Source organism: Haliotis cracherodii, unplaced genomic scaffold (genome assembly GCF_022045235.1).
Source record: "Haliotis cracherodii isolate W230 unplaced genomic scaffold, xgHalCrac1.p SCAF_3, whole genome shotgun sequence".
NCBI lineage: Eukaryota > Metazoa > Mollusca > Gastropoda > Lepetellida > Haliotidae > Haliotis > Haliotis cracherodii.
This window is the reverse complement of record NW_027266286.1, coordinates 70,859,153-71,003,331: the sequence shown is the minus strand read 5'-3', so window position 1 is coordinate 71,003,331 and position 144,179 is coordinate 70,859,153. Positions and strand designations below refer to the sequence as shown.

The following is a 144,179-nucleotide window of genomic DNA, read 5'->3' as shown; positions in this document are numbered from 1 at the left end:
ACTCTAAAAATATTTACACTCACTAATCTTTAGAAGCGCCCGTCAAATCACTGGAGTCATGACAATGAATATTCGGTATTCTCTTATAACAAATATAGGCGACATCTCAACATTCGATAAAAAATAAAAGATAATAGGAGACGAGTGTACATTAATCGCAACAAACCCAGTTAAAGATGTTTCATAATTAGAAATAAACACATTGAACGTGCAAGCGCTCGATTCAAGCGTAAATTTAAGAAATAAAACAGCAACCTAAAACCTTTCAAAACTTTTTAACTGTATCGCATTTGCAATGAATTTAGAACACAACACATGACATTTGTTTTCACCAATATGACTTTATTATTTCAGGGTTAAGTTCGCGTGAACATCATTTCAGTTACGTAACCGTGTGTTGGCGGAGGCACGTGTCGCAGTACTTGAAACCCTTGAGCACAGGAATGGTACTGACATACCATAGGTCGGAATCAGTCTGAATCTAGGGCTCGAACATTCGGTCAGTGGATCCTAGCACTGCTAAGGGACCCAACTCTGAACAGCGAATTGATGCGTCTTCCATACACCACTGGGAGATTTATAGAACATCCATATATGTGGACGAGGGCATGGACATAAACGACAGCGTCACTAGAGCATGTAAACACTACTGATATATGATTTCGGCAAATATGCGGTGGCAATAATGCCAGAGACATTAAACCTTTACCTACCTTCCCATGGATGGTTTCTAGTGTCTAACTAAACTGCCCTCTTATCAAAACGCAAGTGTTGGATAAACATTACTGAAACTGTTACTGCCATTCCTGAAATTCACAACTTGAAGTACTGTGTAGTCCGACCTGGGGGCGGACAGTATAGAGGGGTGGGGTAGTAATGGAGCCTACAGTAAAGGGGGTGTCGCACTGGAGCCAACAGTATACGGGGTGTCGTATTGGAGCCTACAGTATGGTAGGGGTGTCGCACTGAAACCAAAAGTATACGGGGTGTCGTATTGGAGCCTACAGTATACGGGGTGTCGTATTGGCGCCTACAGTATAGAGGGTGTCGTATTGGAGCCTAGAGTATACGGGATGTCGTATTGGAGCCTACAGTATACGGGGTGTCGTACTGGAGCCTACAGTATACGGGGTGTCGTATTGGAGCCTACAGTATACTATATGCTTCAATACCACACCCATATACAGTAGGCTCCAATACGACACCCTGTATACTGTAGGCTCCAATACAACACCCCCCTATACTGTAGGCTCCAATACAACACCCCCCTATACTGTAGGCTCCAGTACGACACCCCATATACTGTTAGCTCCTTATACTGTAGGCTCTAATACGAAAGCCTTGCCATACTGGAGGCTACAATACGAAAGCCTTGCCATACTGAAGGCTCCAATACGACAGCCCTACCATACTGAAGGCTCCAATACGACAGCCCTACCATACTGAAGGCTCCAATACGACAGCCCTACCATATGGATACAGTATGGTAAGGCTGTCGTATTGGAGCCTACAGTATGTTTCGGAAACACAACGTGTCGAAGAACAAGTATTACCTATTCCTTAGAAAGCGTAATTCTATATTCGTCAATAAAGCGATATTCTTTTTTACAATTGATCTTGTATCACGAATAATCAGTTTACGAAAGCGTTAACTTATTACTTTTCCCGTTGTTCAAAAATAGTCTGACCTTGCTTAGTGTTGATAATACAAGGCGTATGTCCGCACGGTCGTAGTATAAATGTACGAAGCACAGATGATGGCTGATGTAGATTCGGACTGCGCTAAACATTTATTCATGTAGTAATATGTCAGATCATTCAATAGATGGTTTCACTTAGGCTTTGAAAGAGATGTAGATTCAAAATTGGCATTGTTCTCTATCATTATCCAATGAACTCAATTGTCAACTTCCATTATAGGGACTACATTGCACCAATATACACAATGCATACTCTTTTTCAATAAACATGAAATAACCGCCCTACGTGATAAGACAACATTAAAATAGGACGGGTGGCCCAGTCGTCTAAGGCGCCGCGATTCGCTGTGCAGAGTTGCGTCTCCTTGGGCACGCCAGAAAACTATGATTATGGGTTCGAATCCGGCTCGCCCCGATTATGTTTCTAGGTTTGCAAGCACCATACCCGTGCTCGTGGGTTAAACGTCTGAGACCTGCATCACTTCGGGCTTTCCTCACACATTAAGCTGATTGCTGTTAAAAGCAGCGTTAAACCCAACACACTCACATTGTGAAAACACATTTATTATCTCACTGAGTAAGTGTATGAATGTTTGGAACGAGAGGTTTGTACGGGAGAGACGGATACAGCAGAAGGGTGTTGGATTCCTTTCCGTTTTTATGTCACTGACATATCAACTATTGGGGTATAATTCCACTGTACGGCCTCCCCTTGTGGATGTAAATGACTGTAGTTGTATCCCGCAGACAGCGATATTCCTGCTACATACTACTACCACTACTACTACAAATACTACTACTACTTCTACTCACAATAATAATAATGATAATAGTAATAATATATAAGTCCATTATTATGCGCCATTCACCAAGTGCATGCTTATGGCCCTACATTATTATTATTATTATTATTATTACCCCGGTCAATGGATGAGTGTTAATTCTCAGCTCCCTGGGGAGTATACAACCCAAGCTGCCTGTGAGGCGTAGGAAGGTTCACAATCACATAACCAGTAAGTTTTAGACATATCTTGCAATATCCCCTGCGATAATAAAAGGATATACATTTACCTAACCGCAAACATTTTATATAACCGCCCATTCATATCGTGATTATCGGGTGTTTGAATCTCCCCATGTATAAAAGGACATGATGCATAAATAAAGGCCTTAATATAGCATAATGTGATTAGGATTTGTGATGAGGTCGGTGTAACCTTACAGAGGTCACAGCTTGCAGCGGGAACTGCGTGGAACTTAAAGGGGTGTGATCCCCGTGGAGAAGGCGGGCTAAATAGATCCCATGGTTATGGGGATCGGGTGGCTACAATGTCTGACATGGCTGACTATGCGTTATCCCGACACGGACAGTCTAAGTTGTGATGTTTACTTCATAAAGTGAATTACACACAACGTTAAAGCTTGGCTGAGGAAGACGCGAGAGAGAGTAAGGTTTTTCGCTGCTTTTAACAATATTCCAGTCGTATTCCAGTGAGAGACACCAAGCATGGGCTTATAATTGACAGAGGGCACTCATCATTATCATCATCATCATCATCATCATCATTATTTTTAAATTACTGTAGCTTAATACAGCCATATGATGTAGTTATGGGTGGCCCTTTAATGACGATGTAATTTGTGAAGACTGAATGCTGTTTAATCACAACATTAATAGATTTCTTAAGTAGAAAGGCAGAAACGCACTAGATTGAGCACTCAAACAAATCTCAATACTCTCCCCTAACAATAGACCCACTTAATCCATAAAATCACAAATAAAAACAACCCCATTCAACAGAGTGCTTGTATCGATCATGCCGATGCATAACTTCACACAACCTTCATTACGACATTGTTGTCAGTGCGAGTTACTCCCCTTGTCGTTGCCGGGCCTGCTCGTTATGGCCATGTGGGGTTGACTTGATCCGGCATTTATTGACGATCAGTCGGGCGGAAGATTGGCCAGTGTTGATGCCTGTCGCCCGTTTCGTGGAGCAGAGTAAGATTGTTTATCGCGGTAGTGGTTTGACGGGTTGGAAATACGCGAGCATATTCTCAACCGAAATGTCGTCTGCTTTTACACCCGGACATGAGACGGGTTGACTCGTTGGTCTGTTGACTCTGAAAAGTAAGTATATTTTTCACTGATTATGTCAGGGCATTAGTAGTATAAACAGGGAGCAATACGAGAGGTGTGTATATGCAAACGATGGGATTGTTCCATTTGTTCAGTTTAAAAACATGATATTTGCATTTGGTTGACAAAGAGACAACTGATTCTCACTTCACATGGCGTGAAGACTGATTCAAACAATTGAAGTTAACCTCAGACGATGAATGTGAATACGTCAACAGCATTTGTTCATCATAAACGATTTCATATTCAGTTTGACTCAATGGTCAAAATGGATTTTTAGGGACCGTTTTATGATGAATTATTTCAAACACCTGGTAACATCACCATTTGATAGTGATTCGTTAACGCTTGTGCATGAATTAGTCCAAATGGTAAGTCGACACTGCTTTAGCAGAGATTTCTGAGATTATGGAAAGGATTTTGACGCTTTTATTTACCCCCCGTCTTTGTATAAACATTTATTTCACCGGAAACGTGTTTAAGTTGTATGGGTTTGTTGTGTGTGGGCTATTTTCGATAATTATCAAATACAGTCAATAAACAGGTTTTAACACTGTACAAGGGCGAATCTAGCATTTTTAAAGGGAGGGGTCCAAAATATCAAAATCCTCTCTCTGTCAATTTTACTGCCTACAACACACTACATTTGATTTTTAAAATGGGGTGGTCCGGACCACCTGGACCCCATATCTGGATCACACTATGATGTAACGGGGTGTAATGGTATTTCGGTCTCATTCTGTGGATCGTTGATCATGTTATTAACTTTTGACCAAAGCTCAGTGATGTATCGCTATGGAGTAAAAATGGAAACAAATATTATGAACATTCATGTACTCTGTGCATAAATCAGAGTTTCCAGTTTCCAGAGTCCAGTTACTCGCCAGATAACCAGGTTCTAAACCCATTTCTGTCAAACTCTGATCCACAGTCACTAACCCCGTCCACACACATGTCATATCAACAGATTTGGGTCGGAAGCCAAGACATTATCTGAGTAGCTTAGTGCTTTATTTCTGATTAATCTGATATGTGTATCAGCGTTAAGACGTGTACCACAGGTAGGTTACTAATTCCTAATCATAGGGGATTTGACGGTGATAGATTTATCCGCATTAACTTGTGGTTAGTTGTGACGGATAACTTCAAGCAGCTTTTCTTTTCAGCAGCAATTCAGCTGAATAGTTCAAATTGACCTTAATGAGTACATTATTGAGTACGCCGAGCACGTTTTGTTAACACCGTTACATGGAATTGTAATGAAGGATTTTGTAAAGGGCTGTACGATACATTTTGTCACGATACGAAATGTATCGCGATAGTAAGATCGCTATAAGATATTCCATACATCAGAAGTTGTAACTTGAATCAATAGTATGTATATGGTATGGTATCAATGGTATGTTAAAGACATTACCATTAATGTTAGTTTAATACCTTTAAAATGTGATAGACTACAATTTTACAGTTTATTTTCATACGGAAAATTGTCCTTTTTTGACGTACGGTGTACGCGATGCGATATCGATAAATTATCTAACCCTAAGATATCGATAAATTATCTAACGCTACGATATCGATACATGATCTCACGCTTCAGCACTTAGCTGCTGGTCGACATCACTAAACATTCGTGTTAGGTAACTGTTTGAAGAATCGCTTAACTGAACAAATCCTGAGGCTTCATGTTGTCAATTCGATTACATGGATTTCAAATCCATGTGTGTCGATTGGTTGACAAACTAACTGTTTAACAAATATCATTTTCAAAATACAACCTTAAAACAGATTAGATTCATAATTGCCATACACTCAATGAAATTTTTTTTGACTAATGTTCTGTGTCGATGCGTAACCGGAGCAACAACAACTTTAGACCTAATTACCTTATAGGTGATGCGGACGTCCAGAAAGTCTGAATTTACTGTTGAGATCTTGAGACACTAATCCTGATTAGATAATCCTTTCATAAAAAAATGAAATGGAACCAGGCATCCCGAAAGGCCCTGGGGTGTTCGGGTAGCCTAGTGGTTAAAGCGTTCGCTCGTCACGCCGAAGACCCGGGTTCGATAACCGACATGGGTAAACCATACTCACTCGTTCACTCCGAAAGGCCCTCTTGATGGACAGGATTATATGCAGCTTTTTCGGGCTGCAAACCAGCAAGACCCTACCATTCTATACATCAAGCAATGTTTAAGTCCATAATTGCTTGGGCGGTCGGGTAGCCTAGTGGTTAAAGCGTTCGCCCGTCACACCTAAGACCCGGGTTCGTTCTGCGACATGGGTACAATGTTTGAAGCCCATTATTGGTGTCCCCCGCCGTGATATTGCTGGAATATTGCTAAAAGCGGCGTAAAACCATACTCACCCACAATTGCTTGAAATGTCCCTTCAGGAAGTTATTAAACAGGCCAATCAAGCCCGTCTATTTGCTTGTCTTTTACCGTCGTACTCAGCAATAGTCCAGGTAGGACGGCTGACAGAAAAGAATATAATCCCGACCAGATAAATCAGTGATTGGTATTATGTGCAACGTTCAACGTTATAGGGATACGATGACACGCAATAAACTAAGTCACCAACCCGATCCATTTAGTTGCTGGGGCCTACTCTGACATGGGTGAGTAAGTATGATTTTACACCGCTTTTAGCAATATTTCAGTAATACCATGGCGGGGGACACCAGAAATGGGCTTCTCACATTGTGCCCATGTCGGGAATAGAACCCGGGTCTTCGGCGTGACGAGCGAACTCTTTAATCACTAGGCTACGTGACCGCCCTTACTCTGACATGGAATCCACAAGGGGCGTAAGTCAAGTAAGGCATACCATTAAGCAGAGAGCTACTTACTCAGTGTAGTGTGATGGCGGAGTACGTATACTTCTACCGAGAAAATATGGCATATACGTACCAAGGAGCTACAACCAAAGCACATAAACATTGAATGGTGTGCCAATATAACGGTAAAGATTTTATTGACCAGAAACGATAAGACCTGCTGATAAGCCTTTTAACACATATTCATGTTATACGTGTGGGGATATATCATTTAGCACACACAGGTTGAGTAGTCATTAGCATAAACATCATCCGGTATACATGCTCAGAGCACACATTGTGTTTACAAAACATTTAATTACGACAGCTGGGAGTAGGAGGTTTATGGAACCTAATGGATAAATCCTGCATGCCCTACACGCTTGATTAGGCTATGTCATTGTTGACACATATTCAATATCAAAGTGATTAGACACGACTTGTAATACCTCAAACCGTATAGTGGCAGTGTAGATGTTTGTTTTACGATGTTGTCTGCAGTATTCACGACATATCACGGCAGGGCGGTCGGGTAGCCTAGTGGTTAAAGCGTTCGCTCGTCACGCCGAAGACCCGGGTTCGATTCCCGACATGGGTACAATATGTGAAGCCCATTTCTGGTGTCCCCCGCCGTGATATTGCTGGTATATTGCTAAAAGTGGCGTAAAACCATACTCAAAAATCACGGCAAACACTTAATACTCAAGTGTGGCCGGACAAACCAGTGGTTCATATCGATAGCAAAAGTGAGTTTGGTTTGACGCCGCTTTTAGTATTGTTCGGGAATATCGATTAATATATATCACGGCGGGGGACACCAGAAAATTGGCTTCACTCATTGTACCAATGTGGGGAATCGAACCTGGACCTTCGGCATGACCAGCGAACGCTTTAATCACAAAGCTGCCCCATCGCATAGCAAAAGGAACGACCCAAGCCATCGGTGCAATATAACACGGGTTACACATTTAAACCACCCATTCTCTGTGGACAGTTCTTACGACAAGCATTGGCCACTGGGATCTTTTCTATCTCGGAATCCATACAGGGCTTTAATTGACATAGCTATGCTGTCGACGAAAACATAAGTACCACCTTGCAAGAAATGCGGTGTTGTTTACACAATACAGTGTGTTGGATGGTAACATCCAGTGAATAAATATAGTCCAAGACATCGCTGCTCAAAATAAGTCATGCCCATTTACCGTCGTTTCGCGATTAAGAGTCCAGATACACAAAGTCAGGTCAATACTGTCGAACAACATTCAGACTGGGATAGAAAGGTTTATTCGGACCTGATAATGAATACCAATAAGTCTTTGGAAATACAGTATTGTACCATTTCAAGATTTGAACCCCCCTTTAAGAAATCGTTGTGATGCCATATGCGGTGATGTTAGAATACTCTTTAGTACTCTTAATGTCTTTCATAAGACCTACGAATCACAAGTATATTAACAGGTAGGTTTATTGCCTATTTAAAGTTCACCGGGTATTATTGGAGTAACGTAAGTGAAATTTCTACTTGAGTAAGGCAAGGTTGGTCTCTTTGCCCTATTCATTTCTAACACGAAAGGTCGTTTCTGTGCTGTATTGCCACTATAGCTACTCCCTGAATACGTCCATTTACACTTTGTATCCATATTCTTTACACATAGTACGCGTCTATAGCCTTGGCTATCCAAGTCAAGGAAGAGTAGTCGGTCAGGGCATATGTGTGTTGTTCTGTGAGCAGTCATTTCATTTATGAAGGCGTTTGCCATGAGTCGTACAAGTAGACTTGTGGAGTTGGACGGGAGGTCCCGATTGTTGACACGCTTTGATAAAGACAAGATTAGGGGGTCGTTAGGTATTTCTGGCAAGGTATCTCACTCGTTCCTTAATCATATGTACAAACCTGCAATGAAATAGGATTGTATTTCATTTCTCCGTGGTGGTATTGTGACATGATACACAGTGCGTATAGGCAGGTGGTTTTACTGGTTATAATTACTACCCGAACTGAGGAGGTGTTATGGGTCAAACCAAGGGACGTGTAACAAGGTAAGTAGAAATTGTGATTGATTTAAGGATCGACCATTTAGTACTCCTTCTAGGAGCTGGCATTTTTGTTTGCGGCAAACTTTACTTCCGTCAGGTGTTGAAGACATAAAATTGTTTCCCCTCAAAGGAGGAGCCAGGCAACAAAACACACTTACTTTGTTATGCACATTGTGTGAGTGGCGGGTGCTGCCGGTGGTGCAGAACATGCTCACCCTTTTCGCAAACACCTGGTGTCATCACTGATTTTCAGTGATTTTTTCATATAATTTTCACTGCTATTTTGACTTTTGCGACCAATGCAATCTGTTTGGGCAGATAATCAAGACCAATATTCTCTGGCGTTGTTATTTTATATTTAGTGCAATTGTAAAACAAAACATATATCTTACAAGCATGCGTTATAAAAATGGCTCTGCTAGAATACCTAATGGTGGCCCCCTTCTTGAAAACAGTGCAAAAAAGTCTGGGTTTACATGGATCCTTTTCACGCCCGTTTGATCTGATTTGTTACAAAAGGTAGTAACTAAGACGGTGCTATATGCCAGTCATTGTTTACTAAAGACTATGAAACTATTTTGTTTTCATACACTGAATACGAGATGGTGGGTCATGTGTATGGGTATGGCTGCCATGGCAACTTCACATACACATTTCTAGCTCTTTATGTGACGTTTAAGTTCGCCGAGGAGGATCTTGCTGCGTCATTACCCAATGTAAATAGGAAACATTGTTGTGAATAATTTAAGTGCAGTTCTAAGTTTTGGTTGTGACACTAATTATGCCTATAAATATAAACAAGGATTTTCGTCCTGCGTATGCCCATTGTGTGTTTGACAAGGGATCATCGCTATATGTAAGTCAGGAGTAAGGGTTTTGCTTCTGTACACAGTGTCTCATATATTAGTATGCAACAGTACTCTGTATTGTCAGGATCTATACATGGCAACTGTGGATAGAATGTAAAGACGATAACACTAACGTTCAAGGGAACCCAGGAGAGAAGTACTTAACGTAGATTGGATTACACGGGCACTCTGTTGTTATGTACCATGCATGCAGTGATCCAGGTACTGTTTGGGCCCATTGAATAAATACGCTCATATAAACATTCACATTGGGTATTGATATTTTCATCTCGTATTCAATATATTTTTGCTTCCTTGGGTCAGTGTGTTGGGTATTTTAAATCAACGATAAATTCCAAACAATTCTGCTTGAAATGCTGTTTCAGACGACTTCTAATTTGTATCTGTTCATCTGCTGCCCTAAGTGTGTAAGTGACATAAGCTCATAACACGATATATGTTACGCTCAGCAAGACGTCTTTGTGCATTTTTCGCTGCTGTGTAGTCCATGAATGTGATACCTGCATTCGACCAGTAAAAAAGGATCTATAAGGAAATACAGGCACGCAAGCTGAAAGGGCCATTGGTTAATTATGCAGTGTTGTAGTGCTATTTGTTTTGGGGTTTTTTAAAATCATTTATGCGGATTTATGGCCACAAGCAACTCAAAATTAATTTGGTAATTTAATATCAATATGGATTTTACGCAGCTTATCTGGGGCAAGTTTAATGCATGGTTAGAATTCAGTTATATATTATGGCAGCAAAGATGCAGAGTTTAGTATTTAATGTGCATCATTTCATTGATGCGGTTGCATATTGTACAGCGCATATGCACTTGCGGATTACTTGCATTGCGGGGCGGTGGGATAGCCTAGTGGTTAAAAGCGTTCGCTCGTCACACCAAAGACCCGGGTTCGATTCCCCACATGGGTACAATGTGTGAAGCCCATTTCTGGTGTTCCCCGCCGTGATATTGCTGGAATATTGCTAAAAGCGGCGTAAAATAATACCAACTCACTCTCTACTTGCATTCGTCCAATATGAAACTCAGCAGCTGTGTGGACAGGAAGGTAGATCAAATTATGAAGGATTCATCAACGATTTGTTGATATTAAGAATATATTTAAACCTTTACATAAACCTACATCAACTAAACGGTGATATATATATATATTACATATATTTTCTTTTCCATGTTGACAAGACAGATTCTATCACAATACCTCCTACATATGTATCGCGATTACGTGTAATTCTGTGACATTGTAGGATATTATATCAAAACCAATGTTTGTTCAGTACTGCCGGCTATCTCCTTTAGTGTTCGCTGGTCACGGCTCTAGCTGTGCTGATAACAATAGCACCCTCACTGACAGTTGATATCCTGGGCACAATGTACAGCATTGTTGTGGAATATAACGATAACATACCAGAGCTGTAGGTCATGGGTCCCTTGTTATACTGACCTAGGGGTAGGACTGTGATAATACACTTATATCATGCCAATCTCGATATTACTGTCGTGATATGAAACATGATACGATGCAATTTTAGGGGACCATTGTCTAATTTCAGGCGCCGTATTTCGATGTGAATAGATGCGTGCCGTTGTACTAAATATTTCTTGATGGCACATGAATTAGACAGTTGTGATTAAAACGGATGCAGTCAGATATATTGTTATGTTTCATATGGTTTGTTATAAACGTAACTCGAAGTACACGGATTTGCATATTATCTGTTAAAGTTACAGCCTATGGTTATTTCAGGATATTTCAGCTAATGATTGTCACGAGAAGGCTAGTAGTTCAACGGAAACACGCTTCAATTATATCAGTTAATTCATCGTGTTAAGCATATTATTAACCAAAGCTCATGGAATCTACTCATAGTCATGAACTATAGAATTTTGGCTTATTTTCAGATAAAGTATTTGTATGACGGAAACCCATAATACATAGATATATCTCAGCATGCACATTGGTATATCCGTCATATCTTTGTATGTAGTATTGGCAGTTGGCCTTCAGGTATCGATAGGGCAGGACATGTTTACCCTTTTTCTGAACACCTGGTGGCATCGCTGACCCTCAGTGATCATTTATATAATGTTCACCGCTATTGTGCCTTTTGCTCCCAATGGATCTGTTTGAGCAAATATTCGAGGCTTGTTATTCCCTGACGTTGACGTTTCATACTTGTTTGATTAAATGTCTGTCTGTGTATGTCCGTCTGTCTGTCTACCCTCCGTACGCCATTACTGTGAGTAGACATGATTCCAATTGGTACAGCTCTACCCCAATCTACCTACATGCCATATGGCAAGGTGGCAAGGTGGCAAGGTGACAAACGTCAGACCTGGATGCATTGTACAAGGTCCCGCATGACATGACAGCGACATTATCGAGATAAATAGCCCTTGCCAGGCCTTCTCGGGGATCAAATGGCACATACTTGCCTTTCACTTTCTCAACAATTGTACAGGATACAAAGCTTCTGGCTTGCTGGCATTGTAATTCTGTAGAATTACTCTAGTAATAGCACATCTGGCTTACAGTGTAGTCAGCAATGTATTGTGCTTAATATGACGAACATTGCTGTTGACATACCTTTCTAGTACAATTGTACCTAATATAATGATATTGTTTTGTACCGCATTGTTTACGAATGATCCTTGCCTTTGGTCAAAATGTGTTGTTCTGTGAGCAGTCATTTCATTTATGAAGGCGTTTGCCATGAGTCGTACAAGTAGACTTGTGGAGTTGGACGGGAGGTCCCGATTGTTGACACGCTTTGATAAAGACAAGATTAGGGGGTCGTTAGGTATTTCTGGCAAGGTATCTCACTCGTTCCTTAATCATATGTACAAACCTGCAATGAAATAAGATTGTATTTCATTTCTCCGTGGTGGTATTGTGACATGATACACAGTGCGTATAGGCAGGTGGTTTTACTAGTTTTAATTACTACCCGAACTGAGGAGGTGTTATGGGTCAGATCCAAGGGACGTGTAAGAAGGTAAGTAGAAATTGTGATTGATTTAAGGATCGACCATTTAGTATTCCTTCTAGGAGCTGGCATTTTTGTTTGCGGCAAACTTTACTTCCGTCAGGTGTTGAAGACATAAAATTGTTTCCCCTCAAAGGAGGAGCCAGGCAACAAAACACACTTACTTTGTTATGCACATTGTGTGAGTGGCGGGTGCTGCCGATAGGGCAGGGCATGCTCACCCTCTTCGCAAACACCTGGTGTCATCACTGATTTTCAGTGATTTTTTCATATAATTTTCACTGCTATTTCGACTTTTCGACCAATGGAATCTGTTTGGGCAGATAATCAAGACCAATATTCTCTGGCGTTGACATTTTATATTTAGTGCAATTGTAAAACGAAACATATATCTTACAAGCATGCGTTATAAAAATTATGGCGATATATTATTTTCAGAACATATGGCATTTGTTGATACCGAAGGCCACAGCCTCTGCTAGAATACCTAATGGTGGCCCCCTTAGTTGTGTTCGCTTCATGAAAACAGTGCAAAAAAGTCAGGGTTTATATGGATCCTTTTCACGCCCCTTTGATCTGATTTGTTACAGAAGGTAGTAACTAAGACGGTGCTATATGCCAGTCATTGTTTACTAAAGACTATGAAACTATTTTGTTTTCATACACTGAATACGAGATGGTGGGTCATGTGTATGGGTATGGCTGCCATGGCAACTTCACATACACATTTCTAGCTCTTTATGTGACGTTTAAGTTCGCCGAGGAGGATCTTGCTGCGTCATTACCCAATGTAAATAGGAAACATTGTTGTGAATAATTTAAGTGCAGTTCTAAGTTTTGGTTGTGACACTAATTATGCCTATAAATATAAACAAGGATTTTCGTCCTGCGTATGCCCATTGTGTGTTTGACAAGGGATCATCGCTATATGTAAGTCAGGAGTAAGGGTTTTGCTTCTGTACACAGTGTCTCATATATTAGTATGCAACAGTACTCTGTATTGTCAGGATCTATACATGGCAGCTGTGGATATAATGTAAAGACGATAACACTAACGTTCAAGGGAACCCAGGAGAGAAGTACTTAACGTAGATTGGATTACACGGGCACTCTGTTGTTATGTACCATGCATGCAGATATCCAGGTTTGGGCCCATTGAGTAAATACGCTCATATAAACATTCACATTGGGTATTGATATTTTCATCTCGGTATTCAATATATTTTGGCTTCCTTGGGTCGGTCTATTGTGTATTTAAACCAACGATATATTCCAAACAATTCTGCTTGAAATGCTGTTTCAGACGACTTCTAATTTGTATCTGTTCATCTGCTGCCCTCAGTGTGTAACATATGACATAAGCTCATAACACGATATATGTTACGCTCAGCAAGACGTCTTTGTGCATTTTTCCCTGCAGTGTAGTCCATGAATGTGATACCTGCATTCGATCAGTAAAAAAGGATCTATAATGAAATACAGGCACGCAAGCTGAAAGTGCCATTGGTTAATTATGCAGTGTTGTAGTGCTATTTGTTTGGGGTTTTTTTAAAAATCATTTATGCGGATTTATGGCCACAAGCAACTCAAAATTAATTTGGTAATTATTATCAATACGGATTTTACGCAGACACGCAGCTTATCTGGAGCATGTTTAATGCATGGTTAGAATTCATTAATATATTATGGCAGCAAAGATGCAGAGTTTAGTATATAGTGTGCATCATTTAATTGCTGCGGTTGCATATTGTACAGCGCATATGCACTCGCGGAATACTTGCATTGCGGGGCTTTTGGGTAGCCTAGTGGTTAAAGCGTTCGCTCGTCACACCAAAGACCCGGGTTCGATTCCCCACATGGGTACAATGTGTGAAGCACATTTCTGGTGTCCCCCGCCGTGATATTGCTGGAATATTGCTAAAAGCGGCGTAAAATAATACCAACTCACTCTCTACTTGCATTCGTCCAAAAGAAACTCAGCAGCTGTGTGGACAGGAAGGTAGATCAAATTATGAAGGATTCATCAACGATTTGTTGATATTAAGAATATATTTAAACCTTTACATAAACCTACATCAACTAAACGGTGATATATATATATATTACATATATTTTCTTTTCCATGTTGACAAAACAGATTCTATCACAATACCTCCTACATTTGTATCGCGATTACGTGTATTTCTGTGACATTGTAGGATATTATATCAAAACCAATGTTTGTTCAGTATTGCCGGCTATCTCCTTTAGTGTTCGCTGGTCACGGCTCTAGCTGTGCTGATAACAATAGCACCCTCACTGACAGTTGATATCCTGGGCACAATGTACAGCATTGTTGTGGAATATAACGATAACATACCAGAGCTGTAGGTCATGGGTCCCTTGTTATACTGACCTAGGGGTAGGGCTGTGATAATACACTTATATCATGCCAATCTCGATAACATACCAGAGCTGTAGGTCATGGGTCCCTTGTTATACTGACCTAGGGGTAGGGCTGTGATAATACACTTATATCATGCCAATCTCGATATTACTGTCGTGATATGAAACATGATACGATGCAATTTTAGGGGACCATTGTCTAATTTCAGGCGCCGTAGTTCGATGTGAATAGATGCGTGCCGTTGTACTAAATATTTCTTGATGGCACATGAATTAAACAGTTGTGATTAAAACGGATGCAGTCAGATATATTGTTATCTTTCATATGGTTTGTTATAAACGTAACTCGAAGTACACAGATTTGCATATTATCTGTTAAAGCCTGTGGGTATTTCAGAACAGATATTTCAGCTAATGATTGTCACGAGAAGGCTTGTATTTCAACGGAAACACGCTTCAATTATATCAGTTAATTCATCGTGTTAAGAATATTATTAACCAAAGCTCATGGAATCTACTCATAGTCATGAACAATAGAATTTTGGCTTATTTTCAGATAAAGTATATGTATGACGGAAACCCATAATACATAGATATATCTCAGCATGCACATTGGTATATCCGTCATATCTTTGTATGTAGTATTGGCAGATGGCCTTCTGGTATCGATTGGGCAGGACATGTTTACCCTTTTTATGAACACCTGGTGGCATCGCTGACCCTCAGTGATCATTTATATAATGTTCACCGCTATTGTGCCTTTTGCTCCCAATGGATCTGTTTGAGCAAATAATCGAGGCTTGTTATTCTCTGGCGTTGACGTTTTAACCTTGTTTGATTAAATGTCTGTCTGTGTATGTCCGTGTGTCTGTCTACCCTCCGTACGCCATTACTGTGAGTAGACATGATTCCAATTGGTACAGCTCTACCCCAATCTACCTACATGCCATATGGCAAGGTGGCAAGGTGACAAACGTCAGACCTGGATGTATTGTACAAGGTCCCGCATGACATGACAGCGACATTATCGAGATAAATAGCCCTTGCCAGGCCTTCTCGGGGATCAAATGGCACATACTTGCCTTTCACTTTCTCAACAATTGTACAGGATACAAAGCTTCTGGCTTGCTGGCATTGTAATTCTGTAGAATTACTCTAGTAATAGCACATCTGGCTTACAGTGTAGTCAGTAATGTATTGTGCTTAATATGACGAACATTGCTGTTGACATACCTTTCTAGTACAATTGTACCTAATATAATGATGTTGTTTTGCACCGCATTGTTTACGAATGATCCTTGCCTTTGGTCAAAATATGCCGATTTACAGTAATCCAAGATCTTCCATTTTGCAAATGTTAAATGAATACATAATTTCAAGTACGTTTTATATGTTAAATATGATGAAGAAAACAATGGTTTTAATTATTTTTCTCTGGCATATATAAGCATGGTTTGTGTATAAACAACCCATAAAGCATTAACTAAAGCACTTACCCATGCGGACAAAGTATTTTAAACATTATGTTAACCACACGAACATTATATTTCAAGCATGGTAACATGCTGAAACATCAACCACACGGGAAATATCTCTAAGCATTATATTAAACCGCATTTAACATCAAACAGCAACATGCAAACCAATCTTTTATGGCATTACATCCTTTAGGGCGTTACATCCTACAGGGCGTTACATCCTTCAGGGCGTTACATCATTTTGGGCGTTACATCTTTTGGGGCTTTACATCCTTTGGGGCGTTACATCCTTTAGGGCGTTACATTCTTTGGGGCGTCACATCCTTCAGGGCGTTACATCCTTTGGGGCGCTACATCATTCAGGGCGTTATATCCTTTAGGGCGTTACATCCCTCAGGGCGTTACATCCTTTTGGGCGTTACATCCTTCAGGGCGTAACATCCTTTGGGGCGTTACATCCTCCAGGGCGTTACATCTTTTGGGGCGTTACATCCTTCAGAGCGTTACATCCTTCAGGGCGTTACGTCCTTTGGGGCAATACTTCCTTCAGGGCGTTACATCCTTTAGGGCGTTAGATGCATATATGATCGACGAACCAATACGTGGACAAGTTATGCATGGCAAGCTTTTAAGGGAGTTGCATTCATTTACTTACACGTAATTATGCAAAACACATAGATATGGTTAATTAGTGAATGGTACCCTAGTAGTGATGTCTGTATACGTTTTTTCGGTGAAACCAGAACAGAGATCGGGATCGAACAACCGCGTTGTCGAAACGCACTGCCTGTTAATCCGAAGAGGACATTCACTCATCTTCTGAATCTGTCAAAACCTCATCCAGCCTAACCCAACATGTCTCCCACGTAATAGCAGTAGAATTATATCGGATACTACACAGCGTATTTCAACAGTTTACATAATGTGATATATGTAATCTCACACATAAGGCTTTCAACATAGATCGCTGTTGAAGTCTTATTTGCTCCAGCGACAGACTTAGCAATCATCTAAGAGAGGATAAATGACATGTTATGACCCCTTATCGGCACTGTGAGCCATTATCTGTACTCTGCTTGTTTCGAACTATGGATAACTTGATGTACTTTCTTTGACCCCGAGGACTTCGAGTTTACGAGTATTCACTGTATCCCCCCAAAAAGCCCACGTGTTCCCTCACTCGCTCACTCAATCGTCCATCCGCTCACCAAAAACCCCACTCACTCGTCCACCCACCCACTCACGCACTCACCCAAACATTCACTTTCTTTATGTGACACACAAACTGTTCTCCTGCCCTCCGTGACGCCAAGTAGATTTATACCCTTCTCTGACTCGTCACACCTTAAGTCGTAAATTTGGCGGGTATTGATCTCCTACCAGCTCTTGATTTAACAGCCCTACACTCGAGTCTCAGCCAGCACTTGCTCCGCGCACAGGTAGAGGACAACAGGGCCACTAAGCTCAGCACGGGATTACACGTGCGTGTAATCGTATTGTTCGTAATACTTTAATCGTGTTTTGCAAGGTTGTCATTTTGAATGTAAGGCAAGGACTGCGACCTTCTAATCCCACGTTGCTGACTGCACTGCACGCTTTGTTTGGGCAAGACGACGAGAAGGAGTATTGAATTTCTTGTCTTTTCATATTGATGTTCGAAGAAGGTTACAGAACCAGGGCCACTGATTCTTTTATTGAGCTGAGATCCTATGTTACCTCCAATATTGTACCGTGCGTCTATTGTGTACCTTGTCCGGTGGCACTAAGGTAACTAGGGTAAATAATACACAGACATAAACAAAGACCGTATTTTTTCCAGTATGACTTTACAAAAGTACAAGCATTTACATGATGAAGAATCAGGAAGTAGCTCTGAAACGTCGTGACAAAGAACAACAGAATCTGCTGTCCATAAAAAGTGTCATGTATTCACGACTTTGTACTACCCAATATGTTTTGCAATACATATAAAAGCAACAAAAAACATTTCCATGATGATACGAAATCTCTTCTTAAAGAAGAATCAATCGTATGATCCCGACTATATCCCGCACCAACGAAGGCACCGGTCACAAACACATGCAAAGACAAGTCAATTGTTCAATTGAAACGTGTTATGTTTATTATATAGCGTTGAGTGCATTGTTGGGTCAATATTGTCAACAGTCACTCCTAACTCGCTGGGTTGTGTGGAAAGAACATTGCTTCCCTATCCAGTCGGCATTGGATTTGGTTGGTCGGTGTGTTGTTTAACGCAGAACTAAGCAAAAGTATAGCTGTATGACGGCGGTCTGTCAATAATCGAGTCTGGACCAGACAATCCAGTGACTGACATCAAGAGCATCGATCCACGCAATTGGGATACGGTGACATGCATCAACCAAGTCAGCAAATCTGACCACCCGATCCCGTTAGTCGCCTCTTGTGAGGATAGTCGCCTTTTACGGCAAGCCTGGGCATTGGAATGAACATACGAATTTATTAGCACAGAAGTTGATGATGCTGCACTAACCACATTTCATTGCATGATGTTGTTTGGCTCGTTCAAACCGGTCAGAACTGAATCTTATCGTATTCGCGTTTACGATGTAAAATAAAGCATCAGTGTTCCTTGAAATATAATGCCGAATTTCTTCTCAGTAAATAAGGAATGACGTTCTTAAATCCAAATTATTTTTTATTTAATGTTGTATAAATTGCTTTCATATTATGTTGTGATTCTGATCGCCTCCGAGGTGTAGTGGATAGAGCGTCTGCCTTAAGAGCGAAAGGTCAGTGGTTCTATGTCCGACCGCGTCATACCAAAAGACATTATAAGATGGTACTTGTTGTTACCCTGCCTGGCGATCAGCATTGAGGGCCTAAAACAAGGACTGGTCGGCTCCGTGTCAGTTTACTGTGTCTGAGTGGGGCATCCATGTTACACTGCGGCATGGTATCTCAGTGGGCTGGCACTATTTAACCTGCGTTATAACGGCCTTTACAAGCACACACACACACACACACACACACACACATACACTACTGCCTAGAAGTTCATTCCCCTTACACGCATGGGCAACGCGTTACGCAACCAGTGTGCATCGGGTTGGTCACGCGTGTGATACCCGTGTGCAACGCGTTGCACACGGGTGTGCACCCCGTCCGCCACTCGTGTGCAACGCGTGACACACTCATTAGAGGGGGAACAAACTTTTGACCAAAGGAGGACCCGTCTTAAGCTGAACCTGGAGATGGTAACAAGGAGAGAAAATTTTGTTATCCTGACGAAAAATGATAATGCACATGTATTTCCTAATGTCTCCTTTCTTTATGTGATTTTGTGGGAATAACATGAATACTGTTGTGATCAAATAGATGTGTTTTGTTTTATACGACCATTGCTTCTAAATCCGATGGTGTTAAGAGAATACATGGTCCTGGAACATGTTATTGCAATTGAAATGCTTTTATTATGATTTGACATTAACCGTCCGTAGTACGACTTTCAGTGATAATATGTATGAGGTTTGGCGGCGCATTGTTTTTATTGGACCTTAATTACTTTATGATGACTTGGACTCTTTACCACAGCTCCATAGCCGTGAGGCTGGAAAAGAGCAGCATGTAATTAATGAGGGTGGGTTATATCATTGAGGATACACTTGAGGGAGAGAATACTAATTACCGTACTACAGGAAGAGACCTGTAGACGTAAGCGCGGGGTTGTGTTTTAGCTGGCCGTTCGATAATGGCCGCCAGGAGAAGTGAGCTTTGACTGCGTCATCTAAAATAAATAATAAGATACAGCAGTGTTATTTTCACGGTCTGTTGAATAAACTCCCAGTGCAACGGTCAATGTATCTTCTACTTGATCCTTGATACATCATTTTGGCATTCACAATATATAGTATTTCAACGTACAAAAGAGCACTGATCTAAAGCAATTCCGCGGGAGTAGTTGTTACCTGTGCATTACTGTATTTTCTCAGTGAGTACCCGGATGATATAGCAGAAATCTAGACTTGTTCGCGACCTGTGCTCGCCATTCGTAAGCGCATTTTTATTGAAAGTAGAAGGACATATGGTCACACTGATCAACAAAAATGAAATACAGTTTTTGAAATGTAGGTATATTTGTGGGGAGCATCGGTAATGGTGATGCAGTTTTGATAAGTCACTTGCTTGGTAATTGTGCGATCTTCGTGTACACTATTTTGACTTGCAACACAAAGTAAATATTTCATCTGCACATTGCTTATTTTACCGTGTGTATATGTTTACATTCAAAATGTAAACAGATTTCACTAAGGAAATGTATTAAACACCTAAATATTCAGTTCATTTTACAAATTAACTGAAAAATATGTCCATCTTTATTAATATGATAACGAATTCCAAATATTTGTTTATGTTTAATATCATCACCAAGTACAGTTCTGTATTGTTTGGCTTCTTTTCTTAGCATAATTAATATATTGTGACGTGTTTAAGCTCTTTTGGTCGTCTTTATCATTTTTAGTCAGTCGGTTAAATAAATGAATGGATTATTCAGTCAATTTGTAAAATGACTGAAATATTTAGATATTTAATAAATTGCCTGAGTGAATCATATTTTACACATTGACTGTAACATATACACGCTTACAAAAGAAAATACTTGTAAAAACAACGTCTATCGCGCATCGAAAAACTTCCCAACCAAACGGAAAGGAACAAGAATGATTCTGTTCAAAGCTGCAGCGAATGAATGAAAACAAAATGCAAATATCATTATTACAACCTACCAAAGTTATAATGTATCCGGGAATATCAACATAAAGGAACAATATCCATTGCGTCTGCAGCTGTACAAAAATACTTATTCGATGTCAAATGTCTATGTGAGAATCAAATACTTTAATAATAATTATTTGGAAACAATATTTAGAATATATATGAAATATATTAAAATATTTAAATGTATCGTTTTTAAACGTTATTTAAATGTATCGAATATTATAACCCGTGTCGGTTTCTTAACTGATCACTTAGTTTGTTTCAATTGTTTCACATAGGTGCCAAGTTAGCTGAGAAAGCCCACGTGACAACTATTTTTATAATGTCCACGGTTCTTAAAAACATACATTGAGTTAGATAACAATGAACAACCAGTCAGTGTATTATCGGTTACCCTTTGAACAAAGTATGTTGTTTTTACATCTGTACTTCACGCCATGATATGAGTGTATTCCCTAGGTTTAGTAACCCTACCTTCACATGTAAACACTTACTTTTGACATATCCACTGTGCAAGATAACAGTAATTAATCAATCAACGTATTTCCTGTTGATCCTTTGATGTCTGGGAATGATCAGTTGATTTACAAAAAAAGTAAATCAACTGATCATACATCTCTTGCTGGGCTGCCACGTGCATAATTCACATTCCACCTCACTTCAAACCTGGATTTAGATTAAATAATTACCCCAGTTACAAGAAAGACCAAATTTGAACCTTTATCCGGTAATCTGAGTGGTGCTACAACTGAGTATACATAATATAAATTCATTAACTGAGCAGCATGTGAATTACGACAAATACAGAAGTGTAGGGTTATACCAGAAAATGTGGATGACAACAAGGGAGTAGTAATTGTATCATCCACGCAATCCGAAATCCGCAAATGCTTTCACTCAGGGATACTTTTTTTATTATCAAACTGTAACAATCAGGGGTATTTCCAAATAACGACATCCGATGAGCTTTCGCCGTTATTTGTCTGTTTGTTTAGGCTGAAGAAATTAATTACCATGCGCCCTTTGTTGAAATCTTCATAGATCACGGGTAACCAATCAGTTTTCAAAACTGCGTAAGTTTATTTAGCTGTCCTTGCAGACTGGTAGCCCAGTCTCTTGTCACGCTCGGTTGCGTTAACGAGCAAATTGACTCACGGCAGCTAGTAAGCCCAAGCGGAAATCCAAAGGTCGTATTACCTGAAGAATCAACCTTCATTTGCGAAATATCTACTGCTCTTAAAATCAATATTTCTCCCAATACTAAAATTCAGAACTTTCTAACCAAGGATTACCAGTTGAAACTGGTCGATGGCTGAACATTCCCAGGGAAGACAGCCAGTGTCCACTCTGTGATTCTATCGCTGTGGGAGATGAATTGCATTATTCATTCCGATGTGAAGCTTTACACCAACGGCGATATGAACTCTTAAATAAGCAATATCTTAAGTTTCCAAACATTTAAGAAAATTATGACCACTAACAGTGTAAGAAATCTAAAAGGCCTATCTAAATTCCTTAACAATGTGTACAATACAATTGGTAAATTGTATTAGTATCCACGTATCCTATTTTCATTATTTTTGTTAAATTGTACATAATAAAAATTGTAGATAATTGTATGTCATGTTATTCTAAGAATAAATGAGTTTGAGTTTGAGTTCGACACCCGAGAAGAAGCCAGAGATTAGTGCTCCTTTTTGAATAGTTTACAATCATGTGTTTTAGGGTTAGCTGTGTTGGCTTAAACGTATTTTTATTTCAAAAGAAATCTGGATCGGTAAACAAGCAAAACTTGCTTATGTAATACCTCACCAGGTAACAACTTAACAACAGCTGGATATATATATATATATAAGAGAGTGATGAACATAAACATACAAAATGCACAAATGAAATACACGAAGCCAGTACACTGAAGCAAGTGGTGTCTGTGAAATAAGGTAATGCAGTTTTCCTTTACTACATGCATAAAATTAAGCTACTCAAACCTTTTGCTTTTGACAATGATGTCATGAACTGATTTAAGAAGAGTCATGTTTGTAGAACTGCTTAACTACTGCCATGTAATATCATGTTTAGACCATACTCGTGTGTGTAGAAATACACAGTGTTTCTGATATTATCGTATTTTTTAACAGTTATAGAAAAAGTGAATTGCATCTTCAAGGTGATATCCACAAGTGCAGTCTGGTATGTCTGATACATGTCGTCTAAACTTATCAGCGTTTAAGTCACTGCAGCCGAGCCTAAGGCGACAGTGGACAATTTGGCATGATCTATGAAAATATTTGAAGTCAAAATTATTAATAATTGCATCAGAACGATTAATTGAGGATTTGATTTCTTTTAATGAGCGAGCATTAGTTACTTCATCGGATAGAGGGTTCCGCAGGTTGATCATATCCAGAAGAAATGATAATAAGCATAGGTCTGTGTTCTACATTTGATTGTTTGTATGTTGAATCTTTTTCTAAGGTTATAGTTGCTGTTATCAGAGAATTGAATATACACTTTTCAAATATTTTGGCTAAGCAACTTGTGAGTGCTACAGGTCTATGATTTGGGCATTCATGTTCATCGCTGACACTGACACCGCATCAGCCCGGCAGTGGACTTGACACAGTTATTTGCGCACTGATTATATAACTCCTACAGACAGGTGGGGTGGTTGTTCAAAGCGAAACGGACGACCCCGTCTGTTATCTAATAAATGCTGTGCGGCGCCTTTGATCTTGCCTCCAACCATACACCTTATAGTAGTAAACGACGATCAGGATGGCCTGGAAATAAACACAATTCTGTCTGCCCAGTGTATCCACAATTAACTAGAATGCTTCATATCTACAAATATATATATAGAAAATTGCATCAGTGTGGTTTATCATGTACAATGCTTTCTTACGCTTGGTGAGGCAGACTGAAATTGAACATTAGGATAACGTCAGCAGGGATAAAAGAGGTCATACCAAAGAACTTTATTTACAAGTGGAAAAATCAGACATTCCGATCAACCACTACAAGCCCCGGCCGGATCTCAAGGTTGACCAGATCAACACCCAAAAGGAATATCTCTACGCCAAACAAGGAGTCCCTTTCGTCATGGTGCACAAGAAGGGGGGACAGGACATCGAGTAAGACATCACAAACTACACAGACTTGTACCACTTCTTCCGGAGTAGTGGCGTACCGACCTCAAACCACCTCGTCGCCAATACCGCCGCCCTCCTTGCCAAGAGTCTCTACCAGAATCCCGACCCCCAGGATGAGAAGCTGACCAAGAGACTACTACAAGGACTAAACTTAATTTTTTTTTTGGGGGGGGGGGGGGGGGGGGGGGGGGGGTGTTTGCACTTCTTTATTTAATCATTACGCTTTTTTACCCTAATAGTATAAGTGCTTCCCCGTGTGCGAGATAGGCTAAAGTCGGAAAGCGCACGTTAAATCTCCGAGGTACCTATCTACCAGAACTTTATTTGCTGTTCTGGTCATACATAAATATATGTAAGTTACGTACATGGGGAGGCTAGATTATTTACAGCTTACAGCAATATAGTGCAAATATTATGTTCAATAAAAGAAAACGTTGATAGATCTATAACACACGTTTTGTACTTTTAAACAAACTGTGGACTTTTAAGACATTTTCGCTTATTGTAATAACATCTAGCTAACCAATCATGTCTATCTATGAAATCTACAAGCATAGTTGCTGTCAAACCTAAAAAACATATACAGGGAGGTAAGTTTTGACTTGCCAAGCACCTTAAGGTGAGTTTACTTTTAAACTGTCAAAAGCTATTGTCCCTTCAATACTAGTATAAGTCTGGAAGCTGTCTCTCGGACTGTTATGAGTTATGATGTATTTTATGATATTACTGGGGAATGTTCAAATTAGTTACTGTCATTTAATCCAACGTTCTAACTGTCAACTGTCTCAACAGGATCATAGGTTTGGTTATATATCTCCTCCCTGTCTCTATGTCTTAAGTTGGTAATCGGTAACTGCGGTCCAAATGTATCAACTTATTCATCTATTGTTGCAAACTTGACTGATTTAAACATATCTTATTGATCATGAACTACTCAGTCAGTCAAGCACCTGTATCAGAAATGTAAAACCAGCCATGTTTCATGTAGTCCCAATATCACTGAAAAATGCCGATGTAACGTGGCATATAAATTTACTCACAAACAATATATTTTTCGTGAGAGTGAAGCACAATTTTATTAAAGTTTTATTAACAATTTCATAAACTATAATAATATTAATATTAAAATTCATCATCACTTGCCAAGTTTATGAAAATGTCCCCATTTGGGAGATGTCACATATAAACAAGGATTCGAACTAAATTTGATCGTCTTTGACACTGAGGTTTATCCCCACTTTGCCAGCAAACTGCAGAAGATTAACAGTGAGTGAGTGAGCATCGTTTCTATGTTTATACAAGAAAAGATGTCATGCCAAAAACGCTCACAGTAGTTCGTGAGTAAACTCACGACCTGTCATGACCTGGTTGAGTGACTTCCTCCAATCAACATGAAAGGATTACCCACAGAGAAAGAAAGGATTAAAGTCACCCATAAATCTTCTCCTAACGTAGTACTCCAACTTCTAAATGCCTCTCAAAGAAGGATTAAAATCCTAAAGATATCCTATCTACGTGGTATAGGTACTCACAACCTCCAATAATAAACTGTTACGTTTGGTATCCCCAGCAATACTCACCATGGTCATTGGGCAAATGTAAAAATCACAAACCCTAACGAGATTCTGTCAACATGGTCACACCCGGTGATTGTGAAGATCTCAAATTCTATCAACTGTCAGACATATTCATTTACATTTACAACATCCTCTTATAATTAGTATAAAAGTGTCCCACATAAAACCTTCTTTTATTTATTCTTTCAAAATACAACACAGAAAGTGGGGTGTGGGGAAATGGGACATATTCCTACGTGAAATAATGAGACATTAGTAGTGGTGACGGCTATATCATAATTGTACTGTCTAAAGCATAAATTTGGCGAACGAAAAACGTTATATTTGCAATCAAATGGAATGACTCGTGTGGGCAAATGAATATGTTCGCAATCCACAAACAATCATTTTATTAATGGCGAACATTTACCAACCCGCGACAATCGTGTCAACACGGGGGTTCCCCTAGCAATAAACTCGCATCTAAATTCACTACTGTTCTACTGTCGGCTAGCCACAATGGCTAGACTGGACCCTAGTGGAATGGTTCATGCCATAAAAGTCTAGCAACCGAACACTAATTAAGATGGGCCGACCTTGTATTTACGGTCTGGTGAGCACAGCTCAATGGCCGCTCATTAACTCAAATTTCACATCTCACTGTTTTGTTTTATCTCACTATTCATTTGATAAATTTGTCAACTTCAACTGGAACCCGGTCCCGTGTTACACGCGTGGCACACGCGTGTGCAACGGGTTGCACACGCGACGCACACCCGTTGCACACCCGTGTCCAACGGGTGCTCACCCCGTGTGCAACCCGTTGAGCACCCGTGTCACATGCGTGTTACACGCGTTCTCAACGCGTGTTAGGGGAATGAACTTTTAGGCAGTAGTGTACACACACACACACACACACACACACACACGTTCAAGCACATCGCTATATAGATGCAATAATCTTGAACGCCACGTTAAACTTCTCACACTTCAGGTATTGTTTTTATCAATGTTCCATGTCTACGGGGTGTCGACGAGATCTGAGCTGATATACATGTCAGTACAACATGTACACACGTCACAACACCACACGTAGCTCCATAGTAACATAGCAATGCCATACACCATGGGCACACAAGGCTACAGAAAAAATCGACCCTTGTTCATAGGGCGCATTACATCACCAAGGGGAACGACACGAGGCACGCCCAATATTTGCCAGCGTTAATCAATTTAACAACCAATGGCCCGAGCCGAGAAAAGAGTATATATTGATAGATTATAAGAGGATAATAACTTAGGAGCTGCCAAAAAGTAACGATTATCTGCCCCGAGTAAATATATTTTGCAAAATGGTCAGTACGTTCGAGTAGCGAGTTAGTCCTCTTTCTTTTGTTAGAAAATGTAGGAAATGTGTGTTTGCCATATTGTAGAAGTTCAGTCGTCTAAACTCATGGCTGGTGGGTTGGTTTGTTGTTTTACGCCGCACTCAGCAATATTCCCGCTATATGACGGCGGTCTGTAAATAATTTGTCTGGACCAGACAGTCCAGTGATTGACATCATGAGCATCGATCCACGCAATGGGGATCGATGACATGCATCAACCAAGTCAGCAAGCCTGACCACCCGATCCCGTTAGTCGCCTCTTGTGACAAGCATAGTCGCCTTTTACGGCAAGGTTGCTGAAGACCTATTCTATCCCGGATCTCCACGGGTCCTCAACTCATGGACAATTGATGGATATGTGTGGTGACTTGTATTTGATGCCGCGTTGAACAGTATGTCTGTATCAGCTCATTGTGGGAAGAGTGCCCAAGGTGATGCAGGCTCAGTCACCTGGCGTAATCCCACTGCCACGGGTATGTTGCTACCCAGTTATAGTCAGGGCGACAAGATCCGGTAAAGAATTAGTCTCCAGCAACACATGCTTAATGAACCGAATAACAAGACAGGATGGTCAGATTGATGCTTAGATCGATGCCCATGATGTCAGTCACTGGATTGTCTGGTCCAGACTCGATTATTTACAGACCGTCGTCATATAGCTGCATGCGTCTTTAAACAAGAAACAAACACAACGATTTCATCCCGTGGACAGATGATTCATGTGGTGAATGTACTTTCGCACCAATTGACTGGTATTATAAAAACGCAGTTACTAGTTCAAGCCATATACATGCAATTGAAAAGGGTATTATCTATCTCAAGGAAATGCTAGCGGATAAAGTACATATTACAAGCTCTTGGTACAATGACATTCACAAAGTTTGAAAGTGGATCAAAAATATTCTGGTAGGCACTCTTAAGTTTAATAAAGGTACGCCTGGGCCTTTTGAAGGGTGTCCCATGCTCTCATGAACAATGCCGTATCTGTCCATGATCTCCTTGTCGATAGATAGGCTTTGATACTTCTGTGACTCGTTGCTGATTCAGTCCTAAAGTTTTGATATCCATTGTATTGCTTACCCAGAGGGGCTGTGGACATGTTCTGATGAATCAATGTTCTCGTTATCACCACCTGCTAATATATGAGAATATAGGTGCCAGGGGAGACATATACCAGCGAGGTGTTAATAAATAATAAGCACCTGTTACACTTACTTTGGTGCTCCGGGTGTCCGTTGTCACCTGCCATACATGCATTAATTGCGAGTTTGCAGCTTTGACGAACCTGAATGTCTGTCACTCGATATGTGTGTACTATTCCCGGCATTATTGTCAATACATGACGTTTTGCAATGATGTTTCCAAACTGTATGAACTGTCCTCGTATTTTTGTCGAACGGGGTGAAAACACTTCACGATACTTCATTAATTGGCTGTTTTGTACAATGATCTGTGACTCAAGGTGTCGTATTGGATATAGCTAGGTGATAATACTATTCGATAAGGTAAGTGCATTGGATTAACGGAACCACACCCAAAATAAACAACTATATAACAACTTTAGATTATATTTTGCAGTGTAAAATACATAGCTGTACATAAAGCAATCACATTGTAAACATTTCATTAAGAATAGTCATGTCTGTTCACATCCTCAGGAATATGGATCTATAATAATTGTTAAATTGAATAGTACAATAATCACGATATGTAAGTTTTGAAGAACATATTTGTCATTGTACCTAAGGATGTATGTTACTAAGCTAATTAATGAGACTGTACCTGCAAATTGAGTATCTACTATTGAAATTCACCGCTATATAAAGTATCGTTACAGTAGTCAGTTAACAAAGGTATGGTTTCGTCTAATACTCTCCCTCATGAAATTTGCATTCGTTACATTGACAGGAGCAGTTCCATATATAGCCTTTTCATTTTCATGACAATTTCTATATTGTGTACATCATAAATGTATATTGTTTGTATGATAAAGTAATGTTGGAGCACGTGAAAGGTAATGTAATAATAAACAGATCCCAACCCGAAATAACATTTTCATTGATTAAGAGACGGACATTTGGTGACCCGTCGTCAACCCTACATTAGAGAGTTAAGTGATCACACAGTCCACGTCTTGGCTTCTCCGGCCTCTCTGTCAATCTCTTGACATCAATGGGGATTGTGCGTACGAGATCAACGATTCGCCGATATTGGATGAGAAACAAATAACGCCTCTTCCTGCTGCAAATCATGAAAACATATTATATTTGCTATTTGTCATTTATTTTGCTTCATGGTCGTGCACTTTTCCATGTAAAAGTAATTACTATCTTGTGTGTTATGCGTTGGCAGTGGGAAGAAATTTCTACATTCAGTCTACAGGTAGTTAATCTAGATTTAGCGTCACCCGTCAGGTGTTTGAGTCGTCGCGATTCGCTGTCAGAATCCTATAATCGTTGGTTCGAATCCCAGATTCGCTCTGAATACGATGACTGATTTGTCAGCATTCCACACACATGCTCGTGGGTTTCACGAGAGTTAAACATCCAAGACCTGCACCACTTCGGGTGTTTCTCTCTGATTAAGCTGACACACCTTGACAAACTGAAATGCTGATCAATGTGGCATTTAACTGAAATCACTTCCTCATGATACACCCTTATTGCCACTAGGGATGTAACGATTCATAATATTTATGCAAAACAGTGCAAGTGTATTTTAGGGTTATATTTTTAAAAAATTGTAAAATGTTAATTACTGTCGGTATGTACAAAAGGTGTCAGCCAACTTTTCATTAATAATCTAAATCTCCTAAATATGTTCTGGTTGGGCTTCATTCATTCCCCTGAATGATGGAGTATATCTTCTTGCATCACAAAGGTTGAGTACCTTGTATCGTGTCGCGACCTTACTGTTAAGATATGCATCCTACTGTGCGTACAAAGTATATCGTTATAGTCATCACTGAAACTAAACTGCCGCGCAAAAGAAAGGATAAACTTGGATTGGATTTAACTTAAAACATACAAACGCTATCAAAACGTTATTCGGCTGAAGTGAGGTGAGGTGAAATTGGGTTTAACGTCGCGTCCAAGATTATTGCACTTATATAGAGACGTGCATGCACGTGTGTGTGTGTGTGTTGCTGCTTGTACTAGTCCGGACTGATGCGGATTTATAGTGCTAGCCCACTTAGATAACATGCCGCAGTTTAACATGAATACCCCACTCAGACACAGTATACTGACTCAGAGCCGACCAGTCCTTGTTTTTGCCCCTTAATGTCGAGCGCCAGACAGGGTAACAACAAGTACCATCTTTTAACGTCTTTTGGTATGACACGGTTGGGGATCGACCCCGGACCTTCCGCTCTCCGGGCGGACGCTCTACCACTAGACCACGGAGGCGGTCTTATTCGGCTGAACATAGTCGACTTAAAAGTCCAAAACACAACTACGATACCCGTATCAAATACACAACCAACGAATAACCGTTTCTTGTTTGTTTCTCTTTTAGCCACCGTCAAACATGGGTGTATACTTTCTTTTACCCAGCAGTTTGATAATGTTGTTACGTGATTGACCAGGGCCGGGAACTGAATATCCTGCACAACCAGTCAGAATCGAGTATTCTTCAAATAAAAGCGACAAAACCCTTTTTTAAACCATTGTGCGGTTCCGACTGAATTGATAACCTTATGTTTATGAATAACTTTCAAAACGTAATGAGACCAGGGATGAGCGTATCCTGCTCCACCGGTGGCAATCGTCACAGACACATGCAAAGGCAAGTCAGTTATTCACATGAAGAAACACTGAACATATGGTACAAGTCAAAATAGGGAATTGCATCAGACATCACTTATTATCTGACCCCCATGTCAGAATGTTGAGATTTTGTTAGTTCACGTGACCGAGATCAAATACTTTGTCACTGAGGGAAAAAGAGTCAATATGGCTTTCCTTGTTTTTATTTCTCATTATGATTATGGCTGTATTGTTTTTTAAAAGTCGACATAGTTATGCATACTTGATGTAGATATATTACATAATGGTTTATAATTGGACTAATTCGGTTTGAATTTCGGAATATAAGTAGCCCCCAGGTAGCAATTATATGCATGACAAAAGGAAGCGACTATAGTGGACCAGGTTGTCAGGCTCGGCGTCTCAGGCGTCATCATACCCCGACGGCGTAGGACGTTGTTCAGAATATCATCCAACGGTTGACTCGACTTTTTACAGCCCGTAGCGATATAGCTTGAATAGTGTTGACTGCGGCGTTTAACAAAATTCACTCACTCACATTGAGAGTCATGTTTCTTCTTGAAGTGACCACAGATTATATATAAAAATGTTGTTTCTGTGTTTAATATGATTGTTGCTTTTTCACCAAATCGATCTTTAGATATCCCAAACAGATTTGAATGATTAAACTTTAAATTGACTATGTACGAGACAATGAACTCCATTGTCGCTATGATTTACAATGTATGTGATATTAAACTTTAATCACAACGTTGCGCTGGAGCCTGTACACACGTGCAAACATGTATTTTAGTTACTAAGACTTTTTTCATGAAGAAACAAATTTTGAAGAAGCTATTCATGAAACTACTAGATATACGAGGCTTCAGAGTAGAGTGGTTGCCACGTTGAGTACTCAAGTTGATTGCACCGAACCCTTTGAACTTGTGCACCCACAAACAGCGTTTTTAGAAATCAACTTTACATGGATCTTATTTGAACCTTAGTAACACAATGACTGAACTGAACAACACAAAAAAGGGAAAAGGTGACTTCATAATTACCCTAGTCTTGAAAGACGTGGCAAATCAATACTTCAATCTTGTTTGAATTTTGTCTGTCAGTGAATAGCCAATTCTTTGTATGGCTGAGACTTCGAGGCTCGGTGACAGGCGTTAGGTTTCATGCGTGTGAGTAGTGACTTGCCCCACCCTGGGCTAGCAGGGAAAGCTCATCCGTAACATGTGGTGTGTAAAGCGTGGTGTCAGACAAGGTGCTGGTTTGCCACCCCCTGGATATGTGAGAATCAGCCCTGCGTATGTATAACAGGTACCACTCACTGTTTTGTTTTAGTCATGCATAAGCCGTCTATTTTTCATGCAGTTTCTTTGGTGAAATAACCTACATCGTACACTAATCTCTGCTTTTAGGAGAGATATGTTTTGATTATGGAAAGGGTTTTGTCGCTTTTATTTAGGTAGAGTGATACCCGAGTTTTAATGCATGAGCGTAACTGGTATGGGTGAACTGCTCTTCGTAAACAAGGTTTTAATTAATTATCGTTCTCTTATATCACGACTATTTATAATCTTATTCACAAGTTATCCGTCGTTCGTCAATTTGTGTCAATGGCGGAGAAATCAGGCTGCCAGGATGAATGAGCTGTGAGACGTTAAACATGTCTTTGTGTTTTGATGTACACGGTATCATGGGTCCCAAACGGGGCGGGGAACACTGGGTCCATGACTATAGGGCTTTTTAGTCGAGAGACCGCCCGGTGAGTATTGACTATTTAGTGGTCCTTTTAAACATGCCTGCGAAAATAACATTGAATTCCGATTTGTTGTGTCTACCTTTGACAATCTGTGTACCCAACAATCTTGTCCTGTCATGTCGACAGATATATATTTAATCTCAGTTGCCACTGGATATACGTAGAATAGATTACGATGTGATGTAGTGATTTATCAACGCCCAGAGAGACCAATTGCAACAGACTGTATTAAACTGCAGTGGTTTATTTCGGAGGCGGTTTCATCAGAAATATATATCCTGCAAAGGATGAATGCTTTATCGCTATGATATTACATCGTTGTTATCCTTTGTGTTCGTAATCTCGGTGATAACAACCTCAACTCTCACAAGGCTGTTTATGTTGGTGTGATAAAACAGATATCGTACTTACACAAATAGACAAATAATCTTCTATCAATATTTAACCTGCGCTTAGCAATGCCAATAATTTATTCATGTATTTTTCCCATTGCCATAATCTACAGTGAACATATGACTTAATCAAATAGTGTTATATCGAGGTTGTATGTTTATATCAGAATGGTTGTCCTCTTTATAGGGGCTATAAACGTTTAGCCAACAAACAGCAAAACATTTATACGTGTTTCTAGTAGCCGACCATTCAGTTTATTCCAGACCATGAAATTGTATCACGTGTGTAACTAATCGTCAAGAATACTTATTTAAACAGATGATTAATACATTTAACTATTGACGAAGTTATACTTTTAGGGGATTGTTATTTGAAAAAGTATTTTTCGTAATTTTAAAGGAAATTATCAGAGATGTAAAGACTGTTTACAGATAACATTATTCAACCAGAAACAGATAGACGCTGTTACTTACAGTGCATATTTAAATATGTTGTTTAGTTTTGGACAAATTGGGCCAAAACATGAGTCTATATTATTTGAATTATACATGCATTTGGGCCCACTTAACACAGCCAACCCACTCGATCGCCCAGTCCAGCCTGGTAACGCGGTGTCTCAGATACCCAGTTACCCCAGTGCTTATCGCCCTGTGATATAAGTGACCCTTTTATTAGTTCACGGAGCGATATGGTTGACATTTGACCCTGAAAGGGTAAAAGAACTGCCTGTGCTTGTAAGAGGTGATATTTCACCCCGCGAGACATTTCTAGTAGATTGGCATGACGTACTCCTCTACACTTCCTGTAAGTACTGAAGTACTGACCAACTCATTTTGTTCACTGCAACAACTAAACAATTTTGGTTATTGTAAAACCTTTATCGAACGCTTTATCACCTATTGGTTTTAAGGTCGGTGTGGTAGCCTAGTGGTTTGCATTAACTCTACTATGTGTGAAGCCTATTTCTGGAGTCCCCCACCTTGATTTTGATCTCATATTACTAAAAGCGGCGTAAAACCACTCACTTACTCACTTCTAGTTTATACTCGGCGCTTTACCGCCCGTTGTCCCCATAGACTATCCACACATTCAAACTTGCGTCAGGTCGTTGATCTACATATCTACTATCGTATCAAAGTTAAAACTTTAGTAATTTATCAAAACATTATCTAAATTTCTGAATATTTCCAACTCTGTTCCATGCACATGTAATTGGGTGGTGGTACAAAACGCATGTCTCTAATACGTGCAATACGGGTCTATTGATTTCTATTGCATTCCGCATTTCACTATTGCAACCTTGTTCGATAGATCGAATCCCCGCAGCGATTAGATTGTTTGTATGAACCGAAGGCCCGACTTACAGCGTTCAGAGGGTAATTGAGGGAGTTGCATTTTCTTTGAATTCGTCACGTTCAGGCAAATCGTGATTCATTAATGTTCTACTGGAAGTGATTTTGTTCGCTTGTCGTGTTGCATAAGGAGTGGCGCTGTGCGTGTTATCGAATGTTTCAACAATCTTCTTGTTGATAATGTAGTAAAAACAAGATTTACATGGCGAGAAGTAAAAACATTGATGAGACATCTGCTCTAGTTATTATATGTGAATAATTATGAGCAAATATTTCGTTTTGGGGTGCAGCCTCATGAAATTTAAGTAGTGCTATATACTTAAGAGTGGGGTGAAATAGGTTGACGTCGCGTTCAAGATTTTTTCAATCATATAGCAACGTGCAAGCACGTACGTGTATTTGTGTGTGTGTGTGTGTGTGTGTGTTTCATATTGTTAGCCCACCGACTACAAGCCAGCTTGTCCTTTTTATCCTCTTAGCAACAGGCAGAGTAACAACAAGTACCATCTTTTTACGTCTTTCGGTCTGACACCATGCCGCTCTCAGGGCAGACGCTCTATCCACTCGACCATGGAGGTGATTTTCCTACTTCAGCAAAACAGCATAAAGCTCTCTAGTTATAGGGTATTCCCAGTCAGTAACGTCTATCAACCTACACATAGTATTCCGTTGGTTTGGCAGGCAAGAGATTTGCTCGAGTAGTTTCATAATAATGTATTACTACATATACCGTAAAATAAGCCACACACAAGGAAGAACATTGTTTGTACAATAGCTTGGTGCAGGTATCGATTACTGTGGGGTTTTTTTATCAGTTCTTGTTGAAGTGACTCATAAGCATTGTGTCTGGTATGTGGTTTTTTTATATAAATGGCCCATACTCGTATGTCTGTCCACACTAGTCTATCTTGACATCCTGCTCCTGGGTATTAGTCCTACAAGCTTTGACAGACGTTATGGCGACGTGAGATCGTTGCTTAATATTGTAAAGTCGATTGATCCACACATCCTGAAAACTTTCACGGACGTGTTCTCATCGTATGCTTTATTTGTCTGGGAGAAACATCAAGTTACTTGAAGTTATGTGGTGATTTCAGCTTCATTAACTGGTGGGCAAAAGACAGTATGCAGTTATATTCGATGGTAGATAAGAGTATGTGACGTCAGGTGAAACAAACACGAAATTGTTACTCGATGGTGATGCATTCGATACGGGTATCAGAGTTTTCGTATTTGATGTTGTTGATACGGGTATCAGAGTCTTACAATTGACTCGGCTTTTGAATAAGGAAATGGTTTTGTCGCTTTTTTCTATCTTAAGTTTGCAATGTTTCGGTGATCGTTTTGAGCCTTTAACGTTTTGATAACGCATGTTATACATGGTCAACTCCAATTTTTAAGTATACTTTCTTTTTCTCGGACTTTCTTATCACATGTTGTAATTAAAGTCTACATATAGGTCGAAGAATATTGAATATACAAAGAAACCTCGTTAATTCGAAGTCCTGGGACCCGGTGGCTACATGTCGTGTTATCCTTGGTTCGAGACAAGCGAGTGGAACTATTAGACTACAGTTCTGATGTGGATAGCCGGGGGCAGAAAGTTACTTCGTCCAAAATGACATATCGATACAACGGAATTCGAATTAACAAGGCTTATACTGTAAGTACTATTGCTTTGTCAATCACTTGCCTGTCTGGTCCAAACTGGATTGTTGCAGGCCACCGTCGTATAACTGGTGCTTTGTCAAACAACATATAGTCAGACTGTGTGTGTGGCGGGTGCTACCTGTAGGGCCGAACATGCTTACCCTTTTGCAAACACTGATTTTAAGTGATTCATTCATATAATTTTGACTCCTATTTTGCTTTATACGCCCAATAGGAAGATAATCGAGATTGAAAGAAGTTAGCCTGAATGTTTATAACCACCTGTTATTTCAACAAAATCTCTTATTTGATGCTTAATATATTGATTTAAGCGTCATTGAAACTGTGCTTTAGGACTTAAGGTATTGATCTCATGATTATTTACGAAGATGCTGTCCCATATACCCTGCAGGTTTTGCGAGTTTCGAGAAACACTCATTCTCATTCATTCAGATCTTTCACTACGATTCGATACCTTGCCCCGCCAACATCTCCAAAACCCTCCGTATGTGACGTCAGGTGAAACTTCCGCGAACTTTGGATGTTGAAAAATGAGCCAATCAAAGTAGTCCGAGGTGACTTGCATTTCTCTGACAACAGGAGCAATGAACAAGAAGAGGTTTAAGTGTTTAGATTTGAAGGTTTGCGTTGAATAGCCTATTTTAAAATCCTGAATTTAAGAAATAAGGACTATTAACTAACGAAAGTCCCAATTTTGTACAAAATATCTTTTCCCTCATTTCGTCTGCCATTGACAATTCGTTTAGACCAGTAGATAAATCCCTGGAAATAAAGTCTTATTAAAAGACGCCACTGAGACGGAAGAATGTGACCTATCCGCAACGTAGTTCGCAAGTCAGATACAGAAGGCAGGTGTGCTGCTTCGAATGCTTAGAAATTAGAAAATCCATCTCACGTGATCCCCTTTGAAGGTTTGATAAATCTTGACGGAGAGATATCGACTTGGAGCAATAGAACTTCTTTTTATTGGATCGAAGAACCACAACTAAGTCGATGGTTTATGATCTATAAAACACATGGTCCTTAACTTTACTGAACTTTCATATCTCCTTGACCTGCATTGTTGTGTGTCCGGTGTCTAAGTAGGGACTTATAGTGGGGAATTGTCACCCCTTCATATCACCACCAGCGCGGACCCTACAGGCCAACATGAGACATAAGCCTTGATGGGTCAGGGAGTCCAAATGCCTGCTTGAATAGTGTTGCCATGGCCTGAATAGTGTTGGAGAGGGATTTATTTAATGGTACTATTTTACTGTTCTCGGTGGTACCTTCGAGTTTTGTTTTGAACGTAAAGGCTTTTTACAGTGAATTTCTTTTGAAGAAATAAACGGAGTTGGAGTTATTTAACGTACAATAAAACATTGCAGGGAGAATAAACTCATGCGTAATCAACATCTTGTACACCCTTTTTATGATGTCAATAAATTGTACAAGCTTTTGCAACATATAACCATATTTAAAATAATGATGACTCCCCGAATATAATCCGACGCCGGCAATGCCGGACAACTCCATTTTATGTACAATTTTGACGTTCATTATCTGCACCTTTTCTCCGATTACCGATTGTCATATCTCTCCCATTTTTGGGTGCGATCGTTCGGCCATTGCGTTCATCTTCGCTGTCCAGCTACATCTATGGAGAACAACTCAATCGACACTTCCCTCTCAAACATAACGTCGTCCTCTTTACGACGTCATCAAGTTGAGAGCGCATGTTCGAATCCCCAGAAATGACGTCATGATAGAACAATGTTTTATCGTGAAATAAACCACGCTTCGTTCTTCATTGTTCTTTGCGATTTATCACGAAGCCATCTTATATTTAATGTTATTGTGCGTATTAATAATGATACCATCTAGCGTTATCTTGAGGTCGATGTATCCAACTTAGTGCTTTGACATTAGAAATCGAAATATATAGCAACTGAATCGAGGAGTAATGTTCGGATAAGAGGTCTTCCGGGATTACCGATGTCGATATAAGCGATATTCGTCTCTTTAATGTAGTCTTTACAAATGCTTTTATTTGTGTGCGCATCAATATATGTATTGTTGTAAGTATATTAATAATAGCATGGTTTCAATCATTATCACATGTGATTCAGTCGTCCAAGACATGTCAGAATGGACGGGGGTTCAAATCGCACATTCGTCATGCTTATGATTCTTGATTTTTAGCAGCATACACGTGCTCTTGGGTTTCACGAAAGTGGTCAACTTGAAAACTATGTTCCTCCTATGTTCATTGTGTTCAAGATTGCTCACTCAAACACTCACTGACCATGTATATAAGGGACTAAGAACCCATTTTCTTAGACGTTATCAGTGTGTAATCCTTGAAGATCCAATGGATCTGCTGTATATAAACCCTGAATCCAGGAACTCCACACATTATTTCCCTGGCTCTTGAATGTAATTTGATTGGACGGCTATTTCTAGCGTCCTTATATTCAATAAACGCTAAAAAAATGTCCAAGTGTTGTAGTGAGTGAGTGAGTTACGTTTAACGCTGCTTTTAACATTATTCCAGTTGTATCACGGCGTCCAAGTGTTGTAAGTGAGAGAGAGTTTGGTTTAAACAGTGAACCTTGAACAGTGCTTCAGTTATATCACGACGTGTCAGACTGATGTGTGAGGAAAACATGACTTAATGCTGAAGTAGGATGTTTACCACTTTAATGAAACTCAAAATCACTGGGATGGTAGTGACAGACATGGAAACACAATCAAGGCGAGTCAGGGATTCGAACCCACGATAATAGGTCTCTGCAACTCTGCTCAGCGAATAGCTCCACCTTAGACGACTGGGCCACCCGAGCCTCAAGACATAGTACTGATGTTTACGTTGGTTAAGGATAAACCAATATAACCCTTAATAACAGCAGGTGGCGAAAAAGAAAACTCATATGCTGAGATTCAAATACTTAACAGTAAGGCTGTATCAATCCAAGGGTACTTGTTGAAGATTTCCAAACGTTAAAATCAACCCTTTTCCAATAAGACGTACCACGCTGTTCAATAACACGCACAGGTGGGTGTCTGTCTCAGCGATTGACTTGGCCAAATAGATCCTATTCATACGTAATGGTTTCATTGAAATTGTGAATGGATTTGCTGCTATCACCATATCTGGCAAACATGGGTGTCCGAGCGTCAAATGTGGACGATAACAGTAGGTTGGTGTTCTCACCAATGTGGGTAGGTTGATCTGCCAGGCGTTGTGTGATAGGCGGGTATTCGTCAAGCAGTGGTTACAGCAGTAATAACGTACAGACATAGGTATGCTGGCTACACTGCTCCTTCGTTAATGATAGTCATACATGTATCAAGCTTCTCGTGGTGATAGCCCGTTCCATACCTGTGTGCTATCGCTGCCACCAGTCACAGCTCCCCACTGCACTCAGCGGCCTACAACCATACATGTTTGCAAACAAGTTGTGACTGACATGACGCCTAATACTCACCAAGCGTTATGAATTGTTTTGTTTGTTAATCAATTTCATTTTAAATATCCTATAATTAGTACAGTGAGAATGAAAGGGGGAGATTGGTGCTTTTCCGTTGGTGTGAAAGTACAAATAAATTGATATTTCACTCGAGTGAAAATACATTGTTATACCCGACATTCTCTTCGACGCTATGGTTTTCGTGGTTTTCAGAGATCAGAAAGAAAATACGTATTCGTAGCATTATTTATGCTTTCTTTTAAATACCGTGATTATGTCATCTTGTGACCTAAGAAAATTCACATTTTCACAATTATCAACTCTTTACTTGTCACTCAAGGGGATAAACAAGTGACAGGAAACAAACCATAGCCTTTTTAAAAAGATTTATTGGTAATTCTTCACTGTAAAATTAAATCCTGTCATTGATGTTGTCGTGTTGTTAGAATGTTATTTTTCAAAATATTGCGGCCTGCGGATTCATTAACAAGAACTAAAATCACGACACCTCAGTTGACAGTTCGACGGCTCTTATGTTATCTATATTCTGCCACACACAGTATCTCACTAATGGAAATTCTGCTTTCTGCAATGTTGTACTGGTGACTAACCACCTCGTGAGATGGATTGAATGAAAAGAATGAATGTAAGACAGGCGTGTCTAAGAAAGTATCATTTTGTTTGTTTGTTTGTTGTTTAACGCCGCATTCAGCAATATTCCAGCTATATGACGGCGGTCTGTAAATAATCGAGTCTGGACCAGAATATCCAGTGACTGACATCATGAGCATCGACCCATGCAATTGGGATATGATGACATGCATCAACCAAGTCAGAGAACCTGACCACCCGATCCCGTTAGTCGCCTCTTACAAGCATAGTCGCCTTTTACTGCAAACATCGGTTGCTGAAGACCTATTCTATCCCGGATCTTCACGGGTATACAGACAACCAAAAGATATTGATAAATGAAGTTTAATAGTCAGTCGAGAATATATTCTCTCCAAAGAAGTATTTGCCAAAATCTCGTCCAAAATGACCATGTACTTGGCCTCTTCGGCAAAGAAATTCATGTCAAGAAATTATGTCATGCGTTAATTGTCCCTGTCACAAACATGACTGGCATTTCGGCCCTTCGTTCCATTTCGTGGAGACAACTGAGCGGTTTGATCCTGACCAAGCCTACTGAGACCATGGGGCAGACATCTACAGGGACGGACCCACTTTCCCTGTCGCTCGTGGATTTGTATGTCATTATCCTGTAGTGTGGTCGACAGGTATTCAATAAAGTCCCACTATTTCTCCCCGACCTCGACCCACAGCTCTCATCAGCGACTTTGTTCTCAAAGAACATTACGGGACAAAAGAACAGCGAGTCACAACGACACAGGTATTTGCCCTGATCGATGGCCGTCATGATCGCATTGCCTTGTTTCAACACAGAATCCATCGGAAGGTTCAAGAGCTGGGTAAACTGATAACACATGACAAACAATATGGAAGGCCCGTGTTGTATTTGTAATTAGTCGTTTCAATGATCTATCATGGCTTGGACAACTCTATAAGGGAAATGAGTTGAGTGGGAAAGGAGATGAGCTTGTTTAGAACACTGGGTGTATTATTACTCGCGATGGTGAGTAACCCTTGTTGACTCTACTTACTATAAGCTGTTTGGAGTATCCACGGTTAGAATGACTTCAGTTCACTTTGTGGCTTCTCTCGGGTCACCGTGCGTCGCTGCCATGTCAGGTCAGAATTTGATGTCTGTAAAATGTTGATAGATGTTCTATGCTTGAAGTCCATTAGTGGTATTGATGGATTGGTATTCTTCATGATCAATGCATAGGTGGGTAGTATAAACAGGCATATTATAATGAACGCATTCAATAAATCGTGTTGGGGGTAACGCCGTCCTTGACAGCATTTCGGTAATATCACGTCGAATGGCGTTTCCATGAGTAACATGTCGACAGAGCGAGGATTTTTATCTTATCGAAGGCGTTAATAGTAATCAGTTTATTCTGTTATTTTATTAAATCTAACCATTAATTATATTTTCTGCTTTAGAATTGTATATCATTTTAATATAATAGAATGAATAAGGTAAATACGAAATACAAATATGATTTTAATATATTTCCGTTAAGGTTGCCATTGGCAATGCTACCTCCTCGGACTATTGCTACAAACTAACATATACGTTTCTATGCTTCTGTTTGCAGAAACCACGATGACCGCGACCCGTGGAGCTGTCTGGGGATGCCACGATGACTGGATCTGGAAGCAAGCAGTTGTGGAGAAATGATCACAAGAGTTGTCATGTACAAGCGAAAATAGACATTGGCTTCGTCGGAACGTCTAGATAAACCATGGATGCTTAACGTGAATATTGACACGTCGTTACCCGCCATCCCTTTGTAGCAAAGCTTCATAGAGGCTCCATGGACAAGATGAGTGCCGCCATTTTGATGACTGACAACTGGCAACCGACCGTTCTGCAGCTCATGCCCTTTTCCAGCAACAATGCATCCCAGTCCGCTACTCTACACGTTGACAGCGCTCGAGTGTATGGTCAAGCTAGGGGATTCCCCACCCTGGCCGTCACGAGAACGCAGGGCCGGAGGTATGACGCCAAACCCCGTCGTGTGTCCTCAGAACGAAAGCCTAGAGAACATCCTTCAACTGCGATCACTGCTCCTCCCCAGCGAGCACGATCGGAGTATAATTCCCGTGTTAAAGATACGCTAGTAACGACAGAAAGTGTGAATACCGTGAATAATCGAATTGTGATTAGAACTCCTGAACCTTCTGAATCTCTGGGCTCAAGTGATAGTTTGTCCACCATAGATGTTCCGAAGACTGTTAAGGTTCTCCCAAAGCCGTCCCCGTGTAAGACGCTGGACGGGCGGTACTTCATGTCCCAGAATGGTTTTTGGAGATCGGTTACCTTGACACCAGGGGAGATGGAGATTCAGAAACATAGAGACGCATTCGGGAAGGACAATAAGAAAAATAAGAAATATAAGTTAAATGTGAACCAGCTACCGAGGAGTACAACTCCCATCAACGACAACGACCCAGATAAGCTGAACATAAAACAAGTCATTCGATTTCTACAAACAAAAGAAGCAGACTCTCCCGTTCAGAGTCCAAAGAAGATGGAACGCCGTGTTCAGAGTGGATATCCAACCACGTCTCCTTCTAAAATCGCCCTGAGGGACTCTGGCGATACGATGAAGGATGTAAATTTTCCTCCTATGTTACCGTTCAGGAGAGAGGTTACCAGTGTACCTTTCACATCCATCAATCCAACCACTCCTGTGATAAAGAAACGTGTTCAGAGACCAAAACGAGATGTAGATGATGTAACGAGATCTTCTGAAAGTGCTAACCGTTCTTCCTTCAAAACCACGCGAGAGTTCCGTCTACATCGTTTCTTGACGATGGCACCGAACGCAGACGAGTTTACCCATGTTACACACAGTAAACAGACTCATCCCATCTCGTCCGCTCATAAACGTTTGCTCATTACGGGGTGTTCCAGGGATGAGGATGAAACGGACTCGATGAGAAACAGTTGTTCCCCTGCCCCAGCCTACTCACACTCACGGCAAGGGGAACGTTTTGCTAAATTTCAGTATCGACTTCCCAACAAACGTGCAGGGTCAACACAGTCAGAACTCAAAACCACAAAATCCTCAAAAGCCAAATCCAAAGACGTTGTCAGTGAAGGTGTGATTAGACTGCCTAGTATGTCCGACTTTACCAACGATTCTGAAAACGACGAAAGTAAAGAGGACGACCCGTGGAGGAAGAATGCTCGGGATTTTAGGACCGCTTCTTTGTGTGTAGAAGACTCCTCGGTTGAGTTGAACGAGCGAGAGTCAGATTCACAATACTCTGTCAGAGACATTTCATGGGATTCCGACACCTCAAGTAAACCAAATTCAAGGAAAGTGACGGTTAGCCTTCCAAGGGAATCACCAGCAGACAGTTATGAGGTCGTGTTGCCGCCCAGACGGTCCCATGATCCTGTTCGTCTGTCGCTGAGGCAGGAACAGACTCTGACGCGGGAAAAGACTTACATGAGTGACATCGCGAGGAAGGGGGATTATGGCGGACGGGGACTGATGGACACGAAGTTGCCCTTCGTTGCTGTAAATGCGAAGGCGGAGGATGGCTTAATTTCACGGAATTCATGATTATACTATGATCTTGTACAACGATTAATGACAAGTCCCAATGACGACAGAGGAAGGATTAGGTGTTTTGGAATATCGTTTGTTCGGTTTTAAGGAAGTAGAGGTATTATCCTACTCAACAATTGAAAGGGATGTTTATATAATCATACTGTAATCAAACTGCAGTACAGCAACTTTTTAAATGTGTACTTATGATTTAACTGGAAATGAATCTTGCCCGTTCCCTAGCAACCTATGCATGTCGTAAGAGGCGACTCAATGAATTGGGTGGTCAGGATCGGTGACTTGATGCATGTCATCGTAACCCAAATGCGTGGGCCGATGTTCGTAATGTAAATCATTGGATTGTCTGATCTAGACTCTATTATTTACATATCGCCGTCATAAAGCTGGAATATTGCTGGGGTCAAACAAAACGAAATTAAGCAGCACAAGTAATACCTCAATTCTTTGGATCTCTCAAACAATCAGACACATTCAGTTCCCAAATAGACTCTAGGAATATCCCTATCAAATGTTGAGCAGCATCACATAACGGTGGTGCAATGTCACCAACTTCACATCAAGGTTTCTTGAATCACGTATATCAAGATGAACAAAAACTGTTGTTGCCTCGTACGTTTCAAATCCACATGTTTCATGACTGGGTGCAATTCTATATCAGGATCTAAACACATTAACACTGGTAAAGTTTAAAAAAATTAAAAATGTCTCAAGACATGTGATTCTTTATTGGGCGTGAATCATCATGCCACTTCCATTCTATTCTTGCTTAGGTATTCGCTTAATGTTAGAAGGTGGATATATAGTATTAGTTTCACGTTGAAACGAAGACGTTTAACATGGTGCCACGGCAGCAGCATATAGCTTCACTGGGCATTTTTGGATGTGGATGGATGAGCCATCTTCTCCTTCTTCCTCATAACAGGGCGACATTAGATGTCGACAAACGGACACGTGGACGTGCATCCTATTCACTGCACGCTGGTTTGCTTCAGTGAAAATATCGGAACCCTGTGCCTTTCTCACAATGCGACACCTCATTACCTCGAACTCCTTAACCCGATATATTGTGGGGCGTTGGGGTAACCTAGTGGTTGAAGCGTTCGCTCGTCACGCCCAAACCCCTGTTCGATTCTCCAGATTGGTACTCTGTGTGAAACCCATTTCGTGATGTTGCTGGATTATTGCTAAAAGCGGCGTAAAACCATATTCACGATAGATAGTTGAATTCGAGGGAATCATAGCTTCCCAGAAAAATCTGTGATAGGCATTATGTTTTTAAATCGGAACTACAAGATTGCCCTGAACTTATAAGAAACGATATTGTACAAACATGGTATGTTATGGGTTATTTAATGATATTAAAATTAGTCAAATTCAAAGATAATATGAAAAAAACGTATGAATTATAACTGAAATTAGGACACTTGACATCATTGTAGAAGCATTTATTATATAACTCAATCATTTGGAACTAAATGAATATTTTAGTGAAAGGATTTTATTGTAAGAACTGTCATAAAGATGTCATTGTTTTCAACACGTTCCATTTCTAGGACCCAAATACCGATTGACGAAAAGGCAGTGGACCTACATTTTCACGATTCCAAGGAAACTGTCGTTCAGTTATGTCATGCACTTCAGGGCGGTGTTTAAAAATAAATAATCAAATGTCAACAGAATCGCAAGTCCATAGAGGCATCCAGCATTTATTTTCCTATTTATTAATGAGTTACTTATGTGATAGATTGAATCAGGTTGTGAATGGTTGTTTACAACTATGTCCGTCCATTGTCCTATAGTGAGCCGGGTTGATTGTATGCATTTGTACAGCTCTTTCACTGGAAGTATTTGATACATTCGAAATATATATATTTTAGAAATAAAATATATTCAACTGATAGTGTTCCCGTTTCCTTGTTCTGTCGTATAATTATGTATGTTGTTGATATGTTGTATTTTCTACTTGTAGACAGTTTACCACAGGAACACACCATTGGTGCATTTACTTACGCATATATTTCAGTAAGTGTTTTTAACAGCCCAGTCAGTAATATCCGCGGCCTGTAAATAATCGAGTCAAAACCAGGAAAGCCGGTGCCTGAAATCATGAGGAACGATCCACGCAGTCGGGGTACGATCACACACAATCATCTAAACAAAGCCTGACCACACTGTGCCATTTTTAGTCGACCCTTCCGCCTGGGGAACCGAGGCTCTCTGTTTGCCCGGTAGTGCTGGGATTCCTGCTAAGTCTCCAGCAACCTGGTGGTAGGAGGAGACGTACTGAATCGGGTTGTTAGGCTAGACTTGGTTGACCCCTTGTAAACCCCGACGTCGTTGATCGTTGCCAATCACTGGTTTGTCTGGTCCAGACTCGATTATTTACAGCTTGAATATTTCTGAGTGCGGCGTTAAACGATAGCATTACTTGATGTGCTCCCTTTAAACAGCAAACAAACAAAACAGTCGTACCGGGAATGTCATCATGGTGCTCATGTACAGATGATTATGTATCATATTTATCTTTCGAAAACGAGGACGCAGCTCAGAAGGTGTTCTTCGTTGGAATCGTCCTACAGTGTTTTGTCCCTTAGCCTTGTAACGATCCAAGATTCGTCCCGACCCTCGTCAATTGTGTCAACACTATACTAGTGCTTGTGGCTTTCATATTTGATAATAAAGCATACCGATGCTTGTGGCTTTCACAGATACTATAAACATACCGATGTTTGTGTCTTTCAGAGGTACTATAAACATACTCATGCTTGTGTCTTTCACAGATACTATAAACATACCCATGCTTGTGTCTTTCACTGATGCTATAAACATATCCTGCTTGTGGCTTTCACAAATACTATACACATACCCAACTTGTGACTTTCACAGATACTATAAACATATCCTGCTTGTGACTTTCACAGATACTATAAACATATCCTGCTTGTGACTTTCACAGATACTATAAACACACCCCTGCTTGTGACTTTCACAGATACTATAAACATACCCCTGATTGTGACTTTCACAGATACTATAAACATACCCTGATTGTGACTTTCACAGATACTATAAACATACCCTGATTGTGACTTTCACAGATACTATAAACATACCCCTGATTGTGACTTTCACAGATACTATAAACATACCCTGCTTGTGACTTTCACAGATACTATAAACATACCCTGATTGTGACTTTCCCAGATACTATAAACATACCCCTGCTTGTGACTTTCACAGATACTATAAACATACCCCTGATTGGTGACTTTCACAGATACTATAAACATACCCTGATTGTGACTTTCACAGATACTATAAACATACCCTGATTGTGACTTTCACAGATACTATAAACAGACCCCTGATTGTGACTTTCACAGATACTATAAACATACCCCTGCTTGTGACTTTCACAGATACTATAAACATACCCTACTTGTGACTTTCACAGATACTATAAACATACCCTACTTGTGACTTTCACAGATACTATAAACATACCCCTGCTTGTGACTTTCACAGATACTATAAACATACCCATGCATGTGGCTGTCACTAAGGCTATAAACGTCTACAACCTGCGTTCGTGTTTACTCCAACATACAGCTGACAGCCTGACACGCAAATATAACTGAAATATACTTTAAAGCGGCGTTACACTATCATCGTTTCCTTGCTGTGTGTATAAAGCTTGATGTCTTTTTAAGGTATTTAGTTTTGCAGTAAATATGCCTGTATCTGTCGCGAACAAAAACTATATTTCGTGCATTAAGATGGTGATGCGATTCCTAAAATAATGGGAGATAACTCTTCCGAACCTGATTGTTTGTAGTGGGATTGTACTGGCGCATTCATCGCTTGCCAAGACAACGTATCCAATAAGTAAAGCGACAATATAACCTTTCCATATTCAATAGGATATCTGCATAAGCAGAGTCGATTGTACGATTCCTACTATACCATGAACATGTTTTTTTATGAATCCACATCATACTTGGCCTAACATAAATATGTGTGAAAGAAAAGAAAAACTCTTTACCTCAATATGCTTTAAACTGTTCATAAACTATTGGGTCTCGATATTATCGGACATTAGTCGGTAGTGCCGTGTTCATAAACATGGCTGGGGGACGGGCATATTTACTTCCTCATTAAGAGAAGAAACAAAACGTATTTGCATTGTCTTTCATATTTCATTTTTCCTATCACTATATATTCAACAATAAATACATAAGAAATGCATACACTTTCATCTGCGTATATGATATTATTATCGTGAGTATGGTTACTCACATAGTGATATATTGTTCGATAGTTGATGATATCTTATTCTACGTAGATTATAATATGATATACGTAGATGAATGTATCATCTACAACGATGTGAGCGGTATCATCTACGACGATGTGAGCGGTATCATCTACGACGATGTGAGCGGTATCATCTACGACGATGTGAACGCTATCATCTACGACGATGTGAGCGCTATCATCTACGACGATGTGAGCGCTATCATCAGCGACGATGTGAGCGCTATCATCTACGACGATGTGAGCGGTATCATCTACGACGATGTGAGCGCTATCATCTACGACGATGTGAGCGCTTTCATCTACGACGATGTGAGCGCTATCATCAGCGACGATGTGAGCGCTATCATCTACGACGATGTGAGCGCTATCATCTACGACGATGTGAGCGCTATCATCTACGATGATGGTATTTACTTTTTTAGAATATGGCACTAATACGCTTCCATACATGTATATATTTAGAACGTACATAGATGATATGTACAAAATACATACATAATATTGCATCAAAGCACATCGTTATGAATTAGTAAGCATGTTCGTTAATATTCACTTATAAAGATACTATGAACATACTTGTGCTTGTGGCTTTCACAGATACTATAAACATATCCTGATTGTGTTTTTTACAGATGCTATAAACATACCATGCTTGAAGCTTTCACAGATACTATAAATATACCAGTGCTTGTGACTTTCTCAGATACTATAGACATACCCCTGCTTGTGACTTTCACAGATACTATAAACATACCCCTGCTTGTGTCTTTCACAGATACTACAGACATAACCCTGCTTGTGACTTTCACAGATACTATAAACATACCCCTGCTTTTGACTTTCACAGATACTATAAACATACCATGCTTCTGACTTTCACAGATTCTATAAACATACCCCTGCTTGTGTCTTTCACTGATACTATAAACATACCCCTGCTGTTCACTTTCACAGATACTATAAACATACCCCTGCTTGTGACTTTCACAGATACTATAAACATACCATGCTTGTGACTTTCACAGATACTATAAACACACCCCTGCTTGTGTCTTTCACAGATACTATAGACATACCCCTGCTTGTGACTTTCACAGATACTATAAACATATACCTGCTTGTGGCTTTCCCAGATACTATAAACATACACGTGCTTGTGACTTTACAACCAACACAAAGCTGACACGCTAATATAACTGAAATTAACTTTCAAGCAGCGTTACACCCACATCGTTTTTTTGTATATTGAAAACTTGAAATATGTATAACGTATTTATTTTTTACCAAATAATTGCAGCGTTAAACAACAAACTAACAAAACATGCGTGTGACTTTCACAGATACTATAAACATACCATGCTTGTGACTTTCACAGATACTATTAACACACCCCTGCTTGTGACTTTCACAGATACTATAGACATACCCCTGATTGTGACTTTCACAGATACTATAGACATACCCCTGCTTGTGACTTTCACAGATACTATAAACATACCCCTGCTTGTGACTTTCACAGATACTATAAACATACCATGCTTGTGACTTTCACAGATACTATAAACACAGCCCTGCTTGTGACTTTCACAGATACTAAAGACATACCCCTGCTTGTGACTTTCACAGATACTATAAACATACCATGTTTGTGACTTTCACAGATACTATAAACATACCCCTGCTTGTGTCTTTCACAGATACTATAAACATACACGTGCTTGTGACTTTACAACCAACACAAAGCTGACACGCTAATATAACTGAAATATGCCCGTTCCACAAAACGATCGTAGCGCTAAGGTGATCGTAACGCCCAAACTTTAACATAGGCTTACGAGCGTCGTAACACTATGGTCGGTTTGTAAAACGGTGCCGAGCTGATGACAAGATTTATAAACCTATGGGAGGTAACTCTTCTAGCCTTAGCTGTGCACTTAGTTACGAACTTGGTAAACATGTTCGAAAATATTCAGTTATAGAGTAACCCTGTTAAATTTAGACATACTAGCTTTAATAATTAGACTATGTTCCTTATTTTGTGCATATTCAGGTTAATATATCTCTGTCATTAAAGCCTAATAGCTATTTAATTATGTGATTTTTACAAGTTATTTGTTTATTTTTGTAAGGCTCCAAGATTCGTCCCGATACTCATCAGTCTGTTAGCACTTAACCCTGCTACCCGTGAACACCCGGGATAGAATAGGTCTTCAGCAACCCATGCGTGTCTCCCCCGTGAAGATCCGGGGTAGAATAGGTCTTTGAACAGCAGCCCATGCTTGTCGTAAAAGGCGCCTATTCTTGTCGTAAGAGGGGACTAACGGGATCGGGTGGTAAGGCTCGCTGACTTAGTTGAAGCATGTCATCGTATCCCAATTGCGTGGATCGCTGCTCATGATGTCAGTCACGGGAGTGTCTGGTCCAGACTTGATTATTTACAGAAAGTCGTCATATAGCTGGATGATAGAGTATAAAGTGCAGCGTTAAACACAACAAACTTACAAAACATGCGTGTGACTTTCACAGATGCTATAAACGTCTGCGGCCTGTTTTTGTGTGTTTAACCAACATAAAGTTGACACGCTAATAGGGCTGAACTTTAAAGCGTCATTCCCTATATATTGAAAGCTTGAAGTCAGTTAAATATTTGTCCATGAATTCTTTGACAGTCATGCCTTAGAAGTTGGCCATTTTACACTTTGTTATTTGCACTGTTTCATATGTTCCAAGTCGTCTAAGCCGCCGCAATTCGCTGTGCAGAGTTACGTCCCTTGTACACCCCAGAAACCTGTGATTGTGGTAAAAGTACAAGAGGAATAATATTTGAAACTGGCAGAAGTTCTGCAAAAGTAATAACAAAAATGGTATTTTGGTTGGAATGATCAGTGTAAAAGATAACAGATGTGATACATCTCAGATCATAAGATAATAAGTACATTACTCAGTAAATGTCCATCCCCGCAAGGCAGATTGGTTTGGGCGATCACACAGTTCCCAGGGAGTTGAGACTACAAGTTAAGTACACACAGGGGGAATAATGCCATGCACTGTGATCGGGCCCTCATGATGGAAGTAGTCTTCCGCTTATGCACTTGATAAATGGTAGTAGTCGAAGTGGTATTAGATAAATTATTGTAATTTTCATTAGAACTCATTGATTCCTTGTTAAAGAACTCTTGATAACTGAATGTGATGTGGGAGTTAAAGGGACATAACTCTCGCTATCTTAGCATGCCCCCCTGACTGACAGGCGTTTGATCCCGGCAGCATTTGTGAACATTTTTAATTCCTAATTTAGGCCTTTCCAATCCTTTCTTAGGCTGGAACGAACTTATTAAATATTCATCTCAGTCGAAAAAAATTCTGATGGTGACTTTATTCTGAAGTAATGATTACTATTGCTTTGGTTCTAACAAGATGACCGCCTCCGTGGTCTAGTGGTAGAGCGTCTGCCCGGAGAGCGGAAGTTCCGGGGTTCGATCCCCGACCGCGTCATACCAAAAGACGTTAAAAGATGGTACTTGTTACCCTGTCTGGCGCTCGGCATTGAGGGGCTAAAACAAGGACTGGTCGGCTCGGAGTCAGTATACTGTGTGTGAGTGGGGTATCCATGTTAAACTGCGGCATGATATCTCAGTGTGCTAGCACTATAAATCGGCATCAGTCCGAACTAGTACAAGCAGCCACACACACACGTGCATGTACGTCGCTATATAAGTGCAATAATCTTGGACGCGACGTTAAACCAAATTTCACCACCTCTAACAAGGACAAGCATGCTCCTCTAAAGAAGATTTCAAAGAGCGTCATACGATTCTTGTTCGAAAGGTGTTTGATGAAGGTGACAACATTGAAGGCCTTAGTAAAACTCCCAAAAGGTTTTATGCTTGACAGGTTGAGGGCATTTCCAAATTTTACACAACAGTTCCCAAGTGAAGAATTGACTTGTGTTTGCATGTGTTTGTGACGGGTGCCACTGATGGGGAAGATAACGCTCACCTTACCGCGAACACCTGGTATCGTGACTATCTGATAGTGACTCATAAACATATGCTTGTGATATAATCGGAATCGTACAATCAACTCTGCGTTTAGCACATAAATGTACTTCTTATGATTGTTCAATTGGTCATATCGCTTTTATTTGCATACATGTCAAAATATACTTGTGATTAATACACATAGATGAAGTATATTACCATACGTTAAGTACATAATATGACACACCTCGAGAATTGTTGATTATTTGCACTTCACGAGGAAGCCAGGGTGGATTGAGAGGGATGAATTGTGGGAAAACCAGTCGCGGAAGTTTTCTCGAAATGTCACGGTGTATGAATACTTTTCTTGATAAATATGTTGGGCCTTTTCTTTTTGTTGTTGTTGTTGTTGTTGTTGTTGTTGTTGTTAAGCGCAAATCTTCATTAAATAAATACGTCTGTAAATAAACGAATCTGAATTTGACAAACCTGTGTTTCATATTATGAGGAATCAGTTAGATTAATTAATGTTTAGGTGTCCTCGAATATGATGACGTCATACATTTGTTTTTGACGTTATTGCAGTCCCGAGGAACGTTATGACATACACGTTCAACAAGCGTGCTATGGGTTTGTTTTTTTATCATGGAGACATTTATTTTTTTCTTCCAGTGTCCAAAACATTATGTGTTTTCAGATGTACAGGTGTCATTGGGTATATTCTTGAATGACTGTCTCACATTTAAATGTATGTACTTGTTTACATCAATGACGAATCCTCTCTATTTCGGAAGGCGGAAAGTTTCATCTCAATAATAAATGCAGTACAAAAAGCATTAATTTTCCAACTGCAAACCAATTTCCTACACCTGGCAACTGCACCCATTTATTCAAATATTCACGAATCTAAACATTTTATTGCATTTCCGTCAAAGACAACACTCAATTTATAAGCCTAAAGACATATTATACATGCAAAGACACCTTTTTGCGACATTAATACATAATTATTCATTTGTTATTTTGCAGTGTCACGTCGTGATATTTCGTTTTACACAACTTCTGACATGAAGTGGTGACGTAAGGGAGAGGGGGGGGGGGGGGGGGGGGGGGGGGGTAACTGATTAAGACGTTCCTTGTCTTTATTTCATTCACAAATGTACGCAAAGATTGGAGTGGAGTGGGAAGATTCCATTTTAAATCAACATCGGCACACCCAGTTCAAGTATATGTCGTTGTTTTTTTTTTCCGAAACCGCTGACAATGACTAAGGAGAAATGAAAGCGGTTCTCAGAGACATTTTATTGCAATCATTTGTATTTCTCATAAATCATGTAGTTTTTGCTCAAACGTTATATACCGATTTAGCTTGCGTAAATCATGACATGCTCTATTCTAAGAGGGAAAAGGATGCACATGTAAATTGAGCTATATCAATGCGAGGATGTGACGTCAGTTATCACTTTTAGAATAGGGATCTACGATTGACATTTACGTGTTATTAATGTATGAACGTGTCATTGCCAAATACAACAAAGAGTGTACTTGTTGACCATGGCTACATTTATATGAATATATGTGTATGTTAACCCATATGTTCAACTCTGTGTACATAATTGTCTGGCACAATATGTTTATGTTATTTTTCTTTCTTATTTTCTGTTTGTTGGTTGTCACACTCAGCAATATCCCAGGTGAACGGACCTGAGAATCCAGTGATGGATATCATGAGCATCAATCCATGCAACTGGGATACAATGACATGCATCGACCAAGTCAGCGAGCCTGACCACCCGCTCCCGTTAGTCGCCTCTTACGACAAGCAGAGTCGCCTTTTACGGCAAGCGGTTGCCTGTTACGGGTTGCTGAAGATTTATCCTAACCCGCATCTACACGGCTTTTTCTTTGAATTGACTGAGTAAGGCTCTTATATCAGGAGATATATACACATACATACGTCCCAAATAAGAAACAAACGAAACAATTACTACGATAATGGAATAAATGACAAAATGTATGAAATAACAGGTCCTTTAATAACTTTTAAATGTTATATATGTACTCTTTCAAGAGAGTTTGCGAGAACGTATGTGTGTATGAATGTAAGGCTATATTTTGTTACATGTGGAGAGGCCACATGTATCATTAAACCATTGATAATCAAAATATGAAACGTAAACGCAAGAGAATAGTTAGTCTAGCGTATCTGCTGAAACAGATTCTGAAAGGCAAAACAATCGTGAAAATGATATGAAACGATCTGTGGAAGTCAGTGATGACACATGGGTCCACTGTCACAAAGCGATCTTAGCGCTAAGATGATCGTTATTCCCATACTTTAACATAGGCTTACAATAGTCGTAGCGCTAAGATCACTTGGTGCAAGTGGGCCCAGGTGTTCGCTAAAAGGGTAATGATGTCATGATCTAACGGTAACGTGTCGACCCGAGGGACCTGGGTTCGTTTCTCCATATGAGTACATGTGTGAAGCCCATTTCTGGTGTCCCTATCGTTTGTTGCTGGAATATTGCCAAACGCGGCGTAAAACCATACTCACTCACTCACTCACTCACTCACTCTGCCGGTAGCCCCCGCCACTCACACAATTTGCAATAAAAGACGTGAATGAAAAATGGGAAAAAATGAAATTATGCCCATGTGTATAAAACAAACAACAACATGTACTTCTATGATAAGTTGGTAAGTCCTCTTGAAAGAGTTATTACGGAAGGTACACCCTTTGTTGCAGACTGTTGTTGATATGAATCAGTATGACTATTATTTAAGGTTCTGTCTATAACAAGTATCTCCCTTGTTATAACTGGTCCCCACCAACGTGTTGTATGAAGCGGGTACAACGTACTTAATGACCAAATGAATACAACAACTGTCACGCAAATAATTTGTGTATGTGCATAAATGAGAACAACTGTTTTTCAAAGTAAAATTATAATTTTCTCAAAATACGTTTAAAAAAACAACCAAGCAAACTAATAAAATAATTGTTAATTATAAAATAAAATGTTAATTTATGTACTAGTCAAAGAAATATTACGAAAAATACCTCTATTCATAAATGAGCAATACTATTGCTGAAAGAGATATTTTCTTTCAAGAACCTCAAAAGATTCACAACAAAAACCATCGAAAGTTTAATTAATGGATAGATTAATAAAAGAAAACAAAATTATTATATAATGAATATATAAATAAAAGCGACACAACCCTTTCCATATTCATAAGAAATCACTGTCAAAAGCAGAGTCGAGTGTGTGACTCCGACGGTATCACATCGAACAGTTATGATACTTGGGGATGGCGATTGTCATTCATCAGAATGCCTGACTCGTGTTACAATAAGTCACCTGTCAGAACTAAACCACTTTGTCAGTTGTCAACCGTAATGGATGCATAATGCATCTACCCTGACCAGTCAGACATTGTCATCACCTATGTCGTCAGTGGTCAGTTTGACGTATGTGACCTGTACGTCTTGTGCAGGAAGTGACCACTACACCCGGAAAGAAAGTCTCAGAAGCCTGACATTTGAAAATATGGGATGGTGGCGGAGATGGGGATGGAAAACAAATCTGTTCCCAAAATGCTGAGAAAACATAATTTGTCTTCAGCTTTGACGAAAACAAAGTTCAATGGACATGCATATTTAATTGTTGGTCCTTTAAGCACTATCAAAACATAGAAATGCATACAAATATGTCGATGTTAGTTTTGTTGAACGTAAAGGGAGCGAATATTGTTTCAGACAGACAGACAGACAATTTATTCAATAAAAGGCCACTGGCCCAAAATACTGTTACAGTAAACTACGGTTATAACGAACTCGAGGGGACGACTAATTTTAGTTCGTAAAAACCGTACTTCGTTATAATCATACATACAGCATATATACAACAATTTGCCGGGACTAAAAAATAAGTTCGTTTTATCCGACAGTTCGTTATTAGCGTGTTCGTTATAAACGTAGTTTACTGTACATTATTATGAGTTTGTTCTTTGAATTACACAATATGTTTTTGTGTTGTTTCAGCACTTGCAACAATATCTGAATTAATCTGATTTGAATTTTTTTCCGTACTTATGGTGTCTATGACATGAAATATAGTGAGTACATACAAACAAACTCTTTATACGTATGCTGCCTCGAAATCGTAGCACATATAAAGAAAATGTCAGTTTATCATTGAAAGGGACCGAAGTACATATGAAGCAAAGAGGAGTTGGTGTTTTTTTAAATTTGTAATACTTATGTTTCAAATAATAAACAAATACAAATATATCTAGTGTTTGGATAGGACATATTTAAATTGAAATGCGTTTTTGTGCGCATCAGCGTCATACCTATGACGACCTCAGAAACCCTCGACAAGATTAACGGAATTAGCATTGAATGACATTTGTCTTCTGCAGACTTTGTCCGAAGGACAATGTTCTTACTTATCGTTATTCGCTTGCGTCAAATATAATTGTAAATTTCACCAAGTTTGATTGATTAACAGGGTAACTGTCAAGAAATGAGGTAATGCAAAGGAAGAAGTGTAGCCGTGTGACGTCAGAGGCACTCAAGCAAAACGTCACTTCTGATTGGCTGAAATATGCTCCTCCTTCCGAAGCGAGAGGGAATAAAAGCGAGCGAAAGCTCCCAGCAAGTCAGCCATCGCTGTACACAGCTACAGTAACTATTTTAATATAGACAGGTCCTTTGTTTGTAAATATGGTAAGTAGAATATTTTGCAAACTGTGTACGATTGTAATGTCTTGCAAAGCAGTTTATTAAGGCCTCAGTATTTTAACAGATATTCTATCTAATATTATTTTGTAGTTGAATTGTAAACATGGTTCGCAGCAGGCAGTGTAAAATATTGGTTGTAGTAGTAGTTGTAGTAGAAACGTTAGTAGTCGTATTCGTCGTCGTCGTCGTCTTCGTCGTAGTAGTAGTAGTACTAGTAGTAGTAATGTAAGTGTGTACGATGCTGATGTCTTTAAAGGCAGTTTTTTGCTGAGTATTTTAATGAGTTCATATTTAACACTATCTTACAGTTGTGAAAAAATATTGGTTGTAGTGGTAGAAGTAGCAGTAGTAGTAGAAGCAGTATATGTTCTGGACTGCGTATTAGTGGTTTAAATGCTGAATTGTTTTAAATATATTTCTTGTTGAATTTGCATGAAAATTTCAACATCATTAATTAGGGGTTTTAAAATATGAGAGAAAAGAGTTAATAATGCGAGTCGTAGTATTTGTAGTATTAGTAGCAGGAGCAGGAAGTATGGTAGTAGAAAATGAGTGAATATGGCTTTTCTAGAAGCGGTAGTAGTAGTAGTAATAGTAGTAGTAGTAGTAGAAGTAGTAGTAGTGAGTGAGTGAGTTGGGTTCAACGCCGCTTTTGAAAGTATTCAAGTTATACCACGGCGTGTCAGCTTAATGTGGGAGGAAAGCCCGACGTTGTGTGTCAACAGCAGTAGCGGCAATAGTTTTGACATATTCCAAATCCTAAAAATAAGAATTTACATACAGTTTTACCAGTTTCATGAAAATCCCTGTCTCTCATTTCTTCCAGAGAGTTCTTGTGACATTATGCGTTCTCATGTCCCTCACCGCCGTCACCTTGGCGTGGAATCGACCCCCTGTCGGAGGGCGTTCTCTGGGAGGCTCAACCTCTAGCCGATTCGCTAGCCTTCTGAAATCCAAAAAGTCTTCCTTGTTTGGTGCCCGCGTCCGTGACGGTTCCAGCATTTTCAGCGCCCTCTCCGCCAAAACCAAACAGCCAATCTGCTACTTTGACAAGAATGGCGTCCCCCAGTACGAATGGCCAACTAAGGAAAAGCTGTGCTTCGACAAGTCCTACAAATACCCTGTGTATGTAGTCTTTTCAAAGACACGCTCTGGTCGTTTTGGCAAATTTTCGTCATACTTATTTCCAAAATATGCTTTAGTATTTTCATTCATGCTCTAAAGTTAGTTCAGGCGGTCACACAGCATAGCCAAGTTTTAAATGCCATCGCTTGTCACATCTGTAAGGGTCCATTAGGTCCCCCGTGTTTAAGATGACACGTGGTGAAATTGCAAAGAGCTTTATTGGTTGTTCCAGTGGCCGTGTGTTCACACTAAGTTCTACTGTTGTCTGTACACCATAGTGTATGAGAAGGCTGACACTAATGTTAACGTGTTTGTTCCAGTGACCGTGTGTTCAGCGCCCTGGAAAAGGACCCCGACGCAATGGAGTACATGCTGCTGGTGCAGGGATGCTACCTCCACAACAAGATGAACTCCACCGGGTAGGTACAGATGATCCACCCTAGCTACAAGTCATCACCCGTTTCACCGTCACTATATCTGAAATACTGTTCAAAGCGGCGTTAAACTCACACACTCACTCACCAGAAGTGGTCATTATTACATAAATCCATCTAAAGTACCTTCGTTATAAAGTCTCTTGCCTTCTACACTGTGGCACGACGTATCATTATCACTTTAAATGGTGAGAAATCAGAATTTGTGATGTCATCTGTCATGTTCCATCTGATTCATTTGTATAAAGTTGCCACAGATTGGCCCAGTGAACATCCGCGGACTCTCACGTTCACTCACTCTCAGAAACCAAGTTCGACTGTGTCAATCCCATGCCTGGTTCACTCCACCGTAGGTTGCTGAAACGCGGCGTTAAACTCCAGCCGCACAGACATTTCTTCAAGAACGCAATGCTATAATTATTGCACTATAGCTGTTTGAACCATGCTTGTGGTATATTCCAGACACTACCCCGCCTACCGATACAAGGATCTGTGTTCCGAGAACACCGAGCTCCTGGAGAGAATCTGGTGGACCAACACCCAGAACGGGCGCCGAGAGGTCTGTTACGTCATCATGCCTGAAGCCCAGGGAGTCGAGGTCGCTCAATGCGGGTACGTCACACATTCGTCAACTTGACCAAACATGTCCAGCTTTCATATACCAGAATTTGTAATAAATGTTTTCCTTCAAATTCATTCGGGATTCTTTTTAGAATATTTAAAACTAAAGTTCAATAAACACAGATCTTATATTTATATTTGGGGAATAATAAAAAAAAAATATAGCCGCTATACATCTTTACATTGTTTGGGTTTGATTCTAAAACGCACTATTCTGAATGTCAAAATGGCCGTTATAATTTTTGCGACGGTATTAGAATACATTTGAGGCTTGTTATTGGAGCTGTTTGAGACAAGCAAAGTTCTCCGTTGAAAGTATTATTTTATCATATTTTTTTTTATCCCTTTTCTTTTCTCTAGAGGTCACTGCGTCATGGACACCACGGAGGTGAAACACCACTACTGCGTCCCCGACGGCATGGTTGAACGTGATATCTACGTCTTCTGTCCCGGCGAGATCAAGCAGTGCCGCAGAACCCGCGTCACCATCCCCACCGGATGCAGCTGTAAGAAATACGAATGTCTCAAGTATCAGTTTGTGTAAACCATGGTTTACACTCCCTCTGCGAAGTCGTACTTTTACGCATGTGTAATAGTGGGACTCAACGCCATGCCAAATACAAACATTTACGCATACGTAAATGTTACGAACATAGTTGAACAGGCCGGAAAATGTCTTGTCGATTTGGTTTATTTTATTTGTATCAATTAATTTTTGACTTTTGCATATAACATGTACAATTATTCTGACCTTCGAAAATAACTTTTTTTTATGAAACACATATTTCAACCTTGCAAAAATACTTTTAATGATTATGAAAGTGAAGAATGTGAGAGAATATCTGTTTTACCATTTTCTGTTATCATTTGTAAATATATCATGCGCGCACATGTAAATAGTTTGTTTATATTGTATATAACGTGTACATTTAATTGTGGAGTTCGCGAGATACCTGTTACCATTTTCTGGTGCCAACACAGTGAAAAACAAAATCTCACTGAATAATACTTGTATGCTTTCTGCTATGATTTTCCAAAGAATGATTTCTGCATAATAAAACAAACTGAAATAACACTTGTTGTTTGCCTTTCACCTTCGATGTCACCCTGACGCGAGTTTGTTGGAGCATTACTTGCGAAAGAATCGACACATGATAGCGATCGGGGCTCAAACAAATACTAGTACAAGCAGCCACACACACAGCCACACACAGACAAACACACACACACACACACACACACACACACACACACACACACACACACACACACACACACACACACACACACACACACACACACACACACACACACACACACACACACACACACACGTGCATACGCGTCGCTTTATAAGTGCAATAATCTTGAATGCAAAGTTTAACCCAATTTCACCTCAACGGGTGGCCCAGTCGTCTAAGGCGCAGCGATTCGCTGTGCAGAGTTGCGTCCCTTGGGCACGCCTATGGTTGTGGGTTCGAATCCCGGTTCGCCCCAATTATGTTTCTAGGTTTGTCAGCACCATACGCATGCTCGTGGGTTTCACCGAAGTGGTAAAGGTCTGAGACCTGCATCACTTCGGGCTTTCCTCCCACATTAAGCTGACACGCCGCGATATAACTGGAATACTGTTAAAAGCGGCGTTAACCCCAACTCACTCACTCACTCACTTATAACACCTCACATTATAACTTCATGGTTTTACCAGCTAAAAACAACACAACATTCTTCTGCTTCTTGTGCTATATCTCTTTATCAGTGAGAGCTGCTGGTGCCAATGACATCTCTGTTTGCAAGGTGTTAGTAACGTAGGTGCATCGCTCCATCATTAGCTGATCACGGCCAACTGCAGTTGATCATCGGATTGACCACTGGCGTAGCGTATCTAGCATCGGGATATTAACATATACCCTTGAAGCCAGCCTATTTGAGGCTCTATTAGAGTCAATTTGTCAACTCTAGGTAGATGTACAATTAGCCAACTCAACCCCTACATGAGGCACCTGCTAGTACTGTCATCATCATGATGGTTCACGTCCAGACCCAGGTCACTTGGGCTCATCTCCAAAACTGTTTGTTTGTCCATGTGTTTTTTAACGCAATACGGTCTTTAAATAATCGAGTCTGGATCATCGATTAACGCAAATGGGATAAGATGACATGCATCAATCAAGTCAGCTTGCCTGATCTGAACCTGTGGGCTCCTGAAGACCAAATCTAACCCTGATCTTGACGCAGTGGTGTTAACGCCATTCACTTGTTTTGATTTAACTGACTGATAACTCACAGTTAATGAATGATCCTGACATAATACCTGGACAATACTATGGTTATTCGATGACACAAAGAGGTATCCCCTGGTAGCCTATGAGTATAAGGTTGTCGTTCTCCAATAGTGAGTGAGTGAGTTGGGTTTAACATCACTGTTAACAGTATTACAGTTATATTGTGGCGTGTCAGCTTAATGTGGGAGGAAAGCTCGAAGGTATGCGGGTCTCAGACGTTTACCACTTCGGTTAAACCCACGAGCACCGGCATGGTGCTGACAAACCTAGAATCATAGGTTTCTGGCGTGCCTAAGGGACGTAACCCTGCACAGCGAAGCGCCTAAGACGACTGGGCCACCCATGCCCCCGTTCTCCAATAACATCGATCTTGTCCATAATACACCTTACAACCTTGCACCGAAAAAACACACTTTAAGTCCCAAAAATCCAAAACGTTTAACATTTCAATGAGTGTGGTAATATGATGTATACATCGTGAATCAGTTGACATTGGAGAACATAGAATGACACAGTTCATTTCAAAGCACACGAATGCTTGTGTAAATATGCTTGACTGTCAATTCTTATAGGATATCACAGTGTATAGCGATATATCGATAGAGCGTTCAACGTAACTTGGAGTATATGCCTGGGCGAAATGGCATTCTAGCAATACCCATCTGGAAATGTTCAGTCCAGTTAAACATACTTACTCTAATTATACAAAGACAATGTCTCAATGTCACATTTTTGCTGACCCGTGAAGATTCCGGGGTAGAAGAGGTCTTCAGCAACCCATGCTTGCCGTAAAGAGGTGACTATGCTTGTCGTAAAAGGCGACTAACGGGATCGTGTTTTCAGGCTCGCTGACTTCGTTGATGCATGTCATCGATCCCAAATGCTTGGATCGATGCTCATGATATTAATCACTGGATTGTCTGGTCCAGACTCGATTATTTACAGACCGCCGTCATAAAGCTGGATTATTGCTGAGTGCGGCGTTAAACAACAAACAAACAAAACATTTTTGCTATTAGTAACATTGAACATGAGCAGCAGGCGATGGGCATCGTGTCGAGCATTGTTAGTTTCCGCCCCAAAATACACGACACAGTTTAAAAAGACCCATCATCGCAAATATTATCAGGGCACTTCCAACAATGGACTTCAACAATGGTAATATAACTGTGAATAATACTCATCATCATTGGCCATCTTCAATAACAATATCTTCTTCTTTGATGGGCATTTAGAAGTTGGAGTACTAAGTAGGGATAAGGATTTATGGTTGAACAACTTCTTTATTACTTGCTTGATAACGGTGTTAGAACCTAAACCGAAAATTCGCTCTTAATTGTAATAAAGCAGTTGTTCATCCATAAATCCTTATCCTTACTTAATAATATCTTCGTTAGTTTCCGCCACAAAATATTCCCCACAGCTAAAACATAATCATCATCAATGACAATTTCTGAACATCTTCGAGCAATGACCATTGTTCACGCAGAGGAATACACCGCCTCCCCAAACAAAAAGAAAAGTGTTTTCATCTTGAATGAAGTGTGAGTGTGCCAATAATTATACATCAAATACCATTTCATATTGTTTTTTGCCTACCAGTTCTCATCTGACACGTTTGGCATCTATTGTTCACTGCGACTCATTGTTCCTTACCTTTGTGTACTTTACTGCTCCATATATGATGATATCCAATGTGAGGCACTGTCTGTGGATCCTGAAAACGTGAAAACGATGTAATATATACATCTGATTAATCAAACAACCTTAAAATGTCAAAAGATGTCAGAAAATTATCATTTTCTTTGTGTTATAATTGATGACGGTACCCATATCAGTCATTGTGAGAGTTTATCACCTGGGGCAGATATTTCGGTTTGTTTTGGATCATTGCGTGTGTCTCTCTAATCCGCACAATATGTCCACCAAAATATAGGTTACCGTTTTAGATGGTGTCATATCACATAATATATGAGCTGTTTTGAGGTGATGCATTTACGTCAAGATGAGACATTATAGTTGGCGCAATCAAAATATATTTATTACAAATGGCTTTCTCTTTATAGAAGCATTTACCGTCACATTCTCGACACGAATGACATTAATGACGTTTTGATCACAGCCGTAGTGTCCTCTTTGAAGACTATGCTAGAAGCTCTTGTAGCAAATATCAAAACAGTGGTAATATCCCTTGTATTGCCAAAGTGTATATATGTACATGGAAATATCCTGTTCCCATCCCACTTCCATCGGTTCCGTCACTTTCTTGCCACTGGTCGTTGGTTCGACGCTGGTTTCCTTTAAGTCATCAACCAGCTACTTTGGGGCTTTCCTCCAATATCAAGCTGATGCGTTGTCTCAATACTGAAAAAATGTTCAAAGCGGCGTTCACTCAGTAAAGTGTGAACCGGGTGGACACGGTGTCCAGCAAGTGATGGTCTTGGTTTAGTCATGACTACAAGCGATCATGTGAAAAGGTTTTCACACTGTCGACCACAGGTTTGATTGTTCACGAGCACATATTTTTCAGAACGAAAACAAGAAATATGTAAATCTCAAAGCACTATTATATTGGACCTATTATATGATCATTGGTGTATTTCAGTTGTAGATTTGCATATGAACAATGCGAGTCACCATCTATAATAGCGCTGTTTCCATTGGCCAAAATAAGCAATAATCATCAAAACAGAAACAATACAAACTTTCATGTTGCTTTTATTTTCACATATTAATATCTGTACATATTATACATGCGCGCACAAGTAATGATGATGTCAGTTTATACTGTACAAAGATGGAATATATAAATACATATTCACAACATCCTATAGTAAATATTTACATGGAATTCGCAAAATATTTACAATTAACATATTTGCCAACTTCAGACCGTTGTATAAAAGTGCAGAAAATATGAATATTAGAATGACAGAAACATGATTTGAAAAAGGATCACCTGTATGCAAAGGACTCCTGCAATTTCGCTTTACTTGAAAAGAGTTTTAAAATTCAAAAGGCGTTTTGGTTCTTTTCAAAATGGCCTTAACTTACTTAAATGAAATGTTTGTAGAAAAAAATGTTTTTGATTGGTCCCTGTTCATATTGTACCAGTGCCTTACAGAACGTAGTCATCATCTAAACAATCCTGTCGTGGGGGCAGAAATATCCCCTGCAGCCGCAGTAGCTGGGGAGGGTAACGCTCAACTCCGTGAAGTAGCCCTTGGGTTTGTAGTGGCCCCCGCTCTTGAGGAGGTTGTGCTGCATGCGGTGGGTTGGTGGGGCAACACGGGGGTCGTAGAAGTTGTCGACGGAGGGGTCAAGAGCGTAGATGGGGGAAGATTCTGGGAAGGTTGCGGGGTCGGGGAGACGGCAGTAACCGAGGAAGTTGCGGTAGGTGATGCCGCGTTGAATGCAGTGGTAGCCGGTCACGCCGTCGTAACCAAGGTTACATTCTCCTCTGTAAAACAATTAGGACATATTTAGTAATGCAAGTCGTAGCGGAGAGTTTAAAAAAATATTTTTTAGAAGTCTTAAAGTGTCGACATGAAGCTTGTTATTATTGCCGTGTTAATAACCTCTGGCATTAGTATTTTATTTATATATAAATAATGCATGGGCACAATAAAGGCAGGTTTTTTTTGTTACCTTTGAGTTCCCTTGGAAAGTTAAAAATATATAAACTACTGCGACAATTATTTGTTTAATATCGTAGCGTCTGTATACTTTAGTGTATGAATTTTGTAACAAATATGAACGATCTAAAAAACATAGCCGTGTACCTACCCGCATGTGGCGTAGAAGACTTTCTGGGACATAGGGCGGACGACGTGGCAGACTTGACCGTCCATGGCATAGATGGTGTGCACCATGGTACGAGTGGTGTTGCACACGCTCTTCAACTTGTAGTAGTTGGGCTCAGAGCTGCAAAGTCAAGGTCATTAATAACGTTTCCAGAATATATGTAAATAATGGTATAATTCACCAATTGCAGCAATTCACTGATATATGTCATGACCTCAAATATACATATAAAGATATACAGTAACGTTATTTTGTTAACATGAAGCATTTCTCTGAATAGAGGAATGAACATTATTCTACAATATTTGTATGTGCTTCCTTTCTAAATAGGCTCAATATTTCACGACACATGATGAAAAGATGTAGTCATTGAAAGTAGATAGGAACCCCTGTTATTCCGGAACCCCGTTTTCCGGACTCAAGATTTGTTAATGACAACCAGAGTGAAATTACCAGAGTGAAACTCATATATCGTTATTCCGGACATACATTAACCGGACGATTTCACTGGAAGCGACGTGTCCGGATTAACGATATTATACCATTATGCTCTCAGGTTTGAACAAATGAGTTGCCTTTGCATGTGTTTGTGAGGGGTGGCACCGATAGGGCAGGATAAACTCAATATTCCGCGAACATTTCGTACCATCATTTTTTAAATATTGATTCATAAACACATGCTCATGATAGGTAGTTTGTTTTTATCTCAAACGTTATCTGGTCGTTGTAATGCGCTACTTACTGTTTGTTCATGAAGTAGGTGTCCTGGTCCTGGAAGCAGGTGGATGTCAGGTTGAGGTAGATACGCCAGTGGTCGTCGGCGTAGTACAGAGCCTCCTCGATCTCCTGTCTGGAGACAAAGTAAAATGTCAGACCGTCGACTTAACGGTACACTAACTCTTATAACATGTACATTCGACTCAAAGGTACATGGTATGTCATACAAAATGAATATATATCGACATTTCGACTTAACGGTGCAAAAACTCTTATAACATCAACGCATGTCGGTGATTCGACTTAAAGGTACATGTGTAATGATGTGTGAATATATCAGACAGTTCGACTTTACGTAAATATAATTTGATTTTATATATTTGTGAAAATTCGTACAGCAAACAGTAAACAACCTGCCCTGTCAATTGTTTCCTAACTAGCTAAATGTACTTACTCGGGATATTGTCTTCCGTCGTTGCAGACAAAGCTGAGGTCAAAGCTCTGGTCCGATAGAAGTTGCTGGGAATAGCAGGCTGGAGTGGGAAGAGGGGGGAGGGCCGTCGTCATGGCGACGAGGCCGACTAACGCCGCGATGTTGTATATAAACTGAAACGCAAAGAGTACTTCTTATAATCAAATATTTATATATTTATATATACAGTGAAAAGGGATAGCGCCACTTGTTTCTAAAATGATAAAATGATATCTTTACCTTAACAGTCTCACACATTAAGAATATAGTAAAGCTGACAATATTCGGCGCCAGCAAATTTACACAAAGATGGATGCTCGCAATAAGTTGAGTCTGAAATATGTTTCAAGGTATAAGCCATTACTAAGAAATAAATATGATATAGATATATACCTTTCCCATGGTAGGATGATGTGTGAAGCTCAGTTCTTGAGGTGTTCACAGTCGCTGGCTCAGAGTGGGCCAGTGTCACCTTATATACTATCGACTCGTACCCTGCCCTCTTGTCACGTGACAGTTGTCAATCAAAGTGTTTGACGTAGGTACGTCATCCACTGCCGCCATTGTTTTCAGGAAGAAGTGTTGCCGCGTGACGTCAAAGGCATTCAATCAAAAACGCCACTTTTGATTGGGTGAAATATGCTCCTCCTTCCGAATCGAGAGGGAATAAAAGCGAGCTTTAGCTCCCCGCAAGTCAGCCATCGCTGTACACAGCTACAGTAACTATTTTAACATAGATTGGTCCTTTGTTTGTAAATATGGTAAGTAGAATATTTTGCAAGCTGTGTACGATTGTAATGTCTTGCAAAGCACTTTATTAAGGTCTCAGTATTTTAACAGATATTCTATCTAATATTATCTTGTAGTTGAATTGTAAACATCGTTTGCAGCTGTTGCCTAAAATATTGATAGTAGCAGTGGTTGTAGTAGAAACATCAGTAGTCGTCGTCGTCGTCGTAATAGTAGTAGTAGCAGCAGCTGCAGTAGTATTAGTAGTTGTGGCAGTAATAGTAGTAGTAGTAGTAGTAGTAGTAGTAGTAGTAGTTGTAATAGTAGCAGAATGAGTAGGAGTGATAGCAGCAGTACTGCTCGTAGTTGTAGTAGTAGGAGCAGCAACATTAGTAGTCAGAGGAGTAGTAAAGTAGTAGTAGTAGTAGTAGTAGTAGTAGTAGTAGTAGTAGTAGTATCAGCTGTAATCGTATATCAATAGTTTTGACATATTCCAAATCATAAAACGAAACAAAAAATAATAATTAACAACCAGGTTTTCCAATTTTATGAAAATCCCTGTCTCTCATTTCTTCCAGAGAGTTCTTGTGACATTATGCGTTCTCATGTCCCTCACCGCCGTCACCTTGGCGTGGAATCGACCCCCTGTCGGAGGGCGATCTCTGGGAGGCTCAACCTCCAGCCGATTCGCTAGCCTTCTGAAATCCAGAAAGTCTTCCTTGTTTGGTGCCCGCGTCCGTGACGGTTCCAGCATCTTCAGCGCCCTCTCCGCCAAGACCAAACAGCCAATCTGCTACTTTGACAGGAATGGTGTCCCCCAGTACGAATGGCCTACCAAGGAAAAGCTGTGCTTCGACAAGTCCTACAAGTACCCTGTGTATGTATTTTATTTAAACACATGGTCTGGTGTTGTTGTCTTTATTAAAAGCATATGTATACATATATCATTTTTCTTTCTTCTCATCGTTTTGGCAATTTGTTTTCATACTATTTCCAAAATATGCTTTAGTATTTTAATTTATGCTGTTAAATTAGTCCAGGCAGTCACGCGGCACAGTCAAGTTGTAAATATCATCGCTTGTCATATCTGTAAGGGTCGGGTAAGATCCCCGTATTTCAATAATTTTAAGATGCCATGTTGGGAAATTGCAAAGATACGTTGTTCCAATGACCATGTCTTCACACTGTAAGTTCTCCTGTTGTCTATACACCATAGTGTATGAGAAGGCTGACTCTGATGTTAACGTGGTTGTTCCAGTGACCGTGTGTTCAGTGCCCTGGAAAATGACCCCGACGCAATGGAGTACATGCTGCTGGTGCAGGGATGCTACCTCCACAACAAGATGAACTCCACCGGGTAGGTACAGATGATACTAGTCATCACCCGTTTCATCGTCACTTCGAGCTACCCTTCCATATTAAGCTGTCCCCTCGCACTATATCTGAAATACTGCTCAAAGCGGCGTTAAACCCAACTCACACACTCTTATACTAGGCAGTTACCCTTGGCTTTCGCCACAGTAGTAAACTGTTACTATGTCTTCGTTATTTTGATCTGGAGTCGAAGCAATAACGACCATCAAATCACTAAGGTACCATCGCCTGTGTTACACTAACAGCTGTTATTGTTGCATAAATATATTCAATTTACCTTTGTAAAACAGTCTTTTACCTTGTGTACTATGGCACGATACTATCATTATATGTTTATATGATGAAAAATCAGAATGTGTGATGTCATCTCTAAATGATCAATTGTATAAAGGGCGATGGAGTGGCCTAGTGGATAAAGGTTCGCTCACTCCGAGAAACCGAGTTCGACTGTGTCAATCCTATGTCCGGTTCACCCCACCGTGAGTTTGACTATTAATGAAACGCGGAGTCATGTCATGTGATCTATCCAGCCGTTTATTCAAGACGTACATACTATTATGTTCCTACTACGGCTGTTTGAACCATGTTTGTGGTTTATTCCAGCCAATACCCCGCCTACCGATACAAGGATCTGTGTTCCGAGAACACCGAGCTCCTGGAGAGAATCTGGTGGACCAACACCCAGAACGGGCGCCGAGAGGTCTGCTACGTCATCATGCCTGAAGCCCAGGGAGTTGAAGTCGCTCAATGCGGGTACGTCACACAATTAGCTTGACCAAACATGTCCAGCTTTCATATGCTAGTATTCATGATAAACGATTTCCTTCAAGTTCATGGTGGTTTGGGGTTTGTAAGTAACATGGGTCTTATGTTTCTAATTTTGGGAATAACAGGTATTAATAAACAATATGCGCAACATACGTCTTCAATTTTAGTTTGGTCTGATTCTGAGTCGCACAATTCAAAAATGTTAAAAGGGCTTTTTTATAATGTACACGTCGGTATTACATTTGAGGCTTGTACAAGAAAGTATTATTACACAATATTCACCATCATCTCTTTTCTCCAGAGGTCACTGCGTCATGGACACCACGGAGGTGAAACACCACTACTGCGTCCCCGACGGCATGGTTGAACGTGATATCTACGTCTTCTGTCCCGGCGAGATCAAGCAGTGCCGCAGAACCCGCGTCACCATCCCCACCGGATGCAGCTGTAAGAAATACGAATGTCTCAAGTATCAGTTTGTGTAAACCATGGTTTACACTCCCTCTGCGAAGTCGTACTTTTACGCATGTGTAATAGTGGCGTAATTGCAAGGACTCTACGTCATGCCAAATACAGCTATTCATACACAAACAGAGATCTCTTACGACATGTTTACGAATACGTAAATGTTACGAACATAATTGAACAGGCCGGAAAATGTTTGTAACAGATTTTATGTTCTTTATAAAGGTATCTAAATATGACAGGTATATTTCGACATGTAAATATACTTTTAATGATTTTAAGTTTGAGGAATCTGTTTTACCATTATATGTTATCATCTGTACATATATCATGCGCGCACGTGTAAGTTGTTTGTTTACTCTGTACATAACGTGTATATTTATCTGTGGAGTTCGCAACATATTTGTTACCGTTATCTGATGCCAACTTTGTGAAACACATAAAATCACTATGAATAATACTTTCAGATTTTTGGTAAAGTTTACCGTGAATATTTTCAGATAATAAAACACAACTGAATAAAACTTGTAGTTTGCCTATTACTGACGAGAAGTGGGGTGAGGTGAGATGAGGTGAAATTGGGTTCAATGTCGCCTTCAAGATTATTTCACTTATATATGGTTACGAGTGTGTGTGTGTGTGTGTGTGTGTGTGTGTGTGTGTGTGTGCGCGTGTGCGTGTGCTTGTGTGTGCGCGTTTGCGTTTGCGTGTGCGTGTGCGTTCGCTTGGGCCAAACGACATTCAAGCAATACCCATCTGCGAATGCTGTGATTACACTTAGACAATATCCCAATCAGTTACCTTCCACATGGGCAGCATACTATGGAGCTAATTGTTCTTTTGTGAATTGTTAGTTTTCCCCAAAAAATACCCGGCAAAGTAAAAAAATAGCCACCATCACAGATAATATCAGGACACCTCGAACAATGAACTTCAACGATGGTAATATAACTTTCAATAATACTCATCATCAATGACAATATCGCCGTTAGATTCCGCCAAAAAATATCCCACACAGCCAAAACATAAACATCATCAATGGTCATCATCAATGACAATATCGCCGTTAGATTCCGCCACAAAATATCCCACACAGCTAAAACATAACCATCATCAATGGCCATCATCAATGACAATAGAGCCGTTAGATTCCGCCACAAAATATCCCACAGAGTTAAAACATAGCAATCATCAATGACAATATCGCCGTTAGATTCGGACACAAAATATCCCACACAGCTTAAACATAACAATCATCAATGACAATATCGCCGTTAGATGCCGCCACAAGATACTCAACACAGCCAAAATATAACCATCATCAATAGCCATCATCAATGGCAATATCGCCGTTAGATTCCGCCAAAAAAATACTCAACACAGACAAAACATCATCAAAGACCATCATCAAAGACCATTATCAATGACAATATCGTCCTTAGTTTCCGCCACAAAATATCACACACAGCCAAAACACAACCATCATCAATGACAATATCGCCGTTAGATTCTGCCACAAAATATCCCACACAGCTAAAACATAACCATCATCAATGGCCATTATCAATGACAATATCGGCGTTAGTTTCCGCCACAAAATATCCCACACAGCTAAAACATAACAATCATCAATGACAATATCGCCGTTAGATTCTGCCACAAAATATCCCACACAGCCAAAACATAACCATCATCAATGACAATATCGCCGTTAGATTCCGACACAAAATATCCCACACAGCCAAAACATAACCATCATCAATGGCAATCATCAATGACAATATCGCCGTTAGATTCCGACACAAAATATCCCACACAGCCAAAACATAGCAATCATCAATGACAATATCGCCGTTATTTTCCGCCACAAAATATCCCACACAGCTTAAACATAACCATCATCAATGACAATATCGGCTTTAGATTCCACCACAAAATATCCCACACAGCTAAAACATAACAATCATCAATGACAATATCGCCGTTAGATTCTGCCACAAAATATCCCACACAGCTAAAACATAGCAATCATCAATGGCAATATCGCCGTTAGATTCCGCCAAAAAATATTCCACACAGCTAAAACTTAGCAATCATCCATGACAATATCGCCGTTAGATTCCGCCACAAAATATATCACACAGCTAAAACATAACCATCATCAATGACAATATCGTCGTTATTTTCCGCCACAAAATATCCCACACAGCCAAAACATAACCATACACAATGGCCATCATCAATGACAATAGAGCCGTTAGATTCGGACACAAAATATCCCACACAGCTAAAACATAGCAATCATCAATGACAATATCGCCGTTAGATTCCGCCACAAAATATCCCACACAGCTTAAACATAACAATCATCAATGACAATATCGCCGTTAGATGCCGCCACAAGATACTCAACACAGCCAAAACATAACCATCATCAATGGCCATCATCAATGGCAATATCGCCGTTAGGTTCCGCCACAAGATATCCCACACAGCTTAAACATAACCATCATCAATGGCAATATCGCCGTTAGATTCCGCCACAAAATACTCAACACAGCCAAAACATAACCATCATAAAAGGCCATTATCAATGACAATATCGTCGTTAGTTTCCGCCACAAAATATTCCACACAGCCAAAACATAACCATCATCAATGACAATATCGCCGTTAGATTCCGCCACAAAATATCCCACACAGCTAAAACATAACCATCATCAATGGCAATCATCAATGACAATATCGCCGTTAGATTCCGCCACAAAATATCCCACACAGCTTAAACATAACAATCATCAATGACAATATCGGCGTTAGATTCCGCCAAAAAAAATATCCCACACAGCTTAAACATAACAATCATCAATGACAATATCGCCGTTAGATGCCGCCACAAGATACTCAACACAGCCAAAACATAACCATCATCAATAGCCATAATCAATGGCCATCATCAATGGCAATATCGCCGTTAGATTCCGCCACAAGATATCCTACACAGCTTAAACATAACCATCATCAATGGCCATTATCAATGACAATATCACCGTTAGATTCCGCCACAAAATATCCCACACAGCCAAAACATAACCATCATCAATGGCCATCATCAATGACAATATCGTCGTTATTTCCCGCCACAAAATATCCCACACAGCTAAAACATAACCATCATCAATGGCAATCGTCAATGACAATATCGTCGTTAGATTCCGCCACAAAATACTCAACACAGCCAAAACATAACCATTATCAATGACAATATTGTCCTTAGTTTCCGCCACAAAATATCCCACACAGCCAAAACACAACCATTATCAATTGCCATCATCAATGACAATATCGTCGTTATTTTCCGCCACAAAATATCCCACACAGCCAAAACATAACCATCATCAATGGCCATCATCAATGGCAATATCGCCGTTAGATTCCGCCACAAGATATCCCACACAGCTTAAACATAACAATCATCAATGGCAATATCGCCGTTAGATTCCGCCACAAAATACTCAACACAGCCAAAACATAACCATCATCAATGGCCATCATCAATGGCAATATCGCCGTTAGATTCCGCCACAAAATATCCCACACAGCCAAAACATTGCCATCATCAATGGCATTATCGCCGTTAGATTCCGCCACAAAATATCCCACACAGCTAAAACATAACCATCATCAATGACAATATCGCCGTTAGATTTCGCCTCAAAATATCCCACACAGCCAAAACATAGCCATCATCAATGACAATTTCAGAACATCTGCAAGCAATGCATTGCCTCTCTTACAAACACAAAAATATTTTCAGCCTGGATGAAGAGTAATTTTTCCAATAAATATACATCAGTTATTATTTCCAATTGTTTACGCACAACAGTTTTGTCCCTGATTTTGTTATCGAGCACGTTTCGCATTTGTTTTTCCTACAGTTCAATCTTCCTAACCCTTCTGTACTATGATTCATCCAAAGTGAGTCACTGCATGTATATATTTCAGCAAACACGGTGTAATGATAATGCATCTGATCAATCAAACAAGCCTAAAATGTCAAAACATGTCAGGAAATTATCATTTTCTTTGTGCTATTATTATTATTGAGAGTATCCACATCAGTCAATGTGAGAGTTAATCACCTGAGGCAGATATTTCTGTTTGTTTGAGATCATTATTGTGTCTCTAATATGTAGGCTACCGTTTTAGATGGTGTAATATTACACAATATATGAGCTGTTTTGAGGTGATGCATTGACATCCGTCAAGATGAGATGATAGTCGTCGACAGTATGAGCAATCAAAATATATTTAATGCAAATGGCCGTATTTTTACAGCATTTATCTGAACCTTCTCGGCACGACTTACCTATATGACAATGTTATCACCGCTGTACTGCCCTCTTTGAAGACTATGCCTGAAGCTCTTGTAACAAGTATTGAAACGGTTGTAGTATATCACTTGAATTGCCACAATTCATATATGGCTCCCGTCCTACTTTGTCCTTTGTTGCTCAGTTACCGGTCGTCGTGGGGTCGAATCTAAGACTGGCTACTTTGTTGCTCAGTTACCGGTCGTCGTGGGTTCGAATCTAAGACTGGCTACTTTGTTGCTCAGTTACCGGTCGTCGTGGGTTCGAATCTAAGACTGGCTACTTTGTTGCTCAGTTACCGGTCGTCGTGGGTTCGAATCTAAGACTGGCTACTTTGTTGCTCAGTTACCGGTCGTCGTGGGTTCGCATCTAAGACTGGCTACTTTGTTGCTCAGTTACCGGTCGTCGTGGGTTCGCATCTAAGACTGGCTACTTTGTTGCTCAGTTACCGGTCGTCGTGGGTTCGCATCTAAGACTGGCTACTTTGTTGCTCAGTTACCGGTCGTCGTGGGTTCGCATCTAAGACTGGCTACTTTGTTGCTCAGTTATCGGTCGTCGTGGGGTCGAATCTAAGACTGGCTACTTTGTTGCTCAGTTACCGGTCGTCATGGGTTCGAATCTAAGACTGGCTACTTTGTTGCTCAGTTACCGGTCGTCGTGGGTTCGAATCTAAGACTGGCTACTTTGTTGCTCAGTTACCGGTCGTCGTGGGTTCGAATCTAAGACTGGCTACTTTGTTGCTCAGTTACCGGTCGTCATGGGTTCGAATCTAAAACTGGCTACTTTGTTGCTCAGTTACCGGTCGTCGTGGGTTCGAATCTAAAACTGGCTACTTTGTTGCTCAGTTACCGGTCGTCATGGGTTCGAATCTAAAACTGGCTACTGTGTTGCTCAGTTACCGGTCGTCGTGGGTTCGAATCTAAAACTGGCCACTTTGTTGCTCAGTTACCGGTTGTCGTGGATTCGAATCTAAGACTGGCTACTTTGTTGCTCAGTTACCGGTCGTCGTGGGTTCGAATCTAAGACTGGCTACTTTGTTGCTCAGTTACCGGTCGTCGTGGGTTCGAATCTAAGACTGGCTACTTTGTTGCTCAGTTACCGGTCGTCATGGGTTCGAATCTAAGACTGGCCAATTTTTTGCTCAGTTACCGGTTGTCGTTGGTTCGAATCTAAGACTGGATAGCCAACATCATACCTTTGGCCGTGGGTTTCACTTAACGACAATCCGTGGGTGACACTTTAGGGCTGGAAGACCTAGAGTAACACATCGCTTAAATAAGCCTCAATGGAAATCGCGTACTGTATCTGTCAAAATCGTGATAAAATGTATCTCGCAAAACAAGCAATTTATTCGAATGTATAGCGTCCCGTGTATTCTTTACATATAGCAAACACAGAACTCTTCATTAAAAATATCACTTTTAAGAAGTAAGTTTTTGCTGTAAATTTAGGGTTCATCATTGTTTGATTGTGATTCATAAACACATGCTTATGATATAGTTGGAATCGTGCAATGGAAAAAGTTTGTATCTAAACCCAGCTCACTCACGACATGAAGGAACGTGTTAAAGGGATCCATATCATCTTATCAATTCTTTAGTTTTTCAAATTCGCAGAAAGATATTAAGAACCATACTTGTTTTACGTACAGTGAACATGTCAGCTTCGCCTTACTTTTCAGATACACTTACTTCGTTTTATTATGTGAGTGCGTGAATCAGTCAGCATTATTTCAGCTATACAGTGCGGCCTGTTTATAATCGAGACTGGACTTGGCCAACCAGTGATTGAAAGCATGACCAACGATCCACACTGTCGGGAGCGTTGAGCCAAGTCACCAGTCCTGACCTCTCACTTCCTGTTTTACTCTGCAGGCACTGCAAGCATTAGGTACTGACAACCTAATCAGTCACACAGGAGCACCAAATTAAAAACAGCTTACACGGTGAAGAGTGTTAGCAGCTTATGAATTCATGTGTGCTCTTGTCTGTACACAGTTATCACTCAGCTACTTTCGGGATTTCCTCCAATATTAAGGTGATTCGAATTCGTTGTTACATTACAGAAACAACGTTAACCTCATGCACACAATTGTGAATTTCATCGCTTGGTTGTTGTCACTCCAGCTTGGTAACGGTGTAAGAATCTACATCGAAACGTCGCTATATGCAATAAACCAAAAGTTGTTATCCATAAAGTTGTATGGTTTTCTTATTTATTTGCCAACTTCTAGAATCAATCAAACAGTTAATTGTGAATCTGATGGATACAATTTTTGGAAGGGGATGGTTTTGGTCTAGTCATGAACTTGCAGACTCTCGCTCAGCTGCATGCGACGTGAAGGACTTGTCACACTGTCGACCACAACTTCGATGGCTCTCGTGCAGATTATGTCATAACGAAAAGAAGAAAAATGTCATTTTGACAGCACCAATATAATGGACCTATTTAGGACTATTGGTGTATTTCAGTTATATATAATTTATATTTCAGTTATATATGAATTATATATATATATATATAATATCACGCGAGTGTGTTTGGGGATGGTAAATATCCTGCATTAGGAATAGACGTAGTGTTTATTCCTAATACAGGATATTTACCATCCCCAAACACACAAGCGTGATAACTTCTTTATCATAAGGGGGCGGTCGGGTAGCCTAGTGGTTAAAGCGTTCGCTCGTCACGCCGAAAACCCGGGTTCGATTCCCGACATGGGTAGAATGTGTGAAGCCCATTTCTGGTGTCCCTCCGCCGTGATATTGCTGGAATATTGCTAAAAGCAGCGTAAAACCATAATCACTCACTCACTCTTTATCATAAACTGTCATTCTTTAATCTGTACTTGAAAATCTCTTTCACTCTCTCACAAACATTACCTAAACATTGCGAGTTTTCCTGGAAAGAGCGCAATAATATTTATTACGTCAAAGGGTAAGTGATGTGTCAGTCGGACAGTGACAGTTGCCAATATAGTTCCAACTGAAATCTGTTTCTTATACAGTGGCGAAGCAACATATACGCAAAACAACAATTGTTATTTACTTGCATTTCGCGGGAATCCATCGGTCTGGCCGCTAGAGTAACTGCCCTTTGTCAAAGGGAAGCTACTCTAACCCTAGTCTATAAGACTGTCCTGTCATAACGTTACAAAGTGCAATCAGATGTACACACAGCGACAAAACGAAACAAGGTAAAAATTCAAACATATTTCTGCCAAATCCAACTATTTTTATTTGTGGAAAAGGTTTCAAGCCGCAGAGGTCCACAAGCACAGATATTGCTACTGATACCGCTTGGCTAGGCCTAGTGCCCTCGCAAAATTGTTTCGAAATTTATATCTCCAAAGTTGCCAAAACTTATAAAATGCCTTACTACGTCACAGCTAGACACTGATTTTATGTATATTAGACTGTTCTTTTGATTATTATAGCAATTATCTCTGTAGTTTATCCAGATTCCCGATGGTTAATTCTGACTCGATTGCCAAATGACAAGGGCGACGCCATGTTTGTTTATAAACACTGAAAGTAGTCCCTACTTGACCTTTGATATTTGCATCTCTTTCCGCATATGACCCCAACGGATATCGTTTTTATCCGTTGTCTTTATCCTGCCAAGAAACCTACCCATTATATGATAAATATATAATTTATATATTACTGAAATACATTTATATTGTCCAAACTAAACAATAATCATCAAAACAGAAACAGTACATATTTTCATGTTGCTTTTATTTTCACATATTAATATCTGTACATATTATACATGCGCGCACAAGCAATGATGATGTCAGTTTAAACTGTATAAAGATGGAACATATAAAATACATATTCACAACATCCTATAGTACATATTTACATGGAATTCGCAAAATATTTACAATTAACATATTTGCCAACTTCATACCGAGATTACATTTTGGTATAAAAGTGAGGAAAAAATAAAGGTAAGTCTGAAATGATTTGAAAAAAGTGAAGTGTAAACCAAATAACATTTGTAATTTCCATTTACTTGAAAAGGCTTCTAAAAATCAGAAAGAGTTTGGTTCTTTAAAAATAGTTTTCACTTATTTAAATAAAATGCTTGTGGAAAACAACTGGCTTCAACTGGTCTTTGTTCATTTTGTATCAGTCCCTTAATGAACGTAGTCATCATCTAAACAATCCTGTCGTGGGGGCAGAAATATCCCCTGCAGCCGCAGTAGCTGGGGAGGGTAACGCTCAACTCCGTGAAGTAGCCCTTGGGTTTGTAGTGGCCACCGCTCTGGAGGAGGTTGTGCTGCATGCGGTGGGTTGGAGGGGCAACACGGGGGTCGTAGAAGTTGTCGACGGAGGGGTCAAGAGCGTAGATGGGATCAGATTCTGGGAAGGTTGCGGGGTCGGGGAGACGGCAGTAACCGAGGAAGTTGCGGTAGGTGATTCCGCGTTGAATGCAGTGATAGCCGGTCACGCCGTCGTAACCAAGGTTACATTCTCCTCTGTAAAACAAACAGGGCATATTTAGTAAAGCGAGATGTAATGGATAAATACTATTTTAATGATAAGTCTTGTAATTAGTCTTAGAGTGTCGATATGTAGATTGCTATTATGAATGTCCTTTTAACAATTCTTAATTTCACATGAGTATTTGAACAGCTAAACTTTCTTTATAGACAATAAATGTGTATATATGAATGTGTACAATGAATGCAAGGGTTTTTGATTCGCTTCATTTGAATATTAAGATATAAAATCTTTTTCAAAAATATAAATATGCAGTCAAACTACTCCAACGTTTATTTGTTTGACTTCGTAGGAGCCTGCGTTTTGTATAATCAAGCCTTTGTCGTTGACATATCACTAAAAATATATTAATTATAACCAACTGCTTAGTTATGAATTTTAGTATGTATAATGAACTGCTTGTTAAAAACATAGCTGTGTACCTACCCGCATGTGGCGTAGAAGACTTTCTGGGACATAGGGCGGACAACGTGGCAGACTTGACCGTCCATGGCATAGATGGTGTGCACCATGGTACGAGTGGTGTTGCACACGCTCTTCAACTTGTAGTAGTTGGGCTCAGAGCTGCAAGGACAAAGTCAATGAATGATAGCGATTCCAGAATATATGTAGAATATAGTAACATTCACAAATACCAGTTTTAATTTGTATATGTCAAGCCTCAAATAAACTGGGGGAAGTATGTGTTTGGTATTGTCAAAAGTCGTATGGATACCAGGAAAACCAGGTATCATTCGGTAATGAACGAAATAACCAGGTACCAACATTTAACACAGTACGGTTATTTTCTTTCATCTGAAGCATTTCTCTGAATAGAGCAATGAACATTATTTTACGATGTTTTAATGTGTTTCCTATCTACATTTCTTCAGTATATTTAACATAAAGCACTCCCTAGGATGAAAATATATAAGAACGTCGTTGATAATAGATAGTGAACCCCTGTTAATCCGGAACCCCGATTTCAGGACTTTATTCTTGTGAATGACATACAACCAGTGAGACATTACTCCCAACTCAAGTATCGTTATCCCGGGCTATTTCATTGGAAGCGACGCGTCCGGATTAAAGGGGTAAAAATTGACGATCGATGCAATTACCTGTTTTGATCAATACAATATATTCGCATATTTTCAGGTAAACAATTGAGATGTCTTTGCATGTGTTTGTGACGGGTTCCACAAGTGCAGGAAACGCTCACTGTGTCGCCAGCATCTGGTATCATTACTTTTTTGTATATTGATTCATAAACACATGCTCATGATATTGTCCTAATCGTGCAAAGGACAATGGACATTTCGTTCGATTATTGGGGAGGGTTTTGTTGCTTTATTTCAAAGTAGATCTAGTGTGCGGCGCTACTTACTGTTTGTTCATGAAGTAGGTGTCCTGGTCCTGGAAGCAGGTGGATGTCAGGTTGAGGTAGATACGCCAGTGGTCGTCGGCGTAGTACAGAGCCTCCTCGATCTCCTGTCTGGAGACAAAGTAAAATGTCAGACAGTCCGACTTAACGGTACACCAACGCATGTCGGTTATGCCACTTAGAGGTGCATGTTATATAGTCCAAAGTGAATATGTCTGACATTTCGACTTAACGGTGCAAAAACTCTTATAACATCAACGCATGTCATTAATTCGACTTAAAGGTACATGGTGTGTCATTCAAAGACAGTTCGACTTAAATACAATTCATTTATGACTCATTTTACTTTGATTTTATATATTTGTGAAAATTCATACAGCAAACGGCAAACTTAAGAAGGCTTTTCAAACGAAACACAAACAACCTGCCCTGTACATTGTTTCCGAAGTAGCTCAATGTACTTACTCGGGATATTGTCTTCCGTCGTTGCAGACAAAGCTGAGGTCAAAGCTCTGGTCCGACAGAAGTTGCTGGGAATAGCAGGCGGGAGTGGGGAGATGGGGGAGGGCCGTCGTCATGGCGACGAGGCCGACTAACGCCGCGATATAGTAGGTGAACTGGAAAACAAAGATCACATTTTGTAATTGGTTATATTTGAGTATAAAGGGGTAATGAAAGAACAATTCAATTTCTCTGGTGTTTTTATGATCCATAAGGTTCTAGAATAAACGGAACAGTTGAACAAAAATCTTAAACATTGAGTATTACTACCTACGGAACATTAGCTCTGAAGATATACCTAAATATGTGTTTGTCACAATAGCACCACTAAACAGAAAATGCTACCATTAACGTAACGGTCGAAGTGCACACATTAAAACACCATTTTCGTGAGAGAAAAAAAGAAGATAAAGGCTAACCATATTCATTTCAATAAGCAATATGCAACTTTATACACAGCTAAATGCTTTCAATCAATTCATTTTGAAATATATTTCAACATATAAACCATTTCTAAGAAATAAATCAGATATAGATATATACCTTTCCCATGGTAGGATGATGTGTGAAGCTCGGTTCGTGAGGTGTTCACAGTCGCTGGCTCAGAGTGGGCCAGTGTCTCCTTATATACTCTCGACTCGTGCCCTGTCTCTCTTGTCACGTGACAGTTGTCCATCAAATTCTGTGACGTCAATTTCTATCTCTCAATACATTATTGTACAACGTCAATCTTGTCACAACTGTCGTCATTTATATGTATCTAATTATAACTGGCGTCATCTGTATGTATATATATATTGTCATGTTCTCTCACTCTGTCATTCTGATTGATGGGCAAGAGGCTTAAGTGGCCTTGGAACACCGTGAATGTATAAGAGAGAGGTTGTCATCTTTAAATCTCCTTGTTATGATCTGTGACGCAGGTACGTAATCCACTGCCGCCATTGTTTTCAGGAAGAAGTGTTGCCGTCTGACGTCAGGGTCATTCGATCAAAAACGCCACTTCTGATTGGCTGAAATGTGCTCCTCCTTCCGAGGTGAGAGGGAATAAAAGCGAGCGAAAGGCCCCAGCAAGTCAGCCATCGCTGTACACAGCTACAGTAACTATTTTAACATAGATTGGTCCTTTGTTTGCAAATATGGTAAGTAGAATATTTTGCTAACTGTGTACGATGATAATGTCTTGATATACAGTTTATTTATGTGCAGAGTAGTTTAAATGAAAATCCCCATCTCTCATTTCTTCCAGAGAGTTCTTGTGACATTATGCGTTCTCATGTCCCTCACCGCCGTCACCTTGGCGTGGAATCGACCCCCTGTCGGAGGGCGTTCTCTGGGAGGCTCAACCTCCAGCCGATTCGCTAGCCTCCTGAAATCCAGAAAGTCTTCCTTGTTTGGTGCCCGCGTCCGTGACGGTTCCAGCATCTTCAGCGCCCTCTCCGCCAAAACCAAACAGCCAATCTGCTACTTTGACAAGAATGGCGTCCCCCAGTACGAATGGCCTACCAAGGAAAAGCTGTGCTTCGACAAGTCCTACAAATACCCTGTGTATGTATTTTATCTAGAAATATGCTTTGATGTTGTCTTTCCCTTAAAATGTATGCATAAATATTTGAGGAAAACAACAAACAGGAAAATAATTATTTTATATTATTTATATATATCCGAAGTATGCTTTATTTTCATTTATGTGGTAAATTAAGTTCAGGCAGTAAGGCGGAACGGCCAAGTTGTAAATGCCATCGTTTGTCAGATCTGTATGGCTCGGGTTCTGTCCCCCGTGTCTTTTGTAATTTTAAGAAGCTATGTTGTGAAATTGCAAAGATGCGTTATTAGTTGTTCCAATGACCGTGTGTTCACACTGTAAGTTCTACTGTTGTCTGTACACCATAGTGTATGAGAAGGCTGACAATAATGTTAACGTGTTTGTTCCAGTGACCGTGTGTTCAGTGCCCTGGAACAGGATCCCGACGCAATGGAGTACATGCTGCTGGTGCAGGGATGCTACCTCCACAACAAGATGAACTCCACCGGGTAGGTACAGATGATCCACCCTAGCTACTAGTCATCACCCGTTTCATCGTCATTTCACCTCCCACATTAAGCTGTCCCGTTGCAATATATCTGAAATACTGTTCAATAGGCAACTGACTCACTCAATAGGTGAAGGTCACTTTTACACGTGTTAGAAGGTTACCTGTAGCTTTCCCAAATTCAGCGCACTGACTCACCCAACTCAATTTGATCTTGTGTCCTACTAAATCACTCGAGTACTATCACATGTGTCATACCACCAGTTGTGATTATTACATAAAACAATTAATTTACCTATGTAAAACAGTCTTTTACCTTGTTTATGACGTGACAATATTATCAATTTATATGACGAGACAAACGGATCAGTGATGTCATCTCCATGTTTCACACGACTCAATTGTATAGAGGGCGATGGAGTAGACTTGTTGTTAAACGTTCACTCACTCTCAGAAACCAAGTTCGACTGTGTCAATCCCATGCCTGGTTCACTCCACCGTAGGTTGGACTATTGCTGAAACGCGGCGTTAAACTCCAGCCGCACAGACATTTCTTCAAGAACGCAATGCTATAATTATTGCACTATAGCTGTTTGAACCATGCTTGTGGTTTATTCCAGCCACTACCCCGCCTACCGATACAAGGATCTGTGTTCCGAGAACACCGAGCTCCTGGAGAGAATCTGGTGGACCAACACCCAGAACGGGCGCCGAGAGGTCTGCTACGTCATCATGCCTGAAGCCCAGGGAGTTGAAGTCGCTCAATGCGGGTACGTCACACAATTAGCTTGACCAAACATGTCCAGCTTTCATATGCTAGTATTCATGATAAACGGTTTCCTTCAAGTTCATGGTGGTTTGGGGTAACATGGGTCTTATGTTTCTAATTTTGGGAATAACAGGTATTAATAAACAATATGCGCAACATACGTCTTCAATCTTAGTTTGGTCTGATTCTGAGTCGCACAATTCAAAAATGTTAAAAGGTCTTTTAATAATGTACACGTCGATATTACATTTGAGGCTTGTACAAGAAAGTATTATTACACAATATTCACCATCATCTCTTTTCTCCAGAGGTCACTGCGTCATGGACACCACGGAGGTGAAACACCACTACTGCGTCCCCGACGGCATGGTTGAACGTGATATCTACGTCTTCTGTCCCGGCGAGATCAAGCAGTGCCGCAGAACCCGCGTCACCATCCCCACCGGATGCAGCTGTAAGAAATACGAATGTCTCAAGTATCAGTTTGTGTAAACCATGGTTTACACTCCCTCTGCGAAGTCGTACTTTTACGCATGTGTAATAGTGGGACTCAACGTCACGCCAAATACAAACATTTATTCGTTTATATGAGGAACACTTGAGAACAAGAAGGACAATGTTTTGTGAACTTGGTTTATTTCGACCTTACAAAAATACTTTTAATCGTATTGATTTTGAAGTATTTGTGACATTATTTGTTTTACCATTATATATTATCATTTGTAAATATATCATGCTCGCACATGTAAATAGTTTGTTTATATTGTACATAACGTTTTGTTTTTTTTGTGTTGCCAACTTTGTGTAATAATAAATTTCTCTGAATAATACTTGTGTATTTTCTTTTATGGTGTAATGTGTGAAGCCCATTTCTAGGGTCCCCCGTCGTGATATGGCTGGAATAGTGCTAAAAGCGGCATAAAACCATACTCACTCACTCACTCTATACAATATAAAACAAACCGAAAGCAAACTTGTTGTTTGCCTAGTGACAAAAACAATATGAACAAGTAGACTTTCCATGTTACGTCACATGGCCTCACTGTACACTGACATCCACCAACATCCCTGTTCCAAATAAATAAAAGCTAAAAAAATCCTTTCCGTATTGATAGGAAATCTCTGAAAAAACACGGGATCATATGGTACAAATCAAAATATGGAACTGCATCGGATCTCATGTTTTTGTCACCGATGCGTCACATTTGGAAATGTCCTCCTCATTAGGCTGTACCCTTGATCAAACAACTTCTAGGCAAGAGTCGTACGATGATGTTTGGTAGAAAGAGCGTGCTCGATTGTATCTCAAAAGTTGAGAATTGTAGATACCAAGGGGGGGAGGGTGCTGCTCGACATGAAGGGGGGGAAGTGGACTTTTGGAAAGTTGATGTCATCCCTCTTGTCATACAGTCTTGTGGAGAGTGTTTTGTCACTCTGATTCTTTGTCCATAGATTTAAACATGAAACAGATGAGGCTGTCTCACTGGTCTCCTAAATTTGTAGTTCAGGTGGGTACGTCAGAGGAAGTGAATTGGCTATTTGATGGTTATTGAACGTTATCAGATCATCGATACACATGAAGCCCAGGTTAAACATCTTAGCCAAATTACCTTGTTTTGACTTTTGCCAATGTGAAAAGAAATCCCGACTCATGTGCGTAAAGAAACAGGCCAGCAAGAAGGGGAGCACAGTTGGTGCCCATGGGGATGCTAGCTAAAGATAATACAACGTTTCCTTGTTGTGCTATATCTCTGTATCAGCGGGAGTTGTGGGACTACGCAAAAGCGATACGTTGACAGGCATCACTCGTTCTGGCATGTAGTGGGTCATTTAACTCACTGGTAATTGGCAGTTGACTTATTACTTCACATATTACCTTGATAATGATAATATAGGTATAACCATGAAAATAAGACATATAAATCCCCCTTGTAATCTATATTATGGGTGAGCTATTTTAGAACCCTGTATCTAAGTTATACCAAACATGTTGCGCAATCTCTTACAACAACACTTCAGGTTCAAGAATTACAAAGTGTTCAAAACTATCAGTTCAAAGAGAATGATGATATTATGCATACAAATTGAATCACTCGACACAAGAGAACATAGAATGACACAGTTCTTCCCGAAGCCCACGCATACACATACACATACACATACGAATACACATATGCATTCACATACACATACACATACGCATACACATACGCATTCACGTACACATTAGCATACACATTAGCATTCACATAGTCATACACATACACATACGTATACACATACCCATTCACATACGCATTCACGTAAACATACGCATACACATACGCATACACATACGCATACACACACAAATACGCACATGTGGCTCATGTCAATTCTTTCTAGGTAGTTCGTGGAACCTAAAGAGAGTATAGATTTGGGCCAAATTGCATTAAAGCAATATGCAATACCCATCTGCACATTGAAGTTTTTTTAATTTCGATCAGTCAAGTAACAAATAGTTATTCTCATTACACAGACACAATGTGTCAATGTCTCACATTAATATTATTGCAGTCATTGAAAACGGGCAACAGACAATGGAGCATGGTGTCCCTTCGGGAACCGTCACAAAACAGGTAATTTATTGAAATTAACTTCTGTAAAGTGTCCTGTGATTTTATTACATAAAACAAAAAATACCAAGCCCTTTATGAATTGATGGCTGCTTTTAAGAAGTAAGCATCTGTAGCTTGTGTAAAGTGACCGTTCATCACAATTTTACAGGGATTCATAAACACATGTTTCTTATATATTAGGTAGTCGGAATCATACAATGGACTCCGTTTTTAGCAGAGATGTCGCGTGATTACGAAAAGTTTTTTGTCGCCTCTGTATACAACAAGAAAACTATTCAAAACACGAGTGTCTAAATTCAGCTTACACACGACATGGAGAAAAGTCTAAAAGAACACAGATCATATTTTAGTCGGCAGGCAGTGCAAGCATGAGAAACTGGCATCCTAATCAGGCACACGGGAGCTCCCCATTGAAAGCAGCTTGTACGCTGACAGCAACTCATTCTTGCCGTAAAAGGCGACTATGCTTGTCGTAAGAGGCCACTAACTAGATCGGGTGGTCAGGCTCGCTCCCAATTTCGGTCTAGGCTCGTTTTTTTCCAGACCGCCGACACATAGCTTGACTATTATTGAGCGCGGCGTTAGACAACAAACAAACAAAGCTTATACTGTGAAGAGAACAGCTAGTTAATTTAATATTGTTCTCTTGTCTGTCAACACTACAGACGTGCTCGTTGGTTTCATTTCATCACTCAGCTACTTTGGGGATTTCCTCCAATATTAAGCTGATTCGTTGTTATATTACTGAATTAACGTAGTTCAAATTGCGACAATTATACAATTAGATGTAGACGTACTGACTCTAATAAAAACATGTACTGCAAAAAGAGAAATCAATTCAAATTCTGCTGGAGGAAATATAAATCTGACTTGTGTAAATTTAGGCTTATACACTGAGTGACACTATCCATTCTCCTTCTTAGATTTGGAAACAAATACGTTCATTAAGAAGCAGACAAATAGAATAGATAGTATCTCAAAGGCTCAGTGGCATATACATTTTATGAAAGTTTTTTTTCAAATTACACTGTTTTCAACACTGACAGTGTTGTGTTTGACGATATTATGGATATTTCCTCTTCATATTATACTGTTGTTGACAAACATATTTTAGAATCACCTATCACAGGATGGAATTCTGGACGCTATAGTACATCTAAACTGTGGGAAGCTGCTGGTCCTGACCATATTGTTACTGAAATGATAAAATGTTCCAAATTTGAGATGAGGCCTTTTCTTCCAAAATGTTTCAATAGGATGTTTGACAGTGGTATATTTCCCAGAAGCTGGTCTTGTTCGGTAATTATTCTAATACTCACGAAAGGAGTTTTTTTTAACAATCCTGACAATTATAGGGGAATATCCTTAATGAGTATTCTTGGACAGATTTTTACATCAGTACTTAGTTCCAGGATTACGAATTGGGCTAACATGCGAGCGTGATAAGATTCCCGAAACTAGAGCTGGTTTTAGAAAAAAATACTCAACGTCAGATATTATATTCACATTACATGCAATTATCCAAAAATGTCTATCACGTCGTAAACACAAAGTGTATGTAGCCTTTGTCGATTTAAAAAAGCTTTTGACTCCGTTGATCGTTATAAACTATGGTACTGTTTAAGAACTACTGGTCTTCAGGGGGAAATGTACTCTTTATTAAAAGCTATGTATTCAAATAATACTAAGTATATCATGTGTACTTCTTTGACTGTCCTGTTGGCTTAGGACAAGGATGTATCTTGAGCCCGATATTGTTCTTATTTTTTATTAATGAATTATATTATGAAATTGTGGCTAAGGGTAAACTTGGTCTTCACATGTTCCTAGATGTAACAGACATTTTGCTGCTTCTTTTTGCCGATGATGTCATTTTAGTATCAAATTCTGTTGTTTGACTACAAAAACAGCTTAACATTTTAGAATGTTACACCAAAGAGTGGAAATTATCAATCAGTTAACTATGATAAAAGAAATATTGTCATATTTTAGAAGAGGGGTCAGGTGGCACTGAATGAAAGAATGAAACCCTTCGACATCTTTTTATTCAATTTGGGCTCGGATTGTTAGATCTCATGATAAATGAAGGAAGAAAAGTCGAAGAGGTGATGCCCATTATGTCATTCAACTATATCAAATTTAATTCATTTTACTTTTGTGTGCCCTTATTATTGTGATCTAAGAAACCAGTTAATACCAGAACGCTATCTGTCAAATTATCCAGCACCTGTTTTTTCTCTTCTTTTTTTCAAAAGAAGATGCTGTCATATTAAAATAGGTTGTATATGTTAAAAATGCAATTTGCCTCAGAAACAAATTGTTAAACATGAGTATATATCCAAATATGTAAAAACTACTTATTTGTAACCCTTTTGTATATGGGCCGGGGGCCTTACATACAATAAATACCTTTGACTTTGAGTCCGATGGATACAATGTCTGGAGGTGGGTGAGGTGAAATGTGGTTTGCCGTCACGTCCAAAATTATTGCACTTATATAGCGACGTGCATGCACGTGTGTGTGACTGTTTATACTAGTCCGGGCTGAGACCGTTTTATAGTGCAGACACTTTTGACTCCAAGCCGACCAGTCCTTGTTTTAGCGCCTTAATGCCGAGCGCCAGACAACTTAACAACAAGTACCATCTTTTAACGTCTTTTGGTTTGACGCGGTCGGGGATCGAACCCCGGACCTTCCGCTCTCCGGGCGGACGCTCTACTACCAGACCACGGAGGCAGTCCCTACAATGTCTGTAAGGATATCGTCTTTGTTTTATCATGAACTTATAGACGTGGAAGCAGGGGCTGCAAGCGACGTGGGGGATTATTTCATAACGAAAAGAAGAAAAATTACAATCTGAGAGCACCATCATATCGGAACCATTACCACTGGTGTAATTCAGGTGTTCTAGATTGGCATATTTACAGGGAACTGTTAGTTGGTTATTGTTGGTAAAATATTCGTGTCTTTACAGAGTTGATCTATTTTAATAAATCAGTTAGATTTTTGTCAATCGTAAATATCTTTTTATGTCCAACGACACCGTTAATCTGGACAGTAAGATTATCTGTACCATCACCTGGATTAACAATTGTCCGATTTAATGTATTATCAAATACTTACAAAAACATAAATCCTTACTAAAAGGTGAGTCCTTTTGTACGGTCCCGACTGCATCAAAAGCATGTGTTTATGAATCAAATAGTAACGATATCAGGCGTTCGGGAAAAGGTGAGCGTATCTTGCCAAAACGCTGGCATGCGTCATAAACACATGCAAAGGCAAGTTAACGGTTCACCTGAACAAAAAACACGGAGCATATGGTTTCAAGTCAAAACAGGGAAATGCATCGGACATCATTTTTGTCACTGGTGCTTCAAATTGGTAAAGTTCCTCCACATATCTGATATAAAACGTTTTGAATGCTTTGCAGAGGTTTTGAATGATGTAACCATGATCAGACAGCTGTATGGAGTATGGAGACGTGTGACGCTGTTTAAAATGTTCGTGGCAAGAACCTGCTCGATTATAACGAAAAAAGTTGTGAATTGCAGACACCAAAGGCTGGAGCAGGAATATCGTTTGACACAAATTGAAATTTGACTTTTGGAATTTTAAGTCATCCCTCTTGTCATATTGTATGAAGAGCATTTGTATGTGCGTACGTTCACTCACAACAGTGATCGGAAGAAGGAGTGTGATTCCGGAATACCGGGTCCCTATTGAAGGAGTTTCACGTTAGTTCTAATTATGCCATCTGTGTCTTCGACCAATGTGAAATCAGGCAGCTATATTCATGTTTATGTTTCATTGGCCAAAATAAGCAATAATCATCAAAACAGAAACAGTACATATTTTCATGTTGCTTTTATTTTCACATATTATTATCTGTACATATTATACATGCGCGCACAAGTAATGGTGATGTCAGTTTATACTGTACAAAGATGGAACATATAAATACATATTCACAACATCCTGTAGGATGTATTTACATGGAATTCGCAAAATATTTACAATTAACATATTTGCCAACTTAAGACCGAGATCACATTGTGGTATAAAAGAGCAAAAAAAAATTATAAGTTTAACAGAAGCATAATTTGAAAACAGTGACCTGTGAACAAAATAACACTTGCAATTTCCAATTTGTTGAAAAGATTGCTAAAATATCGTAAAGTATTTTGGTTCATAAAAAATAGTTTTCATTTATCAAAAATGAAATGTTTGTATAAAAAATTGGTTTTACTTTGGTCCATTGGTCCACTAGTCCAGGTTCAAATCGTACCAGTGCCTTAAAGAACGTAGTCATCATCTAAACAATCCTGTCGTGGGGGCAGAAATATCCCCTGCAGCCGCAGTAGCTGGGGAGGGTAACGCTCAACTCCGTGAAGTAGCCCTTGGGTTTGTAGTGGCCCCCGCTCTGGAGGGGGTTGTGCTGCATGCGGTGGGTTGGTGGGGCAACACGGGGGTCATAGAAGTTGTCGATGGAGGGGTCAAGAGCGTAGATGGGGGAAGATTCTGGGAAGGTTGCGGGGTCGGGGAAACGGCAGTAACCGAGGAAGTTGCGGTAGGTGATGCCGCGTTGAATGCAGTGGTAGCCGGTCACGCCGTCGTAACCAAGGTTACATTCTCCTCTGTAAAACAAACAATACATATTTAATAACGTAAATAAGTAATATTTAAGTCATTAAGTATCGATATGTAGATTGTTATCATTATTGCCCTGTTGATAATCCTTTATTTCGCAAAAAGGTTTTTATCCTTTATACCTTTATTTTTATACAATAAGTGTGTATATATGAATGTGGACAATATACGCAAGGGGTTTTGATTCGCTTAAGCTTCCTTTGAATACTAAAATTTATAAAACAATTTCAAACTACTCCAAGAATTATTTGTTTGATTTTGTTGGCGTCTGCATGTTTTAGAATTTTAGTCTTCATTATTACATCTTTATGAGTTGTAGAAACATATAGGAACTTTCTAAAAATAACATAGCTGTGTACCTACCCGCATGTGGCGTAGAAGACTTTCTGGGACATAGGGCGGACAACGTGGCAGACTTGACCGTCCCTGGCATAGATGGTGTGCACCATGGTACGAGTGGTGTTGCACACGCTCTTCAACTTGTAGTAGTTGGGCTCAGAGCTGCAAGGTCAAGGTCAAATAAATAACGTTTCCAGAATATATGTAAATAATGTAACATTCGCCAATATATGTTGAATAATATAACATTCGCAAATATATGTTGAATAATGTAACGTTTGCCAATATATGTTGAATAATGTAACGTTCGCAAATATATGTTGAATAATGTAACATTCTCCAATATATGTTGAATAATGTACTTTTTGCCAATATATGTTAAATAATGTAACGTTTGCCAATATATGTTGAATAATGTAACGTTCGCCAATATATGTTGAATAATGTAACATTCGCCAGTATATGTTGAATAATGTACTTTTTGCCAATATATGTTAAATAATGTAACATTGGCCAACATCAGCAATTCATTTGTACATGTCATGGTCTCAAATATACTTATGGAAAGAACTACGGGAATGGCTAAAAGTGAATATCTGGCATGATAATTCGTATGGATACCAGGAAAACAAGCATTGAACTAAATACACAACGTACAACATTTAACAGTAACGTTATTTGGTTAACATGGAGCTTTTCACTGTATAGAGCAATGAACATTAGACCACAATATTTTAATGTTCTTTTTCTACATTTTATCAGTATGTTTCTCATGAATCATTCCGAATGAAAGTCATTGATAGTGGATGGTGAACCAGTTTTCAAGACGTGCTTATCGTGGACGATTAAATGAACTATAGGGACATTACTCCCTATTCCAGATTCGTTATTCCGGATTTGTCACTTACTGTTTGTTCAAGAAGTAGGTGTCCTGGTCCTGGAAGCAGGTGGATGTCAGGTTGAGGTAGATACGCCAGTGGTCGTCGGCGTAGTACAGAGCCTCCTCGATCTCCTGTCTGGTGACAAAGTAAAATGTCAGATAGTTCGACTTAACGGTACACCAACGCATGTCGGTTATGCCACTTAGAGGTGCATGTTATATAGTCCAAAGTGAATATGTCAGACATTTCGACTTAACGCTGCAAAAACTCTTATAACATCAACGCATGTCATTAATTCGACTTAAAGGTACATGGTGTGTCATTCAAAGACAGTTCGACTTAAATACAATTCATTTATGACTCATTTTACTTTGATTTTATATATTTGTGAAACTTCATACAGCAAACGGCAAACTTAAGAAGACTTTTCAAACGAAACACAAACAACCTGCCCTGTACATTGTTTCCGAAGTAGCTCAATGTACTTACTCGGGATATTGTCTTCCGTCGTTGCAGACAAAGCTGAGGTCAAAGCTCTGGTCCGACAGAAGTTGCTGGGAATAGCAGGCGGGAGTGGGGAGATGGGGGAGGGCCGTCGTCATGGCGACGAGGCCGACTAACGCCGCGATATAGTAGATGAACTGGAAAACAAAGATCACATCTTGTAATTGGTTATGTTTGAGTATAAAGGGGTAATGAAAGAACAATTCAATTTCTCTGGTGTTTTTATGATCCATAAGGTTCTAGAATAAACGGAACAGTTGAACAAAAATCTTAAATATTGAGTATTACTACCTACGGAACATTAGCTCTGAAGATTACCTAAATATGTGTTTGTCACAATAGCACCACAAAACGGAAAATTCTACCATTAACGTAACGGTCGAAGTTCACACATTAAAAATACAAAAATGTATTGTGGACACCATTTTCGTAAAAAAAAAGAAGATAAAGGCTAACCATATTCATTTCAATAAGCAGTATACAACTTTATACACAGCTAAATGCTTTCAATCAATTCATTTTTAAATATATTTCAACATATAAACCATTTCTAAGAAATAAATCAGATATAGATATATACCTTTCCCATGGTAGGATGATGTGTGAAGCTCGGTTCGTGAGGTGTTCACAGTCGCTGGCTCAGACTGGGCCAATGTCTTCTTATATACTCTCGACTCGTGCCCTGTCTCTCTTGTCACGTGACAGTTGTCCTTCAAATTCTGTGACGTCAATTTTTATCTCTTAATAAATTGTTGTACAACGTCAATCTTGTCACAACTGTCGTCATTTATATGTATCTAGTTATAACTGGCGTCATCTGTATGTATATATATATTGTCACGTTCTCTCACTCTGTCATTCTGATTGATGGGCAAGAGGCTTAAGTGGCCCTGGAACACCATGAATGTATAAGAGAGAGGTTGTTATCTTTAAATCTCCTTGTTATGATCTGTGACGTAGGTACATCATCCACTGCCGCCATTGTTTTCAGGAAGAAGTGTTGCCGTGACGTCAGGGTCATTCAATCAAAAACGCCACTTCTGATTGGCTGAAATGTGCTCCTCCTTCCGAGGTGAGAGGGAATAAAAGCGAGCGAAAGGCCCAAGCAAGTCAGCCATCGCTGTACACAGCTACAGTAACTATTTAAACATAGATTGGTCCTTTGTGTGTAAATATGGTAAGTAGAATATTTTGCTAACTGTGTACGATGATAATGTCTTGATATACAGTTTATTTATGTGCAGAGTAGTTTAAATGATGTATATATCCTATCTAACAGTTGTTTTAAGCGCCGTTCGCAGATGTATGCAAAATTGAGAGTAGTAATAATAGTTGCAGCAGCTGCACCAGTAGTAACAGTAGTAGTTGTAGAAGTCGTAAATTCAACAGCATTAATATACAATAGACAATGAACAATTATCATCCAGTTTCTACGATTTCCTGACAACCCCTGTCTCTCATTTCTTCCAGAGAGTTCTTGTGACATTATGCGTTCTCGTGTCCCTCACCGCCGTCACCTTGGCGTGGAATCGACCCCCTGTCGGAGGGCGTTCTCTGGGAGGCTCAACCTCCAGCCGATTCGCTAGCCTCCTGAAATCCAGAAAGTCTTCCTTGTTTGGTGCCCGCGTCCGTGACGGTTCCAGCATCTTCAGCGCCCTCTCCGCCAAAACCAAACAGCCAATCTGCTACTTTGACAAGAATGGCGTCCCCCAGTACGAATGGCCTACCAAGGAAAAGCTATGCTTCGACAAGTCCTACAAATACCCTGTGTATGTATTTTATCTAGAAATATGCTTTGATGTTGTCTTTCCCTTAAAATGTATGCATAAATATTTGAGGAAAACAACAAACAGGAAAATAATTATTTTATATTATTTATATATATCCGAAGTATGCTTTATTTTCATTTATGTGGTAAATTAGTTCAGGCAGTAAGGCGGGATGGCCAAGTTGTAAATGTCATCGTTTGTCAGATCTGTATGGCTCGGGTTCTGTCCCCCGTGTCTTTTGTAATTTTAAAAATTGCAAAGATGCGTTATTAGTTGTTCCAATGACCATGTGTTCACACTGTAAGTTTTTACTGTTGTCTGTACACCATAGTGTATGAGAAGGCTGACAATAATGTTAACGTGGTTGTTCCAGTGACCGTGTGTTCAGCGCCCTGGAACAGGATCCCGACGCAATGGAGTACATGCTGCTGGTGCAGGGATGCTACCTCCACAACAAGATGAACTCCACCGGGTAGGTACAGATGATCCACCCTAGCTACTAGTCATCACCCTTTCATCGTCACTTTGAGCTACCCTCCCACATTAAGCTGTCCCGTCGCAATATATCTGAAATACTATTCAATAGGCAACTGACTCACTCAATATGTGGAGGTCACTGTTACACGTGTTAGAAGGTTACCTGTGGCTTTCCCAAACTAGCGCACTGACTCACCCAACTCAATTTGATCTTGTGGCCTACTAAATCACTCGAGTACTATCACATGTGTCATACCACCAGATGTCATTATTACATAAAACAATTAATTTACCTATGTAAAACAGTCTTTTACCTTGTTTATGACGAGACAAACGGATCAGTGATGTCATCTCCATGTTTCACATGACTCAATTGTATAAAGGGCGATGGAGTAGACTTGTTGTTAAACGTTCACTCACTCTCAGAAACCAAGTTCGACTGTGTCAATCCCATGCCTGGTTCACTCCACCGTAGGTTGGACTATTGCTGAAACGCGGCGTTAAACTCCAGCCGCACAGACATATCTTCAAGAACGCAATGCTATAATTATTGCACTATAGCTGTTTAAACCATGCTTGTGGTATATTCCAGCCACTACCCCGCCTACCGATACAAGGATCTGTGTTCCGAGAACACCGAGCTCCTGGAGAGAATCTGGTGGACCAACACCCAGAACGGGCGCCGAGAGGTCTGCTACGTCATCATGCCTGAAGCCCAGGGAGTTGAAGTCGCTCAATGCGGGTACGTCACACAATTAGCTTGACCAAACATGTCCAGCTTTCATATGCTAGTATTCATGATAAACGATTTCCTTCAAGTTCATGGTGGTTTGGGGTTTGTAAGTAACATGGGTCTTATGTTTCTAATTTTGGGAATAACAGGTATTAATAAACAATATGCGCAACATACGTCTTCAATTTTAGTTTGGTCTGATTCTGAGTCGCACAATTCAAAAATGTTAAAAGGGCTTTTTATTATGTACACGTCGATATTACATTTGAGGCTTGTACAAGAAAGTATTATTACACAATATTCACCATCATCTCTTTTCTCCAGAGGTCACTGCGTCATGGACACCACGGAGGTGAAACACCACTACTGCGTCCCCGACGGCATGGTTGAACGTGATATCTACGTCTTCTGTCCCGGCGAGATCAAGCAGTGCCGCAGAACCCGCGTCACCATCCCCACCGGATGCAGCTGTAAGAAATACGAATGTCTCAAGTATCAGCTTGTGTAAACCATGGTTTACACTCCCTCTGCGAAGTCGTACTTTTACGCATGTGTAATAGTGGGACTCAACGTCACGCCAAATACAAACATTTATTTGTTTATATGAGGAACACTTGAGAACAAGAAGGACAATGTTTTGTGAACTTGGTTTATTTCGACCTTACAAAAATACTTTTAATCGTATTGATTTTGAAGTATTTGTGACATTATTTGTTTTACCATTATATATTATCATTTGTAAATATATATCATGCTCGCACATGTAAATAGTTTGTTTATATTGTACATAACGTTTTGTTTTTTTGTGTTGCCAACTTTGTGTAATAATAAATCTCTCTGAATAATACTTGTGAATTTTCCTTTATAGTGTAATGTGTGAAGCCCATTTCTAGGGTCCCCCGCCGTGATATGGCTAGAATAGTGCTAAAAGCGGCGTAAAACCATATTTACTCACACACTCTTTTTCGGTGTTTTTTATTGTAAATGGTTTATACAATATAAAACAAACCGAAAGGAGACTTTCCATGTTACGTCACATGGCCTCAGTGAACATTGACATCCACCAACATCCCTGTTCACAATAAATAAAAGCATCGGACGTCATATTTTTGTCGCCGATGCGTCACATTTGGAGATTTCCTCCTCATGTCTACCATAAACCTTTGTAAGCATGATCAAACAACCTCGGAGCAAGAGTCGCACGATGATGTTTGTAATCTTGGTATGCTCGATTGTATCTCAAAAGTTGTGAATTGTGGACACTAAAGGGAGGAGCTCCTTGACATGAATGGAAAGTTGACTTTTGGAAAAATGATGTCATCCCTCTTGTCATACAGTCTTGTGGAGAGTGTTTCGTCACTCTGATTCTTTGTCCATAGATTTAAACATGAAACAGATGAGGCGGTCTCACTGGTCTCCTAATTTTGTAGTTCAGGTGGGTACGTCAGAGGAAGTGAATTGGCTATTTGATAGTTATTGAACGATATCAGACCATCGGTAAGCCTAGGTTAAACATCTTGGCCAAATTATCTTGTTTTGACTTTTGCCAATCTGAGCAGAAATCCCGACTCATGTGCATAAAGAAACAGGCCAGCAGAAGGGGAGCACAGTTGGTGCCCATTGGGATGCTAGCTAAAGATAATACAACGTTTCCTTGTTGTGCTATATCTCTGTATCAGCGAGAGTTGTGGGACTACGCAAAAGGGATACGTTGACATGCATCACTCGTTCTGGCATGTAGTGGGTCATTTAACTCACTGGTAACTGGCAGTTGACTGATTACCTCACATATTACCTTGATAATCATAATATGGGTATAACCATGAAAATAAGACATATAAATCCCCCTTGTAATCTATATTATGGGTGAGCTATTTTAGAACCCTGTATCAAAGTTATACCAAACATGTAGCGAAATCTCTTACAACAACACATCAAGTTCAAGAATTACAAAGTGTTCACAACTATCAGTTCAAAGAGTATGATGATATTATGCATTAAATTGAATCACTCGACACAAGAGAACATAGAATGACACAGTTCTTCCCGAAGCCCACGCATACACATACACATACGAATACACATACGCATACACATACACATACACATACACATATGCATACACATACACATATGTTTACCCATACACATTCACATACACATACGCATACACATACGCATTCACGTACACATTAGCATACACATACCCATTCACATAGTCATACACATACACATACGTATACACATACCCATTCACATACGCATAGACATACGCATTCACGTACACATACACATACACATACGCACACACATACGCACATGTGGATAACATGTTTCGCTGTCAATTCTTTCCAGGTAGTTCGTTGAACCTAACGAGAGTATAGATTTGGGCCGAATTGCATTAGAGCAATATGCAATACCCATCTGCACATTTTTTTTTATTATTTCCATCAGTCAAGTAACAAATAGCTATTCTCATTACACAGACACAATGTGTCAATGTCTCACATAAATATTATTGCAGTCATTGAAAATGGGCAACAGACAATGGAGCATGGTGTCCCTTTGGGAATCGTCACAAAACAGGTAATTTATTGAAATAAACTTCTGTAAAGAGTCCTGTTACATTATTACATAAAACAAAAAATACCAAGCCCTTTATGAATTGATGGCTGCTTTTAAGCTTTAAGAAGTAAACATCTGTAGCTTGTGTAAAGTGACCGTTCATCACAATTTTACAGTGATTCATAAACACGTTTTTTATGAACTAGGTAGTCGGAATCATACAATGGACTCCGTTTTTAGCAGAGATGTCGTGTGATAACGAAAAGGTTTTTGTCGCCTCTTTATACAACTCGAAAACTATTCAAAACACAAGTGTCTAAATTCAGCTTACCAACGACATGGAGGGAAGTCTAAAAGAACCCAGCTCATATTTTAGTCTGCAGGCACTGCAAGCATGAGATACTGGCATCCTAATCAGGCACACGGGAGTTCCCCATTGAAAGCAGCCTGTACGCTGACAGCAACTCATGCTTGTCGTAAGAGGCGACAATGCCTGTCGGAAGAGGCGACTAACGGGATCGGGTGGTCAGGCCCGCTGACTTAGTCGATGCATGTCATCGTATCCCAATTTCGGTCTAGACTCGATTTTTTCCAGACCACCGTCACATAGCTTGACTATTACTGAGTGCGGCGTTAGACAACACACACACAAAGCTTATACCGTGAAGAGAACAGCTAGTTAATTTATTATTGTTCTCTTGTCTGTCAACACTACAGACGTGCTCGTTGGTTTCATTTCATCACTCAGCTACTTTGGGGCTTTCCTCCAAAATAAAACTGATTCGTTGTTATATTACCAAAATAATGTGGTTCAAAGCGGCGTTAACGTCACTCACACAATTGCGACAATTATACAATTAGATGTAGACGTACTGACTCTAATAAAAACATGTACTGCAAAAGGTGAAATCATAACAAATTCTGCTGTAGGAAATATAAATCTGACTTAAAATTTAGGCTAAAACACTGAGTGATACAATCCATTCTCCTTAGTTTTGGAAACAAATACGTTCATTAAGAAGCAGACAAATAGAATAGATAGTATCTCAAAGGCTCAGTGGCATATACGTTTTTTTGAAAGGTTTTTTTTCAAATTACACTGTTTTCAACACTGACAGTGATGTGTGTTTTGACGATATTATGGATATTTCCTCTTCATGTTATACTGTTGTTGACAAACATATTTTAGAATCACCTATCACAGGATGAAATTCTGGACGCTATAATGTATCTAAACTGTGGAAAATGGATGGTCCTGACCATATTGTCACCAAATTTGAGATGAGGCCTTTCTTCAAAAATGTTTCAATAGGATGTTTGACAGTGGTATATTTCCCAGAAGCTGGTCTTGTTCGGTAATTATTCTAATACACACGAAAGGAGTTTTTTAACAATCCTGACAATTATAGGGGAATATCCTTAATGAGTATTCTTGGAAAGATTTTTACATCAGTACTTAATTCCAGGATTACGAATTGGGCAAACATGCGAGATAAGATTCCCGAAACTCAAGCTGGTTTTAGAAAAAATACTCAACGTCAGATATTATATTCACATTACATGCAATTATCCAAAAATGTCTATCACGTCGTAAACACAATGTGTATGTAGCCTTTGTCGATTTAAAAAAGCTTTTGACTCCGTTGATCGTTATAAACTATGATACTGTTTAAGGACTACTGGTCTTCAGGGGGAAATGTACTCTTCATTAAAAGCTATGTATTCAAATAATATATCATGTGTACTTCTTTGACTGTCCTGTTGGCTTAGGACAAGGATGTATCTTCAGCCCGATATTGTTCTTATTTTTTATTAATGAATTATATTATGAAATTGTTGCTAAGGGTAAACTTGGTCTTCACATGTTCCTAGATGTAACAGACATTTTGCTGCTTCTTTTTGCGATGATGTCATTTTAGTATCAAATTCTGTTGTTTGACTACAAAAACAGCTTAACATTTTAGAATGTTACACCAAAGAGTGGAAATTATCAATCAGTTAACTATGATAAAAGAAATATTGTCATATTTTAGAAAAGGGGTCAGGTGGCACTGAATGAAAGAATGAAACCCTTCTACGTCTTTTTATTCAATTTGGGCTCGGATTGTTAGATCTCATGATAAATGAAGGAAGAAAAGTCGAAGAGGTGATGCCCATTCTGTCATTCAGCTATATAAAATTTAATTCATTTTACTTTTGTGTGCCCTTATTATTGTGATCTAAGAAACCAGTTTATACCAGAACGCTATCTGTCAAATTATCCAGCACCTGTTTTTTCTCTTCTTTTTTTTCAAAAGAAGATGCTGTCATATTAAAATAGGCTGTATATGTTAAAAATGCAATTTGCCTCAGAAACAAATTGTTAAACATGTGTATATATCCAAATATGTAAAAACTACTTATTTGTAACCCTTTTGTATATGGGCCGGGGGCCTTACATACAATAAATACCTTTGACTTTGAGTCCGATGGATACAATGTCTGGAGGTGGGTGAGGTGAAATGTGGTTTGCCGTCACGTCCAAAATTATTGCACTTATATAGCGACGTGCATGCACGTGTGTGTGACTGTTTATACTAGTCCGGGCTGAGACCGTTTTATAGTGCAGACACTTTTGACTCCAAGCCGACCAGTCCTTGTTTTAGCGCCTTAATGCCGAGCGCCAGACAACTTAACAACAAGTACCATCTTTTAACGTCTTTTGGTTTGACGCGGTCGGGGATCGAACCCCGGACCTTCCGCTCTCCGGGCGGACGCTCTACTACCAGACCACGGAGGCAGTCCCTACAACGTCTGTAAGGATATCGTCTTTGTTTTATCATGAACTTATAGACGTGGAAGCATGGAAGCTGCAAGCGACGTGGGTGATTATTTCATAACGAAAAGAAGAAAAATTACAATCTGAGAGCACCATCATATCGGAACCATTACCACTGGTGTAATTCAGGTGTTCTAGATTGGCATATTTACAGGCAACTGTTAGTTGGTTATTGTTGGTAAAATATTCGTGTCTTTACAGAGTTGATCTATTTTAATAAATCAGTTACATTTTTGTCAATCGTAAATATCTTTTTATGTCCAACGACACCGTTAATCTGGACAGTAAGATTATCTGTACCATCACCTGGATTAACAATTGTCCGATTTAATGTATTATCAAATACTTACAAAAACATAAATCCTTACTAAAAGGTGAGTCCTTTTGTATGGTCCCGACTGCATCAAAAGCATGTGTTTATGAATCAAATAGTAACGATATCAGGCGTTCGGGAAAAGGTGAGCGTATCTTGCCAAAACGCTGGCATGCGTCATAAACACATGCAAAGGCAAGTTAACGGCTCACCTGAACAAAAAACACGGAGCATATGGTTTCAAGTCAAAACAGGGAAATGCATCTGACATCATTTTTGTCACTGATGCTTCAAATTGGTAGAGTTCCTCCACATATCTGATATAAAACGTTTTGAATGCTTTGCAGAGGTTTTGAATGATGTAACCATGATCAGACAGCTGTATGGAGTATGGAGACGTGTGACGCTGTTTTAAAATGTTCGTGGCAAGAACCTGCTCGATTATAACGAAAAAAGTTGTGAATTGCAGACACCAAAGGCTGGAGCAGGAATATCGTTTGGCACAAATTGAAATTTGACTTTTGGAATTTTAAGTCATCCCTCTTGTCATATTGTCTGGAGAAGAGCAGTTGTATGTACGTACGTTCACTCACTTTAGTTCTAATTATGCATCTGTGTCTTCGACCAATGTGAAATCAGGCAGCTATATTCATGTTTAAGTTTCATTGGCCAAAATAAGCAATAATCATCAAAACAGAAAAAGTACATATTTTCATGTTGCTTTTATTTTCACATATTATTATCTGTACATATTATACATGCGCGCACAAGTAATGGTGATGTCAGTTTATACTGTACAAAGATGGAACATATAGATACATATTCACAACATCCTGTAGGATGTATTTACATGGAATTCGCAAAATATTTACAATTAACATATTTGCCAACTTAAGACCGAGATCACATTGTGGTATAAAAGTGCAAAAAAAAATTATAAGTTTAACAGAAGCATAATTTGAAAACAGTGACCTGTGAACAAAATAACACTTGCAATTTCCAATTTGTTGAAAAGATTGCTAAAAAATCGTAAAGTATTTTGGTTAAAAAAAAATAGTTTTCATTTATCAAAAATTAAATGTTTGTATAAAAAATTGGTTTTACTTTGGTCCATTGGTCCACTAGTCTAGGTTCAAATCGTACCAGTGCCTTAAAGAACGTAGTCATCATCTAAACAATCCTGTCGTGGGGGCAGAAATATCCCCTGCAGCCGCAGTAGCTGGGGAGGGTAACGCTCAACTCCGTGAAGTAGCCCTTGGGTTTGTAGTGGCCCCCGCTCTTGAGGAGGTTGTGCTGCATGCGGTGGGTTGGTGGGGCAACACGGGGGTCATAGAAGTTGTCGACGGAGGGGTCAAGAGCGTAGATGGGGGAAGATTCTGGGAAGGTTGCGGGGTCGGGGAAACGGCAGTAACCGAGGAAGTTGCGGTAGGTGATGCCGCGTTGAATGCAGTGGTAGCCGGTCACGCCGTCGTAACCAAGGTTACATTCTCCTCTGTAAAACAAACAATACATATTTAATAACGTAAATAAGTAATATTTAAGTCATTAAGTATCGATATGTAGATTGTTATCATTATTGCCCTGTTGATAATCCTTTATTTCGCAAAAAGGTTTTATCCTTTATACCTTTATTTTTATACAATAAGTGTGTATATATGAATGTGGACAATATACGCAAGGGGTTTTGATTCGCTTAAGCTTCCTTTGAATACAAAAATTTATAAAACAATTTCAAACTACTCCAAGAATTATTTGTTTGATTTTGTTGGCGTCTGCATGTTTTAGAATTTTAGTCTTCATTATTACATCTTTATGAGTTGTAGAAACATACAGGAACTTTCTAAAAATAACATAGCTGTGTACCTACCCGCATGTGGCGTAGAAGACTTTCTGGGACATAGGGCGGACAACGTGGCAGACTTGACCGTCCCTGGCATAGATGGTGTGCACCATGGTACGAGTGGTGTTGCACACGCTCTTCAACTTGTAGTAGTTGGGCTCAGAGCTGCAAGGTCAAGGTCAAATAAATAACGTTTCCAGAATATATGTAAATAATGTAACATTCGCCAATATATGTTGAATAATATAACATTCGCAAATATATGTTGAATAATGTAACATTCGCCAATATATGTTGAATAATGTAACATTCGCAAATATATGTTGAATAATGTAACATTCGCCAGTATATGTTGAATAATGTACTTTTTGCCAATATATGTTAAATAATGTAACATTGGCCAACATCAGCAATTCATTTGTACATGTCATGGTCTCAAATATACTTATGGAAAGAACTACGGGAATGGCTAAAAGGGGAAGTGAATATCTGGCATGATAATTCGTATGGATACCAGGAAAACAAGCATTGAACTAAATACACAACGTACAACATTTAACAGTAACGTTATTTGGTTAACATGGAGCTTTTCAGTGTATAGAGCAATGAACATTAGACCACAATATTTTAATGTTCTTTTTCTACATTTTATCAGTATGTTTCTCATGAATCATCCCGAATGAAAGTCATTGATAGTGGATGGTGAACCAGTTTTCAAGACGTGCTTATCGTGGACGATCAAATGAACTATAGGGACATTACTCCCTATTCCAGATTCGTTATTCCGGATTTGTCACTTACTGTTTGTTCAAGAAGTAGGTGTCCTGGTCCTGGAAGCAGGTGGATGTCAGGTTGAGGTAGATACGCCAGTGGTCGTCGGCGTAGTACAGAGCCTCCTCGATCTCCTGTCTGGAGACAAAGTAAAATGTCAGACAGTTCGACTTAACCGTACATCAACACATGTCGGTAATGCCACTTAGAGGTACATGTTATATAGTCCAAAGTGAATATGTCAGACATTTCGACTTAACGGTTCATCAGCGCACGTCGGTTATGCCACTTAGAGGTACATGTTATATAGTCCAAAGTGAAAATGTCAGACACTTCGACTTAACGGTACATTAACTCTTATAACATATAAATTCGACTCAAACGTACATGTTATGTCATACAAAATGAATATATATCGACATTTTGACTTATTGGCACTTACGCCTTATGTATAAATATGACTCGTTTTCATTTGATTTAATATATATGGAAATTCAAATGGTATTTTCGCTAGCGAAAAAGGACGTTTCTAACGAAATAAAACCGACCTGTCCTGTCAATTGTTTGCTACGTTGCTAAATGTACTTACTCAGGGTATTGTCTTCCGTCATTGCAGACAAAGCTGAGGTCAAAGCTTTGGTCAGACGAAAGTTGCTTGGAATAACAGGCGGGAGTTGGGAGAGGGGGAAGGGCCGTCGTCATGGCGACGAGGCAAACTATCGCTGCGATGCTGTATATACACTGAAAGACAAAAGACTACATCTTATAACTGGCCATGTTATGTATAGTGTACAGCACACCCTTATACTTATGTCATAGTAAAAGGGATATTTTATTGCTGTGATGTCCCTTTTGTCCAAAAGGTTCTAGAATAAACGGCCAATTTGAACCATACCCTTTAAACATTGAGTATTACTATTTTTTGAATAGTTGTTATAAATAAAAATGTGTTGATGACAATATCGCCAGCCGTTTCTAAATGATAACCGCCGTGATAATGCTGGAATATTGCTAAAAGCGGCATAAAACCATACTCACTCACTCTTAATGATAAAATGCTACTTTTAACGTAAAGGTATCACGCATTATTAATTTAGTGAAGATAACCATATTCATTTCACTTAGATATATGAACTCTACACATAGATAAATTCTCTCAATGAGTTCAGTCTAAAATATATTTCAAGGTAAAAGCCATTTATAAGAAATAAATAAGATATAGATATATACCTTTCCCATGGTAGGATGATGTGTGAAGCTCGGTTCGTGAGGTGTTCACAGTCGCTGGCTCAGCCTGGGCCAATGTCTCCTTATATACTCTCGACTCGTGCCCTGCCTCTGTAGTCACGTGACAGCTGTCAATCAAACTCTGTGTCTCAGGTACGTCAGCCACTGCCGCCATTGCTGCAGTAGACACACATGACCTACATGTTTCCGGATTGTTCACATGATAAATCAAGATGTATCCTTGTACGTCAGAGTGACTTAATTACTCAAGTGCGGCAACCTGCGCATCAATCAAAGATTTTATTGTTTCCCTGTTTTGCGTGGACCTTGCTAAGGAGGATAAACTTCTAAAGTTACTGCTTTCGCTTGATAATTATTTTTATGATACTCTTACTTCTGTGCCATCATCCATGACGTTATATGACAATAAGGTCTGTATGTTGATAAAACAACGGACGTGGCAAGACTCTAGATAGTGTTGTTTGTAACTAGTGTGTTATTTTGTTTACATCTGTAAGTTAATATTATTTGTTGAAACGAGCCTTTGCTTATTATTATTATTATTACTATTATTTACAGCTTAAAATTAAAAAAATGCTGTAAAAAGGTATTATTATTATTATCATCATTATTAGTTCTTGCTATTGTGGCGTTTTTCAACACAAATTAGGAAAATGCCTGCATAAACGTTCATAGTTGCCGATTCAGTCTGAAATGGTCAGGAATTAATGTAATGAAAACATTTTCATGACATTATTCCTCCACAATGACGCACGCATGCACGCACACACATTCACCTTGTTGCAAATGTTGTTTGTTCAGCTATACCCCGTTTGATCTTGTATGATTATGCCGTTTTAATAAACCAAGTAATTGTCGGAGGAAACAGATCATGTATCACGTATAGACATACACATGACACGGGTACGCCAGTATTAAGACCTTATGTGAAGAACATCGCAAATTTGTATGATTCAAGTCAAACAGCTGCCATGCTAGCTATTCCACATTTTCTGTGTTCTTAATTGGATGTCTCTAATAAGGAATCCTTAATTGTTAACTAGAGGGAATGGTCACAACCTTTCACAGATAGTGTCAGTGATAAGTTAATTTATACAGATTTAAAAAAAAAATATCCTGAAGAAACTACTGTCAACGATAGAAACTAGTTTTTTAGCAGTGAAGGCGTCTTTTTTATGTTACTCATACGCCGTCTTTATCTTTCTTCGGAATATCCATCAATCACAATCATACAAAACTAAAATAAGAAGGCAAGTGTAACTAAGTTGATTATGAAACCCACAGTCTCAATTTTGTGTTCGGCGAAAAACACATTCCATACACTTCTGTGTTAGCAAACATAAAAAAGTTGCATGACATTTTGCGGTGTTAATAACAAAGTCATATTCTACTTGGCAATGTGTTGCAACAACGTATATGAAGCATGCTTTGTAGTTGTCGAAGATGTAAGTGTTGATGTGAAGTAGATACAGTGTCCTGACGGTGGGGTCGTGTAAGCAACCATGAGCCATGTGTTTCTCAACAACGTATATGAAGCATGCTTTGTAGTTGTCGAAGATGTAAGTGTTGATGTGAAGTAGATATAGTGTCCTGACGGTGGGGTCGTGTAAGCAACCATCAGCCATGTGTTTCTCAACAATGTAAAATCCGAATGTTGACCTCCCAGTATGTATGATTGAAGAATGGGAGGATTTTTGTATTGAAGAAGTCATCAGTTGTTAACACTGATCCGTCACTATTTCGAAATCCCGTTTCTTCAAAGCAATTGCAAGCTCTGAAGCGATATACAATCAACCGAATTAACGAGACACACATTGGCAGGGTGTTACGATAATCGTACATTAATAGACGTTCATAACCAGATCATCCGACAAAACTGTGTCCGGAGTAATAAGGTTTCACTCTAGAGAAGGTTATTATGTCTACACCTATCAAAATAGTTCATTGTATTTTAAATTTAGCTCATTTTTCAGTATAATTCGGTTTTTTCGTAAGTGTAGGCCATCTGCCCATAGTTACATTTGTATTACAATGGACGTGATGTACACAGCTGTTATTGTTGTGACAATAATGTACTACGAAGTGACATCGCTTGATAGATATAGATAAATAGACGTTCAATTAATTTACAATCAGTTGTAGACATAATGATATGAAATTTTTGATTTGTCGGATATTCACAATATTTCTGTGGTAAGTGATCCACCCGTAACTTGTTATAACCGGAGCAAACTAACAAACATGATACTCGTCCTCCACATACCCAGCATTACAAACACAACATAGTCTTCTGTTACGTGGGAGATAACCTTAATTCCCAGTTTCAACACATAGGTGATGCGAAAAACATCTAAACCGAGAAAGCGCCACTCTCAATTTTTTGACGGTCACACAGCTAAGATACAACTCTGTACCAAACGATACCTTGAACAGAGAATAAGAGAAAGATTTACTACCCTTTTCCAAAAGACTATGCCAATCCTGTTCATAACTACATTTCAGACGCGACATAAATTCTGACAAATACGAATAAGGATGACTTATACACTCTTTTTCCCATACAGAACCAAAACCCAGATTGCACAATAAAGATTTACATTTTGAGACCAAATTAATGTTACCATTACTTTCTGCCTGAAGCATCATATAATAACATTTCTTTGGAAAGCGACAATCGGACATACTCAATAACCTTATCCAATAACTCTTTTGTATGCATAAAGCTGTAATGGATACCGCCCACATTCACCTCGAACCATGTTGTTGAGTGTTGAAAACGATTTGACACCTAGAAGACGCTTGCATGCCAATGTATGTACTCATGTATTAATGAAATCTTTGAAAGGCATTTAGAAGTGATACACATAAGAAAGAGAATTTATGGATGTCAACTTTATTATGAGGAAAAACAACGTTTCGGAGTATATGATTATTCCTTCATCAGGTGAATGGTGAGGTGAGGTGAAATGGGGTTTAACGTCGCGTCCAAGATTTTTGCACTTATATAGCGACGTGCATGTACGTGTGTGTGTTTGTGTGGCTGCTTGTACTAGTCCGGACTGATACCGATTTATAGTGCTAGCTCACTGAGATACCATGCCGCAGTTTAACATGAATACCCCACTCAGACACTGACTCCGAGCCGACCAGTCCTTGTTTTAGCCCCTTAATGCCGAACGCCAGACAGGGTAACAACAAGTACCATCTTTTAACGTCTTTTGGTATGACGCGGCCGGGGATCGAACCGCGGACCTTCCGCTCTCCGGGCGGACGCTCTACCACTAGACCACGGAGGCGGTCTCAGGTGAATGGAGTAAGCATATACTTCGAAACGTTGTGTTTCCTCATAATAAAGTTGACATCCATAAATTCTCTTTCTTATGTTTATTAATGGCTGAGTTTCCCATGTGATCTTGGTGTCCTCACGTTTCTCTTCATAACAGCAAAATAAGGGTTTAGATGTATTTTTGTCACTTTAAATGTTAAGTGGTTCGGATAGCGTAGCTTGTTGAGAGGAAATAAAACGCAAAACCTTTTCATAGTCATAAGCAACCTGTCAATTGTACGATTCCGGCTCTATTATGAGCATGTGTGTTTGAATCACTATCAAATAGTGATGATACTGGGTGTTCGCGAAAAGGTGATCGTATCCTGCTCCGTCACAAACACATGCAAAGGCAAGTTTACCTAGAAAAACACGGGAACATATGGTACAAGTGAAAATAAGGGAATTGCATTGGACATCGTTTTTGTCACTGATGCGTCACATTTGGAAATGTCCTCCAGCTGCCAACCATAAACCGTTGAAAACTTTACAAACTTCATCAAACAAATTTTGAGCAAAAGTGTATAAGGCTCTTTGAAACCTTCGTAGAAAGAGCATGATTGATTATATTTCTAAAGATAAAACACATTGAAATCAGTGTGTGTATTATATTTTCATGTTGCGTTGGTCAAACCTTGCCGTCATATCATCAAATTATTTAGTAAATATTAATAAGAGAATTGTCACATTTAAAAACTATTTTGATATTTGAGGATGGGTTTTGGAGAATTTCGTCACCCTTTCCTCTACAATGTACCGATTAATTCATTTGTCGCTGTGGAGAATTAATGGAGCCATCACAATACCTCGCTGTACAGGATGGCATATGGCATTAATCCACATACGTAACTGACGCCAACATGGCGACAGATGACGTCACCATTTTGGTGTATTATAGATAACCGCGTCCTCATCATCGTTGTGTTTATTCCATCCTATCAGCTGCTGAGCCTGTCAAGCGGCGTAGCGAGTTTGGGACGTCTCAGAGGCAAGATGACCTGGCTGTGACGGATTAGAACGTTTAATGTCGCTACTGACAGTTATATCGTGTCCTTGTCACTGAACTTACACGCGACAGCTGTTTTAGTGCTTTGGGGTCCTGCATGTACAATAGCCTCCCTGAACTAAATAAGGCCTGCTCCATACTTTAGAGTGAGTGAGTTGTGCTTAACGCCGCTTTTAACAGTATTCCAGTTATATCATATCGTGTCAACTTAATGTGGGAGGAAAGCCCGAAGAGATGCAAGTCTCAGACGTTTACCACTTCGGTGAAACCCACGAGTACGGGTATGGTGCTGACAAACCTAGAAACATAATCGGGGCGAACCGGGATTCGAACCCACAATCATAGGTTTCTGGCGCAGCCAAGGGACGCAACTCTGCACACCGAATCGCGGCGCCTTAGACGACCATTATTCGAATCAGTAAATATCCTTTCAACGTTTCATCAGATATTTATTTTGTTTATTTGTAAAGATGTTAATTAATCATTAACACTTGATTTGGAAGAAGAAATTATGAAATATGACGTGGCAACATCTAAATAACTTAAAACACAAAGTTTATGTCAATTACATGGAAGTCCTTGATGATTTAAGTAACAATCTAAGCACCACAGTATGACGTTTTGAGTTTTTAACAGTGAAAAAATTGTTGGTTTACTGACGTGTTTCAGTTGTAAGGTTGAACTTGTTAAAATAGAGGTTATAATAATTGACAAAACGCACATGCATATAATGCCTCACAGGTTTATACAAAGCAGCATTTAGAATACATTTTTGTTAACTATCATCAGAATATCTTTCGTTACAGAAGAAAGAAAAGGAAAGTGTTAAAATATCACAATAAACGGTATACGCGCCAGGCCGACTGGGTCCCACTAGACACTAATAGACCCGTGAAGATCCGGGGTAGAATAGGTCTTCAGCAACCCATGCTGGCCGTATGAAGCGACTAACGGGATCGGATGGTCAGGCTCGCTGACTTGGTTGATGCATGTCATCGAATCCCAATTGCGTAGATCGATGATCATGATGACAATCACTGGATTGTCTGGTCCAGACTCGATTATTGACAGACCGCCGTCATATAGCTGGAATATTGCTGAGTGCGGCGTTAAACAACAAACAACCAAACAAGACACTAATTACCGTATTACGGTTTAAAATATTAGAAGCACTACTTAGTGCCAAAATAACATGGGACATGTTACCTGTATAAATGATATGTACTACTAAGTGAGTGGGTGAGTGAGTATGGTTTTACGCCGCTTTTATGTTCCAGCAATATCACGGCGGGGGACACCAGAAATGGGCTTCACACACTGTACCCATGTCGGGAATCGAAACTGGGTCTTCGGCGTGACGAACGAACGCATTTACCACTAGGCTACCCGACAGCCCCCATGTACTACAAAGAGAAAGCCAACAATCACCCGATTCCCCCATATGACCATATAGTGGGGCGGTTAAGGCCGGATTTTGGTCAAAATTGTGCACTTTGGCTTAAAAGCACCAAACTTGGCACACTTATACATTGAAACATTCCGAACAATTCTAGATATGGATCCACCTCAGGACCGCCACCCGGTGGTAGAAAATCCAAGATGGCCGCCAAAATGGTTAAAATCGCTTATGACGTCAATTTATATTCAATGTATCATCATTATTTTGTCAATTTTAGTCATTTATATAAAATAAATTGCGTCAATGTTGTATATAATTCAAATCTATTATGCAGCGCCCACTGGTGGCGAGGAAAATCCAAGATGACCTAATCTTCAAAAAATGTCAAATGTTTGTCCACAATATCAGTATCATTTGTTCATTGCAATCATTTCAATCAAATCTGGCTTAAAAACAATTCCAAGTAATGCTTTACTGAATGTATACGTTTTTGGTACTAATATTCATTCATTTGAAGCAAGATCTGTATTCCGTAAGGCAGATCTGGGGAATATATTGGACTGCATGAACTTGGTTAAAATTCGGTAACTGAACTTGGAATGTTCGGAACGGTTCAATGTATAAGTGTGCCAAATTTGGTGCTTTTAACTCAAAGTGCACAATTTTAGCCTTAACCGCCCCACTAATAGTCTATATGCCTTGGAATAATAGATTAACCATAGACACATGATCGAATCGGGCGCGCTCCAAATTCCCCCGAGCAGCATATATTACATATTTTTAGTTATGGTTGCCGTATACGGTGTCATATTAGGTAAGCAGAATAAATACCATAAAGAATTTAATATGCCGAAAGGTTTACACTGTTTGGTATCTTTGTCGCACATGTCATGTCGAAACTTAAAACTCAAAACTTACCACTTACAACCTAAGACGTTAAGGGTCAAAGGGAGACTACTCTTCAAACCTCAGAGGCCAAGCCTTGTTGATAATTCTAACTTTATATAATCTTTATTAAAGTCATGAACGTGATCCAAAAAAACATTAACGTCTTTGCACATCAAATTAAATGATAGTAAAACACAAAACAGTGTCAAATAATGAATTTTGGTACTAGAATTTCCATGTGAAATATGTGAGGTGGGTGTTGGAAAATCCCAAATGGCTGTTACTGACGGTATACGGTCTCATATTAGGTCAGTAACAACCATCTTGGATTTTTACTGACGGTATACGGGTTCATATGGGGTTAGTAGTTCTCTGATTGGCCAATCTCACTGTGAGGCATAATAAATAAAGATATTCAAATAGTTAAAAACATGAGATGTTAATAAAGCAATGTAGTTGAGTCATTATTTACGGTCATAAAGTGTACGCTTGAACATGTTCATGTTTGCAATCACAGAATGTGATGAATAATCATACTGCATAATGAAGATGGGCCCACTTGCACAAAGCGATCTTAGAGTTACGGCTGTCGTAAGTCTATGTTAAAATATGGGCGTTACGATCATCTTAGCGCTACGATAGCTTTGTGGAACGGACGCACGGTCTGATCTATAGGAGATAAAGATATGAAGTTTGGGTTAATAAGAGAGGCACGGTTCACAAGACATACTCTTAAATCCGAATAACGATTGCAAGTTATCAGAAAATGCACTTCGTCTTCAATGTTCAATGTTCAATCATCTGTTGGACCGTTCGGTGTCCCGGAATCACGTGCTTGTAATGAACATTTTAACGGTAATTGCAATGAATCTGCTCGTGGTACTATTTTAAAGTGTTTGCAGTTGTTGTAAAGAGAGTTTGACACAATAACAATCTCTTACCGCAAAACAAAGATCTGAGGACATCCCATTACGGGTCACGTCAGACCGACCTTTCGCGAACTTTGACCGACCAATGGGATGACTAACAATGAGTCGACAATAGCCAATCAGAAGGCAGCTTAATCAAGCTTAACGGCACGAGCTTCAAACTGGCGACTACGCTTCGAAACATATTTTGACATATACTCGATAAAAAAATTACAAACTGAACAAAAGAACATTCTGGAATGGCTAATAGATGGTCTAGATTGTATGAATAAAGACATAAAGCTCATAACTGTCGGTCGGTATACCCTGTGTGTGTTTTTTCGAGGTTGCCCGATCAAAAATCACATCCCAACTGTCGCGTTCATGATCTGATAAGCGATGTTCTGATTGGTCAGATGAAAGGTCGTTCTGACATGACCCGCAACGGGATGTCCTGAGATCTTTGTGTAGCGGTAGCGAGAACTAAGATCTGATTTTAATGAGATTGACACAATAATATGGTCAACTGACCCAGAAGGGTCTATGAATGTGAAATCGCCTAATACCAGTTCGGAGCCACATCTCCCATTCAGGAATGATATATCGATAATAGCACATATATAAGTTTGTTGTATGTATTCTACACGTCATGAAATCAAATGAAAACATGGGTCGTTAGGCTACATTTACCGACATACAGAGAGCAAGAGAGAGTAAAGTTCATTTCTACTTGCTTGGAGCTTGACATATATTGAGTGAGTGAGTTCGGTTTTACGCCGCTTTTAGCAATATTCCAGCAATATCACGGTGGGGGACACCAGAAATGGGCTTCACACATTGTACCCATGTGAGGAATTGAACCCAGGTCTTCGGCGTGACAAGCTAACGGTTTAACCACTAGGCTACCCGACCGCCCGACATATATTTGAAGTTTAATTGGATCAGGCACAGTACATACACAACAATGCTAACCTGCGGCATGACCAGTTGTTCAAGAAGGACAAAAGGACAAAAGAAATAATATGATGATATTCGTCTATGACTTTGACCAATGCAGCTTTACTCTACATCTCAGGTAACACTAGACAGTTCACGTTTTATTTACGCATGGTAGAATGGAGATAAGCACATCGTGTTTTCAATGTAGAGCCCGGTTAATTGTAGATTTACTACTGCTAAACATGACATTTGAAACCCCAGGCTGCGTGTCCTGTTCCAACTTCAATACAGGGCTGCTGGGAGTGAGTGAGTGAGTGAGTTAATATCTAACGTCACATCGGCATCGTGACGAGATAGGGCTACAGATAACCTTGCTCTTTTGGTTTATGTGAGTATGGTTTTTCACCACTTTTAGCAATATTCCAGTAATATCACTGCGGCCTTTGTTTTGAAACATCATTTAGATAATAACAATGCGTGCCTCGGCAAATAAATGCGAGTTATCGATTTCGAATAAATCCATCCATCCATCCATCCATCCATCCATCCACACACACACACACACACACACCACATACATACATTCATACATTGTAGGTAAATAGTATATCTTGATAGTCACCTTGAGAACCACTATATTGTTTGAAGGTATACTTGTGTGGATTTTATCTTCTTTGTTCGATTAATTGTTTCCACTTATTAAATATCTTCTTGAAGAGCATGTGTCCCAATGCGATCAAAGGGGAGTAACTCTATGTTTCGCATTTCACAAAGATACCGATGTAGTGGCGGGAGTTAAACGCGCTCAAGGCAAGGACAGGTCTACATATGACACTATGTACATAGCGCTGTATACTAATGTGTGGTCTATATTTAGTTGTAGCTCATTTTGGGATCCCTTGATGAGGAATAGCAGACCAATTTGTAAACTTGGAACTGCAAAATCCGGATATACACAAAGGAGAAATGGAGTTTTAGTTTTCTTTTCCCTGAGCAGTATATAGCCACAAACTCACTCTCGCTCGCTCACGCACGCACGCACGCACGCAATCAATACATGAATGTATTCCAGTCAGTTGTTCTCAGTATGTTCCAAGTATATAGGTAGTTGACATTTAATACTGACTGAAGCATCAAGGGCAGGGTGTTTTATCTTCTTCAAACAAATCACCCCCCTCCCCCCGAATGTCAAATGATAGGTCCAAGAGTTGACAATGAAATGTTATTGTGGTTTTGCTAACTCTAATTAAAAACCATGCCAAGTACGATCAATCAATTTACGATGTGTCAAATTCACCTTGATAATGATACTGAATACTGAGGTTGTTTTTTATGTAATTGAAAATTGAAAGAACTGTTGTTAAATTTGATTACATCTATTTATTCATCACTCATTCCTGCAGCAGCTTGTAGATGGGTAATTTTGTGTAAAAAATAAATTGGTTCAATGAAGACTGGGGTAACACATGAATTTGCAAAGGATGCTCCGAAAAGGTTTTTTAAATTTTTCAATGAAATTATATTTTTTAAATAAAACCATGTAGATGTTTGAGTGCTGACTAAACGCCACCACTGTTCATTTTTGGACATGATATCGCTCACTTGAGACACATAATAAAATTAACTGAGAGATATAGTTTTTTTTGCACCTCGGTTTAATTTGTAAGATAAGGACAGTAATTATTTATAACGATGTGATATCCGTATCATGACACGCTTCCTGCATAATTCTTACTTCCCCATGTAGAACTCATGCTGAGAGGCGAGGCTGGCCTGTTTATTGCGCAAGTGGTATAAGGGAGGTAACTCTTTCCTCTGCAGAATTACCGTTGTCTGGCCTGCTTTTCTTTCGTGGAAAGGGTACACACTGTTAATAAAGAGAGAGAAGAATATGCTGTCGTCAGCAATTTTACTGTTTAGAAAGTAATGACGGGTGAGGAATCATCGTGTATCACGGAGTGTCAGGTAACTCAGGTAGTGTAAGCGTAGAGAAGAAACTTGTTTTCTAGTATATTGATAATGAATTTGTGCACGACAAATACTTCAATTATAATCCTTATTCAACACAGCGCTGTGACTGATAAGCGCGTGACACCCGGATAGATTACATAACACTGGCTCGGGTACGTAACCTCTTTCCTGGAACTTGAACACAGCACGTTACCTGGAAAGTAGGTCGAACGTTCAGTCTTAACACAAGAGGACATGGGAATATCGATATACTAGTGTTGTATTACATACATATGTTACTTGGATAACTAACAGCATTCACAAGCAGGGTGGATGTAAGGTAAGCAATATGGCCGCTCACACATTATGCAAACAGATAGGGTAATACTAGATAAGGGATTTGCGTTCTAGATTGTCTAGTTGGACTATATAGCATATTCAAACACAATTTAATTTGTCATTGGATTTTTTAGGTTTAGGATTTAGGGAACTACATTTGTAGGCGAGTTCAACAGCCCGGAAATGGTTACGAAACTCCGGACTGCAACATTTTCTGAATTAAAGTATTTTTATGCCTCAAAGCTTAAGGAATTAAGTTTTATATCCGACATCGAACCTTTGAACTGGTCCCTAATGTCTTCTCGGACTGAAGTGAAGTAACGCGAGAAGTGCACACTGAGAGATAGGACTTCTTTATAATCAGCGCGACTTCTACACGTTTGTACACGTTATGGGGTTTGGCTAAACATCACAGTTATAAATACATGACTGATTGCGTAACATAGTTTCCAAGAAGTAGATCTCTTTAGCTGGAACGACACTCGGATAGGCTGAGTGAGCCATAACACTGGAGAATATACACCGAGTGGTTGTCCGATTACAAATGGACATCTTACTGGACAGGACACAAACCTGACAGACAGACGGGTGGAAAGAAGGTAGTATAACCGGGTGTGTCGCCTTACAATTGTGGCTGAATGTGTGTCATCGTGCCCGGACATCTTGCATCGTTGCTCATTTGTTTTCTTAATCTGTCAGTTACCAAATAGAGTTAAACATGACAATGAGATCTCGATAGAAGGTATAATCTAATGCCCAAATGTGTTTGTTGTTAGCATGGTATATTAACATCAATACACTCAATGACCGAGCACTATATGAATATCTTACCAAGTTTTAATAGAACTGAGCAAATTACGGATATAAACATGCTGTGGTTATATTTGTATTGTTTGTTCCCCGTAGATGTGAGGTTTAATGAGGTTTTTTTGATAAAATCTACTGTCGGTCTTGCTATACACCGAAAACACAGTCGAGTTATCTACAAACAACGTTGATAAACGTAACCTGGGCCGACTTCACAATAGATTGTTGCGTTGTGTAATTAGGTCAGATTTCTTGGGAACATTTCCTGGAAATGTTAAGACTATAAGGAACTATCGAGATATATCGATGTGATAAACACGCAACTACATTTGCTAAAAAAAATAATTAAAATAGGCAAATGCGGAAAAGATCGTTTTAATTCATGTTTGATGCAAATCATGCAAATTAGACCTTAAGCAGACGATAGGCCGAATTCAAAAGGTGATAGTACATTTTGATAAGAGACTATTCCGTTTGTGAATTCCAGTTTGTTTTGTGGTATGATGTAAAATGTAAATCGAGTCGTCGCTATATGCTTTGAAAACCTCATGGGCGAGAACGGTGAAAATATATAATTTAAGAAATATCGGTTACATATGTTTTATATCTGTATCTGGAATCACACGATGTCTCGATCCTGAAAGTTTAAACAGAATGATTAACAAGATCATTGGATGGCATTTAGAAGGTAACTCTAAATTACGAGCCGTGGACAACAAAACCTAGCCACAACAGTAACAATCATTATAACTGAATTACAATGTATACTACCACATAACATTAGATAATTTGAACTTCTTTTGGACACTAACCTCAAATTTTCAGTTGCTTCATAACGATGTTATAAAGTAAACGGAAACATTGCTACAATAGTAATCAAGAACTGGATCGTCCACCCTACCATGTCATTAGTTTACATGAATAACTGATCGAGGTCATATTTCAGGAATATGGATTCCAAGGAATGGCGCAGGATAATGAAGAATTGGGTCTATCTTAAAAGTGAGCTTCAGTTGGAAGATGGCGGTGACATCCTTAACGGCCTGTTCCAAAATGGCACACTGAACGACAGCGAGTATAAACTAATCAAAAGTATTTCTCCTGAACCTGAAAAGGTTGAAAGACTACTGTTCACGCTGAAACGAAAACCACAAAATCTGAACGCGTATAAACGTTTCTGTGACATTGTAAGAGAAATCCAGCCGCACATAGAGGAGAAACTTGCAGCTACTCCCGATGAAGATGCCTGTTTAGAAGGTAAGTCCTTTGGAGATAAACTTCAGCTAGGTGATAAACACATGAGCATCTTTAAAGTGAATGACTGGGTTTGATGTAACGTCGCTTTATACATTAATTCAGTATTTTCAGTTATACCACATTTGAGCTCAATGTGGAAAGTCGTGTGTGTACTAGTCCATGTTTTATCCAATGAATGCCGAGCGAGCCTTAGGCAGGTAGACAACCCCCGACCTTCCGCTCTCTGGGCAGACGCTCTATGACCTAGCCGCGGAGGTGTAATGAACAGAGCGAACAGGGATTCGAAACAACGATCATAGGTTTCTGACACGCCTCAGGGACGACATTCTGCAGAACCGTTTAGGCTCGACGATAGGTTGACATTTAATGCAATACGTCTTTAGGGCCGACGATACTGGGCTGTTAAAGTCCCATATTTCATACCAGCAGACAAACTTAAGGCACCCGTCTCAACTATAACAACGGCGAACCCGAGGCACTCGAAATGACAGTGCATAAGTACGAAAAGGAAACTATATGAGTAATTACATACGCCCTTAACGGAAGAAATTCGGCAGCACATGGTGTTGTGTTACCTGCTCATGTTTGAACGGGTTGTGTTGTGTTGTCATGGTGCGCGTGATCACTATTGTATGTATGCGTGCAACTGTTTTCTAGTGTTAAGAGAGCAGTGCGTAGCCAAATGCTACAAAGGATAGCTTGAAACATGTACACACACGAGCGTGACATATTAACTTACGGCAGCTGGCAGATTATAGGGCAACGTCCCTACAATAACCAAGTATAGGTCATATCTAACACAAGTGTCACAAATAGATAACACGCACCTGCACCTGCACACACACACACACACACACACACACACACGCACACACATGCACACACATGCACACACACACACATGCACACACACACACACGCACACACACAAATCTATATACATACTTTGGCATGTGTTAATTTATCGATTCTCAATGTTCATTGGTCAGTTGAAGCGGTATATGACAGCACATTGCTGTATTGTTACTTGCACAGGTTTGAACTTGTAAAATGGGTTGTGATTTTAATCAAATTAAAAGAATGAGTTTAGTTATACTCCCGGTTATATGCTCTCCCACAATAGAAACCCATAGGTGAATTTTCCCATATTTTTAGATGTTGTGTTCAAGGTAAATAAAAGCGACAAAACCCTTTCCATATTCATAGGACATCTCTGCCCCACCGGTGGCACCCGTAAAAGAGACATGCAATGGTAATTACATTGTTCACCTGAAACCACTTTAATACAATATCATTTGCAGCCATAGTACATATACAACAAGAAAGTCGGAATACAAATTTAGTCAGTATTGATGTCATTTGACAAGTGGGCGTGTGTTCTCAGTAACTATACTGAGTCAAATTAAAAACTTCACATTTTTAAAAGTAATCCCATATATGATATAAAACGGACAAATGAATCAGAGAAGGTAATTTTTAATCATTAATGTCCAAAGAAGGATTTTAATTAACGATGGTAACCATAATTTGTTCCAAGCACCCACTGTATTCGGTAATAACATCAACATTATAAATCCCAAGCACCAGAATCTGATGGCACACAAGTTCAGTGGCGTGTATGGCCACCATGTGCGTTGACAACTGCCACACAACGCCTCCGCATAGCCCTTGTCATGCTTGTGAACACATGATTGGGAAGACGACGCCATTGTTGCTGCAAAATGGTGCCAAGATCTTGCAAATTCTGTGGTTGGTTCTGGAGAGTGCGCAGACTTCTGCCAAGAGCATCCCAGACGTGTTCGATGGGATTGAGGTCGGGAGACCTTGACGGTCAGTCCATGACGTTGACTCCCGCATTCGGAAGGAAATTCCTTGTCAAAATTGCTGTGTGGGGTCTGGCATTGTCGTGTTGGAAGATCAAACCGGGTCCATGTGCTGCCATAAAAGGCAGAAGTTCTGTTGCCAGTACCTGGTCACGGTAAGCAGCAGCGTTGAGGTTGCCACGGATGACAAGAAGCCTGGAATGTGCATTGCCACAGAAAGGACCCCACACCATGACACTTCTGCCTCGAAATCTATCAACTTCCTGTACACAACACTGGGAGTAACGTTCATGACGGCGCCTCCACACCCTCGCCCTACCATCAGCAAATCTGGTTGATGTAGCCGTCAAAAATCGGTTACGGAGGTGACGTAAGACAATCTGACGATCCTCTGCATGTGACGTCACACGTGGTCGACCTGGCCGAGGGCGATCAGCGGTGGTACCCGTTTGCTGTAGATGCGTCTGTTTATCATAAACAGTCGGTCGAATACAACCCATCGTCTTTGCGACTTCAGCTACGGACATTCCCGTCTGCAACATGCCGATGGCACGTTCACGTTGCACATTTGAAAGGCGTGGCATAACAAATGGCCGTAAAGACTTTTGTTTTCTTGTGTTTTTCTTTTTTTGTTAATGACTGCTAACAAGTATGGCTGAAAACACGTGCGGTATTATGGCCACGTGACCAGTTGCACGTGAAAAAACACTTTTGCCACTATAGTGCTGTGCACATGATTTTGATCGATTCACCTGCACAAAAACAGGTGTTATCTGAAGACAATACGTGGCCATTACTGTTTTAATACACAATAAGGGCCCACAATGATAACTGGTCAAAATGTTAAAATGTTAGGATTGTGAAGTTTTTAATTTGGTTCAGTATATTTCAACCAACATGTGCCTCCAAAACTGCTCTGCATTGAAGAAATCGTTTCTTCCAAGCTTGTGGAGACATAGCCAAATTGTCCAGCAATATGTGTAGCAGTTGCTGAAGCATCCAGGGAGGCGGTTGTCGTAGGCGTACCTGTCTATCGATGACCAACAAATGTTCTATGGGTCAGGATCTGGTTTCCAGAATGGCCGTGGGTTTGCGGGGCCGATCTTGCGTGGAAATGTGTTGCTGATATCAATCCCAAACACGAGAAATGGTGCTTGGTGAACATGGAGATGAAGTGCAACAGCAGATTCAGACTCCCCAGCCTCCAGGCCTCCAATGGCAACGTTGCGAGTCGTGGCATGACGTTTTTGATCCAAGGAACAAATATTGGTTAATAAACGTTTGAATGTAATGCGGTTTTAAAATGGACAGTATCGCTGCTCACGATTCCCCTAACTTGCACCTGGATATTGCAAAGAATTCCTTCCTCGTGACATTTTCATGTAAATTCACACTTCACGTAGAATACATACAAATTCAAAATGGTCCCATTAACATAAAGGAACATTCTGTTGGAAAAAAATGTTACAATCAAACACCATTTCTGAAACATGTCAGCTTGATGAGGACAGCAAGAAATAAAGTAGGTCTTTGACGTTTACAACTATTACGTGGTCATAGGTGATCAACCACAAGCATAATATGTCGTCAGAGAAACTCTGGTTGATAGAGTCATCAACCGAGAAGGTTCTCCGTATCCTCTGTCAGTGTGCAAACCAGAAATGTCAGTCTGTCGCCGATTGTTACATATTGTGCAGAATGACGTCCCTTAGGCGTGCTAGAAACCTATGCCCGTTGGTTCGAATCCCGGTTCTCCTTGATTGTGATTCTAGGTTTGTTAGCACCATACCCTTGTAGGTGTGCATATATTAACCGAAATAATGTTCAAAGCGGCGGTAAACCAAATTAACTCACTCACTATCACGTAAGCCATATACAACAATGAGCTGTTAAAACAGGGAGCAATTCTATTGTTATTTAACTTGCCACAATCTTTTATTTCTTCGTCATAGCTGATCAACCACAAACAGAAGATGTCGTCAGAGGTGCCCTGCTTGATAGATTTATCAACAGAAAAGGCTCGACGTGTCCCCTGCCGGATGTTAAAGCGGTCATCAAGGAATGTGTGACGTCGGCAGGGGTGAACTATGACTGGGGTGACAAACAGCTCAGAGATCTCATCACACAAGTGTTCACTGACACAACTTGGCAACAGCGTTCAAAAAGGGAAATGTATCCTTTGAATTGTAAAGTCATGTAATTTACAAGCTGTTTCAAAAATATTTTGTTAATTTTCCAAATAGATCAGAAATAGATGTTCATCTCAGCTCTACATTATGTTTTTTCATTATGTCTTTCGTTATCTTTCCTTGACCCTACCAAGACCCTATTTGAGAAATTTACAAATAAGACCTTCACAGACACCTACAAGTACGTAAATATTCAAATAAAAACTTCAAAACACGTGAGAGACAATACATGTACCCTAATGTCACTGATTGATATTTGACGTCTTGAATTGTCATTTCTTACAGTGAAAGAAACACATTAACAAGTAAACTGTGTAAACTAGAAGTAAGTTATAAGATGGCTCCGTCCATCTAATTGCCACCTGATGAGAGTCTACTCTGTGTGTGATTATGTGCATGTGTGTTTGTAATCATAAATCCCTCTTTCGCCATTAATAATAAATAATTAACTGTATTGAAAGCATTCTTACGAACAAATCTTCGATATTTTAGAACCTCGCCTCTTATCAACACCGACCAAAGAAAATGTCAAACTGATGCAAGTTGATGGTCTATGTGATTTCCTCAACAATCATCCTACAGTTGGCAAGAAGGAAGACGTCATAGCAAAATGCAAAGACGAGTGCATCACCGGAGAAGTGTTCCTCTCACTAAAGGAGACAGACATAAATGAACTTTTCCCTTCCTTGAAATTTGGACATAAGCGGGCCTTGTCATTACTCATTTCAAACATTAAATCGCAACCTCATGATACGGAAAACGCGAACACTGAACAAAGTGTCATTGAGTCACCAGATAGCACTTGCAAGCCGAGAGAATGCCCATACCAAGAGACATTAAGGAAGTTTGACCATCCAGTAGAACCATGGGTCAAATATGTGAAAGGAAGAGTTGTGAACACTGAATTCTGCAGTGGTAACATGGTGCAGCCGGTCAAATATTTTGCTAACATTCAAAAGCCTACAGTCATGATTCAGCAAATGGCAGATGAGACAGTTGCATTTGCTGCAGCATGTATGAATGACAGGATAAATGGCACAATTTACTTTGGTATATGCCCAGAGGGCTCTCTTGAAGTACTGCCGGGAGAAGTTGCTGGATACACTCTTGACAGAGAAAAATGTCGGAGTGAAATCATGAGCAAAATAAAATTTGCCTTCGAAGAAAAGCATCATGAGATTGTGTCTAAAGTAATACGAGATCCAACATTTGTAGAGGTCATTGACAGGAATAACAGTGACGACCACAGCTATGTTGTAGAAATAGATGTTGTTCCAACAAGTCATGTTGTAAAACATGAAGTGTTTCTAATCAGTTCAAAATTCCCCATTGGCAAGAAGAATAAACAGAGACTGTTTCGATATACAGATGGCACAATAAAAAGGCATGATGGAAGAGATCTTGTACACTTCACATCTAAAACTGTAATGGATTTAACAACTTTACGTCAAACCCAAGAAGCGAAGACACAGGCGCCTGGACCTGCCCAAAACCTGAGAAGAAAATTTCTCAATTTGTTTACTGGTGGCGCAGAAACACTTGAAGATGACGTTTATCCTGTGTTGTTTTTTAGTCCTCTTGGTGACAAAATGGAAGCAAATTTCATAGAAGAAAATCTATCATTTGTTAAAGATATAGATGCAACAGCAATCTTTGACTTTGATCCCGAAAGTGACACTAAAGGCCTTTATCATTATGTGATGAACAAAGAGAGAGTCATGCAGGTCTTAACAACAGACAACTTTGATAAGAACGGAGGAGAAAATCTTGAGAAAGAAAAGCATGCTGCATTTTTAGAGAATCTTCAAACATCTTCCTTGAACACATGGACATTTTGTAATGGCTATGAATGTCTGGGAAAGCATGCCTTTGGCCCCTTTGAGTGGAAACAAAAGCGCATTGAAGGATTTCGGGGGGCCATACAATTTTATCATAATAGCATACCCCAAGGAAGAGCACTGGTGTTAGTATTTCTTTTCTCATCGAATTATGAAGTTATGTTGGAGGCAGCAGATGAGATATTTACTAAATTCCAAGAACAGTGGATAATACTGGCTGAAAATGACGCTATTGCTGATCTTTGGAAAGAACAGATGATTGCACGTCACTGTGCTGATACAGGATCACTCAATGAGAGATGTGTTGTTGGCATTCCTTGGAATCATCTTAACGATGCCATTTGTCAAGTCACAAATTTGAGACAACCATCTGCATGCCTTTTACCAACATCAAAGGGTATGCATTGCTCTCTGCGGCAAAGAGTGAAGGAGGATATGTGCGATTTGGACATTCTCAGCATACAACAGTGTAGCGACAGTGAAATTGTGAATGATACCAAGAAGAAAGAAGCTAAAAGACGTGAGGTAGAGGAGATTTTCTTCAGGGGAGGTGAAGTAGACTGGTGGAATTTTTGGTTTCCTGGAGATCACGTTCTTAAAAGAGCTTGTCATGAAAGTCTGATGAATCAAATAACAGACGCCCTTACTACTACTAAAGAAACTGACAATAAAGTAACAGTGGTGACACTGTTACACCAACCAGGGGCAGGAGGTACCACATCAGCTCGCCAGATACTGTGGGATCTGAAGGACAAGTACAGATGCTGTGAAGTTAAGCAAATAAATGACCAGACACCTGAACAAATAGCTACTCTGAGATGCTATGAGGATCTTGATAGTCCCAATCCCCCACTGGTTTTGATTGACAACCATGATGATGAAAAATTATGCCTTCTCTATGCTGTCCTGGAGGATAAAGCTCGTATCGCAGCAAGATCATCGGATGGCATTCTATCTGTTTTCTGTGTCCTTCTTGTTTGCCAGCGAAGAGCTGATTTGCCAATCCAGTGTGACAGCCGGAAAGTACTACTCAAGCATGAACTGACCACAAAGGAGCTTGCCTGGTTTGAAATGAAAAATGCTGATCTAGAAAAGAGGTTCAAAGATGACAAAAAAGTCGATCCCAAACTCTTGATATCCTTTAACATCCTGAAGGAAAACTTCAACAGTGAATATATTCACAGAACAGTTGGTACACTCGTCAATAACATCAAAGATGAAAAAGAGCAAAGGGTCCTAAAATACCTTGCTCTCATAAATGCATATGATGTTGACTTCATTCCGGTTCCCGTGGCCTGCTTTGATCCACTCATGCAAACACCACAGAGGTGCGGCATGATCATCAGTACAGGAAATCAACGCACCTATTCAAGGAAAAAAGGTTGGGAGACATGCTTAAGTTCACCATTGAGGGTGCTCCTAAATAAATCATCACGATCAGCTGGTCAAGGGACAAAAGAACAGACATTGCGCATCATACATAGCCTCCTTGCTAAAGCAATTCTTTTGAAACTTATGGAAAAGCTAGGAGAAACTATTGTTGACATAATGAACCAGCTACTCGATTCTAATGTGTTTCTCGTTGATTCTGCATATACTGAACGTTTACTGTACATTATCAGAAACATCATCAAGAAAAGATGTCGCTCAAAAGATGATAGAAAAGAAAGGTTTTCACCATTTGTTTTGGCAGCCATTGACGATGTTGATATTGATGGAACTGTAAACCTCATGATCAAGGTATTTGAGATGTCTGATGATGCAATCATTGCTCAACAGATTGCTAGATTTTACATCCATTGCAAAAACTGGACAGAAGCTGAACGCTTTGCTAAGATTGCTACAAACAAGTGGTACCGAAATTCCTACCTCTGGGATACTTTAGCAATGGTTTACAAGGAGCAGCTGTTTGATGAATATGTTCAACACTCAGAAACAGATACCAACAAAATCAATGGGGATGATGCTAAACGTATAATTGGCATTGCCTTCAAAGCTATAGAGACATTCAGAAAAGAGCAACAGCTCAGTGAAAATGAAACTACTGCTATCAACAATGCAGGATACTGTGGAGAGATCAGGGTCATCATACTGTTGCTGAGTACTTTCCCTAAGTTTCAGTGTTACACAGGGAAGGAGGATATGCATAAATTCTTGGTCAATGCAAAGTTTGTTCCCGACACGTTTCAGTTTGTTGGTGAAGCAGATATTGAGCATTTGAAACAGATGCAAGATGATGCAACAAAAGCTCTTCGAAGACTTGATGAGGAATTTCACCAGCTTAAAAGTGTGACATCTGCCGACATTATGCCAAAGGATTCACACCTAAACAATGAGCTCCTTATCAGCTTCAAAGAAAATATTGATGGTTTCTTTGGAGAAGGAACTGATAGAGTTCCCCATAGCATGAATAATGAAGATGCCATGGCATTTCGCAGAAGGCGCGCCAGTAGGCTAGGGGTTGCATCACTACCCAGTGCTCTCCGGATCATGGCAACAGGTGGAATGAAGCTTTGCAGCGCTTTCAAGTTAATGGTTGAAAATGTGAAATCACCTCAAGCTAATGCTTTTGATTTTGTGACCATTTTGAACACATGTATTGCATACAATGGGGTGGCAGATAAGGAACAAACACTTGCAAGCTTCCAACAGATGATAGAATGGAGCAAAAGTCTTTATGAATGTAAAATTCAACAGGGAACACGGCCTCACCTTGAGACTTTTCTGTATCTTGTTCTTTTTCATTTGCCAACGGAGGATCGTCACATGTATAACCTGTGCTCATCTTCAAGACTTTTGGAGGCAATCAGCCAATGGAAAGAAGCATTTTACAAGAATCACCCAAGACAAAAAGATGGAAACCGCCATTTCAGGAAAAAAGATGCAACCTATTTCTTCCTTGGAAAAGGCCAAGACATGGAGAGTATAGTTTACTATGAGCAACTAAATGGCAGAAATGAAGGAAAAGGAGACATAGGAGATGGAGTCTGGCGCACAGCAACAGCTTTGCATAGACTGAAGCGAATGAAAGGTGTTCTCCTAAATGAGGGACTGGAAATCAACATGCAATTGAAATCGGTAGGAGGGAATATGTTCATTGTAGCGATCCCCACATCACTACCTATTCGAAAACGGTCGTTATGGCAAAAGAATGTATACTTTGTCTTGGGGTTTGGCTGGTCTGGTCCAAAGGCATATGATGTTACTGATGAGGAAATCAAGGAATGTCCAAATACTCAGCCTTCAGCCAGTGGAAGCAGAGATTGGGGTCCAACCACACGTGTTCCTCCACTGGTTCCAAAGAGCCTTGAAATCATCATGATGAGTATAACAGAGAAAGAGGCAAAACTTGATAAGTTGACGAAGCAGGGTGCAAGAAGAAACAAAGGGGTGATTATCACACTTGAATCTAGTAAATATGTGTAGCTACTCACTCTTTTACAGCCGAATCTAAAGCACATTTATCAAAGTCTCCTTTCTTTAACATTGACACAATGATATAAGAACTAACGTCTACATACTAACTTAAAAGCCTTTCCTTTAAAACCGTTTACTTTAGAGCTATTGTGAATTAAATGGGGCGGTCGGGTAGCCTAGCGGTTAAAGCGTTCGCTCATCAAGCCGAAGACCCGGGATCAATACCCGACATGGGTACAATGTGTGAAGCCCATTTCTGGTGTCCCCCGCCGTGATATTGCTGGAATATTGCTAAAAGCGGCGTAAAACCATACTCACTCACTCACTCAAAAACTTGAAAAAAGTGTCAGACTTGCGTTTCTTTTGCTCTTCATATAGAAATGTTCTCTTCATTTGTGGAACATTTAAAACTGGGTAATTATCTTGATGTAATATATTTTATTACTAATTTTACAGGCAATCAAAAAAGTCCTCCAGAAGCAACTTCAGTGTCTTTATCGAGAAAGGGACGATCTACTTGGGATGCAATAGACGGCTTCATGTTGCCCATGAGCTCCTACCTGACAGATACTAAAGACATGATGATGACTAATGACTCAATCGTCTGTTGATGGTATGATCTACTGAGTATGATACACAATCGGTCGTGTATGTATATTATTTATTAACAGTGACATTGAGAAATTCCTTACTATCAACTTTGAGTGATGTTTGGCTTTGCTTTTTGAATAGATGATATGTTTTTGTTTGTACAGTGAAATACGGTTACAACGAACACACTTATAACGAACTGACGGATATAACAAACTTACTTTTTTGTCCCTAACATTTGGTGTAGTTATGCTGTATATATGCTTATAACGAACTACGGTTATAATGAAATAAAATTAGGGGTCCCTTTGTGTTCGTTATAACCGTAGTTTACTGTAGTTTGGATGGTGAGGTGTTGAGTGGATGATTGCGTGGAATTATGTTTGTTGTTTAACGCCTCACCCGGCGATATTATAGCTAGACGGCAGACTGTAAATCTGTAAATAATCGTGTTTGGACCAGACAATCCAGGTATTGTGATAATGAATCTTTGGTGTATTTGTATTTGTATTTGGATAAATATTTGGACTAGGTATAGTCTGTATATAGTTTGTACATTGTATATCTCCTTTTTTTTTTGAATATATTGAATTGATGTAATTCAATGATGTATCATGATGTAACAACCAAAGTGTAGCATAGTTTATATATTTCACAGCCACAAGACCAGAAGCCTGGTGGATTTGTTTTAAAGAAAAACTCATTGGAACAGTCTAAATTCCGTGGCAGGCAATTTCCATTTTTGTTCATTTTGAAGCATAATTTTATTTCTCAAGAATATTCGGGAACACACGCACACACACACACGCACGCACGCACGAACGCACGCGCGCACGCACTCACGCACACACACGCACATGCACTCACTCACACACGCATACACACACGCACACTCTCACTCACACATTCACTCACTCTTATACACTCACACATACTCGCTCTCGCAACAGTCTAAATTCCGTGGCAGGCAATTTCCTTTTTTGTTCATTTTGAAGCATAATTGTATTTCTCAAGAATATTCGGGAACACACACGCACACACGCACATGCACTCACTCTCTCTCTCTCTCTCTCTCTCACACACACACACACACACACACACACACACACACACACACACACACACACACACACACACACACACACCAGGATATCAATGTTCGGTCCAATGTTGTTGGGTTCTTTTGCTGTAATATAGCATGACTCATTTTGTGGGAATAGTTCTTTTAGTACTCTCTTATCTTTTTATTACTGAATTAATATGCTTGTGCAAAGATACATACTGGTTGAATAAATATGTTAACAAATCACAAGATGTATATTGCTACATGTTGATCTTGTGAATAATGTTGTTTTCCAGTTGTCGTATGTTATATACTCAACGACAAAAGCAACGCGATCCATCGAAACATACAGAGAAGAGATGTTTCTATATTCTTAAGCTGCACGTGATTTCCAAACATTACACGATAATCCTGCACGAGACAAATGGTGCATCTCGAGTCATGGATCTATGACGTCACATGTAATGCGTTCAGGAGCATCGGTTCACACAACATACCTGTACGTTCGTTTGTGCATCAAACCAATCTAATATCTCTTGAATATGAGTAAGTCTTCATACATTAACCAACATGTATGGTATTCGCGTTTCTTTTGGCTGTGAGAATATATACTTATAACAAAATGTATTGAGCGATAGAGGTTTCTTAGACTTGATAACTGTAATTGTAAACAGCCTGTGCTGTATTTGTTTAGCTCACCTGGACTGGAGGTTCAAGTGAGTTAAACGTTAATGTCGTGTTGCCTTGTTCTTTGTGCGTGACTCCTTCATACATGTTAACATTTCTTCTTCAAGTCCTCTAAGACCAGAAGTCTCAAGATGCTGAAAATTGACATTGGTGGAGACAGCTAAAGTGTATCGAACTAATTCAGATCTTAGAATACACATGGCCGCCAGGTCCACCATAATGAATGTTTGAACATATAATTATGATTTATGATTAGTTAATGTGCTAATCAGTAAATATGTGGTATGAGCAACATAATGTTATACACTATGTTGATATTTCAACCCTGGTATAGTCTATCATTATTAAATATCTATGCAGTTTTCTTGTTTGGACACTTCTTAACCCATTTACTATGACTTTTTTAATATAATGAGCTGCAATGCTTTGTGACTGTTGTATTTAATTAGCTACATGTTCTTTTATGAATGAAATATATTTGAATTGGTGCTCTTATTTAGTTCAATGTTTCCTAGATTACTAATCCTGTTTTATGTATATACTAATAAAATAACATGTTTATATCACTGAGTAGGGGCACGGGAGGTCCAGTCGTCTAAGGCGCTGCGATTCGCTGTGCAGAGTTGCGTCCCTTGGGCACGCCAGAAACCTATGATTGTGGATTCGAATCCCGGTTCGCCTCGATTATGTTTCCAGGTTTGTCAGCACCATACCCGTGCTCGTGGGTTTCATCGAAGTAGTAAATGTCTGAGACCTGCATCACTTCGGACTTTACTCACATATTAAGCTGACACGCCGCGCTATAACTGGAACTGCGGCGTTAAACCCAACTCAGTCACTCACTATATCACTGAGTGATTTTGAAATTGATGTTTTCATAAATGTCGCATCCAAGAGTGAAAATATCAACATTTTCAGGTCACCAGGAGAGATAATATATTTTTACAAGAAAAGCCAAATGTTCTGTTTATTATGTATTTTTACTTTGATCTTATTCTGAAAACCATAATGTTTACAGGCAGTAAATATCGCTTATTTATTTAAAGATAAATATTGTCTTTCATTACCAGATACATTTTTTATCAGCTTATTTTAACTTATTTTAGAAACAGTTTTATCTTTGTAAATATGTATGTTTTATGTCTGTCTGTAATATAATGTGGTGAACATGGAAATGTTTAATATATCACAGATGATTACATTCAGTCAAAATGAGTACACAAAAGTTACGTGTGAAATAGGAAACTGGAAAGTGGCTAGATTGTGAGGATCATATTATAAGTGCTAAACATTATTGGTATATACGGAAACTGTCTAGAACGTCTCTTGTTTCAATTCAATGTGATGTGCGGAATAACATGTTATACCCTATATTGATTGTTCAACTCTGCTATAGCTTCTAATTATTAAATATCCGGGTTGTTTTCTTGTTTTAATTCAAGCTATCAGGAAATCCAAGATGTTCTGTTCGTTCACCTTTTATGACCGCTTCGGGGTAAGCGTTCAAGTTACAAACTTACGCCTTGTCGATTTATATTCTTTTTCTGTGTTGATCTTATTGAACAATGTGCCAATCACAACCTTTCTTTCATAGCTCCGTTTTCACTGTGTCCATCCCAACGGTTAGTGTATATGATCATTGTTGAAACAACACACAGATGTACACATACATGCACGCACAGATGTACACATACATACACACACAAATGTACACATAAATACACACACAGATGTACACATAAATACACACACAAACCTACAGACATACACGCACACAGATGTACACATACATACACGCACAGATGTAAACACATACACGCACAGATGTACACATACATGCACGCACAGATGTACACATACATACACACACAAATCTACACACATACACACACAGATGTACACATACATACACACACAGATGTACACACGTACACACACAAATCTACACACATAGATGTGCACACATACAGACACAGATGTACACATACATACACGCACAGATGTACACATACATACACACACACACAGATGTACACACATACACACACAAATGTACACATACATATACACACAGATCTACACACATCCACGCACAGATGTAAATACATACACACACACACAGATGTACACACGTACACACACAGTTCTACAAACATACACGCACATATGTAAATACATACACAGAGATGTACACACGTACACACACAGATCTACACACATACACGCACCAATGTACACACATACATACACACTCAAATGTACACATACATACACACACAGATCTACACACACGCACAAATGTACACACATACACGCACAGATGTACACACGTACACACACAGATGTACACACCTACACACATAGATGTACACACATACACGCACAGATCTACACACATCCACGAACAGATGTAAACACATACACGCACAGATGTACACACACACACACACAGATGTATACACATACACACACACAGATGTACACACACACACACACATACGCACGCACACATGCCTCGTAGTATACATGGGTCAATAAAACACTGTTTTCAGCTACGTAGGGGTGTGACTGAACTTTAACGTTTGGATGGCTTCCAAATATTACAATTTGGGGACTATATAAAGATACTCTGAAACTGTAAACGAATAGGTATGTCTTTGATATCATGTGTGATCATGTGATAACAATATAAATGTGTTATCATTCTTTGGCGTAATTTACTGATGTACACTGAATGTTGACTTATTAACAGTTGTATCTGCTCTTGGGATATTGATTTGTCCATGTGTTATTCATTTTTGTGCTTCAAACACCTGTAAAACCTACATACCTTTAAACCCTTATGACCTTATATTTGCTTTGAATTAGTGGTGATCTCGCTCTCTATATTGAAACAAGAAGCACTATGTGCCAAGTTAGCAAATAGTAACAGTAGTGATGGTGTTGGTGCCCCGGAGCACCTAGGAGCTGAGGGTAAAGCCTTTCCCTTCTCATTTTCATCTCTGGACCAAGACTTATACAGCCAAGGTCACCTGGCATGGATAAAGTCATAAATATAACCAACAGTAATTGATCGGTGACATAGTTGCACAGCTCTTTTAGGATGTCAGCCAGTCGATGTACAATACAATGGCAATTCTAGACATACACATGACATGGCTACAGCGTATTTAGCTTTTGTTCATTCAGACAAAGGCTCTCCCAAGTCGGTCGGTATGACAATATTCTAGGATTTGAATAGGGGTCTTCCAATGAAACAGTTGAGGGGGTACTGATGGTCCAGTCGTCTAGGGCACCGCAAGTCGTTGTTGCGTCCCTGAGGCATGCCAGAATCCTACCATCGCGGGTTTGAATTCGAGATTCACCCAGATGAAGTATGTCAGCACCATACCCGTGCTCGTGGCTTTCACCGAAGTGTTAAACATCTAAGACCCGCATCACTTTGTGCTTTTCTCCCTACCCACGTTATCACGTCGTGATATAACTGAAAAAGTGTTCAAAGACGACGTTGATGGCATTGGGACATATGATTTTGTTAACAAATTATGTTAAATTATGAATGAGTTAATGCCGCGGCACAGATTGAGATTGCCCTCTTTATTTGATGCCAATGCCGTGCCATAAGCCTGTAGAAAGCATACACACAGGAGTTACATGTGCCGAATTATTTTCATACCTGCAACTGATTTTTTTTAAATGTTAAAAAATTCGTACAATTGGCACTTTTGTTTTAGTGCTAATTTAGGAGCAATAGTTATAGTCATATATACATAGGAGTTACTAACTTATAGTTTTGCGCTCTACAATTCCCAGTTACATTTCATCTTATGTAATGTATAATGACCTTATATAATAAAACTTTGACTGAAACATTGTTAAATTTGTTTGAGTATTCTGTGGCGTTAAGGGGAAATTTGATCCACATTCTATTCCATATGTCTAGGTGAAGACGTAATATTGATAGGAATTAGGGTATTTTGTCCATTTGGTGGTTCAAGCTTATATGTCTTGTTTAATACAGACAATAAAGTTCAAAATAAAGTTTTCAACTTGAGGAAATTCCGGCCTGACCTCTTATCGCCTACACCCGATTTCGCCTACACCCGATTTCGCCTACCCCCTTATCAAAAAAATTTAGTATTGACTGCACATCACATAAATGCTGTTATACCTTTAGAAAAGTGAACTCTTCCACTAATGAGGTATACTTCATATATTTCAACAACTGAAGAAAATAAACTCTTGCACTGATGATTTATACTTTAATAAGGTCATATATTCGACATACATCATCATCATCATCATCATCATCAGTCGCATAAGTTAATCAAGTACATGTGTGATACACTAATTCATCAGTCACATAACAATTACTGTAATTTCACCAAGTGTCCAACTGCATCTAGAAACTGCATCACAGTTTTTCGTCCAGTTGCGAGGTGTAGCTTCAGTCTCTCAAGTCGGGCATCTCTGTCTCTGTCAATACGTGCACGTCGTTTAACAGCACCACCAAGACCTGTCTGCCGTCTATAACGTTTATCTGCTGTCTTAATCTTCTTGATTTCTTTTATGAACTGGTAGATGTTGGGATGTGACAAGGGCATTCTCTTTACTGATATGATAAGGGTGGTACAACTGACCATTATAAATATTGTAGGCTATATGGGATGTAGGCAATATGAGGGCAAGCCGTAATGCCACCACAGGACAAAAGGATTGTTCATAAGAAAAATATATATATGCATGTGTCTGAAGCTAATTTTATCTTAAAGTGATCATCATATAATCATATTTTGATCATTTCCTTCTTTTAGTGCCTACTCACAACTTTTGACGTACAATCGAACATGCTCTTTTCTCTTCTAAAAAATATCAAAAAGTGTCACACGACTCTTGCACAAAAGATGTTTAATGCCTTAGATTATGTCCGATGCTCTTTTGATTGGTACCACGTGTTTCCGTGTTCTGGTTATTTTCCAGGTGTACAATTTACTTGCCTTTGTATGTGAAGTCATCCTTCTTGTCGGGCGGTCGGGTAGCCTAGTGGTTAAAAAGCGTTCGCTCGTCACGCCGAAGACCCGGGTTCGATTCCCGACATGGGTACATTGTGTGAAGCCTATTTCTGGTGTCCCCCGCCGTGATATTGCTGGAATATTGCTAAAAGCGGCGTAAAACAATATTCACTCACTCCCATCCTTCTTGTTATACTGTGTTTTTGAGAGTTCTTTGTCACTCTGAATCTTCATACACATCTGCCCTGTCTCATTCTGTCTCTTGTATTTCTAGTTCAGGCGGGTAAATCAGTGGAAGGAAATATCAGTGAGAGAGTGAAAGTTTCCCTAATACTACGTATAAACTGCCGGGCAAAAGTATACACCCATGTTTGATGATGACGATAAATGAAACACACAAGAAGTCGTAATTCATTGATGCATTTGAAACAGGTGCCACAGTTGTGTTTTAGGAACCTTAAGTTTGAAGTGTTTCGTTGACTGTTTTCAGAAAGTAACGTTTGTAATTTGGGGGTCAAATCCGATTTTCAACTGCATGCTTTCTTTTACCATGCAGCATATATCGCGGCAGTCCGTACATGAACTATTCTGGGCCGCACAAACCAGTGATTCATATCATGGGTTACCACCAAACCAGTGATTCATATCATGGGTTACCAGCCATACCATTGATTCATATCATGGGTTACCACCAAACCATTGATTCATATCATGGGTTACCAGCCATACCAGTGATCAACATCACGGGTTACCACCAAACCATTGATTCATATCATGGGTTACCAGCCATACCATTGATTAATATCACGGGTTACCACCAAACCATTGATTCATATCATGGGTTACCACCAAACCATTGATTCATATCATGGGTTACCACCAAACCAGTGATTCATATCATGGGTTACCAGCCATACCAGTGATTCATATCACGGGATTACCACCAAACCATTGATTCATATCACGGGTTACCATCCAAACCATTGATTCATATCATGTGTTACCACCAAACCATTGATTCGTATCATGGGTTACCAGCCATACCAGTGATTCATATCACGGGATTTCCACCAAACCATTGATTCATATCACGGGTTACCATCCAAACCATTGATTCATATCATGTGTTACCACCAAACCAGTGATCAACATCACGGGTTACCACCAAACCATTGATTCATATCATGGGTTACCACCAAACCATTGATTCATATCATGGGTTACCAGGCAAACCATTGATTGATATCACGGGTTACCACAAAACCATTGATTCATATCATGGGTTACCAGGCAAACCAGTGATTAATATCACGGGTTAACATCATGGGTTACCACCACACCATTGATTCATATCATGGTAATTGTCTCGTTGTCCTGATTATTTCTACTGTGACCGCCAAAACTTCCTCTTTTCCTTATGTTATGTGTGTTTACACTAACGCCCGAAAGATGTTACATTTTGGTGTCAGAAGAGGGATACTAATTTTCTTTATTACTATCCAGTGGCCCGAATCCTTTTGTTAGTCATATGCGAAACTATAGATGTATAGGGGAGTGAGTGAGTGGGTATGGTTTTACGCCGCTTTAAGCAATATTCCACCAATATCACGGCCGGGGACACCAGAAATCGGCTTCACACATGGTACCCATGTCGGGATTCGAACCCGGGTCTTCGACGTGACGAGCGAACGCGTTAACCGCTCTGCTACCCGACCGCCCCAGATGTTGTAGGGGAATCGCTTAATTAACAAGTCTCTAGGGTCAGTCGTGACTCAAGTCCTAGATCTGATGATAGGATACCTGGGAGGCAGGGAAAGCAACATCCTGCGGTACAACAGAGTCGCTCCGGTGCTTCTTATGTGTCCCAAGTCATCTTCAAGGAGAGATTCTAGGAACAGTTAAAAAAAACCTGGTGCAATTATGTTCATAGCCATGATCAAATAATTGTTCCTTCAGTAGAGAGGCTGATGCCAGACTCATCCGAGTTACCCAATGTTGAGGCTAGATTATTACTTACTTCTCCCTCTACCCAATCAACCATGGCTAAGACCCATTACTAAAGCACACATTGAAGATCTAAACTTGGCAGGTGGGAAGACCAATAAACGATTTTGTCCCTTGCAGGTAGTTTTGGGGATTCGGCACGTACCTTCTCTACAGGTCTGTTTCCAGATGAGGTGGGGAACTATATTACCTAGTTAGGAAGATTGGTGATAGATTTGGTTGTTCACGGCAGCGAATTTGTTGACTCTCTCGGTTACAAATGAGACAAAGAAGACCTTATGAATCAATTGCTACTTTGGGCAATGATCTGAGCCAAATGGTATAGCGAGGATATTCTAACCTTAATGCAAGAGCTCAGGTAGCCCTAGCTCTAAACCAACTCTTCAAGGCAATACCTCTCAAGATGAAATGTAGATGCACGGATCGTGAATGTCGCTCTGTCTCTGAAGCTGTTGATGTCATTGTACGCGATGAGGCTATTAAACATGACTCAAGGGAGAAATAAGAAACTGAAAAAATCCGTGCGTTATGTTAATCCAGCATAGGCTGCATCACCAGCTGATAAAGGTCAACCCCATGGTCTTGAGATGTATTTCAGGGACATTGCCTCTAGTATATCAAGGGTTGAACACAAGTATGAGTCAGCCAGGTCCAATAGAGAACAACATTCTGTACCTACACCTGCAGCAAGTAATTATCACTGCTCAGGCTCGGAGGCCTGCACGACGCCTTGTCTGCAACGAAAATTGGTATCTGCTCAGGAACGGACCCATCTACAATCAGATGTGCCAGAGCTTTAGGCAATGTGTGCCCAATAGTCGTGGACACACACAATGACTGAGATGCATATGATGCCCCTGACTCTGGGGCCCAGGCCCCTCAACAGAGTCAAAGGAGGGAAACTCGAGGGTGCAGGAAACGTCAATCTGTCAAGGCGGAGGGTCGAACCTTGAGAGAGGAACAAGGGGCTAAGCAACATATATGTCCCAAGAATAGGACAAGTTGGCAAACGTAACTATAAATATGATAGTGGTTTCTATTTTACTGGCATCTTAGACACATGATGCAAGCTTTCGGATTGATTCTAGCTCCACGGTGGCTCTTTTGTCTAAAGCAAAGTATAATACCCTTCCTTGTAAGCCAGAACTAACATCACGGACATATATCCAGGGTGTCGTGTCAATGGTTCCACGCCCAAAAATGAACTCAGGAATATGTGAAGCTGTATTGCCTAAGACAACAGAACCTAATTCAAATACACCCATTACGCCATCTGCCGATGACTTGCCAGACTATTTCATAGATACCAAAGCACAGTTCAATGGGACTGATGAGTGTAAAAAGAGTTTTTGAAACCCTTAGTTTTGATTTAATTTCCAATACTGCCATATCCTATTCTAGGCAAGAAGTTCATTCTGGACACAGATGTCCGTGACAATGCAATAGTGGCAATACTGTCTCAGGGTGGGTTATGGTTATCGCCTATATGAGCAAACAATCATGCGAGGTCTATTGTAGCACCAATAAAGAGCTGCTTGCAATTGTTACAGGACCAGAACACTTTTACAAGTGTTGATTAGGACTGGCAATGCTGCAGTGTCACGGATGAATAAAAAGAACCTCAAGAATTTTAACTGGACGGGTAGCAAGATGGCTTCAAGAGCTGGGAAATTAAAACCTGTATGTCCAGGTTGTGGGGAGATAGCACAAATGCTACAAAGGCAGTTACAGAAACATTGTTATTCCTCTTACTGCTAAAGAACATGGTTTGAAAGACGAGAGGTTCACATAGGGCAACTGTATCGCAGGTGGGAAATTAAAATAGAAATCAGCTCTGCAGTTCGTAGTATCTGAATTAAAGTAGGACAATGTCGCGAAATACAGTCATGAGAGTTAATTGACTATAAAAGTCCAGTTTCCACCCTTGCCGAACAAGGCTGGAATTACGGGGCTCGATCGTAGCGCCACCAGTGGCTATTACAAGTTATGTCTCTTCTAAGCCTCTCCTATGGACCAATCAGATTTCACCTCTCGCATCACTTGCGTTTGCTTCACACAAAATGGTGGCGCCCGGTCAAGACGATCTGATCGATAATTAAGATCTATATGTGATAGAACGGGTTTTACATCGCGAAATGCATCAAATCAAATGAGCACCTTGATTAAAAACATGAAAAGATTTGGAAAATATCTGCTGACAACGAGTTGGCGGTGCACATGCTTTGCAAATCCTGCAATCGACCGAAATCTGCACGAAAGTTTACGAACCGGATTTCGATTTCGGTGTGCGATTTGGATTGGACTATGCATAGACTCGTTAGTCCTGCCAAAATGTAACTCCATAATACCAGCCTAGTTCGGCAAGGGTGGAAACTGGACTTGTATAGTCAGTTAACTCCCTTGCCTCTGGAAAATGCCTTCCTCTGGGCACTTGGGCTCTGAAAAGAATTTGGGGAAAGTCGGACAATCACTTCATTGCCAGTAACGACCGATGCTTTTTCAGCATACTGTTGTGTTTCTACCAGAAAATCTCCTTCCCTCCAGATGTCTCTACCGGGTCCCTACCAAGTTGGGGAACCAATGGAGCGTGTCTCCATCGACATAGTAGGACCTCGCCCTAAATCTCAGTAACATATACATTATGGCAACGGCAGACCGTTTTACAATGTGGGTAAAAGCTGTAGTTTTACCTGAACAAGAGGCAAGGACTGTTGCTAAGCCCTTGATCGACACATTTTTGTCGTTTTGATGTACCACTGCAATTGCACTCTGACCTGAAGGGTCACATTTTGAGTCTGCTGTTTTCAAGAAAATGTGTGACCTGTTCCCCATTGGTAAGACTAGAACAACATGCATGCATCCACAGTCTAATGGTTGTGTGGAGTAGTTACGTCGATTCAGGATTTTCCAAACTGCTGTAGTTTGCTTAACAACGAGAAGAAAACTGAATATATGTACTCTATACGGCTCTGTGTGTGATGTCAGTACAGATAAATATCTTGCTATGTCCTCGGTTTCACTGCCAATAATTTGTCATCCTACCCCAATTATTTTTTCATTGATTAGAAATCAGTGACGAATATCATTAAAAAGGAACTTAACCTCCCTGGGGAGTCAAATCACATTGTTTCTCTTCAGTTGACAAGGGACGGAACTCTAAACCAAGAGGCCAGCACACCCGCAGATCTTGACTCATGCTTCAATCGCTAAAGCTCTCGGGATACGGGAATATCAGAGACAGTATTTTCATCGAGTCATTATTACATTTTAGCTCGTCACATCATTAGTGAACAGGGGGTCACCTCTGGATTACAAGAAACGAACTGTAATATGTGGACGGCTAGGAAGCCTTATGGTTAAAGCGTCGTTCGATTGTCACGCAACAGACCCGCCTTCGGGGTGGGAGAGAACTCGTCGGTTCGAAGCCCAGATCTGCGCACGATCCTTAATGTTGACATCAACATACCCGCAATCATGGTAACACCTGCATCAGGGGAGTCTTTCCCAGATTGACCGAACACGCTGTGATATCGCTGAAATATTGTTCAAAATTCTGTCAGAGATATGTAAGGAGACATCAACGAGGTGAACGAGTACATTATGAAGCATATCCACACGTTGTGCCCATGTGAATCGAACCAGAGTAGTTATAAAGTGGTGTTCACCTTAACGTAATCCGAGTGTTGTTGACAATTAATCAATTTCGCACTGCCTAACAAGTAGTTACAAAAATGTGTATTTTTTTATGACATGAGTTAAAAGAAATCGTAATGGGCTTCATAGGTGCTACCCTCGTAGGGAATCGACCCCGAACTTTAATAAGCATGATCCCCACTGCCATCAAAGAGATCAAAATGTGCGTGTTCTCAACATACAACGTACTTATATTTGGTTAACTAGAAATAATTCAAATGTTCTAAGATAAAAATGAATATCATCCCTCGGGTAAAAACAAACTGGATATGACATGAAAATAATCCCTATGACTAAAAATCACCCATGTGTCTTTGTAAGTAGTAACGTAAAACACGTGTGTTTATATTGTAATAACACTTACCATATATCATTATTGCTGAAATAAATTTGACATCTATATCAGTGTCGTGAAAACAAACAACTTTAAAAAGATAACATTCCATGAGCGCAATAATTTTGAAAAATGAATTAAAATAACTTGGTAAAAAGAACATTTGAAATCAATATTTAAGACGTGAAAATAATTTCTGAATTAAAAAGTCATGAATTGAGATTGCAGACAAATTGCAAAAACAAAACATTCATATGTAGCCCCTGAGTTGGAAAAATTCTCCTCACATTCACATTCTCCAGAAAAGCCAATTAATTATGAGACGTTTATCATATGTCTCCGGTCACATGACCCGGCGACGTCAGGTGGCGCTTCTTCCCGACAAAGTCATCCGTCATCACGTGACACTCCCAGAGCGAGGCTCAACGGTCGTAACTGGACGTTTAGCCGTCATTAAGCCTTGATTAGAAGGTTGAAAACATTCGTTAATACACCACAGCGGGCTAATTATCTCCAACGCTCAACTGAGGAGCGGGTTATTTTTGACATGTACGGTCCCAGTGGTGACAATTAGCCCGAGATCAGAAGGAATAGTACTGAAAAGCCAGAACAAATATTTATCATGTCTGATGACATTAACACATTGTTGGCTGGTTTTATCCAGTTTTTTATCCGTTTCTTATACCGATTCTAACATTAAAGATCATCTTCAATGAACTCTTGCTTATGATCACTTCTAAACGTTTGGAATTGACAGAAAATAATTGAAATGTTAGAGTTAATTTTGATTTTTACAGATCAATATAAAATGTTGGATGTTGATTTAAAGTCTGAAATGGTATAGATTAATTGGACTATCACAACTGCCTATGGTGTTTGTAACCAATAAGAAGGTACACGTTAGACGATTAATCACGTTATTTGTGATGTATCACGGTCGACGTTGAACATAATTGATTAAAACTGACATGAGAATGTTTCCTATAGAGACCTAAGAGAAAAACTTGCTTAAGCGTTAAATATGTTTGCCCATGCCGAAGAAATATCAACCAGCATTCTTTGACTTTTTTATGACCTCAAGAGAAAAACACTCCACGTAGACAGAATTAACTGTCTAATTTTAAACTTATGTTCAAATTACGTTAGTTGAAGACACAGCCAAATTTTGCCTGTGAACTCTGGTTTTTTTCTAAGCGTGGAGAAAAGCGGGCAGTATTTCTTGTGTAAGCCCTGACTGGTCCCAACAGTAACACCAGGTGTCGTACACGCCACGTTGAGTCCCCACAGTGGAAGTAGTAGCAGCTTTCTCAAACATATTACCGAGCTCAAATCTTCTTAACTCGAGGTGGAAGACGCAGAAAATTAATCTCAAGACACCAATTAGCAAGCAAGATCTTCGGCAAAAGCTCCCGCTTGAGAACAATGGCTGCTTATTGTCACTGATGACCGGTAGATGGCGGTGTTAGCTTCACTTCCGCTTTCTAGATCTTTGATTAATTTAACACTGTCTGGGCTCCTCTATGCGAGTGCAGGCGTGTAGGTTTTCCTATTAGTCTCCGTCAAATCGCAAATTAACCGGCTGAATATGTCATCAAAGCCTTCTTTGCCTTCGATTCGTCAGGAAATTTGGTAGGAGTCGCTTTTCCCGGCTGACTTGGATAGCAGAAGAGGATTTTTCGGCTGAGTGATGGCATTGAAAGAGGGGAGGAGTTTCGACTCTAGGCTGGAATGTAGCAACTCTGTGTAAAGAAAAAGAGTGTTTGGCTATAATAGCCGCATTCAGCTTCATTAGGCCTCAATAATGGGTTTACTGCTGACAATTTCCGAATACAAATCTCATTAAGTTAAAGATCATGAATTACGATAATTCCAAATTAATTGTGTTCCTTTGGGATTCAAATAGGATTTAGGTGACCTTCCCCTTGAAGGTGACGTTAGGTTTAAATAGGCTGTTTTTCCGAGCACCAAACGTGGTTACGTCACCAAAACATCGGCATAGTAATCAAAATGTACTACAGCTACAGCTAAATAGCCCTGTTACAAAGTGATATTGTTTCCGTCGCGCTTGTTTTTGTTGAGGAGCACGCGACCAATTCTTTTATTAATAATTTTAACAGATCTACTGTTCATCTCCAATGGTTTTTTTCTTTGGTGATATGAGAGAAAGAGAGAGAGAGAATATGGTTTTACGCCGCTTTTAGCAATATTCCAGCAATATCACGGCAGGAGACACCAGAAATGGGCTTCACACATTGTACCCATGTCGGGAATCGAACCCGAGTCTTCGGCGTGACGAGCGAATGCTTTAACCACTAGGCTACCCGACCGCCCCAAGAGAGAGAGAGAGGAGAGAGAGAGAGAGAGAGAGAGAGAGAGAGAGAGAGAGAGAGAGAGAGAGAGAGAGAGAGAGAGAGAGAGAATGTTTGTTTAAGTGTCACGTGCATATTATGATAAAATACAAAATGTACATTCATAGAATTATAAAAAGCACCCGGCCATATGGCCTATGAGACACTATATTCTAAAATATCACAGAACAACAATAAGTTAAGAAAGTACAAATGACAAACAGTATATACATTCAATATATAATTAAAACATGAATTATACCAAAACCTGTATGAGAACAATCATACAGGTCTATCAACAACATAGATTCTCGCACAAACATGATAGAGGTTGTCGCACTTTACCAATGCTGTACTCATTAGACAGTCATAATAGGTTAATCCTTATTGTGTTCTGTTTAAATGACTTGGTAAGGAATCTACTGTTATCAAAGAAATACATTTGCATCTAAATAGTGTCACTTGTTTCAACAAATATGTTATATTATATTAGTATCAATCTGTGATGTTGTTATCTTACTTATGTCTGTCTCATAGCCTGCAATATTTTTTTGTGAAATTTAACGAATATGTTCAATAGGTTTAGCTTTGAAACGTATTATAAAAAGTGCGGTTATTCCAGTGAATTCCAACCTGTCTATACTGTTACTATGAACCAGACATATTGGTGAGGCTCCATAATGGCGTCAATTCGGATCTGTGGGGTAGCCTAGTGGCTAAAGTGTTCGCTTGTCATGCCGAAGGCCTGGGTTCTATTCCCCATAATGTTCAGCCGCCGTGGTAATGATGGAATACTAATTTTTTTCTAAAGGCGGCGTAAAACCATACTCAATTAATCAATGGAGTGATTTCACTTACTATCTATGACTGCATGTTCCGTGGTGCAGGACTGCCTCCGTGGTCTAACGGATAGAGTGGCTGCCTAGAGAGTGGAATGTTGGTGGTTTGATCCCCAGCTGAGTCCAACAGACGTTAAAAAGTGGTACTTGTACTTGTTGTTACCCTGCCTAATGCTCGGCAATAAGTGATAAAACCTGGATTGGTCGGCTCGAAGTCAGAATACTGTGTCCCATCCCGGTGTGCAGCTGACATTTCCAGATATCGTGATCACCTCGAATATGGCTCGAACCCACGATCAGCGGATCCTTCTACGACCAAGTTTCACAACTCCGCATGGCCAATTGCGGCGCCATATATACCAGTGGGTCCACCCGTTCCCAAGACATTTACCTCTCAGGGGATCATGCGACCATAGGCATAATGCTGACAAACAAAGGATCTAAACTTTTAGACAGATATATTTCATAAAACGTGAGTTGTATTGGAACTACATGAATCATATGTACCTCCAACATCTGTCACTTTGCCCGAAGCCAAGTCGCCCTTGACGAAAGCATTCCTGAATGCGACGCTAAAAAGATGACAAGAGTTGTTTGGCTCTAACCTGTGTTGTCTTACCAAAGGACAGGGCATGACGAGGAGACCATTTAGTCCACGGCATAATTTTAGAAACGACTTTTGTTAAACATTTACGAAAGTAATCAGATATGTTCACGTGAACGACAATTTGATT

General features: G+C 39.8%; 10 protein-coding genes across 10 annotated transcripts; 6 read left to right on the top strand and 4 right to left on the bottom strand.

The window, feature by feature from the left end:
* The first annotated feature begins 42,104 nt into the window (after positions 1-42,104).
* Positions 42,105-44,010, top strand: LOC139475871 (uncharacterized). The gene has a single exon (XM_071259081.1). It carries the CDS (start codon positions 42,105-42,107, stop codon positions 43,863-43,865), a length of 1,761 nt encoding a protein of 586 aa, XP_071115182.1. The 3' UTR covers positions 43,866-44,010.
* Positions 44,011-48,221: 4,211 nt separating this feature from the next.
* LOC139475673 (uncharacterized) lies at positions 48,222-59,642 on the top strand. The gene is made up of 5 exons (XM_071258862.1): positions 48,222-48,569; positions 57,745-58,043; positions 58,364-58,462; positions 58,940-59,089; positions 59,459-59,642. Exons 1-5 carry the CDS (start codon positions 48,222-48,224, stop codon positions 59,640-59,642), a joined length of 1,080 nt encoding a protein of 359 aa, XP_071114963.1.
* A 4,879-nt stretch (positions 59,643-64,521) lies between these two features.
* LOC139473540 (uncharacterized) lies at positions 64,522-66,778 on the bottom strand. The gene is made up of 5 exons (XM_071256179.1): positions 66,770-66,778; positions 66,359-66,510; positions 65,930-66,037; positions 65,170-65,307; positions 64,522-64,843 (listed from the first exon to the last, which is right to left on the bottom strand). Exons 1-5 carry the CDS (start codon positions 66,776-66,778, stop codon positions 64,522-64,524), a joined length of 729 nt encoding a protein of 242 aa, XP_071112280.1.
* Positions 66,779-67,436: 658 nt separating this feature from the next.
* On the top strand, positions 67,437-69,732 carry LOC139475672 (uncharacterized). The gene is made up of 5 exons (XM_071258861.1): positions 67,437-67,517; positions 67,684-67,982; positions 68,364-68,462; positions 69,083-69,232; positions 69,549-69,732. Exons 1-5 carry the CDS (start codon positions 67,437-67,439, stop codon positions 69,730-69,732), a joined length of 813 nt encoding a protein of 270 aa, XP_071114962.1.
* Positions 69,733-78,249: 8,517 nt separating this feature from the next.
* Positions 78,250-81,012, bottom strand: LOC139473542 (uncharacterized). The gene is made up of 5 exons (XM_071256181.1): positions 81,004-81,012; positions 80,425-80,576; positions 79,963-80,070; positions 79,023-79,160; positions 78,250-78,571 (listed from the first exon to the last, which is right to left on the bottom strand). The coding sequence occupies exons 1-5, from the start codon at positions 81,010-81,012 to the stop codon at positions 78,250-78,252; spliced, it is 729 nt and encodes a 242-aa protein (XP_071112282.1).
* A 667-nt stretch (positions 81,013-81,679) lies between these two features.
* LOC139475671 (uncharacterized) lies at positions 81,680-83,754 on the top strand. Its single transcript, XM_071258860.1, has 4 exons — positions 81,680-82,008; positions 82,396-82,494; positions 83,114-83,263; positions 83,571-83,754. The coding sequence occupies exons 1-4, from the start codon at positions 81,680-81,682 to the stop codon at positions 83,752-83,754; spliced, it is 762 nt and encodes a 253-aa protein (XP_071114961.1).
* A 6,442-nt stretch (positions 83,755-90,196) lies between these two features.
* LOC139473541 (uncharacterized) lies at positions 90,197-92,844 on the bottom strand. The gene is made up of 5 exons (XM_071256180.1): positions 92,836-92,844; positions 92,241-92,392; positions 91,779-91,886; positions 90,895-91,032; positions 90,197-90,518 (listed from the first exon to the last, which is right to left on the bottom strand). The coding sequence occupies exons 1-5, from the start codon at positions 92,842-92,844 to the stop codon at positions 90,197-90,199; spliced, it is 729 nt and encodes a 242-aa protein (XP_071112281.1).
* A 311-nt stretch (positions 92,845-93,155) lies between these two features.
* LOC139475670 (uncharacterized) lies at positions 93,156-95,742 on the top strand. Its single transcript, XM_071258859.1, has 5 exons — positions 93,156-93,161; positions 93,726-94,024; positions 94,398-94,496; positions 95,094-95,243; positions 95,559-95,742. Exons 1-5 carry the CDS (start codon positions 93,156-93,158, stop codon positions 95,740-95,742), a joined length of 738 nt encoding a protein of 245 aa, XP_071114960.1.
* Positions 95,743-102,100: 6,358 nt separating this feature from the next.
* Positions 102,101-104,814, bottom strand: LOC139476104 (uncharacterized). Its single transcript, XM_071259362.1, has 5 exons — positions 104,772-104,814; positions 104,131-104,282; positions 103,572-103,679; positions 102,798-102,935; positions 102,101-102,422 (listed from the first exon to the last, which is right to left on the bottom strand). The coding sequence occupies exons 1-5, from the start codon at positions 104,778-104,780 to the stop codon at positions 102,101-102,103; spliced, it is 729 nt and encodes a 242-aa protein (XP_071115463.1). The 5' UTR covers positions 104,781-104,814.
* An 11,204-nt stretch (positions 104,815-116,018) lies between these two features.
* On the top strand, positions 116,019-129,337 carry LOC139474178 (sterile alpha motif domain-containing protein 9-like). Its single transcript, XM_071257074.1, has 6 exons — positions 116,019-116,142; positions 117,297-117,607; positions 121,383-121,602; positions 121,754-121,800; positions 122,112-126,847; positions 127,331-129,337. The coding sequence occupies exons 2-6, from the start codon at positions 117,301-117,303 to the stop codon at positions 127,403-127,405; spliced, it is 5,385 nt and encodes a 1,794-aa protein (XP_071113175.1). The 5' UTR covers positions 116,019-116,142; positions 117,297-117,300; the 3' UTR covers positions 127,406-129,337.
* Positions 129,338-144,179: the final 14,842 nt, after the last annotated feature.

Bases quoted from the DNA above. Each gene is read 5' to 3' on its own strand.
- LOC139475871 (XM_071259081.1), top strand. From the start codon at position 42,105: ATGGACAAGATGAGTGCCGCCATTTTGATGACTGACAACTGGCAACCG.
- LOC139475673 (XM_071258862.1), top strand. From the start codon at position 48,222: ATGATATACGTAGATGAATGTATCATCTACAACGATGTGAGCGGTATC. The intron at 48,570-57,744 runs GTGAGCGCTATC...CATTTCTTCCAG, and splicing joins GCGCTATCATCTACGACGAT to AGAGTTCTTGTGACATTATG. The intron at 58,044-58,363 runs GTATGTAGTCTT...TGTTTGTTCCAG, and splicing joins AAGTCCTACAAATACCCTGT to TGACCGTGTGTTCAGCGCCC.
- LOC139473540 (XM_071256179.1), bottom strand. The intron at 66,038-66,358 runs GTAAGTACATTT...CTTTGTCTCCAG, and splicing joins GACGGAAGACAATATCCCGA to ACAGGAGATCGAGGAGGCTC. The intron at 64,844-65,169 runs GTAGGTACACGG...ATTGTTTTACAG, and splicing joins GTCTTCTACGCCACATGCGG to AGGAGAATGTAACCTTGGTT.
- LOC139475672 (XM_071258861.1), top strand. From the start codon at position 67,437: ATGAGTAGGAGTGATAGCAGCAGTACTGCTCGTAGTTGTAGTAGTAGG. The intron at 67,518-67,683 runs GTAGTAGTAGTA...CATTTCTTCCAG, and splicing joins GTAGTCAGAGGAGTAGTAAA to AGAGTTCTTGTGACATTATG. The intron at 67,983-68,363 runs GTATGTATTTTA...TGGTTGTTCCAG, and splicing joins AAGTCCTACAAGTACCCTGT to TGACCGTGTGTTCAGTGCCC.
- LOC139473542 (XM_071256181.1), bottom strand. The intron at 80,071-80,424 runs GTAAGTACATTG...CTTTGTCTCCAG, and splicing joins GACGGAAGACAATATCCCGA to ACAGGAGATCGAGGAGGCTC. The intron at 78,572-79,022 runs GTAGGTACACAG...TTTGTTTTACAG, and splicing joins GTCTTCTACGCCACATGCGG to AGGAGAATGTAACCTTGGTT.
- LOC139475671 (XM_071258860.1), top strand. From the start codon at position 81,680: ATGAAAATCCCCATCTCTCATTTCTTCCAGAGAGTTCTTGTGACATTA. The intron at 82,009-82,395 runs GTATGTATTTTA...TGTTTGTTCCAG, and splicing joins AAGTCCTACAAATACCCTGT to TGACCGTGTGTTCAGTGCCC. The intron at 82,495-83,113 runs GTAGGTACAGAT...GGTTTATTCCAG, and splicing joins AACAAGATGAACTCCACCGG to CCACTACCCCGCCTACCGAT.
- LOC139473541 (XM_071256180.1), bottom strand. The intron at 91,033-91,778 runs GTAAGTGACAAA...TTGACCTTGCAG, and splicing joins ACCTACTTCTTGAACAAACA to CTCTGAGCCCAACTACTACA. The intron at 90,519-90,894 runs GTAGGTACACAG...TTTGTTTTACAG, and splicing joins GTCTTCTACGCCACATGCGG to AGGAGAATGTAACCTTGGTT.
- LOC139475670 (XM_071258859.1), top strand. The intron at 94,497-95,093 runs GTAGGTACAGAT...GGTATATTCCAG, and splicing joins AACAAGATGAACTCCACCGG to CCACTACCCCGCCTACCGAT. The intron at 95,244-95,558 runs GTACGTCACACA...TCTTTTCTCCAG, and splicing joins GTTGAAGTCGCTCAATGCGG to AGGTCACTGCGTCATGGACA.
- LOC139476104 (XM_071259362.1), bottom strand. The intron at 103,680-104,130 runs GTAAGTACATTT...CTTTGTCTCCAG, and splicing joins GACGGAAGACAATACCCTGA to ACAGGAGATCGAGGAGGCTC. The intron at 102,936-103,571 runs GTAAGTGACAAA...TTGACCTTGCAG, and splicing joins ACCTACTTCTTGAACAAACA to CTCTGAGCCCAACTACTACA.
- LOC139474178 (XM_071257074.1), top strand. From the start codon at position 117,301: ATGGATTCCAAGGAATGGCGCAGGATAATGAAGAATTGGGTCTATCTT. The intron at 121,801-122,111 runs GTACGTAAATAT...TCGATATTTTAG, and splicing joins ACCTTCACAGACACCTACAA to AACCTCGCCTCTTATCAACA. The intron at 126,848-127,330 runs GTGATTATCACA...CTAATTTTACAG, and splicing joins GTGCAAGAAGAAACAAAGGG to GCAATCAAAAAAGTCCTCCA.